Genomic DNA, 144,179 nt, shown 5'->3' with positions numbered 1-144,179 from the left:
TATTTTTTGGAGGAACTTCCATACTGTTTTCTACAGTGGCTTTACCAAATTATATTCCCAAGAACAGTGCAGAAGGATTCCCTTTTCTCTACATCCTTGCAAACACTTGTTATTTCTTGTCTTTTTGATAATAGCCCCTCTAACAGGTGAGAGGTGATCTCTCATTGTGGTTTTGATTTACATTTCCCTGATAATTAATGATGTTGATCATCTTTTCATGTACCTGTTGGCCATCTGTAGTCTTCTTTGAAAAAATGTCTATTTGGATCTTCTGCCCATTTTTTAATCAGATTGTTTGTTGTTTTGGTATTAACTTGTTTGAGTTTCTTATGTATTTTGGATAGTAGCCCCTTATCAGATATATGATTTGCAAATATTTTCTCCTATTCAGTAGATTCCCTTTTAATTTTGTTAATGGTTTCCTTTGCTGTGCAAAAGCTTTTTAGTTTGATATAGTCCCACTTGTTTATTTTTGCTTTTGTTTCTTTTGCTTTTGGTATCAGATTCAAAAAATTATTGCCAAGATCTATGTCAAGGAGCTTACTGCCTATGTTTTCTTCTAGGAGTTTTATGGTTTAAGGTCTTACATTCAACTCTTTAATCCATTTTGAGTAAATTTTTTGTGTGTAGCTTAAGATATGGCCCAGTTTTATTCTTTTGCATGTGGTGTCCAATTTTCCTAACATCATTTATTGAAGAGACTGTCCTTTCCCCATTGCATATTTTTGGCTCCTTTGTAATAAATTAATTGACCATATATCTGTGGGTTTATATCTGGGCTCTCTATTCTGTTCCATTTACCTATGTGTCTGTTTTTATGCCAATACCATACTGTTTCAATTACTATAGCTTTGTAAAATAGTTTGAAATCAGGGCATGTGATGCCTCCAGCTTTATTCTTCCCTCTCAGTATTGCTTTGGCTATTCAGGGTCTTTTGTGGTTCCACACAAATTTTAGGATTATTTGTTGTATTTCTGTGAAAAATGCCATTGGGATTTTGGTAGGGATTGCATTGAACCTATAGATTGCTTTGGGTGGTATGGGCATTTTAACAATATTTGTTCTTTCTATCCATAAGCATGGAATATCTTTCCGTTTATTTGTGCCTTCTTCAATTTCTGTCATTAATGTCTTGTACTTTTCAATACACAATTCTTTCACCTCCTTGGTTAAATTTATTCTTGGGTATTTTATTCTTTTGATGCAATTGTAAATGGGACCATTTTCTTAATTTCTCTTTCTCATGGCCTGTTATTAGTGTATGGAATTGTAATAGATTTTTGTATATTAATTTTGTATCCTGCAAATTTACTGAATTTGTTTATTAGTTCTAACAGTTTTTTTTGTTTTTGTTGTTTTTGTTTTTTGTGGTATGCGGGCCTCTCACTGTTGTGGCCTCTCCCATTGCAGAGCACAGGCTCTGGACGTGCAGGCTCAGTGGCCATGGCTCATGGGCCCAGCCGCTCCGTGCCATGTGGAATCTTCCCAGACCGGGGCACGAACCCGCGTCACCTGCATCAGCAGGCGGACTCTCAACCACTGCGCCACCAGGGAAGCCCAGTTCTAATAGTTTTTTAATGGAGTCTTTAGGGTTTTCTATATATAGTATGATGTCATCAGCAGCAAATGGTAACAGTTTTACCTCTTCCTTTCCAATTTGGATGCCTTTTATTTCTTTTTCTTGTCTAGTTACTCTGACCAGGACTTCCAATACCATGTTGAATAAGAGTGGTGGAAGTGGGAATCCTTGTCTTGTTCCTGATTTTAGAGGAATAGCCTTCAGTTTTTCACCACTGAGCATGATATAAGCTGTGAGTTTGTCATGTATGGCCTTTATTATATTGAGGTATGTTTCTTCTGTAGCCACTTTATTGGTTTTTATCACAAATGGGTGTTGAATCATCAAATGCTTTTTCTGCATCTATTTAAATTATTATATAATTTTTATTCTTAATTTTGTTAATGTGATGTATCACATTGACTGTTTTATGGATGTTGAACCATCTTTACATCCCTGGAATAAATCACACTTGATCATGGTGTATGATCTTTTAATGTATTATTGAATTTGGTCTGCTAACATTTTGTTGAGGATTTTTGCGTCTATGTTCATCAATGATATTGGCCTATAATTCTCTTTTTTTGTAGTATCCTTGTCTGGTTTTGGTATCAGGGTAATGCTGGCCTCATAAAATGAGTTCAGAAGAGTTCCTCCTCTTCTATTTTTAAGAAGAGTTTAAGAAGGATCACTATTAATTCTTTGGGTGTTTAGTAGAATTCCCCTGTGAATTGTTCTGGTCCTGGACTTTGGGAGTTTTTCATTGCTGGTTCGATTTCATTACTAGGAATTGATCTGTTCAGATATTCTGTCATCGTGATTTAGTCTAGAGAGGTTGTATGTTTCTGGGAGTTTATCCATTTCTTCTAGGTTAGCCAATTTGTTGGCATGTAATTGTTCATTGTATTCTCTTATGATCCTTTGTATTTCTGTGATTTCAGTTGTAATATCTCCTCTTTCATTTCTGATTTTATTTATTTGAGTTTTTTTCTCCTGTTTTCTTGCTGAGTCTAGCTATTTTCTTGTCAATTTTGTTTATCTTTTCAAAGATCCAGCTTTTAGTTTCATGGACCTCCTCTATTGTCTTTTTTTCTCTATTTCATATTTCTGCCCTAATCTTTGTTATTTTCTTTCTTCTACTAACTTTGGGCTTCATTTGTACTATTTAGTGTAAAGCTCCTTAAAGTGCAAAGTTAGGCTGTTTATTTGAGACTTTACTTGTTTCTTGCCACTATGAACTTCCCTCTTAGAACTGCTTTTGTCGTATCCCACAAATTCTGATATATTGTATTTCCATTTTCATTTGTCTCAAGGTATTTTTTAAAATTTCTCTTTTAATTTCTTCTTTGACCCATTAGTTGTTCAGCAGCATGTTGTTAAATCTCCATGTATTTGTGAATTTTTTAGTTTTCTTCATGTAATTAATTTTTAGTTCAGACTATTGTGGTTGGAAAAGATGCTTGGTATTTCAATCTTCTTAAATTTATTAAGACCTGTTTAGTGGCATACCATGTGATCTATCTTGGAAAATGTTTTATGGGACATTTGGTAAGAATGTGTATTCTGTTGCTTTTAGATAGCATGTTCTTTATGTCATCTGGTCTAATATGTCATTTAAGGCCTATGTTTCCTTATTGATTTTCTATCTGGATGATGTATCCATTGATGTCAGGAGGGTGTTAAGGTCCCCTACTCTTCTTGTGTTGCTGTTCATTTCTCCCTTTAGGTTTATTGATATTTGCTTTATAGACTTAGGTGCTCCTATGTTGCATAAATAAATATTTACAAATGTTGTATCCTCTTATTGGACTGACCCCTCTATCATTATGTAATACTCATTCTTGTCTCTTATTTCAGTCTTTGTTTTAAAGTTTATTTTGTCTGATATAAGTATAGCTATGCCAGCTTTCTTCTGATTTCCATTTATATGGAATATCTTTTTTCACCTCTTTATTTTCAGTCTACATGTGTCCTTCCATCTAAAGTGAGTCTCTTGTAGGCAGCACATAAATGTGTCATATTTTTTTATCCATTCAGCCATTCTATGTCCTTTGATTGGACAGTTCAAGCCATTATTTACTTTTAAAGTAATTTTTGGCAGGCATGTACTTTATTATCATTTTGTTAATTATTTTCTGGCTGTTTTTGTAGTTTCTCTCTGTTCCTTTCTTTTCTCTTGCTCTCTTTCTTTGTGGTCTGATGACTTTCTTTTGTGGTATGCTTAGATTTCTTTCTTTTCATCTTTTGTGTATTTAGAGTTTTGCTTTGTGGTTACCATGGGCCTTACATATAACAATTTATATCTCTAACAGTCTATTTTAAGTTGATAACAATGTGATTTTTATCCCATTCTAAAGTGCAACATTTTTCTACCCCCTCATGTATCTTTTTGATGTCACATTTTACATCTTTTTATTATTGTATCCTTAACTAATTGTTGTAATGACGGATTTTACTACTTTTTCTGTTAAAACCTTCATTCTAGCTCATAAGTGATTAATCCATTACCTTTAATATATGTTTTCCTTTCCAGTGAAATTTACTCTTTCCTGTGTTATCTTATAAGTAATTAGTAACGAAAAAACATTTTCCTTATATTTTTAAAAACATTCTCCATAATAAAAAATAAATTAAAAACAATGCAGAAGTGTATTAAATTAAATGAGTACATTTCTGAAATTTATTGTCTTCAATTCATCCTGCAGATAAGCAAAATTCATATAAATTGCCTTTCAAGCATTACATTAAAATATTAAAGAGCATAACACATTTTATTTTCTTACAGGTATATTAACTTATATTTATAAGATAGCTTTTTTTTATATGTGAACAGTTTCTTTTCCCCCATTTCAAGATTTCATTTTTAATGAACTCTTGACAAAGTTTGACAGACATGCTTGGCATGTTCTCCCAGTGTGAAAATAGGATGTCCCCCACTTTGTGGCTGTCTTCTTTTCAAACATGTGGCAGCCTATAACTCAAAAAACAAACAGAAATGAGATATATCTGGTTACATTCAATGCCACAGTGCAAATGGATTCTAAATAAAAATGAGGACAAATTCATGTTATGTTTGACTACGTGAGTGACCAGTAGATAATTCACATCCCATTTATTTTACAATTTCAACGTTTTAAACATTTTAAGGGATTATCTTTGGATGTTCACTAAAATGTGAAATGAGGCAGTCAAGCTGAATTTAAAAGTATACCTTGATAAAGTTTATTAATCATTATATGTGAGGAAAACATAGTGAGATATAAATATTTTTGGTAGAAATACCAGAATAGCAGTTTGATATGCCTATAATAGTAAAAGAGAGCAGTTTATAGATCAGAATGTGACTATGATTGTTTTCATTCTTTTCTTGCTAGGCGCAGGGCATCCACTGGTGAGCAATAACAACAACGAAAATGTCACACTTTCTGCTTTCTTGTACCTTATAGTTCATTGAAAGAGACAGACTTACTCAAATTAAAAAAGAAAATAGTGCGTTTCTCAAACAGATTTGATACCAGGGCTCTAAGAGAAAGGATCAGCATATTATTGTATCTCAAAATTGTCAAAGGTGTTATAAAAAGCCTCTTTGAGCAAGGGATTCTTATCCAGCTAAGTCAGGTGAAGAGGAGGTTCAGTGGCATTTTAGACCCAGGGAATGTTATGTTCAAAGGTTATGGTTCTATTAGGAAGAGTAAGGGTTCAGGACTGGGGGAGCTGACACAAATTTGTATTTTCAAAATAAATTAATAGGTAGGATACATATTACCTATCTGCACATGTATGTATGTATGTGTATGTGTGTATCCTTGCCTTATTTATTTCTTCAACAGCTGAGTGCTACTGATATAATACATTTCAAAACCACATAGTTATTTACATATTTAGCAGTTTCTTCTTTGAAAACTATTATAACTGAGGAGAAAAACATAGTTAAGCATTATGGAATTAAATGAGCTTATTTAATGTGTCCCTGTTGTGTTAGGAGAAAAAGACTTTCTAAAGATAGACTTTAAGATAGTCTTACCATTCCAATTTGTGAACATGAAATTTCTTTCCTTGTAAGGGAATGCATTTTCCCCTTAAATTATATGGAAATTAGTGAACCAGAATATTATTTTCTTTATATTTGTGGAGTCCTTAAAAATTATCAAAATTGTTGCATTTCCATGGCTTCCTTCTTAGCTAATTCTTAAAACTTCAAACAAGGAAAAAGGGATAATTGTGAGATTCCTTTTCATTAACTGACTTTATCCAAAGTGAGAGTTGTATTTTTATTTTTAATAGATCCTTGAAAGTTTATTAATAAGTACTGGATTCCCAGCTGATTATTTATTTGAAACTTATCTTATGAACTGAAGAAATTCAGAAAAACCTATAAAAAGCATTATGTCATCAAAGCCTGCTGTGCTTGTTTATTCTTGTATTCTTTCACACCAAGTTCATGTTTTTACTTGGCAACAACACTGAAACAAATCTGTTGAAAAATGATAAATGGCACTACCTAGGAAACAATTAAGTTCCCACCATGAAAATTTCAGAATACTTTTAACTTTATATACTTTTTATTATATCTTCATAAGTGTACATGAAATCTTGTTGTTTATATAATTTTGTCCCACTGACAAGGATTCAATCAATTCACCTAAGAAAATATACTAGTTAAGCTGTCTAAATATCTTTAAACTGTTAAAGATTAAGCCAATTTCTACAGCTAATGTCCTAATCAAGTGTTCAATCTGAAAATGGTCAATGTGTTTGACAAAGAGTGAAGGATTAGTTTTATTAAACTATAGAAAAGTAAATGATCCAGTTTATTATCAATTAGATATATAAGACTATAATGTCTCTTCATGGGAATAGGCAATATTATATAATGTTAAATGTGAAAAGTCTAGTTATATTTTTATACAGAAAGCACTGTCCCCCCTCACACACATAATATTTCCTTTTTTAATCAACATGTAGGTACAATTTATATACCATAATCCTAACATATTTTAATTTTTCATGACTTTTGACAAATACATACACCTGTGTAAATGTCACTCCAATTTTAATATAGAATATTAATCTCTCTCCAGAAAATTTACTCACACTTTTTGCAGTCAACCTTCCCACTGTCCCCTGACCATTCACTCTAGGTGACCAATAATTGGATTAGTTTGCATGCTGTAGATGTTCATGTACTTTAATCAGATAATGTTTACTAATCTGTGTTCACTCTCTTTCACTCAATATGATATATGTGAAATTCATTCACATTGTTGAATGAATCAGTTGTCTGTTCCTTCTTATGGTTGAGTGGTAGCCCACTGTATGAAAATACCAAAATAAATGTATCTATTCACTGGTAATGATATATGATAGTACAATGTTTGTGTGTGTATGTACATGTTGTATACACACACAAGCACACACACACACTTTGTGCAAATCATCTCATATGTGAGTATATAAATGTTCTAATTTCTCATTTTGTGTCAGTTAGTGACATTGTGTGAAAATTCCAATTCCCAAAAGAAAGTGAAATTCAAAATAATACTGATCAACAAATATATCTATGGCAATGATGTGATTTTATTTAGTCCAATTTTTTTTCCTGTTAAATTTAATTAACTAGATTTCTAATGCATCTAAACCTACACCTGCTTGTTATTCCCAATATCTAATACTATTTATGTTTCTTCCCTTCATAATGCCTAATCACATTAAAATAATTTGTGTTCAGATAATCCAGCATATTACCATATCTTCTATCTATTTCATTTAATAGTTTACCAAGAATAATATAAAAATTACATAAACCATAATTAATGGTGAAATTAGAGTTTATCAACTTTATCAGCTCTACATTTATATGTTTAGACCTTAGTATATTTATATTCTGTTCTCGGACTATAGTAACATCTTGTTCTCATTACTTACAATTTGAATCTAAAAGTTTATTTTCAACAAATAGCATTTATTATTGTTATTATGAAAATAGTTATTACTGAACCAAGTAATGGTCCTGTAAAAAATGAAAATAGAATCTTAGGTCGTTAAAACTGTCTTTCTTAAAGGAGAATCACTGCAAATATTAGATTCAAATGAATTTGCTTTTCTTAAATTTTATCAATTGTACAACTTATGCACTTAACTATCACAATATACTTTCTATACATACTGCCTGTAAAACAAAATTTAGTGACTAATTTTGTCATAAAGAAATATTTGAATGCAAAAATAATGAGAATAAAACTTGAGTTCATTAGTTCTAAATATATTGTGCATAAAATTATATATTATATATACTATAATACTATATATAATAAATAGGAAAGGTATATAAATTCCACATATGTAACATAGTATTTTATTTCACTTTACATTATATGTGTCCATGACTTGTGATATAATTAAGTAGCTACAATAAAATTAAAATCCTTCATATAATATTTCCAGAAAAGTATTTTAAAATAAACCATTTTTAAAGGATTTAAAATACCATAAAATTCTCATATTAATAGACATAGAGACTTTAAATCACCTTTTGAATTTCCTACTGACCTTGTCACTGTACTTTTAAGATAAAAGTATAAGAACTATCATATTGGATTTTTCAAGGAACATATTCTGTCTATCAGAGGGCATTTCCTGAGACAGTTGGGACAGTGCCTTACAAAATATCTACTCTCCCTTCAAAGATAATACTTATTTTTGGTTTGCTTCCAAAAGAATTTCATTTAGCTACCATTCAAATTGCAAGCAAAAGAAAATCTAGAAGTATAATATCTGACATAGACAAATATGTTTTAGGGGACATAAATTATTTTACTAAAATTATTAGTTTTATAGGCAATTCATAGATTGTCTTTTAAACTCCGAGAGCCAACTGATTAGAATTTTTTCTCATCTTTAAACTTACAAAATAAGAAAATAAACTTTTTTAATCCACTTGACAAAATATTATATTTTGCAAATATTAATTATGTAAAGTGTAATTATAAGTACTGTGGAGCAAATATATATTTATTTTCAGATTCCACTTACTGATAAAATGTGACAGTTAATGATTTTGTATCTATTTAATAGGTAAAGTTTGCAATCTGCCTATTTTTTTATTGTGAGAATTCTATCTTGAAACAAGTTTTAATGTATTCTAAACCAATTGTGTACCTGGAGAAACATGTCTGTTTGCTTAACTCACAAGTCCAAAGTTTAATAAGAGAGAGAGATTTTTTTTCAGGGGTGAAGCCTGAGGATTCTTTGGACATAGTGTTGGTTCCAGGCTTTAACTGTTATAATGATTAAAGATAGAAGTTATTACATTGATGTTTACTTGAATATTTCATCATTTGAGACAGATCTCTTTCTTTGTGAGGTGATTAAGGTGAGGAATTTATGTACATCTGTGATGTTGTGGAAATGCTAAGATAGGACTCCTGTTTTAGTTAGTAGTCAAATAACTCTGATCCATCTGGCAATTCATGAGTGGTGAATAGATTTAAAAAGAAAACTGTTAGTACACAATTGAGAGCCCCTTGCAGTATGTAGTCACCAAAACTTGAATATCAATGTTTCATGGAGAGTCATCTTCCATCCTCTCCTAAAAGAACTAAAGAACCAACTAAATTGGTTCTCTGAGGCACTGAAAAGATTTCCTTCAGAATGAAGCATTTTACTAGACAGAATGGAATCCAGCTTGGGTGGACAAATGGCTATATTCTTTACCAGATACTCCTGAAATACTTACATGATACAATAAAATATAAATTATCTTTAACTGTAGCCTCAGTTTGTAGGAGTAAGTTAGGGGGTAAAGAAGAAAATATGTGGATATTCTGCTACAATAAAACTGCTACAAAGTATGTTTTACAATTATTCAGAGTATACTGACAGAAAAAAAGGTGGTACATTTCATACATTTTTGAAAGCTACTTTCAGAATGAAAAAGGACTATAGGGCATATTTGGTTTTAAAAGCTGAGAGGAGAAAAACCATATTTTCCTTTAAAAGTACAGCACCACTTATTTATATACCTGTGTATTTGTGTATGCATATTATTGACAAGTAAACTTGTACTCAGCTTACTGGTTAGTCTTAATGCTAATAAGCCCTCTTATTTGGATTTTGGGAATAATATGAATTTTAAAATATTTTACTGTGCTATACTTTTTAAAATTTAGAATAAGCATCATCTGAATACTTGATTTAATTGTTCTTTCTCTGAATGGAACTGATTATTGGTTATGCTATCAGCAGTTTCAACTAAGTAAGATATTGATGTTTTATATTATTTTTTGACCCTTTTGAAAAAATAAAAATATTTAAAACATTAGATTTTTGAGTGATTTAAATTTCCACTCAAATTGCATTACAGTCACATTAGTGTTGCTTGAGAATGTCTTAAAATTTCAGAATCTCAGGCCCCAGCCAAAACCTACTGAATCAGAGTCTGCACTTTGACAGGTGATTCGAATGTATACTATTCAGATTTGAAACACACATATTCAATAGTCTCTAGCTGGTTTAATAACTCTGGTATCTGAAGAAAAGGAATATCTTCATATGTGAAGTTGTCATCACTGAAACACAAAACAAACAACCACTGCACCAGCAAAAAGCCATTGAGGGGGATGAGAAGAATCCATTTTTGAAACAGTTTTACTTCCCACTGATAATATTCTATCAGTTTCAGACTCCTGAATAATACTGTGAACAAAGTATTTGTTGGTGGTGTCAAGACTGAGATCACCTCTGGTTTACTCTGACCCTGATAATAAAAGTTTTTTCAATCCAGTCTTTGTGGGTGGACGGTAACCTGTGAGACTTTCAGTTGGGCAGGCCCAGAGCTGTGATTTCTACCTGCACATCTTAATAAGGGGTCAGAGACTAAATCTAAGTTTGTGAAATATCCAAAAAGCACTCACGGCAAAAGTTGCTTTTTGCATTTATTTCCTCTCTGGGTTCTTTTGCTACTTTACTTATTTTTCTGTAGATTTCTTACCATCTTATCACCTTTGCAATGCTTTTGAGAGGAGGTTTTGATGTTTTATCCAACTTTTAAGTTCATTTCCAGTGGAAGCATTAGCCCTAATAATTTGATAATCTCATTCAAAGAAATAGAGGTTTTGATCTCAATTCTCCTATATAAATTTTTCTTGTAAGAGGTTCTATTTACATGAACTTATAAATTACCTCTGAATGAAACTAGATTCCTACACAATCCAAGATAATATTTGGCTATACTTTGATCTTCATCTTATACAATAAAGTTTCTAACAGTAGAACCAAAGTGATACTTTAAAGTTATATTGTCATTTTAATAGTTTCATTGAGTTATACTTTGTATACCATACAATCCACACATTTATAGTTTATATTGAGTAGTTTTTAGTATATTCACAATGTTGTACAACCATCACCATAATCTAATTTTAGAACGTTTGATTTACCTCCAAAACAGAAATCATATTAGCAGGTATTCCCTCCCACCAGTTACCCAGCCCTAGGCAATCACAACCCACTTTCTTTCTCTGTAGATTTGTCTGTTCTAGACTTGTCATATAAATAGAATTGTACAATATGTTGTTTTTTGTGACTGACTTATTTTGCTTAGCAAAAATTTTCTCCCATTCCGTAGGGTCTCTTCTCACATTTTTACTTACGTTATCGTTTTCGTAATAAAAGTGAATTTTTAAAAATCCTGTTGATGTTCAGCTTACCTATCTTTTTCTTGTTACTTGAGTTTTTAGTGTTCTACCTAAAAAGGCTTTAATCAAGGTCATAGAGATTTATTCTTTTGTTTTCTTCTAAGACTTTATAATTTTAGCTCTTACATTATGGTCTATGATCTATTTTTAGTTAATTGTTGTGTATGATGTAAGATAGAGGTACTACTTCACTGATTTGCACGTGAATATTTGGTAGTTCGGTTTCTTGAAAAAACTTTTTTTCTCCACTGAATTGTTTTTGCACCCTTGTAGAAAATCAAGGTAAGGAAGTCTCCCTCTATTCTTAGTCTGGGTAGTGTACTTATGATGAAGAAGTATGGAATTTTGTCAAATACTTGTTCTGCATTTATTGATATGATCTTGTGCTTTTTGTCATTTATTCTGTTAAAATGATGTATTACACTGATTGGTTTTATGATGATAAACCACTCTTACATTCCTGAGATATATCCTAGTACTTGGTCATAGTGTCCAATACATTTTATATCTTACTTGATTCTGTTTACTTATAGTTTGTTGGGGAATTTTACATCTGTATTCCTAAGAAATATTGGTCTGTACTTTTCTTTGATGTCTTTGTCTGGTATAGGATCTGAGTGATACTGGCCTCATGCAGTAAGCTGGGAAGTTTTCACTTCTCTTCTATTTTCTGGAAGTTTGTGAAGAAGTGGTGTTAATTCTTTCAATGTTTAGTAACCTTCACCAGGAGAACCATCGGAGTCTGGGCTTTTCTTTGTTCATTGTTTGAAAATTACTAATTAATCTCTTTATATGTTTTACATATATCCAGATTTTCTATTTCTTCTTGAGTGAGTTGTAGCAGTTTGTGTCTTCATGAGATTTGTCCATTTCAGCAAAGTTACCTAATATGTTGACATATTGTATGACTTTGTAAACTTTAATATTTCTGTAAACTGATAGTGATGTCTTCTCTTTCATTCCCGATTTAGTAATTTGATCCTCTTCTCCATTTTCTTGGTAAATCTAGCTAAAAGTTTGCCAATTTCATTGATTTTTTTTTCAAAGGACTAATTTTTGGGGGGGTTTTGTCTATGATTTATCTATTTTCTATTTACTTAATTCTGCATGAATCTTTGCTGTTTCCGCATATCTGTCTGGTTTAACATTTTTCTCCCTTACAGCCTCTTGTTTTTTCTTTAGAAAACATAGCACGGTTTGTAGTTATTTTATATCCTTGTAATTTTGTGCTTATTTTCTTCTTTATTGTTCATCCAACCCCACCAGATTGTAAGCTCCATGAAGACAAGGACCACATATAACTTTTTCTCCATTTTTCATCATTTCAGTGAGAGGAAAAGTCAAAATACTAAGGAATAGACTGGAGTAAAAGATTTCATTGCTCTTTTCTTCACAACAAATGTAATACTAAGCAATATTTCTTAATTCATCTTCTTCCAGACCTCTGATAGTTTGGGGCCTCAAGATCTCATTACTGCTTGGTAAGCAAAAGCTGGCAAAGAGAAAAGGTTACCTATACCTTGCAATTCAGTCCCTTTAGTCAAAATGGGGAGAAGTTCTGACCCTTCCATTACACAGGTCAGAAATTGTGAGTCTTTGGTAACACAATCACAGCTCTCTTAACTCACTGGAGACATTATGGGGTAAGTGTCCTATTTTTCTAAGATGGAAACCTAGCAAATAAACTAGCAGAATTTCTTTAAAAAAGTAAAAAGAGAAACAAGTACCTTTATCAGGAAATTTTCAGGCATTTCATACCTTCTTTCTGCTTTATAACTATTTTCTTTTCTTTAAAACTTCTTCATAACTATTATGTTATATAGTCTATTGCCTTGACAAAAGTATTGTGTTCTTGTTTACTTTTCTTGTGAGTTGACAAGAGGCAAAGTTTATTGGTTCTCTCTGCCTCACTTTAAGAGGAAAATTTATTACTTGTGGTTGTTGGAAAATATTCAGGGATGCTGTTGAGGAGGAGAGTACCTCATAGTATAGGCATTTAGTAAATATTTGTTTAGTGAATGAATAACTGAGAGCCCTTTGGAGCTATGTAACTAGGGAGACATAATGACCTTTGAAAAATCCTTTTACATCTCTAGATTTATGTCTTCCTCTTTAAAATAAAGAGATTGGGTCATATAATAGTAACATTACTTAACGATTTGCTCATCAAAGAATTTCTTTAAGTGTTTTTCCCTTCTAATTTAAAAACATAAAACTGTAAAATCATGCTCTACTGAGGAAGACACATGATGAAATTTTTTGAAGATGATGCATTGATATAAAAGGAAAATAAAACTTAAGCATATGAGCTATCCATTCATTCTGCTTGCAAAAAAAATGTTGGATGCAACTGAACCCAAAGATGAGGAAGCAGTTAGCTCCTCTCTGTTACTTCCCCTCCCTTGAACTGTAATTATTATGACACATTTTCTGTCCATTGACAATAGAATGAATTAAGTTTGAAACCATAGTCAAAAAAATGATTTTCACATATATATATTGAATTATCTTAAGGATACATTTTCATTTTAAAAATTACCTTGAAGAAAGAAGTGTTGAGGGAGTTATTATATATTACCTGCCCAGATGGCTCTAATCAATTTCTTTTTCCAGTTTAAAACTTCTGATGGCTTCCCATTGTCTATAGAACAAAGATCTTCTATATTATCATGACATACAAGCCTTCCCAGCCTCAGACCAGGGAGTCTCCCCAGTTTTGTTTTCTGAGTATTTCTTCACAAACTCTCTGCAGCTCTCAACAACTTGCCATTCCCAGCACACTCCAGGAATTTTCAGCTTCATGTCTTAATTCCTACGTTCCTTCTGACAAATGTTCTCCTCCTGAGTTGGAGTCTGTTAATTCTTTAAAGTTCCACTTGCTGCCATCTCTTTTCATTCTTCTCTGATTTTTTTTTTTGCCTTGTTGAGTTACATGAATGATTTCTCTCTCATTTGTGGTCTGATAGTAGTTATGGCATGGCATTATAACCATCTCCCCGGATTTTCTCCTACTCTACAAGTTTGCTGAGAAAGGAACAATTTGGTTTTCATGTTTGCATTCCACACCTTCTTTTGTTCTTAACACACAGCAGGTACTCAATTTTTTTTTTGGTGTTAAATTGAACCGCATACCTTCAGGCTTATAAGTTAATGGTCAGGGCTTCAAAGCTGGGATAACCAGATGTGGTTTTAAATCTTAATGTTGCTACCCAGTACCTCTGAAATTTGGAAGAGCTGCTTAATCTCTTTGTGTCTCCCTCCCCTAATCTATAAATTAGGAGTAAGAATACCTATCCTGGAGGATTTTCACAAGGAATAATTCAGAAATGCCTAGCATGGTTCTTAGCACACTGTAGTTGTTTAATAACAGTGAAATATCTCCTGGGGAAAGAAAACAAGGACAGACAATGAGTGACAGTGTGGCAGAGCCTGTTCTTCATGGGATGCCTGTTACTGAAAACAAGGAGCTTCCTAAGCAGGGGCAGCCACCCAGGCCAGAAATCCATCCATGTTCACAAAGCTGGGGGAGCTGCTTGTGCACACGTCCAGTTACAGACACTGGGGAATAATTCATGGTGGGCAAGATGTAGAGTCAGTGCTTCAGAGAGAAAAGTAATAAGTAGAGTTGATTTATAGTGGGGATTTATGGTTAAAATCAGTGACTATATACATTAATTCTATAGAACTTTTAGATGGAGTCCTCAAAGTAAGATTTGATAAACTCATTCTTTATAAATTATTTAAGTATAAATATATGATAGAATTGTGTTATTAAAATCAATGTGACTTTTGATCTTAGAATCGAAAATTTTTTTTAACCTATAGGTTTTGTGACACAGGCTGTCACCATCTCTGCTTGAGCAATTGTAAAGCTGTTTTAACAATCTTCCCTACTCCCAATCTCTCTTCTTAATTATCATAAGTAACCCAAACAACTGACAACTCCTTAGTGTGCCACACAGTTTGTGATCATGCTTTTACCTCCCTCTCTGTGCTTTTTTTTTAATACAGTCTGCCTAGTACTTTAAACCCTAATAATGTCCTCCTGCTTTTGTTCCCTGACCTCAGCAAGTTTGTTCAAGCCTCTGTGACTATGTACATTGTATCTCTTTTTGTGGGGAACCTCTTCAGACATTTCTTTTCTTAGCTAATTGCTACTGCTTCTTTGCAGCTCAGTTCAGTTGTCACCTTCTCCAGAAGCCTCCCTTGACCCTGAAGTACTCCAAAGGATCCTGTGAAATCTTTACCATAGCACTTAATGTTACTAGGTTGACACCATCTCTTTATGTGGCCCTCTAGCTCACTAGCTCTCATATTCCTCTATTCCAGGAACCCTGTTTATCCTTCTTCGTAAGCAAAGAATCTAGCATACCCCTTGGTAAACAGTAGGTCAAGCACAGAACTGGGTGATCACCTCTGTGTCCTGAATAATATAGCTTATGAGGTAATTACCTAATTCAGTCTCCAAATTATACCATATTTTCCAGCCTTAGTTTGACTTATTTTAATGTTTCTTATGGTTACATCAGATATAATAATTTATTTTCTTTTAGAAATAGTATTCACTTCACATTTCATATTGACTACCATTCTCATATTATTTTTCAGACTTCTATGATTTTTCAGTCTGATAGTCTTGGTATTTAAAAAGAGAAGGTTAAAATCGTTTGTGGCACATACTAATATAATAAAAGATATAATCCTAGTAGTGACTGCTCCTAAAGGCAGAGAGAGACAGAGACAGAGAGAGCTAGGTTGATAGCAATTTTCTACAGAAAGATTTAATATTCTAAAATGTTGTAAATTAGAAAAAAACAAAAATGGTCTGAAGAAAAATATTATGTTATGTACTTTTCATGTAGAATTTCCTTGTAAATACTTACTTGTATTTGAATGTCATCTATGCATTAAAAAAAAAAAGGTTGTAGTTAAAAGCTCAGAGCATATTTTACAAGATATTAAAACATTTGTACATTTACGGGGTGCCTGGGACATCTGACTCTGCTCTAATCACAGCAGCGGAGGCCTCCACAGTGGCTTTGGTCATGATGCGAGTTATTACCCTTAGTGTGCTCACCAGGGCCTTTGGGAGCCTGCCCAGGGAAGAACAGCAGGAAAAAGCTGGGCACACAGCTCCGTGGGCAGCGGAGCCCTAGCAGCAGACATTTCTGGAGGCAGGACTGGGTAGTGGAGAAAAAGAGTGTGCCTGAGCACACAGGAGGTCCTCTATGGGGGGCATTTCCAGGGAGTCAAGGCTACCGAAATAGCAGGTAGGAGTTTAAAACAAAAATACTTTTTTATTACTGTTCTTATGATCCCATTTTTAGTCCTAGAGTACAGTTATTTGGGCAATCATGAATTGTGCCACTTTTTGTTATTATAACTCATTGTCATCACCTTCCATCATTATAGCACAACACTGGAGCCAGTTTGCCTATGTTCAAATTGATTGCACATAGATTCAATCAATCTGCCTATGTTCAAATTCAGATTTTGCCACCCACTAACTGTATGACCTTGGGCAGGTTCTTAAATTCTGTGTGTTCCAGTGCCTTCATCTGTGAGTCAGCAATAATAATAGGACCAAACACATTAAGTTGTGAGAATTACATGATGTGATATGTATGAAGTACCCTGAAGTGAGCCTGGCACGCAGTAAGTAATATAGAAATATTCACGGTTATTAGTATTGTGATTATTTATTCTGAAGATAGCTCTGGAAAGTTTCTCTATTTTGTTAATTGAATTTTTCTTCCACAAAGTCATATCAAAGGATAGACTGTCCTGGAATATATAAGTTCATATTCTCATTAAATATAATTTATAACATTTTGATATTCTTTCTCTTTGCCTTATTCAAATGGCTTGTCCTAGCATGAGTATGAACCCTACGGACACCTTTATCAAATTACAGCCATAAACAGCAGCATGGGATTTTTAAAATAAAAAACAGAGGCATTATCTCAATGGTAGAAAAATTTCAATATTGACTAGGGAATTCACTATTTGTTCTTAAAATGCACTCATATTATATTTTCTAGAAATTGAATATGTCAGAAACATTGTTTTCATAGTTTTTTCCCTGTATTAGAAAACTAGAGTATAAACTTTACCCAGTGAGTGATGAATCCACCCGGCTTAAGGTTTATGTAGGTTACATGGTCACTTCCTTCCCCATTTCTTACACTGTTCAGAGCATTGATCATTGAAGAATCATATCCTTCTCATTTTGTTATTCAAACTACCGTTCTCATACTTTAAGTATATATGCTCACTAAATAATTCAAGTAGTATTAAATGTTTTGCATTATTGTATGTTTAAATTTTAATTAAATTTGTATTTTAACAAAATATACTTTCTTCTTACATGTTTAATTTCTTTTAAAATCTGTGTTTCACAAATATCTTTTTGCTGTTTTAATTCTTTTAGGCCACTACTGATTCCTCCTAACAGAAAACAATGTCAGGCATGGAAAGAAAGTTCATGGGTAGCTCAGCAAAAGCCAACAAAGTCAGACTCACCACTGCATGGTATAAGATTGCAGGCCAATTATCCTTACCCTTCTAGTCTTGCTTTCATCATATGTAAAATGGGGCTAATAATATTCACCTGAGGATTAATATTGTCAGGCCTGAGATAATCTGAGTGTAGTGCTCATTTGAGGCAATCAATACATGTTAATGTCCTTCCCTTCTCCACCCAAATTTTAGTTGTAAGTTTTTCAAGTTAAAATGCTGCTCTTTGCAAAATGTCCCTTTTCTTTTGGATACCTGAAACATATGATTATTTTCAAATGGGCTTTCCCTGCTGTGCTAACAATGTATCAAATCCACAGAATATCACTCCCATTCGGAGTTCAAGACAAAGCAGAATTAACCACAGGGGCAGAGGCCGCTGGCACTAATGGAAGAGACAGCAGGTCTCCATATATTGTTCCTCTTATTATGGAGGCTATGGTTGCATTATGATCTTTGCAAGGCATCTGGGGAACTCCTCTGATGGGACACCTACAGTGTCATGCTTGCTTTGTGAGAAAATATTTTCTAAAAATGCATAAGGCTAAAAGTTTCCAGGACTATTATTTTACCTTATTTTGTTCTCAGCAAGGCAGTTTCATTTTGTAGCCAGGAAATGAAAAAAAAGGAAAGAAAGAACTGTATGACTTTATGAAGAAGTAGAACTAGTCTAAAATTAATTAAGTATCCATCTTTTACATTTTTTGAAATCTGCGGTTTATACATATCTGTATGCAATATATACATATACATACACTCTTAGGAGCTCTTCTTATTTCCTCTTTTCCATGTGACCATCTTTTAAAGTAATGTACCTTTTAACAAATATGCAAAACTTCTTAGATCTTCCATTCCCAAAATGCAGTACAATTAGAATTTGTACAAATTAGAAAATGTACAAATTTCTCATCTAATCCAAAAGAATTCATAATACCATCTTGGCCTCTAAGTAGCCTTGTTGAATTTAGTCATGGACCCTTCCAGTTCAGGTTACTAGAGGGAGACTGGCTATCTTTACTGAATGGGTGTTACAAGCTTCAGGGTACTTTGAATTTTAAAATGTTTATCATTTCCTTTCAATTTTATTATTATGTAATAATAAAACCATAGTTCTGAATTTTTTGATCTATTTTATAATGCTATGTTTAAAGTAGCTAACAATGAAAACAGAAAAAAACCTGACATATAGGAAAACATTATAATTGAAAGAAATTAAATCTGAGTAACAGAAAATATTAAATAACTCATATCTAGGCTCTAGGGAATTTGTCTTGGTGAAGAACTTGAGAACAATTCCAATGATTCAACAAAATGGTCATCTCAGAAATGAGGAGCTAACCTCTTTCCCTTTATTTATTTTATTTTATTATTATTTTTTTTTGCGGTACGCGGGCCTCTCACTGTTGTGGCCTCTCCCATTGCGGAGCACAGGCTCCGGACGCGCAGGCTCAGCGGCCATGGCTCACGGGCCCAGCCGCTCCACGGCATGTGGGATCTTCCCGGACCAGGGCACAAACCCGTATCCCCTGCATTGGCAGGCGGACTCTCAACCACTGTGCCACCAGGGAAGCCCTCTCTTTCCCTTTTAAAGAAAGATACTCAGAATATCTACTTCTTACCTTCCAGTCACTCATTGTTGTGGAAGAACTTGGCTTCCATCTCCATCACCCAGCTGGAATCATTCTCTTCTGTATCCTTCATATCATCAGTCAAAATCTCTTGTGGTGCTGTCTCACATCTTTCAGTGCCTTCGCATCATCTCTGCCCTGGTTGCTGCTCTTTTTGTTAAGGATTTTACCTTTTCCCATCTGGAAAATACTATCCTGACGTCCAGTCTTAACTTCATACTTCTTTCATTCTCTACTTTGATTCCTAAATGCAAATCTGATCAGCTTATTTCCTTGCTTAAAAATCTTTACTAACTTCCCATCAGCTTTTATAAACATTCAGATTTATTAGCATACATAGAAGTAAGATGTCTTCATGATCTGACCTCTGCCTCACCCTTCTATTGCTGCCACCAATTATAGTTCCTGCTGCGCACCATGCACCAAATTCTCCAGCCACACCAAGTGGCTTGCAATTTTTCAAAATTCTCATATTTCATGGCTCTCTATATAATTATTTTTCTGGAATATATAATACACTGCATCCTTCTTTCATCCACTGACATCTATTCAGTTTTCAATGAATTAGGCATTATTTGAAAGACTCTACTTATGCCCTCAATGGAAGAATTTGCCCACCACTGTGCACCCACAATAACCTTCTTTAGAAGTCTAAATTATTATAAAACTTATATATATGTATATCATAATAAACAAAAGCTGTCCTTCTTTTGCATCTTCATCATAATGGTGTTAATAGAAAACAGATTTCTTTTACATATATTGTGTCTCTAGGATGTACATAATACCTATAGGCACTCCATAAATAATTGCTGAATGAAGGGACTTACGTTTTACACTACCTGAAACTAGTTTTTGCTAGTCATGAAGGGCAGATATTTTTACCTCTGCGTGCATCATTTCTTCTCTCTATTGCAAAAGACCAAAGAATGAGCCATAACTTCATATAGAATTGACGGTGTTGATTTATATTAGTGTTACAAATCATCCTTCAGAAAATTATTGTATAGAATGCACTGAATTTTGCACAGGTGATTAGATAGCAAGGATTATGAGTAGTAATCATAGTAGAAAACTAATATGTGTGTTTTGGGTATTTCAAACATGTTTTTTTTCTATCCAGTCAAATAGTGCACACCACTAACATGGTTCAAGACTATAAACGATAAATGATATGTACAACCTCCAAAAATACAGTTTATTCATTCATTTATTAAAAAAATGTTTTTTAAACACCTGTTTATCCTAGGCATTCTTTTAGGCATTGGGGATATGGCAATGAACAAAGAATATAAAGATCCTGCCTTCATAGAATGTATAATGGTGAGAAATTACAACAGATACATAATGTAATTACAAGTAGTGAATATATATATAAATGTATGTATATGCATACATATGTTTGTAATATATGTATAGTGTTATATATATATATATATATAGTGCCGGGTGTAAATGCCCTCTGGAAACTTCCATGGGCCAGTACTCAAAGGGATTTGTTGGATAAATAGCATAGCTCCCTGACTCCATGAATACAAAACTCTGAGGTTTGTGTTCTCCACTAGGGTCCAGAGTTTCCAACATGAACAAGCTTCATTTCCCTCTGTAGCAACCTCCTTCATAACACAATCTTTACTGACTTCCACTCCTTAACTTTTATCCTGAGTCTTTATATTTAAAGCAGCTTTCTTGTAGATGATACATAGCCTGTTTTTTATCCACTGTGACAGTTTTTGTCTTATAATCGATGTAATTAAAGTGATTATTGATGTAATTGATGTAATAACTACCATGTTTGTCATCGTTTTCTATTTGTTAAATTTGTTCTTTGTTTCTCTCTCTCCTGGTCTTTTTCTGCCTTTTCAGGTTTTAATTGAACAATGTATATGATTTAATTTTATCTCCTCTCAGTGTATCAATTATACTTCATTTTAACACTTTTTTAGTGGTCTATCTGGAGTTTATAACATTCATATTTACTAATCTAAGTCCACCTTTACATACCGCTATACCGTTTCACATGTAGTGTAGGTGCCTTTTAAGAGAGTATTCCTATTCCCCTGTCCTTTCTGACATTGCTGTGATTCACTTTACTTATTTATATGCTATAACTACCCAACTCAGTTTTGGTATTATTGTTTTAAAAACCAAGTTAACTTTTAAGTAAATTTAGATATATCCATTTTACCTTAATTTATTCCTACTATAACACTTTTCCTATATACTTTTTTTCCTGAAGTACTCCCTTCAATGTTTCTTACAGGGAAGATTTGTTGATGAATTTGATGAGTTTTTATTTATCTGATAAAGGCAAAATATGAAGATTTTCTCTTTGTCTTTCTGCTGTATAAATATGATATGTCTAGGTGTTTGTTGTTGTATTGTTATTTATATCCTTTTGGTGTTCTCTGAGCTTCCTAGATCTGTAATTTGGCATCTGCTGTTAATTAGGGAAAATTTCACCCATTTTTGCTTCACATATTTCTTCTGCTCCATTCTCTCTCTCTTCTCCTTCTGGTGTTTCAAATACACTTATGTTATACCTTGTGATATTATCCCATAGTTCTTGGATGTCCTTCCATTCTGGTTTCTTCTTTCCTTCCTTCCTCTTTGCATTTCAATTTGGTAAGATTATATTGGCACATCTTCAAGTTCACTTTCCTCAGCTGTACCACGTCTCCTGATGAGTCCACTGAAAGTATTCTTCATTTCAGTTAGAATGTATTTTTTTTAATATAGCAGGTTTAGAGTGTTTTTTATTTCTAACATTTTCCTTTGATTCTTTCGCAGAATTCCCATTTCTTTGTTTACATAACCCATCTACTCTTGCATGTTGTCTACTTTTCCATTAGAGACCTTAATGCATTAATCAGAGTTCTTTTGAATTCCCCAATAATTCCAACATTTAGGTAGTATCTGAGATCCAAGGCTTGTTCTAGTGCTTGTTTTTTCCCTTCAGACTGTTTTTTCTTATCTTTTAAGATGATTTGTAATTTTTTATTGAAAGCTAGACATGTATCAAGTAATAGGTCCTGAGATAAATAGATGTTTATTGTGAATATTTCTATTAATCTGTCTAAGCATTGCACTGTGTCTGTTTTCTGTAGTTATAAGCCCAAGAGGCCTGAAGTTCCTCCACTGCCCTTGACTGTATGTGCCTGTTTAATTTTCTACTCTTCTGTATACACCTCCTCAGAGAGAGTATCCTGCCATCTTTTCAGAGCTAATCCACTATTACACTGGAGCCCTATAGCTGGGTTGGTGAAGTGTGAGAGAGAGGGAGTATTCCTAAACCTTTTGATTAGACATTAATCCTTTAAGATGTCTGTGTCTCAGAGCTGTGACCATCATATGTGGTTCTCCTGTGGTAAAGCTTTTTTCTTTTCTCTCACCCCAGGCCCCCCACTCCATCTTTCAGCTATAGAATTCTCACTCTGTTTTCTCAAAGCCATGACCTGTGTTGACAATGGTGCCCCTACAACTTATGTGAGACAGAAAGATTGTAGGGAGAGTACATTCTTTCCTTGGACGGAATAAGGTCTTTCGATTGAGATGTGGAAATACTCTGTCCTTTGGGAGTAGTCTTCAGTTATAGAGAAGGTTCTTGGCTTATTTCACAACAGTTATTCTTCCCATTCACCTTCCAGGGACACAAGGGACGCTTTCTCAAATTACCACCATGAAAACCTGGTGGAGTTCATGAAAGGAAAGCCTGTTTGGTGGTCCCTATAAGATTGCAGTCACCAAGAGTTTCTTTCTCACACCAGGTTTCTGTCTCACACACTGTATAATCAGCCCATGGAGATTCATCAAAGTTAACATTTAACAGTTCCTAGCAGCTCATGGCTCAGCAGCTTCTGAGCCAAGTAAGCAGATGCTAGTTGCTCTATCTCTGAATGTGACCGTCTCTTCAGATCTCGAAGTGGTATTTTGCCCTGTGGCTTCTGTTCTTTGACAGTTCCAAGAAAAATAATTGATTTTCATTTTCCATAGATTATTCTTATTGTGAGGACAAGAGTGATGACTTTCAAGCTCTGTACATGTCAGAGCTGAAACCAGAAATCTTTATCAACTTCTATTTTTGTTTCCTGAGATCTCAAATAAACCCCTTGATCTCTCACCTCTTTGTCTCGGTGTCTATTTCTGGGAGAACCTAAGTTAGGAAAATCACTGGGACAATTTACTAGAGAAACTGCTCTGTCTTCCTTTAGATTACTCTCACAACTGAGACATAACGTATGCACCAGGCCACCATTCCATGTCTTTCTTCTACCTCTCAGAGAAAATGGCTGTTGCCTGTCAATTCAAGAGATTTCTAAAATGAACAAAGTACTCTAAATTACTACCACTCATATTCTACACTGGGACCCTTTGTGGAATCTACTGATATAGAAGTCCCTTGTTGGAATTTTATATATATGAATGACATTATATCTATCTATCTCTATATCTATATTTGAACTAGAGTACTATGCACCTCAGCTAGCGTTCAGCTTCAGTACACCTGATATACATTTTCTGCCTCAAAATGAGTTCCCCCACAGCCTTGCTTTCTGAACAGGGAGACAGCAGAGTGATGTTAACTTTCAGCCAACTATTAAAACATGCTGTCCCTCAGATTTCTCCAAATATGAATAGAAAATTCTAACTCAGTCTTCTGGTATTGTCTCAAGTTGTACTAAATACTAGCTTAAATTAACCAGAGGGTCTAAAAAGTATAGCCATAGGCCAGGGCTTCCAGTAGGATCCATGGATGGAAAAGAAACAGATGCCTCCAAAGAGACATTGTCTTGATGAGAAGGAGGATAGCCAAGTGAGATAGACAAGATTATACTTTGACTGAGACTTGGGGATCCATACTTCTTTTACCTGAACAGGTTCTAAGGTTAGAAATCATACTGTTTATCCAGTGGTTGTTATCAGCTAAATAATCACAGCATGGAAGTAGATAAAACCTTATGAATGAACCCTCTTGCCTTGAAACTATTGTAATTCTGAAAGAAGTTGTCAATTTTGAAAAACAGTTTTATTTGCTCCCATTCTTATAAACGTGGACATTAAAATATACATTGTCCTTGCTGTTAGGTTGTACTTGAGTTAGCTCACCAGAGCTGTCTCTAGGGATATGCTGTTCAATACACAGCGTTTTTAGTAGTCAGTCTCTGCCTTCACATTTGATGGTGGTATAGATGAGTTTGCATTTCTGTGGAATCCTTGGAAAAACCTTACATTTAAACACACATTTTAAACTATAATTCTGTTCATTGCACTTGTGACTTTTGATAAAATTGTGGCTTTCTGACTCAACCCTTAGCTGTCTCTATATTCCTTAGAATTGTCTTGTTATCCATTCCTTAGCCTTTGAGGTAACAGAGCCTAGCCCTTCAGAACAGAATGACATATATTTTATGAGACAATAGCATAGAGTTTTATCACCCAGAAAGTGGTTGCCCTCTTGCCTAATAGGGAAAGGATTTAAACCAGATAATAATAACATCAGGGGGCTTCCCTGGTGGTGCAGTGGTTGAGAGTCTGCCTGCCGATGCAGGGGACACGGGTTCGTGCCCCGGTCCGGGAGGATCCCACATGTCATGGAGCGGCTGGGCCCGTGAGCCATGGCCACTGAGCCTGCACGTCTGGAGCCTGTACTCCACAACGGGAGAGGCCACAACAGTGACAGGCCCACATACCGCAAAAAAAAAAAAAAAAAAAAATAATAATAATAATAACATCAGTTTTTCCACATACTTCATTTGTACTCTATCTCTCCCTTATTGTTAATATAGCTTTCAGACTCCAGGGCCCAAAGGTGTTCTATAACTGTTTTCTTCCTGAATAAACTTTCTCTTCTTAACATTAAAAAGAAAGATAAAAGAGGGAAAGAATACAGAATAATGTGTCTTCTAGAAGGATGTTAAGGGAAGTCATCTTTGAGGAAAGAACATTTTAGTAGAGATCTGCCGGAAGTGAATGAGTGTTTCATGCAAACATCTGGCATAAGAACATTCCAGGGAAAGTAAGTAACAAGTCCAAGGGTCAAAGTGAATGTATAATTAAGAAAGTTTCAAAAACTTTAAGGAAATAAAGGTGGCTAAAGTAAAGTGAGAGAGAGAGAAAGAATGATAGAGGATGATGACAGAGATATAGTGTGAGTAACACGTAGAGTAGGACTTGTAGGTCATTGTAAAAATATTTATTCTGATAATGATGATGTACTATTAGGGAACTTCAAACTGAAAAATGATATCATCTAAAATTATTCTAGAAAATGTATCTTGTCAGAAAGACATTCATAGAAAGTACCAGAAAAACTGGTAATCTTCTCCCAGTTCATCTCAAAAGTCAAGTCCAGGACAAATACAACTATACAAGTAATTTATTTATTTGGGGAATGATCCCAGGGAGCAGAACTGAAGTTCCAGAAAAGTAGAACGGATAAGAAAAGCTAATATAAGGATATACTTACTGTTTGCCACTAGTGCAAGTAACAGGTGCTCTTTCTCACTGGGAATCTCTGTGGAATCTTAGAAATGTGTCTCAGAAGTGTCTGCCTGGTAGACAAAAGGGGAAATAATTTATCCTTGAGTTCTTACCCTCCACAGTGGTCGAGTGTGGACCTAAATGGTATTAACTCCTCAGCACTCCTGGGTGGTACATTTATTAGTGCTGAGTGGGAATCCACAAGCTCCCATATCATGAGTCAGAGAAGTCCCTGGATGGTAAGGGAAAGATGCCTCAACACAGCTTGGGGCAAACTGCAGTCAAGTGGTACCACATGAGGCTGCTGGAGAATGTCTCAGAACCTGTCACTTCGGTAACAACTGGAACAAGAGATACAGCCCAGAAGATGTGCAGTATTTTATAGAATGTGTAGACTATGGATTTCCAGATGAAATGTATTCTATCTCTATATCCTCTTAGAAGAGAACAGTTTTGTGATCTCTTCCTTGATTAATCTTTTCATTACAATCAAATTTTAACAAAGATTTTTTTTCACTTTCTCTCTTTAGAGAAACTATAATGAAATTAATCCTGCATATAAATCACAAGGATGCTTTTATTCTTGATGGAGCAATAGGAGAGACAGAGACAGAGGCAGAAGGAGAAGAGAGATTTTCCAAAGTATTTTAAGTGTTAATTACATACAAATATTTTTTAGCATTGAAAATAATTATATACTAACAGTGCCCAATCTATTTATATCTTTGCAATTTTAGCTACTTTAAATAGAGTATTTCTAGCAGAAATATTGGATGTAATATATGATTACAACTACTATTTAGCAATGATCATTTATATGTAATTTGGTATTAGCTCTAAAGATGTCCCCTAAATGACTGGGTACCACAAGCCCAAACATGAGCTCAGCTACTTTAATAATAGTGTATCTCTAGTGCTGCTGGTTTCTGTTATATTTGTTTTTCATACACATGCAAAGCAAAAAAAGGGCAGTGCTGATATTCTTTATTTATTATTATTTGTCAAGTGTCTGGCAGTGCTGAGCTCTGTTAAAAGCTCTGGACATATCACAGTCAGTAAAGCAGGTGTGAATTGCTGCCCTCCTGGAGCTCACAGTCCTCAGGGAAGGTTACACAATGGCACCGAGTTATGGCTGACTTTTAAGAGAGGCTGACCATCATTTGACGCGATATGTTATGCTGATGCCAACATGAAATGCATCATTTTGGAAAAGAAAGTTTTCTCCCTTCAAAGCTCTACTTCGATACTATTCATTTTGTGTTTGGTTTTTTTTTTTGTTTTTTGTTTTTTTCAGTACGCGGGCTTCTCACTGCTGTGGCCTCTCCCGTTGCGGAGCACAGGCTCCGGACGCGCAGGCTCAGCGGCCATGGCTCACGGGCCCAGCCGCTCCGCGGCATGTGGGATCTTCCCGGACCGGGGCATGAACCCGTGTCCCCTGCATCGGCAGGCGGACTCTCAACCACTGCACCACCAGGGAAGCCCTATTCATTTTAAATATAGGGTAGATGGAATGGCCCTGTGACTGTGGATAAACCATTAACTTCCTTTTCAATTTGCTGTTCTGCAAAAATCATTGCACTGCACAGTTGCTAAGGTTGCATATTAAAAGATTCTTGACTTTATAACTTTGGAATTACATACTGCTTTCCTGAAAATAAGGATTCAAACTTTACTGCTTTTAGATATATGTAAAATGTGATGGGTTTGGATGACTTGACCAGCTACAAGAAGTTCACCCCTTCTTCACTCTCTGCCATTATACTCAGTGGAGCATTCGGAAGTGTGTACGTAATTGAACAGAATGCGTTTGCCTGATAGAGGGGGGAAATTTGAGGTTGAGGAGGATATATAAGCAGCTGTGTTCCTGTTTCATCTTATTCAAATGTATTTCTTACCTTCTGCAGGGGGATGGCTGTGTTGAATATGCGTATATTGTGCTTTACAATACCAGTCCATGCTTCTTTCAACACCATCCACAGTGGAGAAGGAGAGGGGCCAGGGGACACTGGGCATGTCAGCCTCGCGAGGGCTAATTTTGTCTACATACAAACTTAAAAAATGTTTTTCTTGGCATTGAAAGCCTTGGTTCCTAAGCCCCTTCTCCCCCTTCACACACACAACAGCTACCCTTTCCTCATCTTCCAGGATCCTCCAGTTTACAAACATTTTTAAGTGTATAATCAATGACGGTACATATGACTCTTTTCCTTATGACACATTCAATAACCAGTCCTTCTATTCTACTAATGTTTTCTAGAACACAGCCCTTACTTCTTCCTACAGTTTATATCAAGTTGAAATTTCTAGCCTAAAAATGATTCTTACTGTGAAATTATTTGCAACCTTAACTTCAACTATGCCATGTTTCTTTTAATATCTTAGAGGAAGATACAGAGATAAAGCAAGAGGGCAAACACATGCCAAAATATTAACAATGATTTCATTAAAGTGAAGGCTTTATAAGAGTTTATTGTCATCTTCTTGTTCTGAACATTTTTCAGGATGTGAGGTATAATCAAAAAAATTCAGAAAACTAAAATACAATGAGGATTAAAACAAAGAGAGGGAAGACCTATAGCACAAAAGAGACTAAGAATCATATGAGATGATGGTAACATATGGGCCTTATTTGAACAAACTATTTTAAAATATTAGAAAATTAGAGTTATTTGAACACACTGACTGGATATTTGATGATAGTAAGGAATGATTGTGGGACTTTGTTTGTTTGTTTAGGTCTGATACTGATTTCATGATGATATTTTTTAAAAGTTCTTCTATTTTAGAGATACATACTGAAAGATGTACAGAAAACATTGTATGAATTTAGGAATGTCTTTAAAAATTATCTGAGGCAGGGGAAAGGATATGAGGTAGGAGAGGATAAAATGAAAGAAAGTTGACCCTAAGGTGATAATTGTTGAAGCTGAGTGATGGGTATGTGGGGGTTATTATACTGTACTCTCTACTTTGTTTTCTGCTTAAAAATTTAAACATAATGGAGTGCTATGGATCAGATTATTTGGGTTCAAGTATGAGCTGCACATTTATTCATTATATATCCTTGAGCTAGATATTGAACTTTCCTGTGATTTAGTACTCTCACCCGTAAAATGAGGAAATGTCTAGAATGCACATCTCTATTATTTTAATCATGATTGAATGAGTTAATACATACAAACTCTTAATCGGTGACTGACCCTAAACAAGCACTGAATAAATGTCAGCTATTATTTTTAGATTTGTTTTTCTCTTTCAAATCTAGTCTAAGGCTAATGCTTTTGAAGAATGCAATTTACCTAAGAATCTCAGTTTGCTTTCCTCAAAATGTTCCCACTTTTGTGGAATGAAAAATTAAGAAACAATTATTGCTTCTCTGGACGAATATCAATCTTAGGAAGACAAAATAAACCCAAAAAAACCCCCTTACACCAAAATAAGAAATAACCAAAAATTTAGAGAGAGGAAGTAGCTTAACTGTAATTATAAGTAATGGGGAGAATCAACTAGTTTGCAAAGAAATTACTATTCTAAAATATTGTTTTGAAAGCTAATTCTGCTTTGAACCAAAGACTGTTGCCATTATAATAAACTCACATTGATTAGAATTTTATCTCTGCTTTGTATGCTTTAGCCATGAAATCATAGTACTTAATTATTGTTTCATTTAAATTGGATAATCCACAAAGTATTATTTTCAAGATTTTGTAAAAATTCAGTAAGCAGTTTACATCTATGAGACTCATTTTCATCTTTTTAAACTAACTTTCTTTAAACATATTGGATGCAGTCAAAAAGAATAATGGGGAATATTTCACAAATCTGCTGAGAAATGGTAAATTTTTCAAATTGACAACTCATATATGAACAATTTGAACGATTTTGCCATTTATCACCTCTTGCTGTGCAGTTGATAAAACTAATCAAAGATAATGACGAATCACTGTCTTTAAAGTGAGAAAGAGGGCCATGTATATACAGACTATGGCAAAGGCATTATGCATTACTACAAGGTATACTACAAGTTATACATATGAATGATGGTGTACATTATGATATGATGTGTACACAAATATATAGCACAATAAAGTAAGGAAAGTATTAACCATTTATTAAATTACAATTAGTAAACCACTTTCAAATTTTGTAGAAGCAATTTAAACATTCAAACTATGAGTTCTTTCTAGCCTGTATATTTAGTGAGAGGACGATTGTCATTGACATAGAGAAGACTGTGCCGTTTCATCTCCAAATCCTTGTGCCTGAACAAGTGAGTGTCTTATGGTAGCACATAAGAGGCCTGAATATGTAGTTATTTTGAATTTTAAAGAAGTTGAGCATGAGACAATATGTAAATTAGAAACGTAATATATTCTAAGGTAGGGATCGAAGTTTAGGTTTTCTTTATATCAGCACTTCAGTGAAAGACTTGGACAGTGTTTCAACATGTAATATTTATTCATGTCTGGCAACATCAACATTTAAGGAAGCATGAAATAGCAAGTAAATTTAGATTTAAGAAAACCTAAGACCTACAAACATTTTGCTATTTTATGCTTTGTAAATGAAAGCTAATGATAATCACTGCATTTTCCATATTTTCAGGAGTTTGATTGTATAGTCATCTTTATTTACTATCAGCATGGTGAAAGCCATCTGTTATACAGTTTAAGTCTTTTCAGTTTAGGTAAATAACTTGCAGAAAAGAATCTCATTTTCCAAAGACTAGAGAATTTTTAAAAGTTCAACCAAAATTGATATGGGTCAAGATGAAAACGTTAGTCAAATGAAAGCTACTTGGGATGAATAAGTTGCAAACAAGCAAACAAAAAGACCAATCTTGAATATTTGCATACCAATATGGACCTCTTCATAAAGGACATATTTTAGATGTTGTTCAGGATTTTAAAATTTTATGTTAGCTAAGTCATTGCCAGAAATCGACAGTTGAATCAACAGCTATATGAGTTTCATATTTTTTTCTGTGCTAACATAGCACAGGAACTTGTTTAAGCAAGGGCTTCTATTTCTTTCTGTGATTTGTTTTTCCTCTCCATATTTCTACTATTCTTTCATCATTTATTTTGACTTCTTCTGTTAATCTTTAATTTTCTTTAACTGATAATTTCTCCTAATTTGGTTTGCTGCTATTTGCTTTATTTTTCTCTTTCTCAGTTATATTATTTTTAATTTTAATTACTATACTAAAGTTGTCAACTGTCAGAAGAAAGGAAACTCAGAGGAAAACTAATTGCTTCCTTCCTTGAAATTTTATTTTTCAGGATTATGCTGAGAAGGAGAACAGCATAGCAAAAGCTCTGGAAGATCTGAAGGCCAATTTTTACTGTGAACTCTGTGACAAGCAGTACTATAAGCATCAGGAGTTTGACAATCACATTAATTCATATGACCATGCCCACAAGCAGGTAAGAAAGAGGTATCAAAAAACCTCTAATATTTCTGAACTTTTGTAATAATTTGAATTGTGTAGACTGTATGAATATAATATTTTTTCTTTGCTGTGCAGTTTTTAAAGATGTCAATCTGGGGTGATAATTTGATGACTTACAATGAAAGACATTTTTTAAAAAGCACCAAAAGTAAAGTCAGAAGTAAATAACCAATATAAAGAAATACCATTCAGTTGCCTTTTAGTAACAGACAGTAATTTGAAAATTACATTCTTCAGGTGGTGATCCTCTATATTTCAAATTTATTAATTTCAAAATATGTTAATCAACTAAAGATATTGACCAGATATAAATGATGTTATTCATAGTTCTTTATGGAAGGCATTTCCCATTTAAACGTATGAGAAACAAGTTTTGGTATGGTAAAACCAATCTAGGGTTACTGGTTAAATAAATATGTATATGATTTAGTTTATTTTAATACTATTTCATTTCCCTATTGATGGAAAATCCAAGATTGATTTTTTTCAACACTGTATGTAAAGATTAGTTTAAAATAGTGACATCAGAAGTGACATTAATAATATAGATTCTGTTTTTCTCATATGATTTACTCATATCAATGCAACTACATACATTGTTTAGCTTACTTGACATGATTCAGTATGCTTAGTTATTGTCAACTTATAAATACTTTCCTTTTTAGCCATCACTCACAAATATCATCCAAATGTCATTTTGGTATTAATAAAAGGTACATTTTTTACCCATGAACTTACACTAACTTTCCATTAACATTTACCATAAGTATGAAAGAGTAGGGGGAAATGATTACATTAATTACTTATGGACCAATGACATGTATTTTCTTTTGTTGTCAGTTTTTCCATTCTCTCATACCAACAAAACTGTGCTTGGGGAGGCTGTTGCAGGGAGAACATTACCCTCTGCTTACATATGTCACTGATTAATGCTGCCTAAATTTAATGATCTGCCCTTGCGTTTCTTTTCCTGGTAGTAGACCCACAGGCACACCAGTTAATGAAAAGGTTTTGATGGAAATATCATTCCTTTTCTTACATAAAAACACATTCATATAAGTATATCATTGCTTGATTTGAACATTAAATCCATTAGGAAATAGTATTGATTTCATTCTATGGTAACTTTCATGTGCTTTATAAAAAGATTCTGGAATGCTGTTCCCGATGTAACTCTAAGAAAGTTGTTCCTCTGATTTTTCCTAATATCTTCCTGTATTCCTTACAAGAGTGCAAAGATGGAGTGTTATTTTATCAGCAAGGTATTAAAATGCATTTATAATTTCTTTTTGGCTTCACTCATGAATAAACATTTCCTATTAGCAACTAAAAACAAACATATGTATGTTTCATGGTGTAAACTAGGTATTTGGAAATGTGTGTGTATGTATACGTGTATTTTAAGAATATCTTACTAGCTACATCTTAATGTCCTTTGCCAAAGAATGCTTTGTTCAAACATAGGTTGTCTGGAGGATCAAATTCACTTAGATTATCAGAGGACCTTTCCATTTCCATATTCTAAATGAAGTTAAGATACTATATACTGTACACAGATAAGCTAAGGGAATTCAGGATAAATTTGGTTTGTTCTTTTGAAGGTCTGGTCACTTGATACTACTCAGGGGCAGCAGGCTCTGGAGATAGACTATCTAAATGGCCATGAATTCTAGTAAATAGCAGAGTCTTAACTGATTAATTTAACATTAGACTGTTACAGTAGCTGAAAATACTTAAAATCTATATGATCATTGTATTCCCTCTCCATAGGATTGTGGCACATGTTTGAGACTGTCTTCCTAAAGAATGCACTCCCTTTTCTGAACAGACACTTTATCCCAATGACAGTTAGCTCTGTTTTTACCACAGGATTCCCAAACCTTGGCCACTTCGAATTAAGTAGAGGGGAACAAAATTTGGAGGTGGGCAATTCAGATATTTTTCTCCTAAGAACTGGAACCAAGGTAAACAAACAAAACACAAACCAAAAAATCACACAAGACCTTCAAGATGGCAGAGGAGTAAGACGTGGAGATCACCTTCCCCCCAACAAATAGATCAGAAATACATGTACATGTGGAACAACTCCTACAGAACACCTACTGAACACTAGCAGAAGACCTCAGACTTCCCAAAAGGCAAGAAACTCCCCACGTACCTGGGTAGGGCAAAAGAAAGAAGAAAAAACAGAAACAAAAGAATAGGGACGGGACCTACACCTCTGGGAGGGAGCTGTGAAGGGGTAAAGTTTCCACACACCAGGAGACGGGGGGCGGGGGGGAAGCTTCGGAGCCACGGAGATCTCAGCAACAGGGGTGAAGACGGTAAAGCGGAGAGATTCCCGCACAGAGGATTGGTGCCAACCACCACTCACCAACCTGAGAGGCTTGTCTGCTCACCCGCCTGGGTGGGTGGGGGCTGGTAGCTGAGGCTCAGGCTTCTGAGGTCAGACCCCAGAGAGAGGACTGGGGTTGGCTGCGTGAACACAGCCTGAAGAGGGCTGGTGCACCACAGCTAGCCGGGAGGGAGTCCAGGAAAAAGTCTGGAACTGCCTAAGAGGCAAGAAGCCATTGTTTCAGGGTGCACGAGGAGAGGGGATTCAGAGCAACGCCTAAATGAGCTTCAGAGACGGACGTGAGCCATGGCTATCAGCGTGGACACCAGAGACGGGCATGAAACGCTAAAGCTGCTGCTGCAGCCACCAAGAAACCTGTGTGCAAGCGCAGGTCACTATCCACACCTACCCAGCCAGGAGCCTGTGCAGCCCACCATTGCCAGGGTCCCGTGATCCAGAGAGGGCTTCCCCGGGAGAACACACAGCACTCCTCAGGCTGGTGCAATGTCACATCGGCCACTGCCACCACAGGCTTGCCCCACATTCCGTACCCCTCCCTCCGCCCAGCCTGAGTGAGCAGCTGCTATTTTAACCACGTCCTGTCTGAGCAAAGAACAGACGCCCTTAGGCGACTTACATGCAGAGGCAGGGCCAGATCCATAGCTCAACCCCAGGAGCTGTGCGAACAAAGAAGAGAAAGGGAAATTTCTCCAAGCAGCCTCAGGAGCAGCGGATTAAATCTCCACAATCACCTTGATGTACCCTGCATTTGTGGAATACCCGAATATACAATGAATCATCCCAAAATTGAGGTGGTGGACGTTGGGAGCAACTGTAGATTTGGGGTTTGTTTTCTGTACCTAATTTGTTTCTGGTTTTATGTTTATCTCAGTTTAGTATTTACAGTTTATTATCATTGGTAGATTTGTTTATTGATTTGGTTGCTCTCTTCCTTTTTAAAAAAAAAAAATATATATATACTTTCCTTTTTCTCTTTTTGCGAGTGTGTATGTGTTTGCTTCTTTGTGTGATTTTGTCTGTATAGCTTTGCTTTTACCATTTGTCCTAGGGTTCTGACTGTCCCTTTTTTTCCTTTTTTTTAGTATTGTTTTTAATGCTTGCTATCACTGGTGAATTTGTTTTTTGGTTTAGTAGCTTTCTTCTTTCTTTCCTTCTTCCTTTTTTTTCTCTTTTGTCAATGACTTTTTATTTTTAATAATTATTTATATTTTTTATTTTAATAACTTTATTTTATCTTTTTCTTTCTTTCTTTCCTTCTTTTTTTCTTCCTTGCTTCCTTCCTTTCTTTCTTTCTTCCTTCCTTCCATTCTTCCTTTCTTTTTTTCTTTGCTTTTTTCTGCCTTTTCTTCTGAGCTGTGTGGCTGACAGGTTCTTGGTGCTCCAGCTGGGTGTCAGCCCTGTGCCTCTGAGGTGGGAGAGCCGAGTTCAGGACATTGGTCTACCAGAGACCTCCCAGCACCACATAATATCAAACAGCGAAAGCTCTCCCAGAGATCTCCATCTCAACGCTAAGACCCAGCTCCACTCAACGAACAGCAAGCTACAGTGCTGGGCATCCTATGTCAAACAACTATGAAGACAGGAGCACAACTCCCCCATTAGCAGAGAGGCTGCCTAAAATCATAAGGTCACAGACACCCCAAAACACACCACTGGACGCGGTCCTTCCCACCAGAAGGACAAGATCCAGCCTCATCCACCAGAACACAGGCACCAGTCCCCTGCACCGGAAGGGCTACACAACCCACTGAACCAACCTTACCCACTGGGGGCAGACACCAAAAACAACAGGAACTATGATCCGGCAGCCTGCGAAAGAGAGACCCCAAACACAGTAAGTTAAGCAAAATGAGAAGACAGAGAAACACACAGCAGATGAAGGAGCAAGATAAAAACCCACCAGACAAAACAAATGAAGAGGAAATAGGCAGTCTACCTGAAAAAGGAATTCAGAGTAATCATAGTTAAGATGATCCAAAATCTTGGAAGTAGAATGGAGAAAATATATGAAATGTTTGACAAGGACCTAGAAGAACTAAACAGCAAACAAACAATCATGAACAACACAATAAATGAAATTTTAAATTCTCTAGAAGGAATCAATGGCAGAATAACTGAGGCAGAAGAAGGGATAAGTGACCTGAAAGATAAAATAATAGAAATAACTATCGCAGAGCAGAATAAAGAAAAAAGAATGAAAAGAATTGAGGACAGTCTCAGAGACCCCTGGAACATCATTAAATACACAAACATTCGAATTATAGGGGTGCCAGAAGAAGAAGAGGAAAAGAAAGAGACTGAGAAAATATTTGAAGAGATTATAGTTGAAAACTTCCCTAATATAAGAAAGGAAATAGTCAAGTCCCAGAAGAACAGAGAGCCCTATACAGGATAAATCCAAGGGGAAACACGCTAAGACACATATTAATCAAATGATCAAAAATTAAATACAAAGAAAAAATATTAAAAGCAGCAAGGGAAAAACAACAAATAACATACAAGGGAATCTCCATAAGGCTAACAGCTGATCTTTCAGCAGAAACTCTGCAAGCCAGAAGGGAGTGGCAGGACATATTTAAAGTGATGAAAGGGAAGAACCTACAACCAAGATTACTGTACCCAGCAAGGATCTCATTCAGATTTGACGGAGAAATTAAAACCATTACAGAGAAGCAACAGCTAAGAGAATACAGCACCACCAAACCAGCTTTACAAAAAGTGCTAAAGGAACTTCTCCAGGCAAGAAACACAAAAGAGGGAAAAGACCTACAATAACAAACCCAAAATGATCAAGAAAATGGTAAGAGGAACATACCTATCGATAACTATGTTAAATGTAAATGGATTAAATGCTCCAAGCAAAAGACATACACTGGCTGAATGCATACAAAAACAAGACCCATATATATGCTGTCTGCAAGAGACCCACTTCAGATCTAGGGACACATATAAACTGAAAGTGAGGGGATGGAAAAAGATATTCCATGCAAATGGAAATCAAAATACAGCTGGAGGAGCAATTTACATATCAGACAAAATAGAATTTAAAATAAAGACTATTAAAAGAGACAAAGAAGGACACTACATAATGATCAAGTGATCAATCCAAGAAGAAGCTATAACAATTGCAAATATTTATGCACCCAACATAGGAGCACCTCAATACATAAGGCAAATTCTAACATCCATAAAAGAGGAAATTGACAGTAACCCAACAATAGTAGGAGACTTTAACACCCCACTTTTACCAATGGACAGATCATCCAAAATGAAGATAAATAAGGAAACACATGTTTGAAATGACACATTAAACAAGATGGACTTAATTGATATTTATAGGACATTTGATCCAAAAACAACAGAATACACTTTCTTCTCAAGTGCTCATGGAACATTCTCCAGGATAGATCATATCTTGGGTCACACATCAAGCCTTGGTAAATTTAAGAAAATTAAAGTTGTATCAAGTATCTTTTCTGACCACAATGCTATGAGACTAGATATCAATTACAGGAAAAAATCTGTAAAAAATACAGACACATGAAGGCTAAATAATACACTACTTAATAACGAAGAGATCAGTGAAGGAATCAAAGAGGAAATCAAAACATACGTAGAAACAAATACAATGAAAACATGACAACCCAAATCCTATGGGATGCAGGAAAAGCAGTTCTAGGATGGAATTTTATAGCAATACAATCCTACCTCAAGAAACAAGAAGCATCTCAAATAAACAACCTAACCTTACACCTAAAGCAATTAGAGAAAGAAGAACAAGAAAACCCCAAAGTTAGCAGAAGGAAAGAAATCATAAAGATCAGATCAGAAATAAACGAAAAAGAAATGAAGGAAACCAGAGCAAAGATCAATAAAACTAAAAGCTGGTTCTTTGGGAAGATAAACAAAATTGATTAACCATTAGCCAGTCTAATCAAGAAAAAAAGGGAGAAGACTCAAATCAATAGAATTAGAAATGAAAATGGAGAAGTAACAACTGACACTGCAGAAATACAAAGGATCATGAGAGATTACTACAAGCAACTATATGCCAATAAAATGGACAACCTTAAAGAAATGGACAAATTCTTAGAAAAGCACAACCTTCTGAGACAGAACCAGGAAGAAACAGAAAATATAAAGACACAAATCACAAGCACTGAAATTGAGACTGTGATTAAAAATCTTCCAACAAACAAAAGCCCAGGACCAGAAGGATTCACAGGTGAACTCTATCAAACATATAAAGACGAGCTAACAGCTATCCTTCTCAAACTCTTCCAAAATATAGCAGAGGGAAGAACACTCCCAAACTCATTCTGCGACACCACCATCACCTTGATACCAAAACCAGGTAACAGTGTCACAAAGAAAGAAAACTAATAGCGTTGATGAGGCCAATAGCATTGATGAACATAGATGCAAAAATTCTCAACAAGACACTAGCAAACAGAATCCGACAGTACTTTAAAAGAATCATGCACCATGATCAAGTGGGGTTTATCCCAAGAATGCAAGGTTTCTTCAATATACGCAAATCAATCAATATGATAAACCATATTAACAAATTGAAGGAGAAAAACCATATGATCATCTCAATAGATGTGGAAAAAGCTTTTGACAAAATTCAGCACCCATTTATGATAAAAACCTTCCAGAAAGTAGGCATAGAGGGAACTTACCTCAACATAATAAAGGCCACATATGACAAACCCACACCCAATATCATTCTCAATGGTGAAAAACTGAAACCATTTCCTCTAAGATCAGGAACAAGACCAGGTTGTCCATTCTCACCACTATTATTCAACATAGTTTTGGGAGTCTTAGCCTCGGCAACCAGAGAAGAAAAAGAAATAAAAGGAATCCAAATTGGAAAAGAAGAAGTAAAGCTGTCACTGTTTGTAGATGACATGATACTATACATAGAGAATCCTAAAGATGCTACCAGAAAACTACTAAAGCTAATCAATGAATTTGGTAAAGTAGCAGGATACAAAATTAACGCACAAAAATCTCTTGCATTCCTGTACACTAATGATGAAAAATCTGAAAGTGAAATTAAGAAACTCTCCCATTTACCATTGCAACAATAACAATAAAATACCTAGGAATAAACCTACCTAAGGAGACAAAAGACCTGTATGCAGAAAACTATAACACACTGATGAAAGAAATTAAAGATGATACAAACAGATGGAGATATATACCGTGTTCTTGGATTGGAAAAATCAACATAGTGAAAATGACTATATTACCCAAAGCAATCTACAGATTCAATGCAATCCCTATCAAACTACCAATGGCATTTTTCACAGAACTAGAACAAAAACTTTCACAATTTGTATGGAAACACAAAAGACCCCATATAGCCAAAGGAATCTTGAGAAAGAAATATGGAGCTGGAGGAATCAGGTTCTGTGACTTCAGACTATACTACAAAGCTACAGTAGTCAAGACAGTATGGTACTGACATAAAAACAGAAATATAGATAAATGGAACAGGATAGAAAGCCCAGAGATTAACTCATGCACATATGGTCACCTTATTTTTGTTAAAGGAGGCAAGAATATACAGTGGAGAAAAGACAGCCACTTCAATAAGTCGTGCTGGGAAAAGTGGACAGCTACACATAAAAGAATGAAATTAGAATACTCCCTAGCACCATACACAAAAATAAACTTAAAATGTATTAAAGATCTAAATATAAGGCCAGACACTCTAATACTCTTAGAGGAAAACATAGGCAGACCACTCTGTGACATAAATCATAGCAAGATCCTTTTTGACCCACCTCCTAGAGAAATGGAAATAAGAAGAAAAATAAACAAATGGGACTGAATGAAACTTAAAAGCTTTTACACAGCAAAGGAAAACTTAAACAAGATGAAAAGACAACCCTCAGAATGGGAGAAAATATTTGCAAATGAAGCAACTGGCAAAGGATTAATTTCCAAAATATACAAGCAGCTCATGTAGTGCAATATCAAAAAAACAAACAACCCAATCCAAAAATGGGCAGAAGACCTAAATAGACAAAGAAGATATACAGATTGCTAACAAACACATGAAAGGATGTCCAATATCACTAATCATCAGAGAAATGCAAATCAAAACTACAATGCGGTATCACCTCAAACTGGTCAGAATGGCCATCATCAAAAAATCTACAAACAGTAAATGCTAGATAGGGTGTGGGGAAAAGGGAACCCTCTTGTACTGTTGGTGGGAATGTAAATTGATACAGCCACTATGGAGAATTGTATGTAGGTTCCTTAAAAATCTAAAAATAGAACTACCATATGATCCAGCAATCCCACTACTGGGCATATACCATGAGAAAACCATAATTCAAAAAGAGACATGTACCACAATGTTCATTGCAGCACTATTTACAATTGCCAGGACATGGAAGCAACCTAAGTGTCCATCAACAGATGAATGGATAAAGAAGATGTGGCACATATATACAATGGAATATTACTTAGCCATAAAAAAAAGAAATTGAGTTATTTGTAGTGAGGTGGGTGGACCTAGAGTCTGTCATACAGAGTGAAGTAAGTCAGAAGGTGAAAAACAAATACCGTATGCTAACACATATATATGGAATCTAAGAAAAAAAAGAAAAATGCTTCTGAAGAACCTAGGGGCACAACAGGAATAAAGACGCAGATGTTGAAAATGGACTTGAGTACACCGGGAGGGGGAAGGGTAAGCTGGGACAAAGTGAGAGAGTGGCATGGACATACATACACTACCAAATGTAAAATTAATAACTGGTGGGAAGCAGCTACATAGCACAGGGAGATCAGCTCAGTGCTTTGTGACCACCTAGAGTGGTGGGATAGGGAGGGTGGGAGGGAGATGCAAGAGCGAGGATATATGGGGATATATGTATATGTATAGCTGATTCACTTTGTTTTAAAGCAGAAGCTAACACAACATTGTAAAGCAATTTTACTCCATAAAGATGTTAAAAAAAAAAACAAAAACAAAAAAAGCCTGTCTACTCCCTGATTATGTCTGAACCTAACACTTTACATATGTAATCCTCTGCTGTGGCTAAATGCATTGAAAAGTTGAGAAAACTGGTTTGCTTAAATAGAGGACAAAATAAGCACACAGAAAATGAGGTCTATGTGGCCATGTGACAATTGAAGGAAACAGTATGGAAATAGGAATTTTGATTTTGAATGGCTTTCAGAAAAATAAGCAGTATTTCCATTAACTGATATGCAGATCCTTTCCTTGGATTCTGAGAGATATTTCAGCTTGGTATTAATAAATGAACTTAACAGGAAAAATAAAACCAAACCCTAGCTTAATACTTTTTACTTGTGCCCTAAAAAGCAAAACAAAAGTAAACTCTTAGTAAAATACTAACCTATCTCAGTAGCAAAGCAACTTTTTTGGTCTCCTATAGAAAACGCCTACATAAGAAATATTTATACTCAAAGTCCATATAACTTAACTTTCAGGTAAGAAAACCTACTTGTGATTAGGACACTTCTTGCATGGAATTAGAAAAAGACAAAGAGACCACTCATCTCATACATTCTTTACCTCCAGAGATATGATTCTAAGGACCACCTGATACAGGGCAAAAGGGGGGGGTTACTGGTGGAATGAACCCTAGTCCTGCCACTACTTGCCTTGGGTAAAATGAGCAAAGGCTCATGTAATTCTATTACTAATTCTTAGGAGGAATAAATGAGAGAATGCACATGAACACTCTTTGCAAAGTGTAAAAAAATAGTAAAAGTTCAGTATTTAATTAGTTTTTATTATACTACGTACTAAAATTTTTCTCCTAAAATGTTTGGGACACTGACAGCTTGCCTCTGAGACTTCCTTTATGTAGGCTTCCCCAAAGTATCTATTTTTACTTCAAAAAGGCTAATAGAGTCTGAAATGTAGACAGATAATCTTGACCTATGAGCTGTTTTGCCTGCCTCATGTATCTTTGCAAATTCGTGTATTGCAGAGTATGTGTTGCATTTGAACTCTAAGCTTCAAAGAAAAATCTGTTTCTCTCATCCACATGCTCCTTGGATAACTTCAGAATCTCTCTTGTGCTTTTATCACTAAGACTTGCTAACAGAGAGTTAAAAAGAGGAGGAGGCTCAGGTGTATGGAGGTGATCACGGTAGTTCACAATTTAGACTTCATTTTTGCAGTATTTTCTTTTTACCTTAAAACTTGAAAGCCTTTGGATTGTAACCTCTTAATGACAAGGATTGTTTCCCTTCATCCCTCACAACCTCTAATGCAGCATTTTTCACAGTTTACACGCCAAATCAATGCTTCCTATATAAATAAATGTAAAAAGGCCAGAGTCAAATTCCTTTTGAGGTTTTGTAATAAACCACAGCTTCGAGGTAGGTAAGAGTTTCAAAAAAATAATATTATTTATTTATAGATTTATATTTAGATGAAACTAATTGTGAGGAGAATATTATTTATGAGGATGAAGTGACTAAGTTGGACGAGTATCTTGAATGCTTCCACATTCATGAGTATTTTTCCTTTATAAAGTAGTGTTACTGATTATAATATAGCAACAATTTAAATAGCATATATTATGTGTATTCTTCAAAGTGTTTCGTATCTTTTTAACATCAATGTATTTTGGATTTGTATTGTGAGTGTTTTTTTATGTGAGAAAATTATTAAAAGCAAATAGCACTTTTAGAACTACCTCAGAGGTTTCACTTTCAGTAGGGTAGCACACAAGATGCTCCAAAGGACCCTTGTGCTATAAAACAAATAGATCCTCTACAATACAGTTTTTTAATTGAATTGCTGAGTTTCTAGGAAGGATGATATCTCTAAAGACCATGGGGTGAGGAAGTGCTGAGGAGTGGGAAGCTACTGGCTAAAACCTGGGCATGCAGTAATAATAAACTACAAAATGTGGAACTGAATGAAGAGTAAATCACACTACGAGCTTTGTAGTTTGGAAATGAACCATGGTCAGCAGTTGGTAAACTCTGACTAAGACTTCTGGATTAAAATGAATATTGCCCCTAGTTCTTGACTGAAACATATACAAATTACTCTTGAAAAAAAAGCAACCTTGATTTAGATTTTCCATTGAATGTGATTAACAAAATCAGGGATCATAGTCAAAGATCAAAAACTCTAATCAAAATCTCAATATTTTTTAATATTGAACTTTACAAACTGATTGCACAATTTATATGTAAGAATGAATACAATTCTAAAAAGGCAACTAAAAGTCGGAAGATTTGTCCTGCTGGATGCCAAGACTATTATATACAGCTCTATTGTCGCAGACTTGGACAGATTGATTAATGGAACAGAATCTAGAGCTGTGATGTAAAAATCCACTTATGTTTGGAAATTTGTTAAATAACAGAGGCAGAAAGCACCTCAGTGGTAAAAAGATACACTTTCCAGACAATAGTATGTGATGATTAGTTATCTATATTTTTTTAAAAAAGAGATTGACTCCTTCTTCACACAATAAATGAACAATCAAGCAATATCAATGTCAGATGAATTAAAGAGTTTAAAATAAAAATAAAAACTTGTAAAAATTTAGAACAGTATTGTGGGAAATATTTTTATGACTTCAGAGTAATACACAAGTATATGTTAAATAAGGCATTGAAAGCACAAAGCATTGTAGAAAAGATTGGTAAGTTTAACTACATCAAAAATAATATTTTATCACAAGAAATTTTCAGTAAAGAAAGTAAAATCACAAGCCAGAAATTGGGAAAATATATTTGTAATATATATACCAAGAAAGACTTTGTGTTTGAATCTTATTAAAAATATGAATTCATGAGAAAAAGAAAAACAACCCAGTAGAAAACTGGACCAAAATATGGCGGAAATTTACAAAGAAGAAACACTAAAGACCCATAAATATATTACAAATTGGTCAAAAATGAGCAATAATTTTGTACCCACCAAATTGGAAAAAATAAAATTTGATGATCTCAGGTGATAATGATGTGTATCAATGGAAAATCTTACACATCATTTGTGAAAGTATGAATTGATCTGGCAACTCAGGAAAGCAATCTTACAAATTTATATATTAACATACTGAAACAAAACAAAAGCCTCTTAATAATAATAGCTATGAACAACAAAATTTGAAAATAAATTGTGATGTATTCACACAATGCAAAATTATTCTGTAGTTCAAATAAACTAACTTTAGGTAAATATAACATGAAAGAATCTTTGAAATGTAATATTGATTGAACAAAAAGTTGTGAAAGACTGCACACTTTTTATTTTGTCCAGAAAAAATATTTAATGCTATTGTTTTTAAGTTTATAAACATGTGATCTATCCCTCTTTGGGAAATGGAAAATGGTGAATATGAAACTCAAGATGGTGGTTACTTCAAGGAGTGAAGTAGGGTGATGTGATACCAAAGGATCACATGAGTATATGAAATATGTTCTAATTCTTAAACTGGAGAATGGGGTCAGGGTTATTCAGTTTAATATAATGCTTCATACAATTGCACATATAAAATACTATGGACTGAATCATTAAACAAAGAAATATCATAGTCAAACAAATATGTTCTCAAAGTCTCAAACTATTCCATCATAGTTATAGAAGCTGTCTTAATTGCAATGAAGTAGTAATTCAATATTAAATGGAGAATTATAAATGAAGTTATTGTTAGCTTTTCCATGTGCCATTCAAATATTTCACCATTTTTTTAAGAAAGCACATCTCCCCTGTTTATCAGGATCATCTTGCTTGTTAAACTTCAACGAATATGGGAAAATAAAGTTTTCCAGGAAAAGATAAAAAAGGTAGAAATACATTTCCATTGCTCTTTCTCTCATTATCATTTGACCAGATGAGCCCTCAATATTAATGTAAGAAGTGCACAATTTTTTATCATATTTATGTTTTTATAGAATTCTTTATTCAAAAGCCCAGAGAAACACAGGATTTTATTAACATGCATAAAATCTAATTATATGCAGATAAGTGACAGTTTAAATGCAAATCATTATTTTAACCTACATAAACATACAAAATAATAGTTAATTTATTATTTTAAAAGCAGAATTAATTTTTCATAACAGAAAATACAGTATTTTAAGGATAACTATACATCCCAATATCCTACAACAGTCTCACTTTATATCCATCATCCTGGTTTAATTATTAATAGAGTCCTTATTTAAGTAATAAATAACATGGTTGCAATAGATATGTTTATTGAAAAACAGCAACATTTTTTGCTACATTTTAGAAAGATGAAAGTTTAAAGGAAATGGCATAGTAAGCCTGATCCTTCATTTAAGTTATATATTTACCCAAACTTAGAAATGTCAAAGGGAACTTTTTAAAAAGTCTAAAAAAATCACATACCTATATACATTTTTTGCTTGAGGAAACTACGTAAACATACATTTCATTGTGTAGCAAATGCACTTAGGAGTCAAGAGACCAGGCAGGCTCTATCACAAACTTCTTTTAAGGGCAAAGCTTTTTATCTTCACCTTCCCAGAGCTCTATTTCCACATCTATATACAGAGAGTTTAGACCAGATGACTTCATTGGCCTATCTGGGTCTAAATTTTAAGGATTCTATATCATCAAGTATAACACAGGTTAAAGCTTATGTGTTCGTCATAAATAGTCATACGTACTTCATTCTCAATTCCACATTTTCTAAGTGATTCTCATGTAAAAAGAGTATTAGAATATTTTCCAGTGAAGTTGTCATTCTGAATTCTAGTCATTGAGATTTTTTTTTTTAAGTGGGAAACTCACTATCAGGAAAAAGAAAAGATTCTCCTGTAAACACTTTTACCTGTACATCTGCCCTGAACCAAAGCCACAACATGTCTGTCTTCTCACCTGGTAGCCTATGGGCAATTCAGAGTTATTTTCACTGTAAGAGATTTGTCATGCTGATACTATGAAAAGATAGAAAAGGGAATGATTGCCTTATTGTTGCTGCCCCTCAAACATTTTGTTTTTTACCTTAACAGTTTCAGTGTGGCTGAAATATCTCCCAAAAGGCACTGAAGTGACCTTAACCCAGCAAGTCAGGATTCTGTGCTTTATGACATGCTGTTTTGTTCTGCTCCAGAGGAAGTCACTGTCAGGCCAGATTGTTGGAATTTGCTGTCCTGCAGGGACTTGTAGTGCTATAGAAATGGAGCAGCTTTATTCTCAAATTTGAACATTTCCTAATCATTTAAGCTTCTGTTCAGTAAAGTGATACTTGAGAAAGAAATCACTTCTTGATATTTGGGTGTAAATTTTCATCTGCAAAATAATATTTAAAGGTTAATAAGAAAATATGAGAGACAGGTAAAGCAATTAATGATTCAGTCCATTTCAAACATCTTTCCTGGGATTTTTCCTGGGCTGTTTATTCATCTAACTGTACTGTTTTGTTGTGTGTGGTTTTTTTTTAACCATTTGGAGGATCAGAACAAGGGGAAAACTTAAAAATTTCCTCCTATAGAGCATCCCCACTGCCCCAAATGATGGCTCCAAGAGAAGCACACACATATGTCTTCATCTTCAATGAACTGTACTGCTTTGACATTTCATATTCAAACCATGATTTGAATAGAATTAAACTGAAGGTTTTGTCCATTCTTGAGTCTGAGCCAGACTGGATAAAATATTCATTTCTAGTATCTGAACTCATGTCACTGTCTTAAGCTTTCCCCAGTGGAGTTGAAGTCTCCTTCCCTCCCACCTTCCAACATCTGTTAGGTTGATGGCTGTCTATTGAGTCAATTAATGTTCAGGGGAAGTGAAAAATACTACAACTTTAAGCAAAGGGTTTTATTACATGTTATCTACATATAATTATGCCAAAAAAGAATTTAAAAAGTAAGATACAGTAGAGAAATGCACCTAATATGAGAGAAAGCTTTTGTATTTATGTATATTTTAGAATAGGAGGACCTTCAAGATGGCAGAGGAGTAAGACGTGGAGATCACCTTCTTACCCACAAATACATCAAAAACACATCTACATGTGGAACAACTCTTACAGAACACCTACTGAATGCTTACAGAAGATTTCCCAAAGGGCAAGAAACTCCCCACGTACCTGGTCATGTGGCTGACAGGGTCCTGGTGCTCCAGCCAGGTGTCAGGCCTAAGCCTCTGAGGTGGGAGAGCCGAGTTCAAGACATTGGACCACCAGAGACCTCCGGCCATATGTAATATCAATCGGTGAGAGCTCTCCCAGAGATCTACATCTAAATGCTAAGACCCAGCTCCACTTAATGACCAGCAAGCTCCAGTGCTGGACACCCCATGCCAAACAACTAGAAACACAGGAACACAACCTCACTGATTAGCAAAGACTCTGCCTAAAATCATAATTAGTTCATAGACACCCCAAAACACACCAGTGGACGCGGTCAGGCCCACCAGAAAGACAGCATCCAGCCTCACACACCAGAACACAGGCACCAGTCCCCTGCACCAGGAGGCCTACACAGCCCACTGAACCAACCTTACCCACTGGGGGCAGACACCAAAAATCGGCAGCCTGTGAAAAGGAGACCCTAAACACAGTAAGTTAAACAAAATGAGAAGACAAAGAAACACACAGCAGTTGAAGGAGCAAGGTAAAAACCCACCAGACCTAACAAATGTAGAGGAAATAGGCAGTCTACCTGAAAAAGAAATCAGAACAATTATAGTAAAGATGATCCAAAATCTTGGAAATAGAATGCAGAAAATACAAGAAATGTTTAACAAGGACCTAGAAGAACTAAAGAGAAAACAAACAATCATGAACACAATAAATGAAATTAAAAACTCTCTAGAAGGGACCAATAGCAGAATAACTGAGGCAGAAGAACGGATAAATGACCTGAAAGATAAAATAGTGGACATAACTACTGCAGAGCAGAATTAAGAAAAAAGAAAAGAATTGAGGACAGTCTCAGAGACCTCAGCAACTGACAAAGGATTAATCTCCAAAATATACAAGCAGCTCATGCAGTGCAATATCAAAAAAACAAGCAACCCAATCCAAAAATGGGCAGAAGACCTAAATAAACAAAGAAGATATACAGATTACCAACAAACACATGAAAGGATGCTCAACATCACCAATCATTAGAGAAATGCAAACCAAAACTACAATGTGGTATCACCTCTAACTGGTCAGAATGGTCATCATCAAAAAATCTACAAACAACAAATGCTAGAGGGGGTGTGGAGTAAAGGGAACACTCTTGCACTGTTGGTGGGAATGTAAATTGATAACAGCCACTGGGGAGAACAGTATGTAGGTTCCTTAAAAAACTAAAAATAGAACTACCATACGACCCAGCAGTCCCACTACTTGGCATATTCCCTGAGAAAACCATAATTCAAAAAGAGTCATGTACCACAACATTCATTGCAGCTCTATTTACAATAGCCAGGACTTGGAAGCAGTGTAAGTGTCCACTGACAGATGAATGGTTAAAGAAGCTGTGGCACATACATACAATGGAATATTACTGAGCCATAAAAAGAAACGAAATTGAGTTATTTATCATGTGGTGAATGGACCTAGAGTCTATCATACAGAGTGAAGTAAGTCAGAAAGAGAAAAACAAATACCATATGCTAATACATATGTATGGAATCTAAAAAAAAAAGAAAAAAGGTTCAGAAGAACCTAGGGGTAGGACAGGAGTAAAGACGCAGACATAGAGAATGGACTTGAGGACACTGGGAGGGGAAAGGGTAAGCTGGGACGAAGTGGGAGAGTGGCATTGACATATATACACTAGCAAATGTAAAATAGATAGCTAGTGGGAAGCAGCTGCATAGCACAGGGAGATCAGCTGGGTGCTTTGTGACCACCTAGAGGGGTGGGAGAGGGAGGGTGGGAGGGAGATGCAAGAGGGAGGGGATATGGGTATATATATATATATACATATAGTTGATTCACTTTTTTATACAGCAGAAACCAGCACAACATTGTAATGCACTTATACTCCAATAAAGATGTTAAAAAATGAATAAAATGGACTATTACATTTAGAAGTCACTAGCTAGTACCTTAAACATAAGTCAATTTCAATAATCTGGATAATTTGTATAAGAACAAATTATTTCTATAGTTGCACAAATAGACAATAATGTCTTGTGGATAACTCAAAACAGTGAATAAGATGAGAGAGGCAAAAAAATGTATATATATACATATATATTTGTATATATATGATTATTATATATATATATTTCAATTCCTCTGCATTCTGCTCTTATCCAGGAATATAAATATTTGCTGTCTTGTTTATTTGAGGTTGGTATCCCTATAAGTAATTAAATCTCCAAGAGCAGCTTTGACAAAGAAGAATTCTGGCAATATTTAATTCACTGAATTTTTGTAAGATTGGTTTCTTTATTATGCTCACACCTTCTGATAGCAGAACATGGTGATGTTTGCAACCTCACCTCTAAGAAATATTTCCTTTTTTGAAATAAATGGCTCTTGCTTTTAATGCATATTTGGATCATCTCTGCTTTTTCAAGTTGCCAAAATTATGACACTTTTTTTAAAAAATATGGACTTTGGAGAAGTCATAACATTTGCTAACACAAGTTATTGTGTAACCTGGTACCATCAGTTCTTCATATGCTGAAATTCTATTGTGTTACTGTGATCATTATGCTGTGGACAGACAACTTCTGAGATGTCATGCACGATTATCACAATATTGTTATGTAAACCTTACAGTGACACTGATAGAAATGTTTATTCTAAGAAAGGCAAGAAACAGGCTTAAAATAATATAGATTTTCCGTGCTTGTATCTCAGAATGCTAGCAACTTTCAAATGACTATGACTTGCAAATAGTAGTCTCTCTTTTCATATTCCATAAAACAGGGTTCTAGGCATTTTCTCGCCATTTTATCCTAAGCATTTAAGTAGATCTTTTCCTTTTAAAACACACGAAGCTAATCATTGGGTGTTTTAACACTTTGTATTTTCCAATATTCCTCCTTCTAATTTCAATATTATCTAATCTACTTGAAAATAGCACTTTTCCCTAATGATGATATTCTGTCCCTAGTAGGAGGGAATGGTTTTTTTTAACACCTCCTTGTTCTGTGCTACGTGTGTCACTATGGCTTTGCCTTGGTTTCTCTGAGTGTAATCAGTAGTATTCAAAATCTTTTTCCTAGGATGTAAAAGATTGTCTAAGGACAATTTAAAAATAGTTGATGCTATGTAAATATAGTTCTGCATAGAATGTACCTTGGAATATATCCAGATACCATTATTTAACATTACATTATGATAATTAGTACATAAAAGTAATGCTGAAATTTGCTCTAAGTAAAGCAGAATTTCAAATAAAACTATTCATGGATTTCTCCCCAACCTCCCCCCTATATCCTACCTCTCATCTCCATCTCCTGCCCAATTGTTGAATAGCAGTTGCATAATTTCTTATGCAGAACCCATTTTTAAGATATGGTCTGCTATGCTCCTAGCCCCACTACAACAACCTGCTCTTTCAATTCTTTTGTTCAACTTTTCTGTTTGTTGATTCTCTGCTTTTCTGTTGGTTGATGTGTATTCTGAGGATAAGTTCAGAATTACCTATATCCAAAATGAGGTACACAAATTTTCAAGAGGTTAACTTTAACATGTGCTGTGTTGCTTTAAAGTTTAACAGCACTGTGTCAGAATCATGGGGTCCAGAGCTTCTGACAGGTTCTAATAGCTGCCTTACAAAAAGAGATCAATACCATATATACATATATAAACATTTTGAGATATGGAAAAAATTCCCACATTTGTTTACCCTAGTAACAAAATGATTTTTTCCTAACTTTCTTCAGGTGTATGCATATTTTTAGATAGATACAATTTTGTATTCTACATCATTTGTATCTTTATATTAATGGTATTGTGTATTAAAGTATATGTATTCTGATATGCATATATATTTTTACATTTAAGTACAGATATATATCAATGTATACTAAAGATACACACACACAAATACATATATGTTTATGTATGTTTTGTTTTTTGTTTTGATGGGCAAACCATTGTCACTATTATTTAATATTGCTTCATATTCAGTTTCATGCCTAACTAAGTACGTTGTACCCAATATGCAGTATAATGTATATAAAATACATTTAATTCAAAAATCTGTAAAAATAAATATATTAATCCAAAAATTATTTTCTTCATACAGATTTTACTCTTTAGGAAACTTTGATGTGGTATGGTACAATACCCCCTCAACTTTACTCCTGTTCAAAATTTACCTCAGTGTATTTGTAGCAATTTGGAAGATTCTGCCTATGTACTCAGTCAGAGACAACTTGCTTATCTTCGTAGGATAAACAGGGATACTAATGGGGAAACATTTGACACCTCTTATTGATATTCCCCAAGGCAACCAAAGGTAAAGTTCAAATCATCAGCACGATGTTTTCCAACCAGGGAAGCATGATTCATGTCACAAAATCTGTTAACAAAATCCTCTACACAATATGAAAAACTGCTTTTCTCAGCAGATCAGTGTGTTTTTTAATATAAAAATATGTTACCGTTGTCTTACATCAACAAAGATGTGTGCTAAAAGCTTAAGTGACGTGTCTGATAAAAGAAGATATGCTACATATTAACCCCAATTTTATTTTCACCCCAAATATTTCTGTGGGCTACAGAAGCTCTTTTGCCTTTGAATCTGTAAGAAACCTTATTATTAGTGTTGCAATGCAAGTGTGATTCACATAAGGGGAAAGATAAAGAAAAAATATGGCAGTTTGTCAAAAAGTCAGGACAAAATATTTTAAAGAAATTACCACACTGCATTTATTTAGTTTATCGTTGGTCACAATGATTTTAGAGAGTTAAGACAAAGAAATATAGCAAACAAAATTACAAAAATTTTATATTGGAAGTGTCATACATAAATTAACATATGCATGTATATGTGTATATAGATATGGATATCTGTTACCTTCTTTCCTTCAAAAAGTAAAATCATGACCATCATAAAATATAACATGATATGTTTAAACATTTTATTCAGCTAATTAATTAAGAAAGCAATAAGAAACTAAGATTGGTTCAAAGGATAACTGAAAGAAAAACTATATAGTTTTTCTATATAGTTGAATGCTATATAGTTAGTCAGGAATGCTGATATTAATATTTTAATACATCTAAACTTGTTTATACCCTGTAGGACAATAAAATGTAATATTTTGGGTTATATTTTTTAAAGGACAAAATTCAATTGTATCTCTACTGGATAAAATATATTTTCATTTCAGTGGACAATAATAATTGACATTACTCTCCATTTTCTACAGCTTAATTTCCTGAGCTCTAAAATAGCCTTATCAATTGAAACAAAAGCATAGCTGACCATTATTCCTGGAAGGTTTCCTAGATAATGGCCAGCACTTAACTAAAAATACTGTACACTCTTTTGACTATTTCCCAGTTTCGAAAAGTATAACTTTGAGTGCAACAGTGACATTAACACCCACATTATAGGCTTTTCAAGTAATTGAAGAAAAAATTTACTGTGAGTTTGTAAAATGCTCCTCACTTATGGTATGTGCAATGTGTCTCAGATCAGTAACATATCACAAAGCTCCAGTGTAGTGAAAACTGTGCTGTAATTCAGGAAACATCTTTTTGAAATTGAGCTTTTCTAATAATTTTACACTGTGACAACTGTTAAGGGAATTGTCTTTCCTTTTTCTTTCATGTAAGAACAATAATATTAAGACTGTCATTGGGGAAGAAGAGAGAAGGAAATATAATTTATATAGGATTTCATTTAATTTATTGCTCTAAATACAATGCATGTATCTAATAAATTTATTGTAATTATATTGATTATATGCATTTCCTGAAATTATAAAAGTAACTGGCAGGGGGAAAAAAGGAATTATGCAATGATTTAATCATAAATGGATCAGATTGTAAGTATACATACACATGAGGAACTAATCTAGGTGAATATCAATAGTGAAAAAAAAAGATTTTTCTTTCACAGAACTTAATTTTGGTGAATCAGTAAACAGACTCAAAACTCAATAATTAAGTTTAGATATTTACATCTTGGAAGAAAAATAAAAAGAAGTTAAATGAGAAACAGCTGTTATTTTAGATAAGAAAATGAGTAAAGGCCTCTCTGAGGAGGTGACAGTTAAGCAGAAATTTAAATTGAGTGAACAGGTAATAGAGATATCTGTGGGAATACTAACCAAAATACACTGGGGCAGGATTGTGTTTGGATTCTTTCAAGAAAAAAGGAAGATATGTGACTGGCAAAAGTGTAAGCTAAGGAAATCTATAGGAGATGAATTTGGAAAAGATGCTTAGGGCCAGATTATGTAAATTTTGGTAGGCCACTTGCAGCTACATGGATGGACCTAGAGATTGCCATACTGAGTGAAGTAAGTCAGACAGAGAAAGACAAATATCATATTATATCACTTCTATGTGGAATCAAAAAAAAATGATACAAATGAACTTACTTACAAAACAGAAATGAAGTCATAGATGTAGAAAACAAATATATGGTTACCAAGGGGGGAAGGGGGAGGATAAATTAGGAGATTGGGATTGACATATACACACTACTATATATGTAAAACAAATAACTAATAAGAGCCTACTGTATAGCACGGGAAACTCTACTCAATACTCCACAAATGACCTATATGGGAAAAGAGTTTTAAAAAGAGTGGATATATATATGTATAAATGATCGCTTTGCTGTACAGCAGAAACTAACACAACATTGTGAATCAACTATACTCCAATAAAAAATCAATTTAAAAAAAAGAAAAAAATTTTGGTAGGCCATAGTGCAGATTATGGGATTTATTCTAAATGCTGTAGAATGATGAAAAGTTTTCCATCTGGAAAGTCAGATCATGTGATTTGCTTTTTTGAAAAAAAAATGGTAGAAAGGAAACCAGTGGGAGGCTAATGCTGCAATTCAGTGTACAGATAACAGTTGCTTGAGTTAGGGTGTAATGGTACTCACGGTGAGAAGTGGTCAGAATCTGAATATTTGAATGGCATGGAAGTGCCAGGAGATATGTTGATGGATTAGATTTTGGGTGTAAAAGAAAGAAAGAGTTCAAGAAAGGCTTAAGATTCTTGTGAGAGCATTGAAGTGAATGGTGCTAAAGAAACCTGACCAAAAAAAATGTGTGTGGGGTTAGAGTCAGGCATTCCATTGTGGACAGGTTAGGTTTGAGATGCCTACTAAGCATCTAAATCGGGATGATGATTATGTAGTTAGACATAGTAACCTGGAGTTTAAAACCATAAAACTGATGGTGATGTAGGGAGATGTGGTGAGAGGAGTGAGCCCTTAGTACAAATTTAGAAGTTGAGAAAATGAAGAGGACCTTGCTCTGGGGCTTGAACAAATGTGGCAGTGAGGCCAAAAGAAAATAAGACAGTCAAGGAGTAGGGATGAACAATTGAATCAAAGAGAGATGATTACTTGATTTTGGATTTGGAAACGTGGAAAATTTGACAAGAGACGTTTTGTGGAATGGTTGAAGACAAATACCTGAATACAGTAGGTTTAAGTAGGAATATATAAAAGTAAGTTCAGTTAATGCTGTTCAGAAGGAAATGCTTCTTAGAACTGAATGACATGGAGAATATATTAGCAGTAAAGAGAGAGAATGAAAACACAAAGAGATTTTAGAAGTTTCAGTGCAGTTTTAGACTTCACTAGCCTCGGATAGAGTAAAATAAGCCATATTTTGAGTCCTCGTATGTCTATCTGACACATAATTGCTGATGTCTATAAGTCATTCTCCTGTGTAGGAGACCTTCTATTGTTATTTTTTTTTCTTGGACTCTATTTTCAGGTAAGGGGTCCATTTTCTTTTTCTAATTTCAAGGCATTTTCCCATGTTCTTTGTATCTAGAATCTAGGGTACTGAAACTATATGGTTGGAAATTTTCTTCTTATTTATTAGTTCTATTCAGATTCTACATATACTTAACAACCTGCAAAGGTATAACTAAGATTAACAATATACATTGATATGCAGAGTAGTATCCTTTTTGTTGTCTAGAAGCTCACTAATTCAAAATTATAAATTGTATGACCTTGACAAAACACATGGCACATTGCAGTGTTTTTCTTAAAACAAAAAATGACTTGAAATCGATACATCTAGGAAAACTCAAACTGCTAACAGATAAAAAATTTGCTGAAATTCTGGACATAACAGAAAGAAAGAGAAAAAACAAACACAATATTTGACAGATTACTCGTGAACTCTCGGCAGGTCATCTTTCTCTGAAGGTACTTCTTTACTTCTTTTCATCAGTTTATTTCATAATCCTTAGTTTTGGACATCAAAGCAATATTTTTACACAAATTTTGTTTTTTAATGGGATTCTATTGCAAAGAATATTGACATTTGACATGTAAGGGCATTTTCTTTCAAATTTCCATCACATTACAATTAGTGGAGCCAAGCCACATGGTTGTCAGTAGCCAGAGTCAGAGAAAGACAAGGTTAATGTACAGTTCTTTGTTGATTGAAAAGCTGTATGAACTGAATGAAAGAGGATGCAAAATGATGGAAGAGGAAAGATGCCATAAGAATTTTTTTCTCCACCTTCTGCTTCTCATATTGTTTCTTTGAAAACAAACAAACCTGGAATTCTTGTCTCATATTATGCAGGAATTCTTGCCTGCAATTATAAGGGGACTTTGATTCTACCTGGTTATATTTCTGATTATATTTAATTCACTATTGCCTGTATTGTAATCAATAATGATGGTTTCATTGTTTCTTTTTAGAGTAAAAATGACCAACAGGAAGGCTACAGACAAACCTATTGAGTTAAAACAACTAACATATTATTTTTCATTTTGATAGAATAAATATAATTTTTAAGACTATTTTCATTAGAGCAGTTTTAGGTTTACAATAAAACTGAGAGGAAGGTACAGAGATTTCTCAGGTATTGCTGCCCACACACATGCATAGCCTTCCCTATATCAACATTACTCACAATGGTACATTTTCTACCAAGGATTGATACATCGTAATCACCCAAAGTCCATAATTTATACATTAGGGTTTACTATTGGTGTTATGCATTCTATGGGTTTGGATAAAAGTGTAATGACACATATTCATCCTTATAATATCATATAGAATATTTTCACTGCCCTAAAATTTCTCTTTGCTCTGCCTATTCTTCTCTCACCCCATTCCTAGCAACCACTTATCTTTTTACTGTCTCAATAATTTTGCTTTTTCCAGAATGTCATATAGTTTGAATCATACATTATGAAGCCTTCTCAGATTGGCTGCTTTCACTTGGTAATATGCATTTATGATTCCTCCATGTCTTTTCATGGCTTGATAGCTCATTTCTTTTCAGCATTGAATAATATTCCATTGTCTGGATATATTACAGCTTATTTATCCATTCACTCACTGGAAGACATCTTGGTTATTTCCAAGTTTCAGCAATTATGATAAAGCAGCTATAAACATGCGTAGGCACATTTTTGTGTGGATATAAGTTTTCATCTCCTTTGAGTAAATAATACAGAGTGTGATTGCTAGATCGTATGGTAAGAATATGTTTAGTTTTGTAGGAAACTAGCAAACTGTCTTCCAAAATGGCTGTACCATTTTGCATTCCCACCAGCAATGAATGAGAGTTCCTGTTGCTCCACATCCTCACCACCTTTTGGAGTTGTCAGTGTTTTGTGTTTTGGCCATTCTAATAGTTATATAGTGGTATCTCATCTTAGTTTGTATTGCCATGATGACATATGATGTAGAGCATCTTTTCATATGCTTATCTGACATCTATATACCTTTGGTGGGGTGTCTGTTAAACTCTTCAGTTGATTGGTTGTATTCATATTGTTGAGTTTTAAGAATTCTTCGTATATGTTGGATAACAGTCCTTTATAAGATGTGTCTTTTGCAAATCTTTCCTCCCAGTATGTGATTTGCTTTCTAATACTCTTGATATAGTCTTTTTGCAGAGCAAAAAATTTTCATTTTAATAAAGTTCAGCTTATCAATTATTTCTTTCATAGATCGTGTCTTTGATGTTGTATCTGAAAAGGCATTACCAGGGCTTCCCTGGTGGTGCAGTGGTTGAGAGTCTGCCTGCTGATGCAGGGGACACGGGTTCATGCCCCGGTCCGGGAAGATCCCACATGCCGCGGAGTGGCTAGGCCTGTGAGCCATGGCCACTGGCCCTGTGCGCCGGAGCCTGTGCTCTGCAATGGGAGAGGCCACAACAGTGAGAGGCACGCGTACCGCAAAAAAAAAAAAAAAAAGTCATTACCATACCCAAGGTCATTTAGGTTTTCTCTTGTTATCTTCTAGGAGTTTTATATTTTGCATTTTACATTTAGGTCTATGTTTCATTTTGGGTAAATTTTTGTAAAAGGTGTGTCTAGAGTTTTGTTTTGTTTTTTTTAAACATGTGAATGTCCAGTTGTTCCAGCATCATTTGTTGAAAAGATTATCTTTGTTCCAACATACTGCCTTTATTCTTTTTCAAGGATCAGTTGACTATGTTTAGAAGGCTCTATTTCTAGGCTCTCTATTATTTTCTGTTGATCTATTTGTCTATTCTTTCACCAATACCACACTGTCTTGATAACTGTAGCTTTACTAAATATAAATTTTCATACCTAGTTTAAAGTTCAGAAACACTTTTTTTAAATGCTCCAATAGGCAGTTGAGGATACATTTTTATTTGTTTTCAATTTAATATGTAAGGGACACTATCAACAATTATTATCTTAAAATAATCTACTATAATACTACATGTTGTACAATAGTAAATAAATATATTTGTCTAAGGATAATATGTGTTTGTTCCAGAATGTGTGAAAAATTTGGCAATAATGTAACATGATTTAACATTAGAAATAATGTACTCAAAGTTACTTGCTACTTATTTACATACTCAGTTGTTAGTGTTATAGTTTAAATGTTTAGATTATTTAAAAGCATTTCTTAATTTACATCCTAACTTTTCAAGCACTGAGATTATAGTTATACCATATAATTGTTTTTATTGTCTATAAATTGCTGAGATGACTTAAATCCTAGAACTCGTGTAAGAGCATAACATGTATCATGTTAAATTTTCAAATGCACATTAATTATTTAGAAGCTCATACTCTTCTAAACCTTTGTCCAACATGGCTTATAAGAACCCCAAGGGAACAAGTTTTACCAATAAAAGATATTCTTGACCATCTAATAACTTCATTACAGTTTTATTTTAAGACAACTAAATGATAATGGATAAAATGCTTGAAGATTCCTTTGACATATAAGCCATTAAAAGAAGTGTTGAAAAAAAAAAGTGTTGAATTGGTAATAGTACATTGTATGAGTCTTTATAAACATTAATTTGAAATGTCATTTAATGAGAATGTACCAATTATTTAATATTATGATAATTTTTTGTCATTTATAAGATGTCTTCAATGTAGTTTATTTTATTCCCTGGAGTAGTGTCTAACTGATGGTGACTAATTCTATAATCCTTCATGTTTCCAAAAGGTTGAGTAATCTTTGATTATGAAACAGCAGTAGTTTCAGGGTGGTTAACTACAGTCCATAGTACTGTGTCCATAGAATTCGTCCATTAGACAAAAGTTTATTCTTTAACCTTCCTTCCTTTCTTCCTTCCTCTTTTCCTCCCTCCTTCCTCTTATCCCCACCCTTTTTTCTTTCATTATGTTTTGCTTCATGTTATTGTTTAGTATTATCAAACAGTAGCTTTGATTATTTTGCTATTAACATGTTTCTAAAGAACTTTGTGGGGTGAATTTAATTATCATGAAAAAAGGAATAAATTTATTCATTTAATTTGGGAAATAATTTAATTCAAAATATTTTAGATATTAGATTTATTATTTTATCCATTTAGGAGGAAAAGTATTCAGTATTAATCATGCATACCAAAAAAAAAGTGCTTTACAGCAGAGAAATAAATGAAATACAGATCTAAAATAGACATTTGGAAAGCCTTCCATTATATCATGTTTTTTATTATTATTATTATTATTATTATTATTATTATTTTTTGTGGTAAGCAGGCCTCCCACTGCTGTGGCCTCTCCTACTGCGGAGCACAGGCTCCGGATGTGCAGGCCCAGTGGCCATGGCTCACGGGCCCAGCCACTCCGTGGCATGTGGGATCCTCCTGGACCAGGGCGCGAACCCACGTCCCCTGCATCGGCAGGCGGACTCTCAACCAGTGCGCCACCAGGGAAGCCCCATATCATGTTTTTTAGATTATGGGGTAATTAATTAATTTTAGAGTTGGCTTTATAAAGCTAATTTACAAAAGATAATATTGGTCATTTTAATCTCTTGAAATCATTGGATCATTTCATTCACAGCTTGAACAATTAGCTAAAATGGAGACTAAGGATTAGAGACAATTTGTGTTTGGGAGAATATCTTAAAATATTTTACAATACAAATAAAGCTATCATTTAGGCTTTATCATTTGCAACTACTTCTTAGACTAAAATATTTTATTCTTTACTTATTATCAAGTGAGTTAATGTGTTAGCTACTCATTCTCTTTATATTTGTCTGTTTAGTGGACTCAATATTGAAAAAGTACTCTGTGTAGAATTTTATTGAAAGCAATATAAATATTCCAAATATTTGAAGTTTGGACTGACTGTTTTTTACCCACAAAGATTCATAGTTGAGATCACAGCAAAGCTTTGACACAGTAATTTTATAGTCCCTAATTAAAATTAAGCCATTTCATCACATGATATGTGTAGCAAAAGAAAATAAAAATGATTATACATCATTTATTGTTAAGTACTATGATCTGGGATGTGATTTTTCTCTCATTTCATCCATCATTTTGAGCATGAATAAATAGGATGAAGGTTTTACAAAACAAGAGCTCTCTATTATTTATCATCATTTCAAGAAAATTATAAATTATCTGGTAAATTTCTTATCTCTGTTTCATTAGGTTTTTTTATGGAGTTTTAACTTGTTCTTTCATAATTCTCTGTTTTCTGATTTTTTTTGACTGACTTTGTTTGAATGAAATTAGCTAAAACTGTTACCTTGTGTAGGAGGGTCCCTATGCAGTCTGTGTGTGCATAGTGGTTTTCTCAGGTGGGTTGGAGCTGAAGTGAGCACAGGCCAGGGCTTTTTGCAGAATGTGCCTAGGTTGTCCCCTTGGAGTGCTTGGAGCCGGTGGGGATGGAACTGGAGGGATTGGAGCCAGAGCTTGGCCCGGTGGGGACTTCTCCTGGGGCACGTTGGCAGCTGCTTCCTGGGGAGTGGTGGGGCTGGAGCCAGAGGGACTGCAACTGGAGCCCAGCACTGGCCAGGGTTTCTCCCAAGGTACACTGGTAGCAGCTGCCTTGAAGGTGGGTGGGGTGGAGCCAGAGACAGGTGTGGGGTAAAGCTTTTCCTGGGGCCTGGAGGGCTGCCTCCTTGCTCAGGGGAGGTGGAGTTGGAGCTGGAGCCTGGTAAAGGCTGAGGGCTGCTGGGGGCAGTCTTGGCTAGAGCACCAGGGGCTTTTCAATCTGCTGTCTTTGTGCTGGGACTTGCAGGAAGTAGATTTGTGCATGTGCCCTTTAAGAGAAGAGACTCAGTTTCCTACAAGCCCTTCTGTTCTCCAGGTCCTAAGCCCTGCTGGTTTTCAAAACCAGTTAAGGGAATTCACCTTCACAGTACTGGATGCCAGGTGCCCAATGCGGGGCTCGAACTTCTCACTTCTTAGGGACGACCTCTGAGTTTGTGATTTCCTGTCCTCTTTTGGGTTGCCTGCTGGGGTTGTGGGTCCTGACTAGATTGCTTTTCTTCCCCTCCTACCCGTCTGGGTGTGTTATTTTCTTTATACCCTCAGTTGTAGAAGAGCCATTCTGCTAATCTTTAGATCGTTCTGAGAGTTATTCTGTATGTTGTAGTTTTTGCACATTCATGGGAGCATGTGAGCTCTGGGTCTTCCTACTACACAGTCTTGATCCTGCCTCTTTATCATGACACTGAGAAGTATTCTGATGAATCAACTAAGCTAAAAGAGAACCTTACATTTAACACATAACAATTGATTCAATTATGTGTTAACTTGCTGTTTTCTAAAGTCTTCCATTGTTTATCCTTCTTTAACCTATGAACTGATCAAAATATTTCTGCAAACCTCTGAAATCGACTCTTTCAAATTATATCCATAATTTTTTACAATGTGGTTTTTAATTACCTCTTTTTCTTCATTAATTCACTAGACCATTAAATATCTCAAAAGTTTCTTCCAGTTATAAAACAGAGTCCTGGAGATGTAATGTACAGTATGGTGACTCTAGTAAAAACATTAATAATCTGTTATTAAAAATGCAGATCATTTTTTTCCTTCTGTCTCTTACCAGAGTACCTCTTACCTAACTTTTAAAATAAAAGGAATCATGTAAATACATATTGGATTTAGCTAATTTCCTATTCACACAGAATCTCTTCTACCCTGGTAATGACCCCCATTTCCTTTTGTAGAGTCTTAATGTGGATAAAATATGATTTCATTTGAATTTTTAAAATAACATCAAACTAAACAGAAACATGATTAAAATTAGAATTAAGCAATCTTTCCAGATGCTATGTTTGACACGTAGCAATAATGATGAGCTAAAAATACTACTAAATCATTTGCAGAGGTTTGTTAAGTTTGAACATCCCAGTGAGATGTTCATATTGAATACTGATCATTAGCAAAAGCAGAGAGATTACTAAAAAAATTTATGCAGCTAGGTGTTCATTAAAACAGAAACAGATATAAACAACAAGACAGATTCATTCAAAGAGAATTTTGCTGACTGTTTTCTCACCCAATACTAGTCTAAAAGCAGTTTTAATTCTGCAGCTAACCTTTCCCAGAAAGCTCTCAGGCCATTTAATTAAAATGATTCTGAACTAGGAGAAGAAAATGTTCTTAAAGTTTTCAACTTTCACAAAGAAACACCATGGAACTTAACTTACACCTTCATTTTCTTCTGTTCAGCTTTAAAGTGTTCAGTAATCTCATTATGAAAAAGGAAGTAAATCTTAAATTTCATCTTCAGTTCAACTCCTTAATAAACGTCCTCTTCACAAAGTATATATGTTTTTACTATACACTTTATTCTATATGGACATTAAATTCCTCTTCTTTTAAATCTGTAATTCTCTATTCTTTAGGAATGTAAGAAAGGTCGATTAGAAATATACATTGTGGTAATATAAAAATGCACTGAGTTATTACTACTATGAGCATATATGATTAGAATATCAAAGAACTATAGTCTATTAAAAATGAGATATTGTTCAATGCCATTTGCAATATCTTATTAATTTTCCTAAGTTTTATGCAGAATTTTGAGTGTTTGAGATAATAAAAATGACTGGATTGTCAAATCAGATTCACACAAAACAGAAGTCTTACATAGTATACATCACTACTAATAATTTCAGGAATACAAATACTCATGTACAATAGATGAAGCAGAGGTCTGGGGCCCGAAACACAGCTTCCCAGGTCCTCTATTTACGTGTCAAAATGCATCCATGTCCCAAATTTATACATGAGGTCTAAGTAATATGTGCGATTCACATCACTTACACATAAAGGACCATTCAGGTCATGAAACATCTTCATGTTGTACTCAGATAGTGACAGACCTTACCTGACATTTTCCAGAGAGTCATTCCTCTTAAATCAATAGATTCCTGCTTTGTTTGCCATAAGCGATACTAGACAATCAGGTATGTCCTGCTAAAAGCATTCTGTAAATAAGAACTCTACTACTAATAAATACTATGAGCTTGTTTGCCAAGAGGTCTATTATTAACATGGTTTGTTTTGTTTTGTTTTTTTTTGCGGTACGCGGGCCTCTCACTGTTGTGGCCCCTCCCGTTGCGGAGCACAGGCTCCGGACGCGCAGGCTCAGCTGCCATGGCTCACGGGCCTAGCCGCTCCGCGGCACTGTGAGATCTTCCCGGACCGGGGCACGAACCTGTGTCCCCTGCATCGGCAGGCGGACTCTCAACAACTGCGCCACCAGGGAAGCCCTATTAACATGTTTATAAGAAGATTTGTCTGGGTCACAAGTTCCTTTATTCTGAAAACCTACCACTTAACTATTTATTTACCGCATAGACAAAATATGATCCATCAATGACAGTTTTCATTTTTTCTTGAAAAAATGCATTTTTTTTTCTTATCAGTCTAGCTAGTTAATAGAGTGCAGTGTGGAATAAAAGTAATCCTTACTCATAAAATACGGGAGAAACATCTAAGTTCACCATTACATCTGATGTTTGCTATTAGTTTGCATTTGATACCCTTTATCAGACTAAAGAAGTATTCTTTAATTCCTTTTTGGCTAAGAGTTTTATTTAAAATGGCTGGTAAATTTTATCTGCACTTCATATTTGCTGAGATGATTATTATTTATCTCAGCTAATTTCTAAATGTACTGAGTTTTATTAATTGATTGCTTTATGTTAATTCTAACCTGAAATCCTAGAATAACTAAAATTATTCATGTGGTATTATTTTTAATATATGCTAGTAAGTATTTTTTAGGATATTTTCAGCTATGTTTATGCATATGATTAGCTTGTAATTTCCTTCCCCAAACTGATCTAGACAGGTTTTAGGATGGGGATGAGAAATGGTCCCTCTTTGTCTGTACTCCAGAATAACTGTACAAGATTGGAATTATTTGTTCCTTTGATATTTGGACTTTAAAAATATACTGTTTGTTTATTAACTTATTTGTTTTATTTGTTTATGGTTTTTCATGTTTGTGAATGGCAGGGAGGGAATTTTAATTACCTACTCAATATGTTGAATGGTTATAAATCTGTTCAAACATTTATTTGCCCCAAGTTAAAGTGGCATTGCCTGAAATGTGTCCATTTTGTATACATTTCACCTGTGTAAAGCTGTTTGTAACATTTTTCTTATGAATTATCACTCTCATTTTGACAAGCTTACCATGTTTGTCAGTTCATTAGGCCTTTCAAAGAACCAGTTTTGGCTTCTCTGACAACACCTCCCCACCACCCGCCACCACTGTATGATTGTATGCTGCATCTTTAATTTCTTCCTACATACTTACTATTTTCTTTCTTCTGTTTTCTTGAATTTACTTTCTTTACCTTTTACCACTTTTCTAGAAAATTCTTAGAAAGTTTTAGCCTTTCTCACTTTCTAATATAGACATTTAGGTAAAAAAACTATCTTCCTGTTTTTGCTTCATACTATAGATTTTGCTACTTGTTACATAGCATTTTCATTTCATTTCTGAATATTTTCTAATAAAATTATTTTTATAATTTTATAAGTTATTTATATGTTTCACAATTTCTGCACATGATATATTTTCTTCTCGTTATCTTTTCCCTCAACTGTTATTAATATATTTTATTCATAAGAAGTTTTAGATTTACAAAGAAAATTGAGCAGATAGTACAGTGTATTCCCATATACATGCATTATTCTCACAATTTCTCCTATTATTAACATCTTACATTGGTATGGTACATTTGCTACAATTAATGAACCAATGTTGGTATATTGTTATTAACTAAAAATCTGGGCACTGGATATGCTAGTTTATTCATATTTCTTTAGTTTTCACCTAATGTTATTTTTCTGTTCCAGGGTCTTGGAAATCCAAGATACCACATTACATTTAATTGTCATGTCTCCTAGGCATCACTTGGCTGTGACAGTTTATTAGACTTTCCTTGTTTATGGTGATCATTATAGTTTTGAAGAGTACTGATGAGGTATTTTGTATAATGCCTCTCCACTGGGATTTGCCTTATTCTTTTTTTCATGATTACACTGGGTTATGTTTGGGAGGGGCATATAACAGAGGAAAAGTGTCGTTTTTGTTACATCATTTCAAGGGTACATACAATCATCATAAATTATCATGAGTTGATTTTGACTTGATCACCTGAGTGAGGTTTGTCAGGTTTCTCCAATGTAAATTTACTCTGCTTTTTCCCCTTCCTATATCTTAATTTTTTGGGTGGAATCACTGTGCAGCTCACATCTAATGAATGAGGTATTATGATCCGCCTCCTTGGAGAAAGTATCTACATAAATTATTTTGGAATTTTACTAGTTGGGACACTTGAGCCTTCTTCCACATTCATTTATTCAGTCATGTATTTACATCAGTATGGATATTAGTTTTATACTTTGGGTTGTAATCTAATACTATCTTATGTTCTTGCTCAAGTTATTCCAGCTTTGGCCATTAGGAACTCTTTCAGTTGGCTCTTGTGTTCCACTCACATACCCCCATGCTCCCTTGGTTGTTGTTTATTTTTTCGTGTGTTTCTTCCTTTGTTTTTAGCACTACCTAACCTTCTAATGGTCCATGCTTTTCTTTTATATTTACTGCCCCAGACCTAGAATCAGCCATTTGCCCCAAGGGGCCCTGATTACTTTTATTGGGGAATAGCATCAGAAAGCAAGGTCCGGGCTCTTGTTCTGCTCCTTGCCAGATGAGTGTCAATGCTCCTAGCCTTCTCAGCTGACAGAGCAAGGAGATATGTATGTATATAGTAACCCATGTTTATTTACATAAGTATAAATCCCTATACTTTTTCATAACCTTAAAAAATTTTTTTTATTAGAGTATAATTGCTTTACAACGTTGTGTTAGTTTCTGCTGTACGATGAAGTGAATCAGCTATATGTATACCTATATCCCCTTCTTCTTGGACCTCCCCCCACCCCAATCCCACCCATCTAGGTCATCACAGAGCACTAAGCTGAGCTCCCTGTGCTCTACAGCAGGTTCCCACTAGCTATCTGTTTTACACATGGTAGTGTATTTATGTCAAACCTAATCTCCCAGTTCATCCCACCCTCCCCTTCCCCCCCGTGTCCACACGTCTGTTCTCTACGTCTGCGTTTCTATTCCTGCCCTGCAAATAAGTTCATCTGTACCATACTCTCTTTATATAACCATCTGTATTTATGTTAAGCTGAATATATGTTTATGCTGCTCTTCAATTATGATCTATTAAGATGTAGATTATTCTAGACTATTCCTCGTTTATCTGTATATTCCCACTCCACATTGAGAAACTTGGTCGCCATTATCTGTAATCTATTTATGTAATTGCTCAATTCCAAAATACAAGTATGGCAGTGTCAGAATTGCTAACTCATACTCCGTGGGGAACTCTATTAACTAGAATACAGTACTTATGCAGTTTCTTTTACCTTTAGGCTTACAGACTTCATCAATTATCAAAGTTATTTAGGTCAGCACCTTTTCCCACACCCCTTCAGTGAGATTGTTTCATATATTTATAATACAATTAGATTTTCTTATCACAGTCTGTATTCTTCTATAATATCTCTAACTTCCCAAATGATTTTTTTAAATTTGCATATGTTAAGTTTTACTCTTTATGTTGTAAAGTTCTATGGGTTTTAGAAAATACACAATGTCATGTATCCACCGTTATAGTATCACACAGAATAGTTCATTGCACTAAAAATCCCCTATGTGCCATCTATTCATCCCTCTCCTCCTCCCCTTGAATGCCTGGTGACCACTGATTTTTTTTTACTATCTCTGTACTTTTACCTTTTACATGTCATATAATTGGAATCAAACAGTATAAAGCCTTTTCCAACTGACTTCTTTCACTTACCAATATACATTTAATTTTCCTCCATATTTTTTAGTGACCTGATGGCTCATTTCTTTTTATTGCAAAATAATATTCTGTTGTATGGACATAACAGTTTTTCATCCATCCAGCTAGAGAAGGGCATTTTGGTTGCTTCTAGCTTTTGGCACTTATGAGTAAAGTTCCTTACAAATATCTGTGTGCAGATTTTTATGTGGGCATATATTGCAATTGAATTGTTAAATACCTAGGAGCGTGATTGCTGAATTGTAAAGTAAGACTATGTTTAACTCTCTAAGAAACTGCAAACTATATTCCAAAGTGGCTGTACAATTGTGCATTCCCATCAGCAGTGAATAAGAGTTCCAAGTCTTTTGGCTAAATACCAAGGAACACAATTGCTGGATTGTATAGTAAGAGCATCTTTAGTGTTATAAGAAACCACTAAACTGCCTTCCAAAGTGGCTACACCATTGTAAATTCCCACCAGCAGTAAAAAAAGAGGTTTTGTTGTTCCATATCCTTGCCAATATTTGGTATTGTCAGTTTTTAGTATTTTAGCATTTCTAAATGGTGTGTAGTGGTGTCTCACTGTTGTTTATTTTGCAAATCCCTAATGATAAATGATGTTGAGCAATTTTCACATGCTTGTTCATCATTCGTAGTATCTTTTTGGTGAGATGTGTTTTCAGATCATTTGCCCATTTTTTAATTCATTTGTTTGTTTTCTTCACGTAGAGGTTTAACAATTTATTGTATATTTTGGAAACAAATCATAAACTAAATGTTTTATTATTTTAATGTATTATAAAATAAGTCTGTGTTTATAGTTGAAAATGCTTAACTCTGTGTTATGCTATGGTTAATGAGCATTAGTAATACACAGATAATAAAGAAGGTTAGAGAGCATAAGGAAGTTACCGAATTTTGCTATGGGGATGCTTTGCAAAGATATTTGAATATAGGTTAATTATATTCTCACACTTCACATATTCTGCAAAAAGAATATGAAGCTACACTGAGTGGATAAAGCAGTGATGAATAGTGAAGACTTTTGTGTTGTTACTCTCTTCCAGTTCAATAGCTCTTTGGTTTGAAATCTGTGTTGAAAATTTGCTCTACCACCTCTTTAAGGAAGATAGATTACCAGCTCCAAAATAACATTTTTTTTAATACAAACTATCTTTCCAGGTCATACCTAAACTGGACTTGGAGAGATGATAAAGGATTCATATTCAATAGAAAATTTGTCACATGGTGTAAGAAGTCTTTATAGTGTGAAGAGACTGAAGAAGCATATGAGAAAATTGTTCAATTTGTTTTTATTTCACCTTATTTCACATTGAATTTAAGTGGCTTGTAAAGATGGAATTTGAAAATACTGATAGTTTACTTTTATGTAGGGTATAAGATTCTTAAGTATAGTAAGAACATTTAATTTTTATTATTTTCTCATAGCCTAACTCTTCTTATTTCTCCCAAAGGGAGAAATACTTACAGAAAATACTTCAATGTTGAGAGTCATTTCCAGCTTTATAAATGTAAAATTTTCTCCTTTATACATTTTTTACATATATAAAAGATGGTAAAGTTCTGATTGCATACCTATTTACATGTCTATTATTAGTGGTAATTTTAATGTAATTAATTGACCTAGTGTTTATAAATGTGGTTAAACAATACACTTTTTTAACTAAATATTGGTAGGTGTTTAATTTTATATTTTTTAGATAATCATTGTTTATAGTTGTGAAATTAAGGTTACTCAATATTTTTATATAAGGTAAATCATGTCAAAAGACTTTATTTAATACATTGTGAATATTAATCATTTTAAGTGGAATTCCACTTTGTATTCTAATTAGTCTATTTGCAATTTTCACTTCATAGCAATCTTTTTATGTACATTTAATTATAAAGCATGTATGTGTATGTGTGTGTGTGACTATTTGTAGGAATCAAATGTTGCCTTTTCAGTTGACATAATATACAGAGATCACTCATCGAAGTCATTATGAGTCCCACAGATGTTAAAAGCGTATAAGTGTATCTGTTATTTCTAAAATTTCTTTTTTATAGGTTAGGTAAAAATAAAAATAAAATTCCTATTCGTGTTTTTGCTAAATCCAAACAAGGAGTTAGTGAATGGATTAGTCCTATTTATTTTCCAAAAGCATGTGTTTTTCATGGGTGTCCTAATGAAGATGAACAGGCTCTGGAGGATTAAAAATGTGTGTGTGTGTGTTTAAAGTAGGGAATATTTGTTGAACACTTTAGGTGAAACTATGTTCTGCAATCAAAAAGTAGAAAGAAAAATATATTTGCATATTGAATCCTCTTACTTCAGTCTAGTTCATTCTAAAATACATTGAGAAAAATAACTTCAAAGGTAAGAGTAATATTTAAAACATAAATATTCTTTCATACATATTACTTCTCATTTAAAATTTTAATATTTTTCCATTTAAAGTGAATATGAAGAAATCACATAGTACATTGTTTATGAAAGTTCAGTGAAAATATTGAATCATGGTGTTTCAGTGCATACGCTTGAGATTGTGATATTTTTACAGTATACTTAAATTGGATTTTTCTTTAAATAAGATACATTGTTATAAGCTAAATTCAACTATTTTTATTAATATTTGCTATTTGACCTGTGTCTTAAAGTAGGAAATACAACAATGTGCTTGGGTTGTTTAAGAAACTTTTGGGAAGAACTGAGAGAAAAATATACTTAAATTAAAAATAGAATGTGGGAAGAAATTTTTCCATGAGAGGAAATGTCAAATGGAGTGGGTGAACTTCAAGTTCTCTTTGATCAGACACCACCTCTGATTCTTTGCGAATCTCTGTCCTTTCATTGCGGCTAGTTAATCCTGCTAACTTTCCTCATATCTGCAGGCTGTTTTTTTATTAATATGTGGTGGAAAATACTATTTCCTCCTCTTTGGGGGGTTGAAAAAACATGTTTCACATCATTGGATGTATTTAGGTCCGATGCTCACCTTGAGCATTATGTTGTAGGAATGCTATAAGTCAATGGCTTTTTTTAATCCCTGGATTGAAAAGTCTGTAGGAGTGAGGAGGCTAGTTGGCCTACGCCATTTAGGGCACACTTCAAGCATAAGGGCTGGGGTAAATCCTATCAAAACCTTACGCCTGTCATACAATTTGGCAGGGAAAAAGTAGATGCTAGATAGATGTTCAGAAATGTGCACTCTAATAGCAACTACTGCCCCTCTACTTTTTTAATAGTTCAAACAATTACTTGCTATTTACTCAAATCGTGGGTGTATTGAGTCTCCAAAAACCAGAGGCCAAATGAAAATAAATGTTTAATTGGGGAGAATAAATATATGTTTACTGGGGTAAACACCATGAAGGATATAAAGCATGGAGCCCAGAGAAGGCCGGGGAAGCCTTTCAGACTGTGATACAGGTCTAGCACCTGTGAAAGAGACAGGAACAAAAGGAAAAAAGATTGTGTTAGAAGAGTCCATCAGATCCTCTGCTCTTCAGCTCTGTCAGCTCTTCCACTGTAGGAGATAAAGGCATCTTGGCTCTTATACTTTGTCTTTAACTTTTGTTAATGTATGTCAGTTTTTCTTTATCCCTCTGTAGAACTTCAATATAACTTAGTTTAACTAGCAATGATGCTGTCCTTGTAGTGATTATTCACTCCTTATCTTCAAATGCTTGAACCATTGTACTGCTAAGGGCATTCCACTTAATCAGGAAGGAAACCTTTAGCAATTAAGCTCTCACCTTGTGCCGAGAAGTATCTATACCTCCCACATTACTTACCCACCAAGCAGTGATTGAACCAGTTAGAACACTCCATCTTACCATCTGTTTTCTCAAACCACTCCTGGCATAACTTGTTCTTCTTTGGGTTTTCTATAAAGCTCACTATAAGACAGGATTAGACCTTCAAGATATTTTTTGAAACAAGTGACTATAAATGGTAAAGAAGAGGGAACCAGAGAAGGTAGGAGGAACCTTCAGGCCACATTGAAAATCTGAAACCTGTAAGGATGGGGGGAAAGGAAGACTAATTGGGTGGTTAGGTCTAAGACTGGAGCAGGATATAATGAAAGCTTTGGCCAGGCTTAATGTGGGAACTTTAAGTCAAATTTAGGTGTTACAGAAGTCCCAGGTCTTACAGGAATGGGCCTGCATTAGTACTGATGCCATGCTCAGTAACGGACTTAAAGAAGCTGATAGAAAAAAAAAGAAGAAGAAGCTGATAGGAAGCAGAGCCTCTGCATGAACATGGTGATCATCATGGCAAGCAGCTGGGGCCGTTGATCAATTATACTCTCCTCAGCAGGACAACTGAATGGTGAATTTTCATGGCTATCACTCTGGGTACTAATCTCAAAAAGCATCAATAGGTCGTATGGTATGAAAGACTTTTGTGACTTAATAAACTATCAATGACTATTTTACTCTAAATATTATCATAAACTCTAGTAAACTGTTCATACCCATGAATAATCACAGAAGTAATGAGTTTTCTTTCTCTTATTAGTTTTTTTTCTTTTTTATGCTTTGTTCACTACAAACCTTTGTCTTGGAACTTGTTATGTTTCTAATGCCATATTTTCAAATTAGAAGTGAGAGTTGTAATTTATCCGTGTGTGTGTGCGAATGCACATGCATGCAATATTGCATGAACTTTAGCTTATTTTCCATTTGTATACATATATTGATTTATTAAATATCTCCAAATTATATACACATTTGGCTACCCTTTTTCCCCCAAGTGCACTTAAAGACAGTACCAGAATGTGACTCATACAGATTTGGTCCCCTAGTCTCTGAACATATATTGTTTTGTTTTGTTGTTGTTCTTATATCTTAGTTGCCCCCATGCAGTCAGCAGTATTCTCTAGAAATAAGTCAGAGGTCCTTCATTAGGTTTATTGAAGTATTATTGACAAACGAAAGTTGTGTATATTGAGGTTCTGCAACATGGTGTCTTTAAGGTATATAACATGATGATTTAATGTAGTTATACACTGGAAATGATTACCAAATCAAGTTAATTATCACATACATCATCTCACAGTTACATTTTTTTGTGGTGAGAACATTTAAGATCTACTCTCTTAGCAAACTTCAAGTATACAATATAGTATTACAGTATGATTACCTATAGTCGTGCTGTACATTAGATCCTCAGAACATATTCATCCTACATAACTGAATGTTTGTACACTTTGACCAACATCTCCACATTTCCCTCACCCATCCCACTCTAGCCTCTAGAAACCAACATTCTACTCTACTTTTATGAGTTAAACTTTTTTAGATTTCACATAGAAGTAAGATCATACAGTATTTGTATTTCTGTGTTTGACTTACTTCACTTAGCATAATGTCCTCCAGGTTCATCCATACTGTTGAAAATGGCACTGTCATCAGGGAAATCCAAATCAAAACCACGATGAGATATCATCTCATACCTGTAAGGTCTGCTATTATCAAAAAGACAAGAGGGCTTCCCTGGTGGCACAGTTGTTGAGAGTCCGCCTGCCGATGCAGGGGACACGGGTCGTGCCCCGGTCAGTGAAGATCCCACATGCCGTGGAGTGGCTAGGCCCGTAAGCCATGGCCGCTGAGCCTGCGCGTCCGGAGCCTGTGCTCCGCAACGGGAGAGGCCACAACAGTGAGAGGCCTGCGTACCACAAAAAAAAAAAAAAAAAAAAAAAAAAAGACAAGAGATGACAAGTGTTGGAAAGGGTGCAGAGTAAAGGGAACCCTTGTACACTGTTGGTGGAAATGTAAATTGGTACAGCCATTATGGAAATCAAAATGGAGGTCCCTCAAAAACTAAAAATAGAACTACCATATGACCAGCAATTCCACTCCTGAGTATATATACAAAGGAAATGAAATCAGTCTTTCAGAGATATCTATACTCCGTGTTCACTGCAGGCAGCATTATTCACAGTAGCCAAGATAGGGAAACAACCTAAGGGTCCTTTGACAAGTGAATGGACAAAGAAAATATAGTATATATATCAATACAATAGAATATTATCCAGCCATACAAAGAAGGAATTCCTGCCATTAGGAACTATTTTCGTAGGAGTTGACTACCACTAGCTATAGTTTTTCCTGACCATTTAAGTTTGTGAGTGATTTTTTAAATGTAAAACAGGTTTTAAAGGTTTAATAGAATATGTACAAATAGTTACAGCATATAGAATGGTCCAGAATTATATATAAAAATCCTGTCCTTATCTCTTCATCTCATTCCCAGACCCAAGAGATAACCGAATTTAACCATTTAAAAATTATTGGCCACAGGGCGCAGAGGACGCGGGCGGCCATGTACTGGCTCCCCAGCGTGGGGCTGGCCCTTGGCCTCCTGCGGGCGGCGGGGCGGCGGGGCCAGGCCCGCCCTGCGCGCTTGTTGACGGGGCCGGCGGGAGGCCGGGCGCCCGCGGCGGACGTGCAGCCATGTCGAGGGGCACCGCGCGGCCAGGACCCGGGCCTGCTGCCGCTGCTGGCAGCGCTCGACTGGTCCTCGAGGCCCGCCCCGGCGGAGCAGGAGCGGGAACGGCGGGGCGCAGGCGGGGCGCAGGCGGGACGGTGGCCGGGGACGCGCGGGCCGAAGCCGAGGCCGAGGCCGAGATCATCCAGCTGCGGAAGCGAGCCAAGATGTGCATCATGAAAGATGAGCCAGCAGAGGCAGAGCTAATTTTGCGTGATGCTCGTCTTGCCTATAGGAGTGATAACAAGTAGAAAGCCTCAAAGGGCTACTTTTAACTTCTTGTGAGCTTTCTTTGATTCTTTTTGATAATACTCAACTTTTGCTGATTTTTTTTGCTCTGGCATGTTTGAAAGTATTTTTTTTTTCTCTCAGCATTTGCCTGAGTATATAAAATTCTGGCTTTTTTTTTTTTTTTTTTTTGGTTTTTGGTTTTCTGTCATTCAGTGTCAGTGTCCGTCTCACTTCTTTATAGGTAATGTGTTACTTTTTTTCTCAGGAAGGACTAGGATGATCAGTAGAGAGAGCTGAGTGCAGATTCTGGACTTCGTGTTTATTGGCAAAGTATGCTTATAGGCATGTTTCCATCCAGGGCGATTTTATGGTGAATGTCTAACTAGAGGTGGGCCCCTCTTTCACTGCAGAAGTAGGATGTCCTTATTTTGCTTGATGAAACCCACTGGTCTAGCTATTCAGAGTCCAGTTTTTAAATTAGTCTAATGATTACATCAAGGTCCACTCATCACTTTTCTATTTCTGCACCAGCTTGCAGATTCTCAGGATTTCCCTTTGGAATCAACACAATTACCTCAGTGTTCTGAGCTGCCATGTTCCTTATCTGTATTTCCTGTCAATCCAATCTCATTGGCCTTATAGCCTAGATTTCTTCAAACATTCAGGACCACTTCTGTCTCATTTTCTTGGTTTAGAGAGCATTTATTATTTCTCTTAATTATGTTTTGTAATCTTATTTGATCACTGGAAAGAAAAGGAAAGAAAATATTTGCTGGATCAGACATTTTTCAACTTATTTGAAATCGATGGTTTTCTTTAAAAACTTCATAAAATACTATATAGGTGGTTTGTTGCCCCCAATTTTGTATAATTATAGAATAGAATCCAAGCATTTTAACATAATATTCAAGACTTTCTGTACTTAAAAATAAGGCATTCCTTTTCAATATCATCTTTTCTTTATTCCTGTGATAGGTAGGATTCTATATGACCCTCAAGATTCCTGGCCCCTTATGCGCACACATCTTCTTCCTGTTATTCAATCATGATTTAATCTCTGTTCTACTGTGAAGTAATTTTGCAGATGCGATTAGGATCCCAAATTAGTTGACTTTAAGATGATCTCATTAGGCTGAACCTAATCTCATAAGCCCTTTGAAAACAGTTTTCTTTGGCTTGTCTAAGAAGAAGTCATAGATGCAAATAATCAGGGGAATTTGGCATGTGAGAGGTTCTCACTTACGGGCTTTGAAAGTGTAGGGAGCTCTATGGCAAGGAATGCAGCAGCCTGTAATAGCTCACAGAGGTCTCTGGGTGACAGCCAGCAAGGAAACAGGTATATCAGTCCTACAACCACAAGGAACTGAATTTTGCCAACAACAAGAATTAACTTGGAAGCAGATTTTTTCCCCAGAGCTTCTGCATGAAAACTCAACTCTAACTGACACCCTGATTTCAGCTTTATCTACCCGGAGCAGAGAACACAGCCACTGTGTCTGACTTTTGACCAAAGGATCCATAACAAACAAATGTGTATCATTTTAATCCCTTAGTTTGTGTGATTTTTTAGGCAGAAATAGAAAACTAATATTGGTACCTTCTCTCACCATTCTACATTTGTTATGATGAACTCTAAACATTTCTTCTGTGTCTTCATGTCTTTGTTTCTGACTGAAAACTACCTGTAACGTCCTTTCTTCTATATCTTAAAGTTTTTTGTTCATTGTTTTGGGGTTTTTTTGTTTTGTTTTTGACAATTATCCAAAGCTTACTTACAATTCTTCATAAATTCTTTTTGGGAAACATGGTATCTCCCTATTCTGAAAAAATATTACTTTGTATCTCATATATGGTATATTTTATTCTGCCAAATTTTATATTGCTGACAGAAGGAGGCATTCCTTTGTCCACACTTTGCTTGCATAGCACTTTCAATAGTGTCTTATGCCTAGAAAGTAAGCAAACTATATTGTTAAGTTAAACTGTGACCCTCCAGGGACAAACTGTAACAAGCTAAACACTCCTTCAAATAGATGAAAGACTTTAATAGAAAATATCATATTGTTGACTCTAAAATAAATGAATGATGATAGAGGTTTAGACTTTCAGATTCAAATTATCAGAGGTTTCGTCATCTAAATAATAAAACAGCAATATTATGTCATATAATTATATAACATTTTGTAGTTTGAAAAACATTATCATGTTTATTATTTTGATTTTCTAAAAAATTGTAAAAGGTAGGAAGTTCATATTTAATAGCTGAGGACACAAACTTTTTTATAATATGATTTATAAAGTTACACAGATAACTGTTAATGAATCATATACTCCCAATCTATCTTGTAACTTAAATCTAATCTTTTCCCAAAACATCCTGTACTCCCCTGTTATGGTAAGTTTCTGCTAAAAAATAATTATTTCTTAGGTACTGTATTAATTTTCTATTGCTGCTGTAACAAATTACTATAAATTTAGTGGCTTAAAACAACACAAATTTATCTTATAGTTCTGAATGTCAGGAGTCCTGAAAGCAAGGTGTCAGCAGGGCTGTGTTTCTTCTGGAGGCTATGGGAGAGAATCAATTTTCTTGCCTTTTCCAGCTTTAAGAAGCTGCCTTCATTCTTTGGCTCATAACCCCTTCCCTCATCTTCAAAGTCAGCAACAGTATAGCATCTTTAAATTTCTCCCTTTCTCTCTTTCTCTCTCTCCCCCTCCCTCTCTGTTACCTCTGCTTCTGTCATCACATCTCCTCTGACTCTGACTCTCTTGCTCCCTCTTTAATTTATAAGGACGCTTGTGATCACATCTGGCCCTACCTGGCTGATCCAGGAACATATCCTCCCAGCCAGGGTCCTTAGGTTAAGGACACTTGCAAAGTCCCTTTGCCATGCAAGGTAATATATTTGCAGCTTCTGGGAATTAAGACATAAACACTTTAGGGGAACCAATTTTCTTTCTATCACATATACCTTTGCTTAGAACTCTAAGAGAGCTATATCAATAGGTTTTATCTAGTATTAAGATTAGCAGACTTTAGGAAGACAGTTCTTTACTAAAACCACTAAATTTAAACAGTTTCACGTGTTATAATTAAAGAGAAACTTAGTAGAAAACTATAGAAAATTTACTTTATTGAATGAACTTTGTTTACCTAGTATAATTCATGTTTCTAATAAACAGCTCTTCACAGTTTTTCCATCATGGCACAAAATTGGGTTACAAACAGAATGCAAATTGCCACTCTTTTGTTTGAATTTAAAGTGAATATTTTTTTTTAAATATTTTTTTGATGTGGACCATTTTTAAAGTCTTTATTGAATTTGCTACAATACTGCTTCTGTTTCACGTTTTGGTTTTTTGGCCGCGAGGCATGTGGGATCTTAGCTCCCCAACCAGGGATTGAACCCTCACCCCCTGCATTGGAAGGCGAGGTCTTAACCACTAGACTGCCAGGGAAGTCCCTAAAGTGAATATTTTTAAATAGATATCCAATAAAAGAGGTCAGATTAGCATCGGAGTCATAAAAATAAAGGTAAAAAACATCACTTTCCTTTGTTCTATAACTGAGCAAGTTTACAGCTAATTTTAGTTTTTGGAGGTGAAATGTCATCACCATTTTTTTTCATACTTATAATTCTATAATTTGAAAATTTTATATGATAATTCCTTTGGAAAATGCTCAAACTGATTAAAATATAAACTGCTATCTTTTAATTAGAGATTTTTAGAACTCATCTGTGAACAATTAAATACTGTTCTATCACCACAAGTCTGTTTTCAACAGAAAACATCAGTGAAGTAATACTGGCTCAATCCCAGTTGGTTTCATTAAGAAAATGTAGCAAAACTACCAGCTAAATTAAGATGAAAAATTAAATGCTTTATAGGTAGTTACTGAGAGCATTTATTTATCTATAATGATTTATATGGATAGGCAACAGAAAATATTATATGCATTTTTAAAATAATTTTATTTTTAATTTCTTAGAATCTACCTGTATGGATCATTGCTGCAAAAATATATATAAGAATCAAATGGACAAATGAAATATGATGTTGATTTTCTAAAATATAAGGTATAAAGTGCATTCTAAAATGTCTTCCAGCCCTCAGAAATTATTTAGTATCTGTATGTTACACAAGTGAAATGCATCATATTTATTAATAAAACATATTTATTTACACATTAAACTGGCTTAAATCAAAATGTTTCTGATATTTATTTCTTTACACAATTATGCCTCTTGATTAATTAGCATTTTTGAAAAAGAGTTTTTTTTGTCTAGGCCTACAAGATAAAGTAGCCTCTGAGTCAGTGAACTCACTCTCAAGTGGGATGTGTATACAATACATAAGCTTCTACCTTTTAATTTTTGGGTTAGAATAAGGAAGAGAAAGAAACCGATATTTACTGAGTAGAAGGAAGTATATGTGCTTTAAATCATTGTTTTCTTCCCCATTTTACAAATGGGGGAAGGATCACTAAGGGTCACACAGACAGCAAATGGTGGAGTCAAATTTCATCTCTTGAAGTGTTCCCAAATTCATAATTTGTCCATTATAAACACTGTCTTCCTATAGGTTTAATTTTAATGACATAAGTTTTTAGTGGAAACTAATGTCAACATATTACCATGGAGTGTAGAATTTGGGAAATTTTCTGGATATACCTTCAATTCCAGTTTCATTCGGGATAGTAATATACAAAAATACTGAAAATCTAGCCTCCTGGAGATATCCCACATATTCCTGAGGACAAAGTGGAAGGAAAGAAAGTCCCTAAAATATGTCTGTAGCTCTTAGGAGTCTTCTGAAAACCACTAAGAAATATCTATAGTTATTAGGTTAGATACTATCATAGGCATTTTAAATTATACTGGCCATAGGCCAGTAAAAAGCAATTCTTTGGAATGCACAATACTTATTTATTAAAAAGAGAGAAAGAAAACAATGTAGTAGTTTTAATGTCAATGATTTTAAATAGATCAGATTCAACTAAATGTGTAAGCCAAAAACATTTTTATTTTATGTCTATTATTACTTTCTCACATCTTTTGCCCCTCATACTTCTACATTCTCCCAACTGGCAATTTTGCTTGAGGGTCTCAAAACTAACTCATTTTGTTTTAACTAATTAAAGAAAATCTTGGATAATATGCTGATTATATTAGAAAATATGAGAAAAATCAATGCATATTTTACTTTTTAAGGTGAAATTCACATAACATAAAATTCACCATAGTAAAGTGAGTCATTCAGTGGCATTTAATACATTCACAATGTTGTGAAACTACCATCTCTATCTAGCTCCACAACATTTTCATCACCCAGAAAGAGACCCCATACCCTTTATAGAGTCACTCCCCATTTCTCCCTACATGAACCCAAAGCCACTCTGCTTTCTATATCTACTGATTTTGCTATTCTAAATATTTCATATAAATGGAATCATACAATATGTGACCTTTTATGTCTGGCTTATTTCACTTAGCATAATATTTTTGAAGTACATCTATGTTGCACATTCCTTTTCATGGCTGAATAATATTCCATTGTATGGATATACCATATTTTGTCCATTTATTATTGATGGACATTTGGATTGTTTTCATCTTTGGGCTATTGCAAATAGTGCTTCTATGTTCATTTGTGTACAAGTATTTGTCTGAATATTTGTTTTCAAACACTTTTGGTATATACCTAGGAATGGAATTGCTAGGTTATATGGTAGTTATATGTTTAATTTTTGAGCATCTGCCACACTGTGTTCAATAACAGCTGTCCATTTTACATTGCCAACAGCAATTAACATGAGTTCCAAGTTCTCCATATCCTTGCCAACATATGTTATTTTCCTTTAAAAAAATTAGCCATCCTAGTAAGTATGAAATGGCATCTCATTGTACTAAGCATACTTTCTTGTCCTTGTTTGCCATTTGTATATCTTCTTTGGAGAAATGTCTGTTCAAACATTTTGTCCATTTTAAAAATTTGGTTGTTGAAATTTTACAGTTATTACAAAATATTGGCTATATGTGTTGTACAATACATCTTTGAGCCTATCTTACACCCAATAGTTTGTGCCTTCCATTCCCCGCACCCTATATCGCCCCTCCACTGCTCCCCACTGGTAACCACTAATTTGTTCTCTATATCTATTAGTCTTCTTTTTTGTTATATTCACTAGTTTGTTGTATTTTTAGATTCCATATATAATTGGATACTTGACCCTTATAAGATATTTTATTTGCAGATATTTTATCCTGTACTGTAGGTTATCTTTTCACTTACTCTGATGCACACAATTATTTAATTTTAATGAATTCCCATTTATCTATTTTTTTCTTTTGTTGCTCATGCTTTTAGTGTCATATGCAAAAACCATTGCCAAATCTGTGGTTGTGAAGATTTAGCCCTATGATTCCCTTCAGAGTTTTGTAGATTTAGCTTTTTTATTTAGTATTTGATCCATATTGAACTAATTTTTATTAGTGTTGGGTGTCTGACATCATTCTTTTGCAAACTTAGCTTTTGTTGTATTGAAAACTCTGCCCTGATATACCTTTGTGCCTTACCCTTCATGTAGTTATTGTTATAAATTACATTTTTGTACATTGTATGCACAATACATAGATTTATAATTATTGAATGTTATGTTTTAAATCACATAGGAGTAAAAGAGGAGCTACAAAGCAAAATACAGTAATACTGACGTTTATATTTACCTATGGAGTTACCTTTACCAGTGTACTTTATTTCTTTGTATGGCTTCAGGTTACTCTCAAGTGTCCTTTAATTTTAGCCTGAAGGGCTCCCTTTAGCATTTCTTATAAGACAAGTCTACTGGCAACAACTCCTTTAGCTTTTGTTTATTTGGTAATATCTTAATTTTACTCTTTGTTTCTGAAATATAGTTTTGCCAGTTATAGTATTCTTGATTGACAGTTTGTTTTTTCCCCAGTTAGGTAGGAAAGACAAGGGTGAATTAAAGTGCCACAAAGCTCTCCTACTGTGTTTAAATCATCTTTACCTTGATTCAGCAATTGCTTGGTTGCTATAAATGGTTGGTTATTTTCCAGAGTTTTGACAAGTTGATTCTGATAATTTTTACTTATTTTTTTGTTTCTATGGAGGGTCAGGTTCTTGGAACTCTCTACTCTTGTCATTTTCACTGACATCACACAATAATAGTTTCTAAACATTTGATATCTTCATGTAGCCATGTAACTTTAGATTCCCAACATCACATTCCTGTAATGTTTCTTCTGATGATCTAATTGTGGCCAGTGCTCATTTCTGGTTTCATAGATCCCTCCCCTTCAGACTCCCCAAGCTGATTTCATCCCAAATGCTCAAATATCACATTCATGTTTGCTCTTCTGGCTCTTGGCTGCCTGTGTCAAGATCTCCATGTTCTCAACGTGTGAAGCAGAATTCCAGCAGCATCCAGGATGAAGATCTGCATCATCACCATACCCAGCTCTGGTCTCAGTGCCTAGAGGACACAGCTTACCTTGACTTGGCACTTCCTGCCACATGTGCATCTCTGAATGATTATTCAACATTAGAATTCACTTAGAAAGTTATAGGCCAGCATCACACACCAGGTTTTTTTCTTTCCAGCAGGAGTTCTTACGTTCCCACAGCAGTTCGGGGGCTCTTTCCCTTGGCATTTCAGGTTACAATTTAGGTGCCAAGAGACGAGATCGCATGGATGGATGTGGGAGCCACTGTGGCTTAGAAGTTTGTCTTATCTCACAAATAGGAGCAATTATATCTTGCAAAATGTTCTGTGGGTATAACTTCTATGGTCCTGGCAAGGGACAAACCTAGTTTGCACTCAGGGGAGTCACCAGTTAGGGCTTCCCACCAAGTATTAATAAATCCTTCACACTCTTCCCAACCCAAATGCAGTTTGCGAAAGAGGAGTTATTTTCAATCATAAGTAAAATTGCCTAATAACACAACTAATATTCCTAAGAAACAGCTGTAAGTTACACCAAGGTTAAATTACTCTATAGAGAAGATGTTTGCTAACCCATTACTCATTATTTCATTAAATATACATGATAAATCATTCATAATTACATATATAAAGATAATTTTGACAGAGAAAAAGAATATATCTATTTCTATATAATGTGATATTATATTTCTCATAGACTTTGACTACTATTGTCCCTATATATTATTTTCCCACTATACTTATGCCAAAAAGATGATTAAAATATTAACCAATCCACAATCATTCCATGTTGTTAAAGATCATGTGTGAAAAAATTCACCAGATTTATTTTATCCTTTTGTATTGGCTATAAGGATTTACTTATACATGTTTAGAGAGCTTGGAAGTATTTGGAACAGTCTAGTTAGTTATTAGGCCATAAATATGAATGTGTGATAGGAAGAGCCATACAATGGTAATTTTTGTTTCAGTTTTAAAATATATCTAATTTTTATATTTCAAATTGAAATTTAAAAATCTCTTCTCAAAGTAAAACATGCTAGTAAGAAAAAAATGGCAAAATACCATATAATGGAAAACAAAAGTATAATTCTTCTGATTTTTACCTTACGAAGAGAAATATTCATTGACATTTGTGTATTTTCTAGCATTTTTAGTCTATTTCTATAGATGCAGTTACATTTAATTATATTATAAAGTTATTAGCATGCTATTTTTAAAACTAGCATTATAATACAACAATATTCCTAATATTTTAAACTCTTAGGATTATTGGTAGTAGCTGCATAGTATTTTCTTATAAAATTGAACCATAATTCTTAACTATTCTTCACTTTAGGCCGCTCAAGTTGTTTGTATATTTTTTAAAATAAAAGTGTCAATATTTCTTAGACTCAAGTTTCCATTGCTTTCCCTGTATACCAAAGATCTTAGTGAGATTTTTGTTAGCAAATTTTCAAAGCTTCCTATTGTATGAGGAAGTTAATCACTGCCATCCTGTGCCAATTCAATTTGAGAAGCATTCATGAGCACTTAAAATGCATGAGACACTTCTCATCCAGCTCTTAAGAAAATGAACTGAATGGTTGGAAAATCAGTTTTAGACATAACACGTACAGATTGCAAAGACTTTTATATTAGAACTAGAATGAGATTTTTGTCCACAAAGAGAAACTCGAGTTAATGGAATCTAAAGAATGAGAGGCCTTGGGGAAAGATATTGTTCAGATCTGATATGCCATTAAGAGATTAGATGCTTTTAAAGCTGCCAAGAGAAAAGTCCAAATGATACACATTCATGATAGTAATGGGAAAAGAAATTTAAAAAAGAATCTTCCACAGATTCACTCAGCATAAAGCCATTGATTAAATAATGACTAGAAGGAAATTACACATTGAAGTGTGATACCATTCACTTGAATAACAACCTTCCCTGAAGAAATATATTTGCTAACATTCTAATAGAACCCAGTGCATATTGTCTTCCAAGAGAGTTAAATTGATTCAAGAAATAGAGATGGTGATTTAGTTGTAATTCTTTGAAGGTATTGCTCTATGTAAGATAGAAAGCATACTTAGATTTTTCAAAAATCACTGAAAGCAATTCTTGATAGAAACAACTATTGGGAATTTAAAGGAAATGTTTAGCCTGTGGAAACAGTAATAGTGAGTAACATATTAACTTACTAAGATATATGAAAATAGGAACAGAAGTATTGGACCAATTCAAAGGAGTAATGGATTTACTTGTAGTAGAGAAAACATTTAAGAAGGTAATTATTATTAATGTTCTAAATACATATTTTATTTAGTAAAAACTAACTCCATCTTAAAAGATGGCATTGAAAGCATCAATCTTAGGATGCAAAAACTAGAAGGGACTTTATACATCATCAGCATCTTCATCTGAGGAAACAAAGGTCTAAGAATTTGATATTAATTATCCAGTCACACATCTAGTAAGTAGGTATATAAGCCAAGATTACATTCAGCAGCAAATAAAAGTAAACTCAGATAAAGTTGGCTTTTATTTATTTTCTTCCAAACTACATAGGTAATCAGTCCTAGAATAATGCAGTAATTCAATGATGCTATTGGGAATGGGGATCTTTTCATTTTTTGCTGTGCTATCTTTAGCATCTAGGCCTTCTCTGCCAAGCTGACAACCTTACGATTGAAAGATGGTTGCTTCCCACCTAAGACTCCCAATTACCCATGGGTAGGAAATGAAAAGCATGGTTAAAAAAACATAAAGAATTTTTCTTTAATGAGGCTTATTTTTTTGTAGGCATATCCTCCTCAGAGGCACTGCTTACAATTCAATTAGTGAGGCCTGTGTCACATATCCACTCTTATTACAGGGAGGCTGAAATTTTTATCATTTTAATTGAATATCTTTCTGCCCGCCCACCTCCCCCCAAACTGGAATTCTACTAATGAATTAGAAGGATGTAATTGATAATGTGAAGGCAATTTGCATTGTTCGCCACAAACATCATAACTAGATACCCATCTTCTGGTGAAAACCTGTATTAATCAGAGTTCTCCAGAGAAACAGAGATAATAGAATATTTATTTATCTATTTATCTATCAATCTGTCTATCTCTCTATCTGTTGACTTGTTTTCAAGAATTGGCTCACACATTGTGGGAGCTGACAAGTCCAAAATCTGCAGAGCAGACTGCCAGTTTGGAAACCCAAGAAAGAGTTATGTTGCAGTCTCAAGTCCAAAGGCTGTCTGGAGGTATAATTCTTTTTTCCTGGGGGACTTGTCTCATCTGTTAAGGCCTTCAACAGATTGAATGAGGCCCACCCACATTATGGAGAGTAATCTGCTTTACTAGGATTTAAGGAGTAAACCTGCTTACTCATCTGATTTAATGTTAGTCTCATCTAAAAATGATCTTTGATGAGATTAGCATCTAAAATCTACTGATTTAAATATTAGTCTCATCTAAAAAATTCCTTTACAGTGACATGTAGTCTGGTGTTTGACCAAATATCTGGGTATTGTGGCCTAGGCAAGTTGACACATACAGTTGACCATTATAAGTCTGTCTCTTATCAGTTTGCCATGCATAGATATCTCCTTAAACTATACTCGATCTCCAAAAAAGACAACAGGCAATATGCTTCCTAACATGATACAACTATCCTGTATACAATTGAAAATGCACTGACTTGCTCCCCAGAAAAGGATACAAAGTTGTTGCGTGATGTTCACTCTTCTCCTTGATATCCTGTCACTTAAATACTATGATGTAAATTCAACACATCGTATATGATAAGAGAATAAGAGATGAAAGAAAATATATATATATTTTTTTCATAATTAAATAAGGAAGAAATACCCATGACAATTACAGTTCTCATTTCTATAACTAGTCATGGTCATAGTTGGTATTTATAACTGCTTTATTCCACTACTCATTCCCTTTGCCCTCAGCAAGCACCTTAGCTGGTCATAGTTCTTTCCATGATGGAGTGACTCAAACCTTCATTCCTGAGGGGTCTGGGCCATTAGTAATACTGCTTGAATTGGGTGTAGTGTTTCCATCGACTTTAATCACAGGGCATTATAACTCTAAGAGACACCAAAGGGATCTCCTATATTCCAGACATAATCTTCCTTACCTCCACTGTGGCTACCAGTTCATTGTTTCCTTGGTAATCAGGATCAATTATCTCATCTAGCACAGTACCTCCCTTCATTGCCTGTTGATTCAGTGGCATAAGAAGCCCAAAGCAGCAAGGTAGCAGATATAACTTCCAACTCAGTGGAATACTTGATGTGTCTCCTGGTGGAATTGTTCTGCAATTTGGAACTAAGACTTCTAGTTCAGAAAAGCATAAGGTTGTGGGTACAGAAAGCAAAAATTTTGCTAGTGGATCACTAGGGGTAATACTGAGTGGTGCCACCTCAATTTCCACCCCTGTATGTTTGAACCCTTCAATCCTGGTTATGAGAGAAATAGCATCATATACTGGACACTAATTCAGAGCATATACAGCCTCCTAGAGAACATTGCTCCAGCCCTGCTAGGTATTGCCACCTAGTTGGAGATATAACTGAGTCTTCCAAAGGTCATTCTACCATTCTATCAAACCAGTTACTTCAGGATGATGGAGAACATGGTAAGACCAGTGAATTCCATGAGAATGGGCCCATTTCCACATTTTTATTTTTTTGCTGTGAAGTGAGTTCCTTGATCAGAACAATGATCATAAATGTGGAGTATCATGATGGTAGAAATGGCATTGGGTAAGTCCATAGATTGTAGTTTTGATAGAAGTGTTGCATGAAGGGAAGTTAAGTTCACATCCAGAGTAAAGGCCTATTGCAGAAAGAACAAAACACTGCCTTTTTTTTTTCTTTTTTCAAGGAAGCTGTCCATCGTAATCAACCTGCCACCAGGCAATGGCTGATCACCCCTGGGAATGGTGTCATATTGGGGGCTCAGTGTTGATTTCTGTTGCTGGCAGATTGGGCACTCAGAGAGTAGTCCTGGCTGACAATCAGTAGGAAGCTTCAGCTCTCAATCCTACAACCAGAAGGAAATAAACTCTACCAACAACCTTAGGGAGCTTGTGAAATGATTTTTTCCAAGACAAGCCTCCAGCTGAGAAAACATCCTGGCTAACACCTTGACTGAGCAAAGAACAGGCATACTGACTTACAGAAACTGTGAGATAATAATGTGTGCTGTTGAAAGCTGCTAAGTTTATGGTAATTTGTTAAACAGAAATAGAAAATAAGCCTAATAGAAAAACTTACCTAATCACTCTATTTGAAATTGCTATCCCTCCCCTTACTTCCTGCACCCTCAGCTGAAATTCATTTCATCCACAGCACTTTTCACTGTCTACTATACTATACAACTTATTTACATGTTTTAATGTCCATTTCTCTCTCATTCAACTATGGTGAAAATTTCATGAAACAAACAGAGATTTTTCCTCCTTTGTCACAGATATATCAACTGTGCTTAGAATAGCAGCTGACAAGTAATGGACACTCAAGACAAATGAAAATCTGTATCACATCCCAATAAGCCTGTCCTAAAGAGTTAGAAAGCTTGAATAACATATAGAAGAGTAAATATAGGAGATAAGTCACAGGAAGTGTTCCTGGAAATCCTGATTCCAGTCCGGTTCTACCACTTGTACGCAACTCTGAACAAGTCCAAAACTTGCTTAACTTCAGTTTTGCCATCTCTGAGTATGGACGATAATGCTAGACCTGTTTGCTCACATGCTTATTTTCAGAGTCAAAGTAATGTATATAATATTGCTTAATTAATTTTAAGGGACAATATTAATTCTAAATGAAGAAGTACAGGTGGCCAATATATATGTAAAAATATTTCTGCTTCCTAGTAAACGAATTATAGGCAAAACATTAATGATATATCACATATTGATGGCCAATTAAACAAATTTAGTAGGGATGCTACCCAATATTGTGTATATTCCCAATATACTGTTGCGAAGAGTGAAATGATGGTATAAAGCTATGAATAGCAGTTTGGAAAACATCAAAAAAGTGCATGTTTATCTTTTATTCTAGCAGTTTTTCTTGTAGGAACCTGCCTTTTGGGTGTAATTAGACTAGACAGGTGTACAATATATAGATATAAGAATGTTCATAAAAGTTTTGTTTGCAATTGTAAAACAACGTAATTTACCTAAATGTTTAAACACAAACTGATGTGTTATTTAAATGGTATCTTTCTCTCTCTCTCTCTTTTTCTCTATCTCTCTTTCTCACATTGAATAAACCTTTGCCACTGTCTTAACACCACCATTAACCTGAGGCTAGGATCATTATAACTTTCCCAACCACCCAACTCAATGGGTTTTCCTGAGACCATATCTGAGGATTAATGACCTGTGTTGCCCTTGTGACATTCTGTTTCTCTATAGACTAAGAGAAGTAAATCAGTGGGAAAGTAGAGTAGACCCTCTGAAATGGTATCATAACCAAATAATATTGATTCTTTGTTTTTTCATTCCTTATTGCATATTTTCAAAGTATACATTGAATTATATGTGAGCGTACATTATAATTTGTTTTGTAATGCAGTAGCTAGGCCACACAATTTCCTTTTAACATACTTTTAATTTCCTAATTCTTGCTGACTGTCAGTCTTGACATTTATCACTAAGGATTTCTTTTGAGTGATTCTCAGTAAATTGTTGAGGAAGCTTTTGAAATAGCATTGATATTTCCATAAGCCTCACAGGTATTATCTTGTATATTCATTTGTGTGGAACTTAAGTTTTCTTTCCATTTGGCATTCTCAAAAGAATTTACTTGGTTTCTATTTTTTGCCTTTCAAAATTACTCTACTTGATATAAAATATGATGTAGGACTTTATTTTTCTGCAGAAAAATGCAAGAAAGTATATAAAGACTGATAAATTTTATCCTAAAACTGACCAGAGTATTTGACCAGGCTTATAATCTGCAACTAAATAGTCCCTAAATGTTAGTCAAGTTTATTTACCTTGGTATCCGGAAGTCTGTCACTGAGATAAGAAAATTATGTGTACATAGAGGGAGATTGAGATCAATAGGAACACTTGAATGTAGTTTGGTGCTCCTTGACAACCTCTACAAGACTAAAACAACATTTGCATTCTTCACTTTGCTGTATACCTGAAACTAACACAACAATGTAAGTTGACTATACTCCAATAAAATTTAAAAAAAATAAATAAATGTACACAGTTCCCTAAATCATCATTTAGGGGCCGATTCCAGCCATATCAATCACTCGGTTATATCACAGATAATACAACACTACTGGCATTTGATAGTTGACAGACTCCTTGCTTTTTAACTATTATGTCAGTGGAAATGGATTAGGTCAAATCATAATGGTTAATTTGAAACAGTAAATAGTGAAATTCTTGGCGTTTCATATACTTGCTTTAGAAAAGCTTAGCTTTTTGTTAGAAGCACTGTACTTTTAACTTGCATATATATGCATATTTATATAATAGAAATTAACATTTATTCTAAAAATTTTATTAAAAATAGTCAAGTCTATCTTTCTTGATTGTTGTCTCCAGTTACCCAAAGAATCTAGTAGGAAAAAAAGTTATGTCTGCTTCTTAAAATATCACTATTTATAAATAGAATTTTTAAAAAATCTTTGAATGTTTGTTCTTTTATTGGTATTGCAACTTTCTTGCTTTATTTTACTGGGCACTTTGATTCTTTTAAATGTTTATTTTAGAGAACTAATCTTCTACTTTCTTTCAAATCCTCTGTTAGCATCCTCCTCCCAACCCAAACCCTCTTTTGATTGAATATCTGTTTCTTACAGTGGCAGGTGGTATTTCTCAGTAAAGGTAATGCATACCCTTTAGGTCACTCAATTATGCGCATCCAATAAATCACTAATTTTACTTTTCCTCTCCACTGCAACTCCCTTAGAAAAGGCTTTTATTGTTTCTTACCTGATTCATTGTGATATTCTATTTATTGGTTGCTTTGTCTTTAATCTTGTTCTATGGCAAAGTTTCATGCATACTGATGCCAAAAGAATCTTAATAAAATAAAAGTCCTACTGTGGCACTGCATTGTTTAACTCCTTCAATGTTTCCTACAGTCACCTTTAGTCATATGATAGACAGGGTTCCCCATGATTTGGTTGGACCCCATAATTCATCAATTCTCATTACTTCCACAAATACACTCTGCTCTAGCCATCCTTCTTTACATCATGCATTTTTCTTTTAGAGTATGCATGCTTTTATTTCTATGTTTATACAAAACTGTTTTCTTTTCCCCCAAATATCCTCTCACTTCCAACATCCAACCCTTCTTCTTCATGCTTTTTTATATCCTTTAAGACCCAGATCAGATGTGACTTTCCCCAGGTAGCCTACCTGGGGATTGTTGGGGCACCCCTGTTCTGTCCTCGTATGGCACAATAAGAATACCTCAACCACTGATTGCCATTATCTCTTCCTGTGTGTCTTTTCTCCCTATTTCTGTAAAATGCATATAAACATACACTCACACACACTTGCCCACACATATAGTCACAGACACAGAGACACACACCAGATAAAAGTAAAAACATTTTCTTTACTCTTTGAAAACTAACCCAGCCATTTAACAGAATGACCATTGCTGGTGATCAATAAATTGTTGAATGAGTCTTGATATGACTCCAAGATTTTAGGAAATACAGATGACCAAGACTATGAATATTTAAAATCTAGAATTAAAACTTTCTTGCCGTAGTATCTCTAATTCTACATATTTTTAATAACAAATAATTTAATATGTATTATAAAATTGTAGCTACATTTAATTGTTATGATGCAATGATATATGTCAAAGTTTTACTCTCTATGAAATACTAGTACAATTTAGCTATATATGATGTGGGTTATCTTTTATTTAAATTCAACTCTAAATAAACTCCTTCACAAATATGTCAATGATCTCAAAATATCTTTGTGTTATGTTAAAATAAATATTCTAGAGTAATCTCATACATATATATGCATATATATGTATATATACCTTATATAAATCCCATTAATTAAAGTATTAGAGATTATTTGAAGTTTAAGTTATGGTTCTATGTAGGAGAAATTGAGCAGACACAAGAGCAGAAAAGAATCTAATATTAGTTCATTAGCATGACTTTTTTTTTTGGCCGCGCTGCACAGCTTGTGGGATATTAGTTCCCTGACCAGATATTGAACCCGAGCCCTTGGCAGTGAAAGCATAGAATCCTAACCACTGGACCACCAGGGAGTTTCCTAGCATAACTATTTTTGAAGTAGGAAAATACTTAATTTGGAGGATCTAAGTGATTCTATGTAAATCAACAAATATTTACTGAGTAGGTCTTTTATAGATCAGGCATTGTTCTAAGACCCTGGCATACATCAGCATATATACATAAGGCATTTATTAAGATTTTGTTCAACCACTTCATAAAAATGTGATTAGTATATGTTTTATTCTCGTAAAGCCCCATTCTAAGACTCTGATGTATCACGATTGCATAACAACATGAGCTCCATGAGAAAAAAACAGTACTTTAATCAGTTTTAATGACTATATACTGTCTCTGTGAAAGACTATAGTGAAAATATTTGGGGCATGGGACCACTTTGGGGTATCTTATATCATGCTACATACATGGCTATTTATCAATTCTATTCAAGTTGACATGTTCTTTTTCTGGCCTTCAGCCCCCAAACTGAGCTCCTTTAATACAGATGAAACATATGCTCAATATAAAAAGAATTTACACAAAGACACTTAATTTTCTTCCCAGATCTTGAATTACTTGGGAAATATGCCTGGTATTTGATGGGAGGGATTATTTTAAATCACATTAGTAGAGGGTATTTGCCTTATGGATTAACATAAGACATTTACTCTTAAAAAATATGAAAAGGATCAGACACCTTTCTAATATAGAGCACATCAAAATATGATGGAATTTATCATATATAACTGAAATACACAAGGTTAATTGAATTTATTTAAAAATTAGGGGTTTATAAGACTCCAACACTTCATCTAAATTAAGCAGAGAACGTTGGCAGGAAACAATCAATAAGTAAAGAAGAAATTTTTCCTTTCCAATTTACCAGGGTATAGGTATATCTTTTGATACAGTGTAATAATATGTTTTGGCATTTTTTACAAGCCAAAAGTGCAAGAAAATATTTTGTTAGAAGTGGATGGTCACAAATGCTGTGTTTTCCTTACATGAGATCAAAGATGATGTACTGGAAAATTCCAACAACAGCAATAGTAACTTTGACATTGCCATAGACCTAAATACTGTTAATTACTTTTGTATTTTTTAATAGAGACTCAAAGAACTAAAGCAAAGGGAATTTGCTCGAAATGTAGCATCTAAATCCAGGAAAGATGAAAGAAAACAGGAAAAGGCACTCCAACGCCTGCACAAGCTGGCCGAGCTAAGAAAGGAAACTGTATGGTGAGTCTACAGTAAAATGTTAAGTTTTCTTAAAACATGACAACAACAAAAGAGGAACTGAATAAAGGGCACAAATCTATCTATTTCTGTACCCAGAATAAGATGCTCACATTTTCATGGCTTTCTGTGGGCAGTAAACAGTAAATTGAATTTGAGTTTTATGCAAACACCTGTTTAATGCACATTTCAATAAAAAGCCAAATTACTATAATTTTAGTTTGTAAAAAAATTAATTTTACATTATTCCTCTCTTTAAGCTATCTCAGCTGAATGCTATTCTATTTCTTGGTGAAATTCAAAACATTTGATTGAAGAAGAGACCAAAGCACCATCTCGTAGACTTTGTTATAAATGTTTTAGGAGGAACTTATTTTTTCATTGAAAATTTGGAGAACTTTTATTTGCAATGATCTTTAGAACACATATGGAGTGAAAAAGAGAGGTTCCTTGCTCCATATGTATTCTTAATGTATAAAGGTCAGGAAGGCCCTATGCATGTCAGAGGTAGGTTGAAATTAGTTTCACTGTGAATGAACTCTAACTGGACTATTAAAACTTTACGACTCTTACACTTTGACCTGCTTCTAACAGAGAGCAGCTATAAGGTTATAAATCAGAACTTAAAAATTCAGGCCAGGGCAATGTTATGAAAAGACAGCCACCCTTAGGGTACCCCCCCCCATTAAATAGGCCTCTCTGATTATTGTTTAAAACAAAGCTATTTTATGCCAAATTTATTTTATACAGAATAATGTTAGGGGATATTGACATATCAAAACATTGTTTGAGATGTCAGCTTTAGAAAAGTCAAAATAAAATTCAAATATATCTTGAATCCTATAGTGAACTGCTAATATCAAACATAACCTCTGTTGAATTATACCAACCAGATAGTTTTATTCTGTGTAGTAAAAAATGAAAAATTATACAAGTGCAAGTTTACATTTCATATTATCTCGGACCTATGTAATTTAATTCATTTGCAAATGTAAAGTCTAATATATTAAGAGAAGTAGAGCTGATAATAAGATATGTACAAAAGAAGCAAAACTTCTTATCTAAATTACTTTTCTTAGCATTCATAAATATTTCACATTACACTGCTCCCCCAGACACATGATTTTCCCAGTAATTTGGTGCCTCTAATGAGGTGTAAATTAAGTAGTGTTGCTTCTTAATACCAAACAAGGTAATAAAACAGTCCACTGTGTTAGATATAGAAGAAATTATTTGATTAAAAAAATTTGGACCATTTATAACTTCTGAGAAACTAACTTTTTAGAAAAGCGTGGAAAATTCTGCATAGCATAATTCTTTTGGGGTAAAGATGATACTGAGGTAGTTCTTTGTTTATGTGCTGGACAGTATCATTCTTTTAATAAGAGCTCAATATTTATGGTATACTGTAATTCCAAATAAATGGAAACCACATTGTAAGTATAGCCTTTTCCTATATTTACTCTATATAATGATATAATGGATAACTTCAGGATAATTTTTAAATATTAAGAACAGCCATTCCAAGACTCAGAGCTCTCATTGAGCATATCACCTGGCCTGCGGTAGATGCTCAGTGAACACTGGTTGAATTGAATTGTTGAACTGAATTCCCAGCCCTACTTTCATCATGACTGAGAGTTTTTCTTTAACTTCCTTCATATTCTCCATATAGGATCAATGATGTTGAGTATTTGTGAATTAAAAGTAATTTTATTTTAGAGAGTTCTGTATTCTAAAATGTCACTGAAGAGGCCATGGGGGTAAAAAAATTCTTGGTCTGGAAACACTGGCTGAGAGCATAGAAATGTCTTTGACCGTTGCTGTTAATAGCTATAAAAGTAACTTCAAGACATCATCTCCAAGTTATCCCAAACAATATCCAGTAACTAAATTAAACTGTAGTTCTATGGAAGGCAATTGCACTACAGGAAAGTAATTATCTTACAAAGATTTTAAAACTTGAAAAAAATCTTACGCTGACATTTCTAAGTTGTAAGTGTTTGAGTATTTTTCCTCAAGTGTCCTTTATGAAAACACACCTTTGTTTCTTTTTGTAGTGCTCCTGGAAGTGGTCCTATGTTCAAGTCAACAACTGTTACTGTGAGAGAAAATTGTAATGAAATTTCCCAAAGAGTTGTTGTGGATTCAGTTAATAACCAGGAAGATTTCAAATGTACTTTGATTCATAGCCAAGAGAATGCTAAAGGTGTTACCACTGTTGCTACAGATCCAGAAAGCGTGAAAAGTTATACCGCCAAAAAGAGCCAACTTGGAGATCAACCCCAGGGGATTCACAGACACAAAATTGGCTTTTCTTTTGCATTTCCAAAGAAAGCATCTGTGAAGCTGGAGTCCTCAGCTGCAGCCTTCTCTGAATACAATGATGATGCCTCTGTGGAAAAAGGATTTAGCAGAAAAAGTCGATTTGTCCCCGGTGCTTGTCATCTTCAACTCTCTTCACCAACAGATGTGCTTTTGAGTTCTGAGGAGAAAGCTAATTCTTTTCATCCACAAGAAGGAAGGTGCACTGACAAAGAAACTGCTCAAACTCAAGAGATGAAAGAAGTTTCTAGTGAAAAAGATACATTACTATTACCTCCATTTTGCCAGTTTCAACTCCCTTCATCATCTGATGCAGATAATTGTCAAAATTCAGTCCCTTTAGCAGATCAGATTCCACTGGAAGATGTTATTATTAATGAAGACATAGCTGTAAGTGGTAACACTTCTGACTTGCTAGGAAATAAATCCATAGTTCTTGATATGGCTAATGACTGCTTGTCTTTGCAAGCTACCATAGAAGAAAGTGTTAAGGACAATGATGCAACCACAACTGAAGCTGAATATAAAAATCACAGCCCTGACATGTTGGCCCCTTTAAATTCTGAAGAGGATAATATAACCCTACATAAAAAAATTGATTTATATAAAAGACCATGTGAGCCATTTGTACCCGTACTTAACAAAGATGGATCCACAGTTCTTCAGTGGCCATCAGAAATGCTGATTTACACAACTACTCAACCATCAATTTCCTATAGCTGTAATCCTCTCTGTTTTGACTTCAAGTCCACTAAATTAAACAACAATCTAGATAAAAATAAGCTGCCCTTAAATGATCTTTCTTCTCATCAGAAGGGAGAAGACACTTGCAAGAGACCAGTTTTAGATTGCAAGGACACATCTGTGACAGGACTTACTGATCTTGAAATTGGAGGTAGCAGAAATAGATATACCCAAGTCACTCCTCTTTTGGCTGATGATACGCTCTCCAATAGCTGTGATTCCGGAAAAAATGAGAGTATGAGTCAGAGGTATAAAAATATTTCCTGTAGGATCAGAAAAACAAAAAAATATACTTTTACTAAAAATCAGATAAAACAGGATGTTCTTGGTGGCAAATACAACAAAATAAGATTGAAAGATACTAACAAACTCTGGTTCCATAAAAGTGGAAGAAAGAAAAAAAGAAGAAAGTTATGTCACCATAATTATGGAAAGAAAACCAAAGAATCAGAAACGTATTTCAAAATGGAAAGAGAAAATAGTTACACTGATAAAACTAGGAAAAATCTACTGGAAACAATTTCAGAAAAACAGTATTTAGCTACAGAGCAATTATTAGACTCACAGCAGTTACCTGATAAAAGGCCCAAATCAGCATCCATATACTTAAGTGAAAATGAAGAATTGTGTAAAACCCAGAACACTGAATACAATAATAATAAGAATATTATCAGTTCTAAAAACCACTGTAAAAAGAGCTCAGTTGTTTTAAATGGACAATCCAATTCAACAATGATACGTTCTGTGAAACATAATTTAACATACTCCAGAACTTACTGTAGTTGGAAAGCCAAAACGTCCAGCTGTAGTCAAGATCACAGATGCCTAGTTCTTCAAAATGAAATGAAATGCATGAGTCAGAACCAGGCAGTTAAAAGAGGTTATAATTCTCTCATTAATGAATCAGAAAGATGCCATCAAAAACGTAGACAACAGTCATATTCTTATTCTTCAGATGAAAGTTTAGATCAACAGAATTATCTACCAGAAGAATTTTTGAGGCCACCCCATGCTTCTGCTCCTTGTAAACCTAAAAGGAAATGGAGGAGAAAAAGTAGATTCCACACCAGTTTTGAAGCTTTGGAACTCAAAGAGAAGACAGATTATCCCAGGAAAGGTAATTCTTTCTTACATCACCCAGATGAAATAATAAGTGAAGACAGAAAAGAGGAAATAAAACCACAAGAAACTGCAAATGTCAAAAGGAACTCAGAACAAATGGACCAAGTAGAAAATAAACTGTCTTTGCCTGCTAGCAGTCCCCTTCCTTCTGAAACCAGTGGTGAAACTGAGCAGGTCGTAATGGAGACCACTTCTGGTGAACTGTCAGAGATTTCCAATGAACACACCACTTCAGTCTACATAGCTAGTGCCCCAACAAAAGAAGAAATGGACAGTACCTTGCTTGAACACAAAGAAAGAAGTGAGAATACAAATATTAATGAGAAGCAAATTCCTTTCAAGATGCCTAGTATTGAAAGGAACTTTAGACAGTCACAACCTAAATCATACCTTTGTCATTATGAACTGGCTGAGGCCCTTCCACAAGGAAAGATGAATGAGGCGTCAACTGAGTGGCTGTGTTTTAATTCAGGAATCCTTAATGCACAACCACCATTACCATTCAAAGAAGCTCATGTCAGTGGCCATACCTTTGTAACAACGGAGCAGATCCTGGCTCCGTTAGCTTTACCAGAACAAGCATTATTGATTCCAATAGAAAACCATGACAAGTTCAAAAATCTACCATGTGAAGTCTACCAGCACATCATTCCGCCGAGCATGCTGGCCAACAAGGTCAAATTCACTTTTCCTCCAGCTGCCCTCCCACCGCCTAGCACACCTCTGCAGCCTTTGCCTTTGCAGCAGCCCTTGTGTTCTACCTCTGTAACCGCTATCCACCATACTGTTTTGCAGCAGCATGCAGCAACAGCTGCAGCTGCAGGAACCTTTAAAGTGCTTCAACCACACCAACAGTTTCTGTCCCAAGTCCCAGCTCTCACCAGAACATCGTTACCTCAGATCTCAGTAGGACCAGTAGGACCAAGGCTTTGTCCTGGGAATCAGCCAACTTTTGTTGCTTCTCCTCAGATGCCAATCATTCCAGCTTCAGTTCTTCATCCTAGCCATCTGGCTTTCTCACCTTTACCCCATGCACTCTTTCCTTCACTGCTGTCCCCCCACCCATCGGTCATCCCGCTGCAGCCCCTCTTCTAGTCATCACTATGAAAGGGAAAGAAAATATTCATGTGAAAACTATTGCTCTACACGTTAATGCTCATCTAAGTGGATAATTGCCTATTTAAATGGTGGAAATAAACTAGGCAAAATATGGCCTCATTGATATGAAATCATTTACTGTAAGTGTAATGATGCAAATAAATTCTTAAGTTTCTGATATATAATATTAGTAAGGCACTGAATAGTTTGAAAATCAATATAATATATGCTGTATATTAAAATGATGTCTTAAGAGTATGTATAATGTATATAAAATATATTTATAGTACTGTAATTTATGTTGTAAAGTATGCTCTTTGTTTTTTTTAACCTTTGTGTATTTGCACCTATTTAATGTTTAGACAAAGCTGATGGCACTATGTTTTGTACCATGTTCCTTGAAACTGTAAATTCAGTGAAAAAATCTCTCTTGCAATAAATTTTTGTTAAATATTTAAGTAAATCAAACCCTTGTTTTTAGTTGGTTTTCACTATTTTGAGACTGTATAGTAACAATAGATTTTGAATTTATATTGTTTCTTCTGTTTATTGGCATCTCTGAACCTCAGAGGATCAGCAAAATATCTTTGGCACTCTGTCAATACTTAAACTGTAATACTATCTTTCAGAATAAGTTTAAGTCCGTTTGCTTTTCTGTTTGTCATAATGTTGCTTATACTCAAAGTTTACTATATTTCATGAACACTTGGCCCTCTAGATAATAAACCATGGAAATTCTTGTTAAAGTAATGTTAGCATTTGGTGCGGTGGGGGGGCAAATAACTACAAAACGTGCAAAGTATTTAGTGTCGTTCCAGGAACTATTAAACAGTACTAGTAGGTAAGAAATAGCAAGTAACCAATATAAGTTCTTATAACATTTTTGTATGTCAAAATTATCAAATGTATTGTGTTTATTTTCAATTGTTGCGGAGAATATACATATATAAGAATGTTGGCATGGATTAAGGAATAGGTTTAATTAATCACTAACCATTATATAACATCTTGGGAAGAATGGCATAAATACAATCTGGATATACTCTTAATTGAGAATCTGGAAGTGGGAAAGAGAGTGAATAAATAACTGTTCCTTCTGCAAATCTTTCTGGTAGTCATGTTTCTATCATATTTCCAAATCACGCAGGAACAATTAGAAAGTCTCCATCCATATCACCCTTCCAGATTCTGCTATATTTTTAATGACCACTGCATTCTTGTTCACTCAAGTGCTGCTTCTGTGTGTACTAAAGAATATAATTATTTAATAGAAAACTAGGGAACATCACACTTCCCACAAGAGTTTCTAATGTGTACCTGCCTCAGTCCATGCCAGTGGTTAAGACAAAGTCTGCATGCCTGGTGGAGAGGATTCAACTCACCATGTGCAAATGATAATGGATTATGGTAGCCTAGCAATGAATCCAGGCAAAAGAGAGGCCAACTGAGTCCTTCTAAAGGAAGAGCAACTTTTAAGTGATGCTGTATTGAAGAAATGCTTTTTCATAAGCTTACTGTAAGAACTGGGTTACCCTAAAAATATTGAGCATAAGCATATATTCCCATAGCAGAATAATATATTGAATTCTATTGTAAGAAGAGTAATAAGGGGAAAAATCTATGTTGTATACTTTCTTGATTATGTGCCATAATAATCATTGATTTAAAGGTTTTCCTGAAAAACGGTTGTGAAAGACTGCATGATTGACAAATAAGAAGAAAAAGTAATAAAAGAAGAAACTTTATTTCAAACACTAAGATAACATGTTCCAAAAATGGTAACTAGAATTGGAATGGGTGATTTTTCCCCAAGCAAAATATTTGAAACTATCTTTGAAGATAATATAGATGGGAATATCTACTGAGGAATGCTGACCCAGTTTGTTTTTAATATCAGAGCAGGATTGTTTCTGCTGTTTAAAATCAAACCAAGTGTTTCACTTTAAAATATGCAGATTTTCCCTCTTTTTTTGTCATCTTCTGGCTATCATCCCACATGTTCACCTCTTACCTTTTCTTTTTATTCTTTAATTCCTTTTTCTCCTGATCTTTTCCTTCTTAATTTCACTATATACATCATTTGTGTGTATCCTCTGCTTCTTTCTCCATGCTATCATTCCTTTTATTTTGTCTTCAATTCTGTTGCTCTCCTACATTTATTTTTGTTAAAATAATGCATTTAGGTATGCTTAACTTTTTAGTTGTAGCAGAATATACTTGCTTAGTAACTATATAATAGAAATTTCTAGAAAGTTTGAGGAGGAAAGTTCTCACTTAAGAGTAATTGAAACTCAACTTGGTAGATAAATTGATTGGGTTTTGTGGATACCAGTGGCTGGACAAGAAAAGAAAGTTAGCTGAGTATGTCGAAGCCATTTTTATTACAAACAATTGATTTAGATACTTGATATCTTTGATAAGATATTGCTCACATAGTCTGGGCATCTGTTATAAGTTCGAGACTCAAAATTAATGTATGATGACACACTTGTTCATCTATTCTGATAACACCAACTCCAGAATCAAGGGAATCAGGCCAATGGGCTGAAGATCAATAATAAGCAGAGCAATTAGACAGGTAAGTCAGGGTGGACTCACCAAGCAATGAGGCTGTCAGAGGGCCACCAGTCAAGCTCATATTAGTGGCAGCAGGAGTCAGGCCAATGTAGCAGTCATACACTGGAAGTAGGTTTGGAGACAGCCAATGGCTTGTCCATAAATCCTGGAGCTAAAATCCCAGTCCCATCCAGATGTAAATTATTATACATTCTATATAATTGGGGAATTTAAATGGTTCTAACACTATCTCTTACCCACCATCTCTGGTCTGCTAGTTATAGGCATTGCTATAGATTTGTTATTGTAAATCTGAGTGGTTTGGAATATAGAATAAAACCTGAATGTAGAAAGTAACAAGTAACTACTGTAGCCAAGTAACAAAGGAACTCACATTGGATGACAGGAAGGAAACTCATCTACTACTACTTCAACTTCTCTCTCTCTCTCTCTCTCCCCCCCCACCCCCGTCTCTCTCTCATATATATGTATATCCAAGTCCTTTCATGTGTTGAAGCCCTGTATAAACTGTCCACAGGACATCTCAACCTAGATATCTGCTATGTATTTTGAACCCAAAACTCAAATCTGTGATCTTTCTTTATAGGTACCACTGAAACCTATTATTTGTCCTTTGTTTCAAAGCTCTGTGAATATCATTATAATAACAAAAAAAATTTAAAAACTGTTCCAAGTCAGAAGCCAGGGTATTATGCCACATAAAAATTAATCAATGAACCCATTTGGCTCCATTTCCTTAAGTTTTTCTCAGATATTTCTCACCAGTATACTCTATATAGTTCTAGTCCTAGTAGTTCATAATCTGAATTGCTGAGTTGCTGTTATAAATTAATGTCACTTTTCCCAATTTCCAATTCATACACTCTATCCTCCCCACTGCTGCCAGGGCTCCATTTTTTAAATGTAACCTTATTATGACACTCCTCTACTTTAAAGTCTATTATGGGTACTCAATCATTGTCAAGATAAACATCAAAGTTCTTAGCAAGTCATGGAAAATCTATGGTGAAGTAGATGCCAGCCTCCCTAGTCAGGACCATCCATTCCAGAATTCCTCTAGGCCAATCACTCTAATCTACTTACAATCATCTTCAAGTTTGTGTGAGCATGTTCTGTTATCCTGCAATGCTTTCCTCCCTATGGTTCTTCACTTGACTAACTACTAATGAGTCACAATTCAACTAATGTCAAGTTGGTTTTTTTTAGGAATTCTTACCCAAATTCCCTCCGTCTCCAGATGTTAGCTTCCTGTCCTCTATTTTCACCTGGAATACCGTGCTCAAATATTGTTATGAAGTATTCTCTGTGTTGAATATATGGTCTGTTCTTCAAATTCACTAAATTAAGAGCTCCTTGAGTCAAAGTAGCATTTGATGCATAGTAAACACTCAATAAGTTTGTTAAATGAGAAGATAGAATGAGTTGGGAAAATGTAATTAAAAACTATGCAGATTGTATTACAAAGTTCCAGAACTGTTAACCATTTTTACTCCAAACTTGTTCTAAATCAGTCTGAAAAAATATATAATTTTCCAAAATAATTAGGGCTTCAAAACACCATTTAGCATGAATAACTTATTTTTTAATGGAATTATGAATTATTTAAAATAGAACTCAGTGGGGGACTTCTCTAGTGGCACAGTGGTTAAGAATCCACCTGTCAATGCAGGGGACATGGGTTTGAGCTCTGGTCCGGGATGATCTCACATGCCATGGAGCAACTAAGCCCGTGCACCACAACTACTGAGCCTGCACTCTAGAGCCTGCGAGCCACAACTACTGTACCCATGAGCCACAACTACTGAAGCCCGTGCACCTAGAGCCCATGCTCTGCAACAAGAGAAGCCACTGCAATGAGAAGCCCACACACCACAACGAAGAGTAGCCCCCGCTCACCATAACTAGAGAAAGCCCGTGTGCAGCAACGAAGACCCAACGCAGACAAAAATAAATAAATAAATTTATAAAAAATAAAATAAAATAGAGCTTAGTGAGCAATCAATCATCAAAGCATGATTTGAACCCTTTCCCCTGCCCTTGGAGAAAAGCACAAGCTCCTATCTATCATCTGTCTATCTGTCTATCTATCTATCTATCATCTATTTTTCATCTTTCTATTAGTACTTGTCACCAAACATTAGCATCTTATGTGTCTGACATTAAACTAGATATTGGGATAAATGAATGAATAGAACACACCTACTACTCAGATATTCAAGTCCAGTAAAAGAGGCAGACATGCAAAATCTTATGTTTAGCTATCCAAAGTTTGCTCTTTCATTATGTATTGATTTATATTCACCAATGTCTTTTTTTTCCCACACTACTGTATCCTCTATTTCTCAGTCTTGTTTCTATTTGTTTTTCCCTCCATTTATTTGCCTAGCTAAGGCACTGTCCTTGGGAGTGAAAGTTGCCACCAGGGATGCTTTCCAATAAGTTGTTTACTTTCTCTCACAAATAAGATGATAAAGGTTTAAAGCTTACGTATATTATCAGTTGAGGTTCAAGTGTTGATTTAAAGCCTGCAGTAAAATGCTATGCAATTTGTTCTGAGTTGCTGAGTATGATTGAAATCTAGCTCACCAACTGCCAGCCCTGTGGATTGTGTCCCCCTCCCCCAGACCCAGCATAGGCTACATTGGTACAGAGAAAGCGACTATTTTTCCTTTGCTCAAAGGCACCATTGCTCACTAAGCCAAATGCCTAGAGCAATATCCTTTTATTTATTCTCAGAGGCATCTTACAGACTAGCACATGCCCTGAGCTTTCAATGCTTGGGAACATAGGATATGGAATCTACTTGAACCGGAAGCTCCTGGTAGAAAACTCTGAGCATAACAAGGTTTTTCTTTTCTTTTAATCCCCTAAAATCTTATTTTTAAGTAACTGAATTATTTTTAATTTTTTTACATTTTTGTGGTAATATTTTGAATATATTATTTACATATTTTACTAATATTTCCCTGTTTTAGGATTCTAGTTTTAACTGCTACATTTTAACTTTTTATAAATTACTTCCTAACATTTTTATGGGGTATATTTTCTATGTATTTACTATTTTCATACTATTTAGAATATTATATAATATATTTTAATTTTAAGAAGTAGGTCTCATAATATTCAGTGGAATTTATCATACTTTGTGGTTTAGTATTATTACCTTCCATATCTAGCTTGTATTGATTATCTCTAAGACTATTTTAATTCCCTCATTGAATATTAATTTCATTTCATTCCTCAGTATATTTATTGAAGGTACAGGCAGAAGGCATAAGTTTTGGGGAAGTGCCCACATATTAAGTAAAGGATCTTTGATGACATGCTTACATTAACCCTTCAGGCTTCTCCAAAAGGTTCTCCTATTCTTTTCACTACTTAATTCCTATAACCAGGAATTATACACAGAACTAAATTTTCATTTTACCTACAAGAACTAGGATGTAATGCTCATCTAAATAGCCCATTTCATCTTGCTTCACAGGCTTAGTTCAACAGCTGGGCTTCTAACCGGAAAACCCTCTCAATGCATAAACTCATTGGTTACCCTACTTAGTCCACGATCTCCTTTAGGACAAAACTAGATCTCAGCTCCTTCCTAGCTCTCGTCAGCACTACGATGTGTTCTGGTGTTTCCCCTTTTCTGTTGCACCAATTAATTCAACATTTCATTGTTGCCTAAACTTGCTACCTGGACAGTGTCTTGATCCTCCTAGTTGTACTTGTTGAAGCTAACCTCTGTACTTGAGTTAATTATGTGGGTCCAAAATGCTTATTGACTTACATGACATGTTCCGTTCATTGTGACAAATTCCTATTATATCCCTGGTCTGAGCCTGCCCAAATTGTGACATTTTAAATTCAAGGAGAGTGAGGTTTTAAAAATCCAACATTTCAGCTGCCTTACTCTTGTGGACTGTATTAAATTTCCCACACACTATTGAAAACAACTAAGTTTCAAATTAATGCTTTGAATTTCAGGTAATCTGCTTATCTTTTTCAACTATTTTTAATCTAAATGATTTTACAAGTGGCTCTTACTTTAACCTATATAAAGTTGGTAAGTCATTAATCTTCACATTAAACTAGTAAGCCTAAAACTAACTATAGATTTTATTAAATGGCTTCTACCTCCAGAACAGTTGTACTGAAACAAAAGTGATAGAAATATTAATATGTTCTACTGAGATGAGAAATCTATTTTCTGTCCTGAAGTGCAGCGGTCCTGACCATGACCTATGTGAAGCCATAACATTTGTTAGGTATTGTGAAACGTAACATGATATTTTAAATACATTTTAGACATTAGCAATTATCATTGCATTTTGCATATCCAAAGATTGCCAGGGTGCTTGCTTATCTGCTATTCTAATATGTAATAATAGTTCGACACGACCTTTTTCAATTGCCAAACAAAGATTTATTTGTAAAATTGAGAATCAGTGTTTCTCCAGTATTCATATAACATTATTTTTTCATATAAATAATCTTTGCCTAAACGTGCCAGCATAGAAAGGACTCTACAGAAATCCATTATACCGATAAATCTAGCTACAATTGGAGGTAACTATTAAAACTTATTATAGTTGTACTGTCAAGTTGTTAGAGTCCCCATCTATGTTAAGAACTGGGTTATGCATTTTGACTGCAATGATACTTTACTGACAGTAAAGATATTTTTTAAATGGCTATGAATATAGAGTTTTAGATGGAATAGAAATATAATACTCTGTCTACATGAAAAATAATACATTATAGTATTTCCATACAAAAATTTAAATTGAATCCCCCTATAAACAGTGAGCTCAGAGCTTAGTGAGGGAAAGTATTTTTGTTTTTGTTTTTTCATCTCCTGCGTTGTTACTTGGAAACTTGGAAGCTATTTACAGTACTGTACTGAATGATTTTCCCTTCCCTCCCAAGATCCAGTCTCATTATACTACTGCATGCTAGTCGCTGCCTGGAAGTCCTGGACATTGTCCCTTTGACAATGCTGCTCTCTCTTTACAGTCACAGTCAAGAGGATGAGTGGAACAGGCCACACTGCTTCTATGTCATAATGTCCCGTAATGCCTTCCAAGAAGAACACATGGAACTTTCTGAATGGAAGTATTGGGACATTTTGAGGGGGGGTGGAGGGATTACAAAGTGAGAATGTAAATGTTAAAAATCAGGCGCTGAATACAGACTTTCCTTGGTAATAAATTCAGCCATTCACAAGAAGTGAATGTAGTACCTAATCGGGCTCTTTGCACTCAGATGTGCTGTGTCCCTCTCCAACTCCCTTCAAATCTTCATCCTATTTTGAGAGATACTGTCATTCTTGCTTCAGCAAATAATACATTTTCTGAAGCCCAAATCATTCAGTTAAGATTAGCACTCGGGGAGGATACTGGCAGACCGTTTTCAGCTGGCCGTCACTCCTAATTCCACCAGAACACAGAGATTGAGACATTGGTACTCCAAATTCTAAGTCTGAAGAATGAGTTTTGTCTCTCCAGATATACTTTGTGGAACACACACACACACACACACACACCTTCCAAGAACTGCCTAATTGTTGCTGCCTGGAATTCCTGGATGTTTTTCCCTAAACAAGATGCTACCCTCTGTCTCTCCACAGTCACAGTCAGGAGGTGGAATGGGATATATTCTCAGGTACATAGAGTCAAAGATGTGAAAAAATTTTCTTAACTGCTTGGAAAACTGTAAGATGCCTTCCTTTTCCATGTCATCATAAATCTCATGTTTCTTTAGGTCTTGCATGGAAAATGCCATGATAACTATTCTAGTAAATTATTGAATAACTGGCTAGTGAGGTGCTTGTCCTCAATTTTGATCAGCAGTGAGAGGACTGAATAAACAATTTATGGCTAATAATATAATTTCAGGCTATGACTACACTATTCTCATTTTGAGACACCCCTTCAATTTATTAACTTATTTAGGAAAACTTGTCTCATGATCATTTATGTCTACTATGTTCCAGGGTTCTACTAGGCTCTGGAGAGACAGAGCTAGAAATAAAACCTATCAAGAATAAGTTTAGAATTGGGAGGAAATAGATAATTAAATTGGCAATTTTAATATGATGGGCTGCATAACATAATAAATGTGATAAACAATATGTTATGAAAGAGAATATGCCACATTAAGGAAACAAAAGCGTAAAAAGTGTTCTTTTTGATAGATGAGGCTGAGAGATAAACAAGACAAAAGCAGATCATTAGGACTTTATAGTTAGGATGATAGTCATTAACAGTTTTTAAATAGTGAGATGACTGGCCTTTATCAGAGTTGCAGATTAGAAATATCACTAGGATTACATAAGGAAGAATTAACTAGTATGTGTGCATTTGTTTAAGAGTGTTGAGGATGTCAGAAAAATAAAAAAGAGTTTCAAGCAGAAGCAAGCAAATAAATATAATGTTGGTTTGATAATCTAGAAGTTAGATAATCTAGGGCTATTTAAGAGTAGACTTTATAGGAAAAGTTTTTGAAGAGAGTAAGAGAGGATTTAAAAATGAAACTTGAGTTTCAGGTCTGGTCCATTTGACCAATGTGCTTATTTACCAATAATGAAAAGACAGAAGACAAGAATGGAAGAAAGTATATAAAAGTTGGAAAGTTTAGGGGAATGGAAGATAATATTTTTTTATACATTAAACTTGAGGCACCTAGAATATATCCAAATAGAGTTATCTTGCAAATACATGAATATGTAGTAAAAATTCTCTACCTGAAACAATCAGAACTGGTTTGTTGTTAGTTATTTGAATAAAGTGAGAAAGCACACATCATGGCACATATGCACAATGGGACAGTCTAAACATTGTATATTAACTCATTATCTTATTGTGTATTAAATTCACCAATATTGTGCTATAAGCCCAAGGCCTTTTCTTTGAATATCTGTTTACCCATTGAAGTTGTTAGTCATCTTTTCTTATATAATCTGCACTCAAATAATCTATGACTTCCAGACATTAATTTAAAGTACACTACTGAACAAATCCAAAGAATTTTTTACTTATTTATTTTTCTCCAGTCTTACTTTGTTGCCATACCCATGCCATAGATAGTTGACATCATTTATTAGCAACTCAGCCTAATTTAGAATTTCTAAAGCATTAAACTTCATTGTTGTAGGAATAAACTTGATCTCCTGGTACTCATATTTCATCACTTGACTTAACACTGAATTAAATTATGTGCTTGTAGTAATAAATGCAACATGCACAAAATGATTTGAGAACAAACAAATTTGAATCTTGGCAAGCAAATTATTAACTGCAGTGAAGATAACTACAATGGCATCACACATAATAGCTCAGTAGCTTCACATTATGCCTTGGGCTTCAGTTTCATAGAAAATAAGAATTTAATCACTCTGAGATGGAAATACAGATCTTTTGAAAGAGAAACTACTGCACAGGTCTAAAGTTCAAAAGAGATATATACTAAAAAAAATTATCCTGAAATCATCACCCTGATCATTTTAATTAAAGTCTTAGAAGGCTTGAGATAAGCCCCAGGGAGAATGTATAAAGAGAGAAATGGCTCCTAAAAATACAAGCAATATTTAAGCTTGGAAAGAGGAGAAAGAAACTATGGAGGACACAGAGAAGTTTCCGTAGAGCTAGAGTATAAACTAGAGAATTATAATACCATGGAAATAATGGCAAGAGATAGTTTTAAGTAAAAAGAGTATGTTAAGAGTTGTAAATATCATAAGGTAGTTAAGTAAACAAGAACTATTCATTTTTCATTTAATGACCCAAATCATTTTTGTTTATCAATTTTGACATAGTAACTTTACTAGAAATGTGAGCCAAGAAGCCACATTTCACTGAGTTTAACAGAGAATCGTGGGCAAGAAAGTGTAAGCAAACTTTTTTAGAATATCTATGAGGTACAAAAAAAGATGCAACTATGGTTGTAAAGACTATAAAAATAGTTTTAAACTTTATAAAAGACTAAGTCCAAGACTATGGTAAATACATGAAAATTTGACAATTAGTCAATTAATTATTTGCAATTTATATTCCCTACATACTAATTTAGAGATACGAATGTATGCTCACAGCATCCCCTGTGCTCAAAGTCTGTGTTCTTGGACACTTTACAATGGCTCGTCTCCGTAGCCTTTATTCACAGAGGCACATCTATTGCAGCCTATGCAGGAAAGTTGGGAGCCTCATTAGAGGCTTTCAAATATCATAGCTTAGGTAATCTAACATTTTCTAAGGATGAGCTCTTGCACCCCCAACTGAAGTGTATCTACACTGGAAATAAGGGAAAAAGAAGAAAAAGACAATGTGAATATAGAGCAAAAGAAAAGAAGAACACTATTGGAATATTAAAACTGAATTTACAAATATTTGACAGTACATCACTACGTTAGGATGAATTAATGTCTATTTTTTAAGTATTAATTGCAGTCCTCTTTCACCTCCTTTGACTTTCCGTAATTCAGTTCCATAATTCAATTACAGTTGCCTGAAATGTATAGCAGACTCATTACATCATGTGGCACATATATACAATGGAATATTACTCAGCCATAAAAAGGAACGAAATTGTGTTATTTGTAGTGAAGTGGATGGACCTAGAGTCTGTCATACAGAGTGAAGTAAGTCAGAAAGAGAAAAACAAATACCGCATGCTAACACATATATATGGAATCTAAAAAAAAAAAAAAAGGTCATGAAGAACCTAGGGGCAAGACAGGAATAAAGACACAGACCTACTAGAGAATAGACTTGAGGACACGGGGAGGGGGAAGGGTAAGCTGGGACAAAGTGAGAAAGTGGTAGTGTATATGGACATATATACACTACCAAATGTAAAATAGATAGCTAGTGGGAAGCAGTCGCATAGCACAGGGAGATCAGCTCAGTGCTTTGTGACGAGCTAGAAGGGTGGGACAGGGAGGGTGGGAGGGAGGGAGACACAAGAGGGAAGAGATATGGGGATATATGTATATGTATAACTGATTCACTTCATTATAAAGCAGAAACTAATACACCACTGTAAAGCAATTATACTCCAATAAAAACAGTAAAAAACAAAACAAAACAAAACCTCTGGATTTGACACCAGTGGATCTGGATTTTCTATAAGCTTTCCTCAAGAATTCCTACCTCTGTGGACCTGAGAATTCTTACATTTTCATTCACCCTAATATGTGAGGAACAGTGATTACAAACTTACTTTTAGTTGGAGTATGCAACTATAGAATTGTGTGACCTCAGTAGCATCTGGGAAGCATTATCCATGTACATGGTCACTGCTTAAATATCTCCATGGGCATATTCTTGACTGTTAACATTTTAATGAAAAGGCTCATGAAAATATTCTTCAGAGCTGCTTTTTTAGTTCAAGACTTAAGTTCAGAAGAGTAAAAGTTAAACTAGATTTCCTAATCTCTGTAGTATTTAGACACGTAGTCTTTGGATGGTGGTGGTGCCAGAACCGAGCTCTGCCACTTACTATCAATAGGACTTGGGCAAATTAATTAACCTCTTTGAACCTCTCTTTCTCCTAACTAAAATGGAATAACAATACCTACCTCACAGAGTTGTTATGAGGATGAAATCAAGGGCTTACACAGTGTTGGAATATAATAAGCAGGCAATAGTGGTAGCTATCATTTTCTTTAATCTTTCCTGCCTGTTATTGCATAGTTAATGAGAAGCAGAATCTGAAACAAGAAATTTTTGTGAAAATGATTTACTAAAAAATTGCTTTCAGGGCTTGCCTGGTGGCGCAGTGGTTGAGGGTCCGCCTGCCGATGCAGGGGACACGGGTTCGCGCCCCGGTCCGGGAGGATCCCACATGTTGCGGAGCGGCTAGGCCCGTGAGCCATGGCCGCTGAGCCTGCGCGTCTGGAGCCTGTGCTCCGCAGCGGGAGAGGCCACAGCAGTGAGAGGCCCGCTTACCGCAAAAAGATAAAAGTGCTTTCAGGAGAACCTAGGAAGGTAATAGGGAAAACAGAATAGGAAATAGAAGTTAAAAAGAATATTATTTCCAGAAAGTCCTATGGAGGGTAAATATAGCTGATCCCTCAGGGAAACGTGGAAGTGTAAGCTTCACTTCGGTGTTTTTCTTGAATAGAAACATAGTGAGCTATCAATTCAAGCACCAATCAATCACTGGCTAAGAACAGCCATCAAGAAACAAACTCTCAGCTTCTTGCAACTCTGCAAGCGTAGGCAAGGTGGCATCAGTATCCCAAGGGAAGTTCTCTGAAGAGAGTTGCTAGTGCAGACCTTTAGAAATGAAATTACAGAGAAGCCAGGGGACTGGTACACACAAAGACTAAAAGAAGAAATCCCAGTGTCTGCAACACTGACTTTTTTTTTGTTTCATAGCTTACTTCATTAGAATCATATAACACTCTTGTTTTCAAATGGGATTTCTTTGACTTTTCCCCTCTCCACCTCCAAAAGTTACAAAAAATTCCTCTACCTTAGAAGGAGATATTAAGAAAACATTTTTATAAGGTAGAAGGTGTTGAAAGACAATTCTCCAAGTGTCTCTCACATTTCTATATGCCGTCTAAGTGAGGCACTGACTGCTTTTGGTTCTGAATTATTTTTAATAATGTTTGAATAGTGGACAGCCTTGGAAAAGAATGATAGTTCCTCTCTCTGCAAGAAAGGGTAAGCACGCTTAATGTCCATCATTAAGAGAAAATTGGGCTCTCTAAGCTCAGCATTCCTCTTCTTTAATGCAACAAACTATGTGCAGATGCCACCTGGCTCTTTTCACATGAACCAGCCAGAATTGGGGGTAAGAGAGCTTCCACCAAAATGCTGATACTCAGGCTAATGTTACTGTCCTGAATAAGAAGCACTGTCCTTCATCTCTAACCTAAGAGTCTCGTGTCTTCTACCAGAATTCATGAACCCATGGCAGGCTAACCTGTTATCTTTTAAGTAGGTTAAATCTCAGACCCATCACAGTCCTTGACTGAAAGGATTTCATATAAAATATTATATTGTTGGTTTACATTAATCTTGTTTATTTTAGTTAATTTCTCTGATCATCTTTGCTCCTTTTCCATGAATAAAGTACAATTAAAATAAAGGAAATATTAACCTAAAATATCTGATCAAAAATTAGTTCTATGTCTTAGAATACATTGCTTATTCACAACAGGAAAAAAACATACAAAAATAACTTTGTTCATTGAACATAACATTTTTCTTTAATTGTATTTATATGTTTATATGTAACAGGAATAATAATTCCAAGGTGTTAAGGAATGTTGAGTTCACAGCAAAGGTATTGATCCATGTAGATAAATAAGACTTTGGTGTCCACTACTACATAGAGGTTTGCAGACAGGTCAGAACAGGTTGTGTATAGGTCCTCTTTTGTAACCATTGCTTCTGAAACCTATTGGGGAGCTCTCATTTTTAAAATTCCAATAAAGACCGTTAGAACAGAGACAGACAGAAAAAGGAAACAGCACATAAAAATGATGAAAGGAAGGGCAAAGCAGTTGAGATGTTTGGAAAGTTCCTTTACAATAAAGTTCCTTTACTGACCACAAACTAACATGTACACAAACTAACATTTATAAGAAGATAGTAGACCACAAGAAGACAATCTTCTTGTAGGGAAACAAAAACCTAACTTGGGTGTTGGTGAGAACATAATGTTAATTTTCTAGCTATTACAGTAATTTGGAACACGATCTTTAACAAGGACATCGTCCTGTGATTTAGAGATTTCCCCCATTATAATTAGGAAGCTGAATTAAATAATCTTTAATTAAATGAATGACCATATTTGGTAAGGAATTACATTATTTGTTCTAAATTATATCTCCATCCATCACTGTATGTCCTGGTTCTGGAACAGTTAATAAGAAATTTTAAATTGTACTCAATTTAAAATAATTGATTGAAGAGAACATATGTCTGGAATAATAACTAGTACATAATATGTATTACATTCTGGTACCCTTCAGATTCAAAATATGGGGTACCTTAGATGATTTATACACTGATTACTTGTCCAGAGTAGGTATTAAGTGATTCTTTGTTGACCATTATAGTTTATAAATTATAAATATAGAATTTAACAGTGGTTCAGTTCATCTGAAATATAAATATGTTTTCCAAAATTCTAATTTATTAACTTTGACCTGAAGCCATTTGTACCTTGACAGTTAGTCTGGACATAAAAATATATTATGAATGAATGGGAATAATCACTTAGAAAAATGAATGTTTATAAGAAAAGCAATATAGCCTTTATTCATTTTAGCTTCAGTCTCATGATGTTATTAGAAAAGTAGACTGGATTTAATAATAGCGCTCTTCCTTTGCCATAAATCTCTAGCACCCCCAAATGAGATATTGCAGAAATAATATGACTGAAAATCAGGTACTACTGTGTGTCAACAAAAACACTGTTCTTTCTCTGGTGGCAAAAATAGATGAGGAGATTAAAATAAAGAGCATTATAGACATTTTGACTCTACAAAGTTGTCAAGTAAGGGGCAAAATATATTCATTCTTGAGCCAGTTTTAAAACAAATTATAGCGATAAGACCATATTTCACATAACACCAAAATGTTGGATAAAACAAAAATTATTATAGGACACTTCCTGGATGTCTATCCAATAGCCATTTTTTTAAGGTGGCCACTTCTTATCCATGTAAACTCTGCTTTATGAGATAATAAATCTTCCTTATTGTTTGTATCTTATGAAATTGAGTTTTTTATTTATGGTAACTTTCAGTTGCATGAAATCCTCCTTGACAGAGTTAAATCTGTGTAATAAGTATATGGACATGTATGGAGTGAATTTACATTAACTGAAGCTCAGTAATTTTATATTCTATTACATTGATCTATTTAGCATTCTTACATTTTAAATTAATCCTCATATGAAATCTGTTTTAATAATCCCATTTTATTGACAAGTAAACCACAGTTAAGGGAGTATTTGTCCATGACCACACGCTAAATAAGTAGTAAAAGATGCGTGGGGTGTGTGTGTGTGTGTTTGTATGTACTTAATTAATGGACTTTTTATAAAACAGTTAAATAATTACAGAAATATTGAGCAGGTAATTCAGAGAGTTCTCATATACATCCCTTCCCTATCACGCAATTTCCCTATTATTAACAACTTGCATTAGTGTGGTATATTTGTTACAACTGATGAATCAATATTGACACACTATCATTAACAAAAGTCCATAGTTTATAATAAGGTTCATTCTCTGTATTGTACAATTTGATGGATTTTGACAAATGCAAAATACCATGTAACCACCATTACAGTATACACATAATAGTTTCAGTGCTCTAAAAATCCCATTTTTATCTATTGATCCCTTCCTCTCTCCCTCTGAACCACTGACAACAACTAACCTTTTTACTTTCAATACAGTTTTGCCTTTTCCAGAATGTCACATAATTGGAAGCATACAGTATGTGGCTTTTCAATACTGGCTTCTTCACAGACCCATGTGCATTTAAGTTTCATTAGTGTATTTCTGTGGCTTGATAGCTCATTCTTTTTAATACTCAATTACAGTCCATTATTTGAATATACCACAGTCTGTTTATATATTTAAGGGCATATTAGTTGCTTCCTGCTTTTGGTGATTATGAATAGAGCTGCTAGAAGCATCCATGTGGAGGTTTTTATATAAACATAGGTTTTCAATTCAATTGGCTCTCTATTCTGTTCTATTGATCTATTTATCTGTTCTTTCACCAGTACCACATTATCTAGATTATCATAACTTTATAGTAAGTCTTAAAGTCAAGTAGTGTCAGTCCTCCAACTCTTTTCTTCTTCAGGATTGTGCTGACTCTCCTGGATCTTTTGCTTTCCATATAAATTTTAGAATAATTTTGTCAATACTCACAAAATAGCTTGCTGGGATTTTGATTACAAGGTGTTGAAACTATAGATCAAGGTGGGAAAATTAACATCTTAATAATATTTTGTCTTCCTACCCATGAACATAAAAAATCTATTTATTTAGAGCACCTTTGATTTTTTCAACTGGGCTTTGTAACTCCCATCTATAAATCCTGTATTTATTTGTTAGATTTATACATAAATATTTCAATTTTTATTGTGCTAATGTAAGTGGCTGTTATTGTCTCTCCAAAATTCATAGGTTGAAGCCCTAGCTCCCACTGTGAGTGTATTTGGAGATGGGGCCTTTAAGGAAATAACTAAGGTTAAATGAGGTTATAAGGATTGGGTCCTAATCCAATAGAATTGATGTCCTTATAAAAAAAGGAAGAAACACCAGGAGTGTGTACACAGAGAAAAGGCCATGTGAAGACACAAGGAGAAGACAGCTGTTTGCTAGGCAAGGAGAGAGTTCTCAGGAGAAACCAACCCTCCCGGCACCTTGATCTTGTACTTAACAGCCTCCAAAACTGTAAGAAAATACATTTCTGTTGTTTAAGCCACTCTGTGTGTGGTATTTTGTTACAGCGGCCTGAGCAGCGTAATACAATGGTGTTGTGCTCTTAATTTCAAACTCCAATTATTCATTGCTGGTATTTAGAAAAGCAATTGACTTTTATATACTAACATTGTACACCACAACCTTGCTACAATCATTTATTAGAACCAGGAATTCTTTGTGATTGTTAAGGATTTTCTACATATACAGTCATGTCATTTGTGAATAAAAAGTTTTATTTCTTCTTCCCCAAGCTTCATACCTTAACTTCCTCTCCTTGCCTTATTGCATTAACTAGAACTACTAGTACAATGTTGAATAAGAGTACTAAGAGAGGGCATCCTTGCCTTGTGCCTGATCTCGGGGCAAAAGCATCTAGTTTCTCACCTTAAGTATGATGGTACCTACTGTATTTTAAATAATTGTTCCACAGTTCTTGGATATAATCTTCATTTTTTTTTCATCTTTTATCTGTTTGCAGTTCAGGTTGGAAATTTTCTATTGACAAGTTTTCAAGCTCAGTGATACTCTCTTTGGCCACATCCAGCCTGCTAATGTGCTTATCAATGTCATTTTTCATTTCTGCTAGTTCTTTTTTGATTTTTTTAGCATTTCCTTCTGATTTTTGCTTTGTGGTTCCATCCCTCTGCTTACATTACCCATCTGTTTGCATGCTGCCTACTTTTTGCATGAGTACATTTATCATATTAAATTGATTTAAATTCTCTAAATGTGATTTTAAATTCTCTAAATTAATTCTAAAATCAGTTTCATATCTCACTTTTGTTCTGATGCTTTGTCTCATGTCTTCTAGCATGTGTTATATTTTGTTTTTGCTGTTATTGTTGAAAACTGGGCATGATATATCACATAATGCGAGGTTTTATGTTAGTCTGGCTTGGTGCTGGACTGTGTATAATATTTTCTGTAGATATAGGTGCCAGAGGCTTCAGTTTCCTCATTTGTATTTTTTTCTCCCCTGTTTTCTTTGGGTTTCCTTAAGAACTTAATCGAGTCTGTGTCTTGCAGCTCTTTCAGTAATAATCTACTGTTATTATTCTGATGCCTCCTGATGTGATGTTAAGATATGGGGGAAGGGAAGCATTCAAATGTTTTACAGTTAAATCTCAGTTTTCATTGGCCTGAGTCACTGGGCTGTGATTCAGAAACATTTCATAACCTTTTTTTTAACCCCCGAGCATAAGATATAATGGATAGGGAGTCAGGAGCTGTCTAATTGCTCTGCCCCCAGGTTAGATAATGCTCTGGTAAAGTCATTTCCCCTGAAGGGCAAACTTTTGTTATAGAGACAGCTCTGGGCCTATTTCCAATGCTTTCTTATTTTCTAGGTGTATTTCAAAATGGGTACTTTTCTGCTTCTCCTCACAATTTTTACAGTGGGCACCTGGTGGGGTTGCTGTAGGTAAAATTCATGAAAATTCAGGGTGACCCCTCTAAGATTGGGCTCCCAGGAGATTTTAGTTAAGCTACTGCCAAGCTAGTACACACTCAGCCTGCAGAAATTCATCGAAATGACTCTTCAAGTATTCCTACCAGTTAATGGCCTCAGTTGCTTCAGCTCCAGGTAACCTGATCCTGACCATGGCTGTGATTGTCTTTATCTGCCTCTCTCTAGATTTCTGGACGGCCGTTTGTCCTGTGGCCTCAATTCCCTGGAGGATCTAAACAAAGTCAGTGATTTGGGGTTTGCTAAATTTTCATCTTGTTCTGTGGATGAGAGTGATGATACACACACAAAAAAGTAAAAGCAACCCGAACCCAACGCTAAAGATGGTCATCAAACCACAAGAATTTCCAACTTTTAAATGATGGAGCTCAAGCCAGAAGTCTGTAAAAGGGTGTTTTAATCTCAGTTCTGTTTACGAATGATGAAGCTATACCCAATAACACATGAAGAAATTATATACGAGCAATGAAGTATCTAACTAATTACAATGTGAAAGATTGTGAAGAAATCTTGTACTACCCAGATGTACTTATTAAAGAAAGCATCTTTCTTTCTGTTTTGTACATTTGTTTTTGAGGGCATTTTTGTACCAATCAGGAGTTTTTCAGGTACAAATTGTAAAAAGACAACTCAGTTAGCTAGATCCAAAGGTCAATATTACTCATATGACTTGGAAGTCCCAGGGCTAAGCTTATATCGGGCTTGACTGGAGTCATTGTCTCAAAAACCATAGTCAGGGATTTCTTTCTGCTATCGCAGTAGAATGGGAAGTAAAGCATGATGTTTGGCATCCCAAAAGGACCATGTGCTTGGAACTATCAATTTATTATCTCAGCTTCAAATCCAGTGGGGTTTTTTTCCCTGTTCTGCAATAATAGAGCTGGATTCTGAGCACTTTTCCTTGGCAGAGAGTAAGATGTTTACTTTTTCAGCACAGGGTGATGTAGATATAGAACTAGAGAAAAGGGCATCTCTTCCCATTACAGTGTAGTTCCATTTTTATTTTTTCTGCTCCTCTCACGGCTGCCAGTATTGTGTGTTGGGGAACATTCAGTTACATTCTGCCCAGCTAGAAGCCTGGAGAAAGTAGCCCCTCAGTGTGTTTACAGCCTCGGCCTTAGCTCAGTGACAATGTCAATGAAGCTGTCCCTGAACCGACACCACACACCTAAGCTACTCAGCCAGCACATGAGCTCCTGATGCTTCTATTTCTTTCCTGCACCTGCCCTCCAACCTTGGCTTGCCCTCCAGCCTGGAAGCGTTTTCTCCTTGCCAGTCTCAGCCATAAATTTCCTCCCCACTTGCATGCCAGCAACAATCCACCTATACCCTCAAAGTTGTTTCCTATTTTCCAATCAGTTTCTTGTCCACTAGCCTTGACCCAACTGCATCCTGGAGGGATATTTCCTGCTTTCTTGATAACTGCACACCAGCTCTTACCTGGAACAACTCAGAGAGCTTCCAGTGGGTCGCAGCCACACTTCTCCAATGGGACCTTTCTAGAGTACTCTCTGGCATTTCTAGGCTGTTCATTAGACCCCTACAGAAACTTCATTGTCAACTCTCACTATAGCTAATAATTTTTCATATTAAACTACCCCCATATGAATTTGTGATTTATGTCTCCTGATTGTATCCTCGTTGATACAATGTATCATGAGGATGAAGTAGTTTCTAAAGGATAAGTTCAGGGAAACTATAATGTAATTATTACATAATTCCTGATTTGAAAGTCACCATTATATGAAGTTATTAGATTATATATAAAGGAATATTATCTTATTTCTTTCATATATTGTTTCCCCCTCCCCATTACTATATTTTAACCATAATTCTGGTTTTTCAGTGCTAAAATCAGATGTTTTTAAATAACTCTTCTCCTGTGGATAACATGTTTAACAATGTTCCTTGCTGCTGTATCCACTATAAAGAAAGAAAGAAAGAAGGGCATGCTCACAACATCTGATCAATATTTATTCATAGCTAGACATAAACATTTATGAAAGGTATGTATGGGAAGAAATAATTGAGAATCTCTAAATTTGTGAAAGTCGGCATGTTTGTATAAATCCATACCTACCTGGACAATTCTGTTGAGAATCATCTATTTATCAATTTTCACACGTTTTATTTCTTGTCACTGGCTATTCTGTTGAATAGTTTCACAAATTACTTCTCCTTAATTCCTGACAGAGTAAGCAATGGACTTCTATGCCATTGCTAAATTTTTCACTGTTCCCTTTACATTTATACCAAATTTCTATTGTATGTCTAAAAACCAGCTGTTTCTTGGACTTTTTTGTCATCTCATTACTTTTATTACCAGTCTAGTAATTAGATATTCTCTGGTGACCATTTTAAAATAAAGAAAATTGTGTATCCCATCCCCACCCCCATGAGAGGTGGCCTGCAGAGAGGGAGAGAATGAGGGTTGTGCCACTGTCAGGGGCTTGGTGTCGAGAATGTATGAACCTGTTGTGTTGTGCCACTCTGTGGCGAAGGGGCAGACATCCCGGTTGGAGGGTGGGCGGGAGACCCGGGTGGGCATTTTTCCAGGAGGGCGGGTACGTGAGGACGGCCGGTAGGTACATGGGGGAATGCTCGGCGTTGATGATTTTTGGAAAAGTTCATATCGGGGTCCCCATGGGTACTGCCTCGCACAGGTCAAGGTGGCTGTCATCTAGGGGTCTACAGATGATAGGTGCTGGGGAGGACGGGGGTGGGGGTGGGGTCGTGCGCTGCTGGTGGAGGTGAGAACTGGTGCGGTCACTGTGGAGAGCAGTGTGGAGGTTCCTTAGAAGACTGAAGGTGAAGCTGCTATGTGGCCAGCAGTCCCACTCCTTGGTCTATATCCCGAAGGAGCAAGGACTCTACTTCAAGGGAATGCATGCGCCCTATGGCACTGTTTGCAGTGACCGAGGCATGGGCACAGCCCAGGTGCTCATCAGCAGACGATTTGCTGGGGAGGATGTGGTGTGGGTGTACAGTGGAATGTTACTCGGCCATGGGAAGGAATGGGATATTGCTGTTTGCAGCGGCATGTATGGACCTGGAGGGTATTTGCTTGGTGAGGTAGGTCAGACAGATAGGGACTCAGGTTGTATGATGTCGCTTGTGTGTGTGTGGTCTAGGAATGATACACATGAATGTGTGTACTGGTCAAGGGTGGACTTGGAGACGTGGAGGGCAGTCTTGTGGTTGTTAAGGGGGAGGGGGAAGGAGAGAGGGACAGATTGGGAGTGTGGGATTGACAGATGTAGACTACTATACATAAGGTGGATGGGTGGCGCGGGATTTCCTGTATAGTACAGGAAATGGTATTCAATATCTTGTGATGACCTACAATGGAGTGTGATTTGAAGAAAGAATGGCTGGGTCGTTTTGCTGTGCACTTGATGCTAGGGCAGTACTGTGAAAATAACCTCTAAAAAAAAGAAATTTGTGTTTTTTAATATTAAGAGCTTTCCTATGATCAGAAGTTATCACATATGTAATAATGAATTACAAACATTACAAATATGTGTAATAATGATTTATAAACGTTACTTGGGTCCCTTACAAAATCTAATGAGGAAATTCTCTGCCTTCGCTGTCCAAAGAAAGTTTACTCTGTTTAACATAGGAGGTTTTTCTTCTCTATTTCAATATCTTGTAGATTAATAGTTTCTGGGTTATTAGTCATATAGTCTTGATAGAAATAATCAAGAGTCCAAGATGCTGTTTCATAAAATATTAGCAGAAACTGGCTGTCATGATGTGTGCACGGGTGTGTGAGAGAGAAAGTGATTCCTTTTGTCTCTAACTTATAGGCATTCTCCTACTCCTACAGAATGTCCACTCCAAGGTGTTTTCTCACTGTAATCCAAATTCAGTAATTATCTTGCCTCATGGTACAAGAATAAATTAAAATTTCAGTGGCCATCCTGGGAAGCTTTTGGCATCTTACATATAATACATCTAACAGGAGCCCTAGAAAAGAAGGGAGGGCCAATATCCAACAATAAATATATTTTTTTATTATTATGCTGAAGCCTTAAAATGAAATTCTGATTCCAGAATATCTTCCTCAAAGACTTTCTAGTAAAGACCAAAGAAAAGAAAACACTTCCCTTTAAGTCATCTGGAACATTTCTCTCTTGTGCTCCAAGTTCTATATCCTACTTTAACTTCACCTATTTATATAGCTTATGTCCCTTCTACTCTCCTAAATACATATGGGAACAACTCTTTTACTCAAGATTTTTTACAGAATGATCCCATTTTAGCGACTGGCTTCAAAAGACTTTCAAAAAAATATTTAAAGTGTCTCTGACAGCTGATGTAAAAATAATCACTGTCCTCTGTTTTTATAAATGGACCAAGACCAGAAATTATGTATTTAACAGAAAAATGAATTGGAATGGAAATGTTCAGACTTGAATAATCAGTCTCTCTCATAAAGCCAAATATTTTCAGAGGGGTTTAGAAAACTGACAAACTAAGAACAAAATCAAACTATGGACAACAGAAAAACAACTCTTAAATAGAAACAATATCAAAGGATCATCTTTCCAGAAACAAACATCTCCTGCTAAGGGACTTGCAAATATTGCAAGGAAAGGGCCTCAGGAAGAGCCAATACCCTATATTAGAAAAACAAAACACAAAGGTATAATGGCACAAAACCTACTGTGTAGGAAAACTCCCTGCTTCTTATTTACTCACCACTCACAGAATACTTCTGTACATTCAACACTACTTTACCTCTCATCACCAAATGTGTGGGTTTATTCCCACACCGGCCAAGTCTCAAACACAAGCCTGGTGTCTTATAATACAATTCAGTTCTGACACTAACTGGAGTTAATGAGGACCCCTAAGACTGCCCCCCTACCACTGCCACTTCAGACGCCGATTGCAAGTCCAGGTTTTTATCTGTGTTTCTGACAGACTGGTTATAAATCAGAGGTTCCCACAACCCCCTACTTGGTTTGATTAATTTGCTAGAGTGGCTCAGAAAACTCAGTAAAACAGTCTACTTATTAGATTACCATTTACGATAAAGGATATTAAAGGATATGAACGAAGAATCAGATGAAGAGACACACAGTGTGAAGTTCAGAAGGGTCCTGAACGCAGGAGCTTCTGTACCCGTGGAACTGGGGTGCACCAACCCTCCAACAAGTAGATGTGTTCACCAGCTCAAAAGCTCTCTGAACCCCATTCTTACGGGATTTTTATGGAGGCTTCATCATGTACCCATGATCAAGCATTAACTCAACCTCCAGCTAATCTCCCCTTCACGGAAGATGGTACATTAGTTAAAGATGGTACATTAGTTAAAGAGCACTGACTATTCAAGATTATCCAAAACCAATAACAACTAAGGGAATTTCTAGGACTGATTGGCTACTGTAGACATTGAGTACTCAATTTTTCTGAAATCGTAAAATCCTCATGTGATTTGACTAAGTAATTGTTTTACATTTTGCCCATATAATTCTAATACACAATGTGGATTGAGAACCTCTGCATTAGAATTCAACCAAAAGAGGACAAGTAAATAGAACGGTGATGCTGCAGTTCCCAAAGACAGAATTTTGCAACTATATGGTTTGTTTGTTTTGTTTTGTTTTTAATAAAAGGACAGCTATAAGTCAATTACCTAGCAGTAAACATCTGAATGTTTCCTGTAAGACATGTCTTTTTGTTTGGCTCTTGGCCTCAAATTCAGCAGGTGAGTTTCTTGCGTTTGAAAGAGTTTTGAATAAGAGCATTTTGTAGAATTTACCTTGTGAATGAACTACAGATTTCTGTAGCAAACATCATAATGATATTAGTCAGATCTATCACTTAGAAAAATAACAGATTTTTTTTAAAATGGAGTTTCCTCTGGATACTTAAGAAATAGTGAGATGCCTATAATTTTACCATATAATTTTTTCCTAAATTATATTGTCATTGTAAAGATTTTCTAATTTGTTTTAGAGGTTTTTGCTAGTTATTCTATATGCAGTATATTAACTATAAAATAATAATATTAATAATAATTAGAAGTAACACCTCCAAGCATATAAAATGTAGCTGAGTAATTTAGCTATAGTTTTTAGATTTACTTTTTGTTGTTAATGTGGCTTTTTATGAATTAAAAAAGAAAAAAAGAAAAAATTAAAATAGATTTTCCATTTAAAATAGAAAATAAAATGTAATGGTCAAATCTTCTCCCTATCAAAACCTACCACGTGTCAAGTATTTAAGATTATTTTGTATTGTTTTTGTGTGTATATATCTATATCTGTACCTGCATATATACAAGACACACATATACATATATCTAATCTCCACAAAAAACTGCATTATTTAATTAATAGTACACTGATCTACAAATGTTTATCATATTTAATTTTACAGCAAATATCTTTTCATACTTTGTAACTTTTTTATAACTTATTTACATTTTTAATTCACTGACAAAATTTTCTCATCTACTTTCTTTGTAAATATTTTATTTTTACCTATATATGTAGTTTAATCCCATTCTCTAGCCTTAGGTAATTTGCTTTCTCTCTCTCTCTCTTTCTTTTCTTTCACTGGTAATGCTTTCTAAGAAGTAATATTCATTTCAATGTAATCTCTGTGAAACTGAGCAGGACCCTCTGAGGCCCTCCTGGGCACAAAAGCCTTTCTAGGTCCCCCATTTCTTATTTCCAGGATAAAGACTTCAGCCTCCTAGACCTTCCCTGAATTCCAAAGGGCAGAGTCAAACAGCTACTGATCAGGGAAATAGGGAATGCAGAAACAAAGGAGGAACAATCAAGAAATGTTAGTGCAGAGAGTAAAGCAGGATCCTGCTTCCTCTGGAAAGGATATGCATAAAAATATCTTTGAGTTCTTGCGCCAAAACTAAGGCCCCCACCCAGGTGGAGGAGGGTAATTTCAGGCTGAGCTCAAGATTCATGGCACATCGCCCTGTTACCTCACCACCAACCAATCAGAAGAGAGTCACACACTCTGCAGCCCTCACCACAAATTTTGCCTATAAAAAATTGCTCCCCAAAACCATCATGGAGTTTGGGGGTTTTTGAGCAGGAGCCACCCGCTCTGATTGCTTGACCCTGCAATAAACCTTGCTCTGTTCCAAATGCTTAAGTTTTGGTTTGTTTGGCCTCACTGTGCATTGGATACACGAACTTGAGCTTGGTAACATCTATATCTTTTTACGACCAGCTTTAAGGATCTCTATCTCTGTCTTTTTTGTCAATTTTTCTATATATTGTAATTTGCTAGCTTTTCTTTTGTATTAATTAGTTTCATAAACTTTGATTTTTCTTTTTGTTTCTTTCATTTAAAATTTAATGAATTTATTTAAATGTTATTGTTTAGTAATAAAAACAGTTCTCATGACATATGTAAATTGGATTGAAGGCACTATAATTTCCAACTTTCTTTTTGTGTTTTTACTTTTGATTTATTCTTTCATTTATAAATTATTTTAGAACAATGATGTTCATTTTTTCATATATCTTTAAAGTGAACTTCACTTCTTATCACATTTTGATCAGAATGTTCTCTGCCACATGTTTATATGGAACTTACTAAATGTGTCTTTGTGACAGTGCATTATCTTTAAATTATAAATTAAATATCAAATTCAAGACTTTTTACATAGATAATCAATTTCTAAAGCTAAAATGTACTCAATCCTACGCCAATCCAGGCAAAACAATGTTGCGAAGGTACAATGTACAAAAATGTGGAACTCCTAACTTATGTTACCTTTATGTTGGCCAACTAGACCTTTTCACGTAAATATTGTAAACGTGAGAGATAAGAGGTGATGGTTGATAAACATTTGATCATTTTTGTGGGCTTGATATTTTCAGAAATCAGATTGTACATCTAAAGAAATAACTTGTCTCTGATTATGGCTGAAATGTTAACCTTTTCCCTCTTCTCTTTGAAATATGCTTCATCAGAGAGGGACTTTCTACTAATACTAATACTGTAGATATCACTTGCCTTTTTTTTTTTTTGGTGGATAAAAGCAGTGATAATTAAGTTTAAGCTGTTCATCACCTCCCTTTATGTGTGCAGCTTCTCAAGCACCCCATTATTGGTTAACTGCCTAATGCTGGAGGATGGGAATTCCTGACACCAAGTGACATCTCATTAGCATGAACAGCTGGAGCCTGAAATGGAAGGCACCACAGGGACTAATTACCTGAAAAGATTTAAATAGCAAATACCTACCAGAAACTTTCTCACAGAAAGCAAGGCTCTGTTAACCCACATGTAAAGCCTCTGTATGCCTAAGACTAATATTTGTTTGAAATTTAAGTGTTTTAAAGTCTCTTCGTTGTAATGCTGCTCTGTGACAAAATCTATACAGGCCAGTTGCCTCATTCCCTCTGTCTTATCTTGTGGTATTATGAGCTTAATCTGGCTGGTATTGTTGATGTGGCAGATCTCAGGGAAGCACATGCGTTTTCTCATTGCTACTGTTGTGAGGCACAAGGAAGCCATTTGAATATGTTTGACTAGAAGATAATTAAACATTTGTCAGCCAAGTTTGAACAAGATTTCTGGTCCCAGGGTCCCTGGGCTTCAGAGGCTCTGTGAAGCTCCTGAAATTATAGGTAATATTTTGTGTGTATGTACATACGTCCATTTTTGTTTTTCAGAAGGAGTAGATTCTCTGGAATTATACGCATCACAAAGTATTAAGATGCCCCCAAATAAGTATTACTGTCTCATACCCTACCATCCTCCAAGTATTAAGGACCGCTCACGTTGTTTCTTATTCTTTCAAATTAGAGAAAAGTTACTTGTATTTTTAAAGAAGAAAAAAATAGATGTGACATGTATTCTTGAGGGGAATGAGTGGGCTCATCTGATGGAAAGGAGGAGAGAGCGCTTACTAGTTACTTAAGGTAGAATTCACCAATACAGGTCAATAATGTCAGTGGGGGAATTTTTTAGCATCCTGTGATAAAATAATGCAGCATTCTCAATTTTAAGGATTGTCTTTTAAACTGATATTATATTTTGCTATATTTAAAATTTAAATTCTGACTTCCTTTATTAAATGATAGTGGAAATAGCTGTATAGGATTTGTTTGTTTTTGTAATCTTACATGGTAAAATTCTAAAGAAAGGCCATGCTCAATCTTTTAATCTTTTTTTCAAAAGCTATGAAATTTAAGGTTGGGTACTACAGCTCAATGTTCTCCCCACTCCTATAAACACATTTCATATTGAGAGTCACTGTCTTAATCAGTCACTGGTCCTATGGTGACAAACCCTCTTGTTTGTCCAGGACTGAGTGGTTTCCTGGGACACAGAATTTACAGTGTCAAGAGAAAACCACTCAGTGAAAACCTCAATGAAACCACTCAGCTTTTTCACTGAGTGAAAAAAACTCAGTGAAAATCACTGAAATCCATTGACATCAACAATATAACTTGATGATTTAAATAAGAACCATCTAGGCAACTATACATCATGGCAATGTATAAGAAATATATATCAAAACAGCAGTATTACATAATGATATTTTGTTTTTTTCTTGAAACTTCTAAGTCATGGTTTTACCTGAGACCATTCCTATCAATTATCTTAATGATTGTTCAATCACATTACTTCTTACACCTTCACCTAGGCTGAATCCTGACGGTTACTGAAAAAAATAAAGTAGTAACAATTTATCACATGCCATCACAATGTAGATTCTAATGGTATTCATTTCCTAAGCTTTCAAATAGCAGATGCCTATGTTTGGGTCATTTTCATGAGAAGAGATAGAGAAGGCAGCAGTGTAGTTCTCTACAACCTTCTACTTGTGATGTTACCTATTACCTGGTCATCCAATATAGCCTGCAGTCTAACACACGTAAATGGTGCCTGGTGTCACTGTGAACAAAGAGTCTTTGTCATTTTAAGATTGTAAAGATGAACTATTTGGTTATGGCTTACAATTCACACTATTTGAATAACTAATGTGTGTAGATACACATGATTGCCATATTTATGTAATTATCTACACAATTCATATTTAAGGTAAAGGGTTTCAGAAGAGTGTGAGTGTGATGGTTAATTTTATATGTCAACTTACCTGGGCCATGTTGCCAAATATTTGGTCAAACATTATTCTGGATGTTGCTGTGAAAGTGTTTGCGAGTGAGATTAACATTTAAATAGGTGGACCTTGAATAAAGGTCCTTGAATAAAGTGTGGGTGGGCCTCATCCAATCAGATGAAGCCCTTAATAGAATATAGACTGCTCTCTCCCAAACAAGAGGGAATTCTGCCTGCAAAATGCCTTTGGACTCAGACTGAAGCTCTTCCTTGAAGAGCTGAAGCTCACAATTATGTGAGCAGAAACTAACACACCATTGTAAAGCAATTATACCCCAATAAAGATGTTAAAAAAAAACAAACATTTATGGACTGTAGTTAAAAGAAATTATATCTAATTTATTAGTAAATGTGTAATAACTGGATTACAGTTAAATACATTAAAACACAAATATTACACATGACTGTGTTTTTGTAACAGGATGTCTTACACTGATTCAAGGTTATTGCTATGACAAAGTATTATTGATGTTCATATCATACACAAACATCATATACATACTTGGGTTTCATATGTTGAATGTAAGCTTAATTAATTTGTATAGCAGTTGTGTAGAATCTCATGGCAAACAACTGAAGTTGGCAATCGACTTAAAGATGAGGAATACCTGGAATAGATGATAGAAGTGGGAGATGATAAATGTCAATTGCATCCTCAGGACCAAATCAGGAGCAGCTACTGTAGTTCATTCTACTAAACCCCCTAATGTAAATCTGGTTTTTACATAATGTCATTAGCAGTCACCTTGGGAAATCAGTGATAAGAGGGAATGAATTTAACATGGACTGTGAATGTATCTGGGCAGTCTGAGGATTCTATCAGTTCCCTGCCATTATCAACTTGACACATCCTTTCTATGCACATCAGGTCTATTTTCCATTGCCAGACACTGCATCTTGGGGCCATAGCAGTCAGGTTTCAACCAGAGAAGCAGAAGCAGAATACACACACACACACACACACACACACACACACACACACACACACACACATATGAAAGCATTGGCTTAGTTTACATAATTGCAGGAATTGGCTAAGCAAGTCTGAAATCCATAGGGCAGGCAGAGTCATGAACGGAAGAACATGCTAGGCTGAAACCCATGAGCAAGGATCAAAGATCTTATACACAGGAAGAATTTCTTCTGTCTCTCAGAGAAACCTCAGGCCCATGTGTAAAGCCTTTCAACAGACTGAGTTATCCAGCCAGATTATCCAGGATAATCTTTACAAGTCAACTGAGAGGGACTTTAATTATGCCTGCAAAATCTCTTAATAGCAGTACTTAGATTAATGTTTGACTGAATAACCAGGGACTATGGCCTAGTTAAGTTGACATATCAAAAAAGCCTTAACAGAGGGCTTTCTCTGGTGGAAAGAGGACACCCTGTGCACTTGCGGGCCAGGCTGGCAGAGTCAGGGGATTAACAGTCCTCAACCAATGATGAATGAGTGTTGGTGGAAAGTACCACAGCCCTCTAGTAGCCTAGGCAAACTAACTCTAAGGTCTGTATCCTATGGTGGTTCTCACTTCCTGAGTGGGATTAAGTTCTAGTTGTCTACAGGTATACTTGTTTGATAATCTACTCTTTACTGACACTTCCTATTCTTCTACTAGTTTCTCCTATGATCATCTTCCACACAAACTACTTTCACTGGAAACCTTGCCTCTAGGTATATTCTGAGGGAAAGCAAACAAAGGCAGTAAGTAATATATTGCACTACTGTTTAAGAATATATCATATTTCAATATATATGTTAAGAATATATCAAGAAAATATTAGGCTTAATTTTCTTTGATCATTATATTTAATTATTGGTACCCTTCATAACTGAAAAAAAAGATAGTTCATCAATATAGAAATATCAAATAGAAATTTTTGAAAATATTTTAAATCAAAATAAAAGAATTTCTAATGTAAACAAAATCATGCTTTATTCTTTCTCCTTCAATGATTAAATTAACGATGTGTGTGTCCATATGCTGAATAGCATTGATTTTCTGAGCTGCTATGCTCTGAATATGTTCTGAGCTTGAGAAGAATATATTTATGAAGACAGGAAAAGAGAGAATGTTGAAGGCTCAGCAGAACTTTTTACTGTAAATACTATATTTAAGTATTTACATGGCCAGTTCAACTTGTAAAATCCAATCATATTTATTTACATATTTTGCTGTCTGAAATAAATTAAGGATGAGAGTAGAATGAGAAGGATTATAAAGAGATGGGTAATTTGATTTGGTTGTCTAGTAAAAGTTGGTTAATTTCCTATTAAAGTAAGTTATTTAACAAAAAAATGCAATAACTGATATTATTCCTGCTCTTTCAATATGTAATTTTAATCTATAATGTGGATCAAATGTTAAGTACACCTTTACTAAAAGCATTTTTAAATTGCTGAAGATTTGATTGCATTTTCTGAAGACTTTTTTTGTTTCCTTCAACTTGAAATCCAGTCTACCTTCCCCAAAAATTACCCTCACCCCCTATCTACTGCCTTTGCGAAAACATAAGTTGTTGCTCTGTATTAACTGAGAATTATAGAAAAATTCAAGACATCTTCTTAATTCCACTCTCATTATTGTGTCTGCTAAAGTAAAACTAAACCAGTATGACTACAGTTTAAGATATTCATGTTCATGTTCAAGATTATTAAAGTGTTTCCAGCAAAATGTAGCAATTTTCCTGCATTTACTTTAGTAAATTATGGGTTGTTTAATGAGTTGTTTCGGAGTAGAAAATGAAACTTATTTCTTGGAGCAATTTAATTTGCTCAATAGATTAGTATTCTTCATGATATTACATTTAGAAAAGTGTATATATTAAAGTTAGAGGAAAGATACCAAAAACCTTATAGATTTTTAAAAAAATTTTTTAAAAGCAATAATACAGTCTTTGACACCCTATGCAATTATTCATATATCTATATATTTTTATTAGAACATCTGTTACATGAAAATAATAACCTACATTTGAAAATAATTCAGTAGAACATTGTGTCTGAGATTCTTAAGGACAAGTGTGAAATTGTTTTATCTTCATTTTTTGGAACTCTGGACAGCTGATAGAGATGGTACAGAGAGCATCTGCTGGAGGAGTAACTCCCGGGATACTTGTCAAATTGTGTTCAGAAACAACTGAGACACTTAATAAAGAGAATTTCTAATAATACTGCATTTAGAACGTTGCTCAATTCTAGAAACTAAATAATTTAGATCTAAATAGCTTTGCTAGACATTTTAGAGATTTTAATTAACAGATTATTCTATTAGCTCATAGAATTCTCTCCAGGTGACTGAAATGCGTTTTCACCCAGGCTTTGTTTTCATATGTCAAGAAATTTTTGAATAACTAACACATTGATGTATTAATTCTGATTTCATAAGCAGACTGCCATACCAAGGGCAGAAAAATAAAAGTAATTCCACTATGTTACATTTTCCTTTTAAAAGTGCATTGCCAGTGATTTTGATTTGTCTGTATATGATTACACTATTTTTCAGTGACTAAAAATTATGAATACTTTATAAGGTAATGGATTTTTCCGAGAACAATACAGATGACTTAGGCATTACAAAATTCTTTATAAATTCAAGCATATTCTATTTTTTCAAGTATATGTATATTTTGTCAGTGTATACCATTGTCATTACTTTCTTCTGTTGATTAGAAATCCTTCTTCACATAACTGTTTAGAGGTTCATACACTGTTAGAAGAAACTTGTCTAACATTTTTGCTTACTTCCTTACCATCCTAAAATCTGTCATGTCAAGAATATCAAGTATTCTGAATTATGGTTTTAAGTCATTTTGTGACATCTGCTTAGAGTTTTCTTTTCACTCACATCACTTGCAGTGAAATGAAGTACTTAGTAAGATCCGTGGATTACTGTGGGCAACATCCAGTGGCTGGCTGATCAAGCAAGTGATGAGAATGGGAGGCAAAGGCAATCCAATTCATGCGTGTTCTTCTCTAGGGTGAATTTCATCCCAATACAGATGTGAATGACTTGCAAGTATTTTAGAGCCTCTTGAATTTTCATTCCTATTTTATGTGTATACATACAGGGTGATATAGTCACTGTTGTGACTAGAGCTAAAGCAAATGATTTCTAAAACATTATTAGATATTCCTGAATACACTCAATATTTAAAATATTCTCCATTTATTTTAATAATGAGCATGTATTCTCTGTTAATATACTTAACCATTAACATGTGTGACATAAGAAATAGATGTTCACATTTGGCTTGATCAATCTTTCAGATTTATTGGAAAAATAATGCTTTCACATATGGCTAGCTAAACTACACTTGCCATTCATCTTCAATGTTCATTGCCTCATCATTGATGTTACAAACTGTTAACCTAAAAAAATTGACTGCCAGATATTTCTCCAGCAAAGATGGGTTTAGTTGGGATCAGCAGAGAATGGCAATTCAGTGTCTGCAACCATGGTGAGCCACCTGTAAGTCCCTGCAGGGCAAGGGAAGGAGAACTCTTTTATAGAGGGAAAAAGGAAGTTGGGGAGCTGTAGTAAACAAAGGGTTTGTGGCTTTTTATTGACTTAGTCCTTGTGGGCTCTGCTATCATGCCCTGTGAGAGCTCCCCCTTCTTGTCTACTGATTCTATCTACTTGAGGTTTCTGTTTATTAATTTTTTACATACCCCAGGTTATGGTGCCATGTTATATAAATGACAATTAACTCAAATTTTTCTTGCAAAGTCATGCACCATTTCTTCTGGCTAAGGAAAATGACACCAATTGCCAGTATGGTTATAGTTGTTGTACTTACTGTTTAAAGAGATCCTCTCTATTATTTTTGCATTTTCTATGTGGCCAGGTGTGAAATTAACTGGTTAGGCTACTTTGGAGGAAAATTCTTTTTTCAGTTGATAAAAACTTGATTGGAAGGAAAGGGGGACAGAGCAATGATCCTGAGTGTTTGATTTACAGCATGTGTCTATAGAAAATATTCTCAGCCATATCTGTTCAAACTCTTTATTAAAGTTGTCTTATGCTGAGAGTTTTCAGATATCACCTGAATGACCATAAATTGTCATATTTCACTTTCTTAAGTGCAGTATTCATGGCTTTAGTATTATCTAATAGGACCTGTATTCAGAAAGAACTCTGATTTGAAAGTAAACAGACACAAAGTTCAAATTTTCATACATATACCCTTAAATGTGTTAATAAATATAAAATAAGGAAAAATAATCCTCTTTTTATGAAAATGAGTAGCAAAACTAAGATATTTCTATAACATTTCTATTTCATAGATTAGTATATCAAAATCATAGAGGAGGCCCCCTTTTGAAAATTGTTATCTCTGAGGTTAGGGAATTGAATAGGGCGGTGATTCTTAAACAGACATAAGAAATATATATATATATAGTGCTTGTTAAAGCATAGATTGCTGAATCCATTTCCAGACATTCTGATTCAGAAGGGCTGGGGTTAGGGCCCCAAAATTTGCTTTTCCAGCCAGTTCCCAAGTGATGGAGATGTTGCTGGTCTGGAAACAATTGTAAGAACTACAGGCATATGGTGGAAAAAAATTTACAGATGATTCTGATTCTATCAACATTCCCACAGTTGAAGTTAACTTAGATTTATAAAAAGCAGTAAGGAATGAGGCAAAGTTATATTCCTTATTCAATTTTTTAATATCCAGTTTGAAATAATACACCCCAGAAACCTGTGGTCGTTCTTAATATGTCCTGAAGCATTTGGAAAGATAGAATATGATTAGCTTTTTGATGTAATTTCTCACACACACACATGTACTAAGGGCTTCACACTGGTTATAAAAATATTACCAAATAATTTCATACTGGTCAGACTGGCATTGAAATTAAATTTATGAAGTGACATATTTGGAGAGAGTCTGAAAATAAGGCCATCTGCAAAGGAAAGGTAGTGGTGTCTCCTTGATTATGATTTTACTGTAACAATGATTATACTAATATCTCTTAATAAAGACAATTAACCAATTATACATTCCAAAATGGTTATCTAGGGGAAAATACATTGCATGTTTAATTAATACTGACTATATAAAACTAAAAGAAGCATAATTTACAGCTGTTGAAGCTTTCCAAATATTTGAATCATAAGAAACATTGAATTTTATACAATCTGTTAGTAATTACTTAATCACGCTCACTGCACCTTTACTTATCTTAATATTTGTAAATAAAACTAAAAACCATCAAGAGTAGTTATGATATCATAAGCATATGGTAATAATATAAACTGATTTTCACACTTTCTTGTTATATTTCTGGCATCATAAAATGTGAATTCTGACTAGTCACCAAATATAGCTAAAAATATATTATCAACTTTCTGATAGATATATTGGACAACAGTTTTTCATTAGAGCAACAGGACATATTACTTCAAAAACTAACACTTCGGTATAGCTTAATATGGTGGTGGTTTACCCATGGATCAGTAGACTAATCAGAAAAAAATAAGCCAGAAATAAATGAATTTGAATATATAATCAAAGTGACAAAATTTTTACATGTTTTTCTCCAGTTTTATTGAGGTAAAATAGACAAATAAAATTGTACTATATTTAAAGTGTACAATGTGATACTTTGATATAGGTATACATTGTGAAAAGATTTGCACAAATTGATAAACATCCATCACCTCACATAGTTAACTATTTTTTTTGTTGGTGAGAATGTTTAATATCCACTCTCAACAAATTTCAATCATACAATACAATATTGTCAACTATAGCTATACACTAGATCTTTATAACTTATTCATCTTATAACTGAAAATTTGTACCTTTTACTGCCTCTCCATTTTCTCCACTCCCTTGCCCCTGGCAACCATGATTATACTCTCTGTTTCTATGAGTTTGACTTTTTAAATTTTAATTCCACATATATATAATACCATGCAGTATTTGTCTTTCTCTGTTTGACTCTCCACATTCATCTCTGTTGTCTTTCTCTGTTTGACTCTCCACATTCATCTCTAGGTCTAGATATAGATATAGATAAAGATATAGAATCTATAGATCACTTTGGATAGTATGGACATTTTAACAATACTAATACTTTCAATCCATGAACATGGGCTATCTTTCCATTTATTTTTGTCTTCTCCAATTTCTTTCATCAATGATTTATAGTTTTCAGTGAATAGATCTTTCACTTCCTTGGCTAAATTTATCCTATTTTTTCTTTTTGATGCATTCTAAGTGGGATTGTTCTTTTAATTTCTCTTTCCATAGGTCATTGTTACTGTATAGAAACACAGCTGATGTTTGTATAATTAATTTTATTTCCCACAATTTTACTGAATTTATTTATTAGTTTTACCAGTTTTTTTTGGTGGAGTCTTTAGGGTTTTCTATATATAAGATCATGCCATCTGCAAACAGAGACAATATTTTTCCTTGCTTTTTGATTTGGATGCCTTTTCTTTTTTCTGCCTAATTGCTCTGCCTAGGTCTTTTAGCACTATGTTGAATTGAAGTGGCAAGAGTGGGCATCCTTATCGTTTTTTCTGATCTTCTAATGTTAGAAACTTTTCACTGTTGAATATGTTGCTAGCTGGTGGCTTGTCATATGTGGCCTTTATTATGGCTGTGTTACATTTCACCTGTATGAAATTTATTAACAGTTTTTATCGTGAAAAGTTGTTGAATTTTCTCAAGTGCCTTTTTTGCATCTATTGAAACGATCCCATGATTTGTTTCCCAATTCTGTTAATGTGATGTATCACATTTATTGATTTGTGTATGTTGAACTATCATGTTCCCCAGGATAAAATCCCACTTGATCATGGTATATGATCCTTTAAATGTGCTGTTAATTTTTTGGTTGCCATTGTTAATATTTTGTTGAGGATTTTTGCATCTATGTTCATTAAGGATCTTGGCTGATAATTTTCTTTTCTTGTAGAGTCCTTGTCTGGTCTTGGTATCAGAGTAATGCTATCTTGTAAAATGAGTTTGGAATTGTTCCTCCCTTTTCAATTTTTGAGAAAAGTTTGAGAAGGATTGATATTAATTCCTTTTTAAAGGTTGGTGGAATCGACCAGTGCAGCCATCTTGTCCTGAGCTTTTCTTTGTTGGGAGGTTTTTGATTACTGCTTAAATCTTCCTACACATTGGTCTGTTCAATTTTCTACTTCTTCATGACTCAGGTTTTTTAGCTTATATGTTTATTGAAATTTATCAACTTCTAGTTATCCATGCTGTTGCCATGTAATTGTTCATAATAATTTTTATAATATTTTGTATTCTGTAGTATCATTTGTAACGTCTCCTCTTTAATTTCTGATTTGATTTATCTGAGTCACTCTAGCTAAAGTTTTGTCAATTTTATTTATCATTTCTTTAAAAGCTCTTAATTTTATTTATCTTTTGTATTGTCTTTCTCTATTTCATGTATTTTCACTTTGATTTTATTTATTTACTCCTACTAATTTTCAGCTTAGTTTATTTTCTCCTTCTGGTTCCTTGAGGTGTAAATTTGTCATTTATTTGAGTTCTTTTTCTTCATGTAGGCATTTATTGCTATCAACTTCCCTTGTAAAACTGCTTTTGCTATATCTCATAATGTTTTTAATTTTTATTTTTGGCACTCATTTATTTTTGAAAGCATTTTTCCATTAGTGTATATCTGGTTTTGACACCCTTTATGATAGAAAATTACTCCTTACATAAAACAGGAACATGACAATGTTTAGAAATTTTGAGAGTATCCAAATGCATTCATGATGTTTTAAAAAATCTTTATAGTCACACACTCAATAGTTATAATAATTTTCCGTTTTCATTGTTAACCAGTGGTAGAAACAGCTCCCCAGCAGTACATTGTCTTACATCTCCCTTGAACAATTTTCTCTGCTAGTGAACTCCACTGAGAAAGACTGAATCATCTGTCCATTTCTAAGCAGACCCTTTCAGTTTTCTGAGAATTTGGAAGTTCTACCTTAGTTCTCATGCCTTAATACTTTGTTTAGTTATAAAGATTCTTTAAGGTAAAAATCAAACACATTCATGATGTTTGATGTTTCTGGGATTTGGGCAGGAGACCTATGCTGCAGGGGTAGTTGCCAGTCAGAGGTGGCCTCATGTTTACTGATGCATTTTGTATATTTTCAGTCTTTGCATCAGGAAGGGGGTACCCTTTCTGCACCAGCCTGGCACTTCTTTGCTCGCTGACAGCCACCTTATTTTGTCTTTGAAATTATTCTCTGTTTGGCTAGAAAGATGTACATTAATACACCCGAAGTCTAATTCTTCTGAGGTAAAAATTTCAAATTGTAGAGTGGTTTTTTAACTGGAAAGGAAAATAATATTTATGGAACACCTACTAAGTGCTGAAGAGCTTTACATACATTATTTCTTTTAATCTTCATTATTTCTCATAATGTTTTGTTATTGTGTTTCCATTTATTTCAAGATTTTTTTGATTTGTCTTTTTGTTTATTCTTTGATTCTTTGCTTAATTTACACACATTTGTAAATTTTCTAGTTTTTCTCTTGTAATTAATTTCTAATTTTATACCACTGTGGTCAGAAAGATGCTTGATATAATTTCAATCTTCTTAAATTTGTTAAGACTTGATTTGTGGCCAAACGCATGATCTATCCTGGAGAATTTTCATCTGTACTTGAGAAGGATGTGTACTCTGTTACTGTTGAGTAAGATTTTCTATATTTGTCTGTTAGGTCCATCTGGTCTAACGTGTAGTTTAAGTCAAATATTTCCAGATTGATTTTCTGTCTGGATGTTCAATCTATTGTTAAATGTGGGGTAATGAAATCTTCTACCATTATTGTATTGCTGTCTATTTCTTCCTTCATACATACTGATATTTAATTTATATATTTAGATGCTCTGATGTTGGGTGCACAAATATTTACAAATGCTATATTTTCTTGATTAATTGACTCCTTTATCATTATATATTCTATATGATATGATATATTCTATATCATAATAACCTTCTTTGTCTCTTGTTACATTTTTTTGGCTTAAAGTCTCTTTGACTGATATAAGTAAAGCTCCCTCTGCTTTCATTTGGTTTATATTTGCACAGAATATATTTTACATCCCTTAAATTTAGGCTATGTGTTTTCCTAAAACTGAAGTGAGTTTCTTGTAGGCAGTGAAGTGTTGGGTCTTGTTTTGTTTTTTATCCATGAAGCCGCTCTATTTGATTAGAGAGTTTAGTTCATTTACATTTAAAGTAATTATTGGTAAGTATGAGTCTGGAGGGGAAATCTATGGGAAATGTTCACACACCTATTTTAAAAAACTACTTCTTTGCTTACTATAGTTCTGTGGAACTCATGGATACTGAGCTCAGCTGCCTCTCAGATTTAGGTGATCTGGGGGCCTGTTCTTTGGGTAGCAGCCTCAAAAATTCAGGCACTAGATGTGTGATATAAATCCTTTGTTCCTCAGGGGAAAACTGGGAGACCAGAATTCCTTCCTGATTGTAAGGCACAGTGCTGGGGATGGTGTTTATAAGACTGTGTCTCATCCTTTCTTACCTGTTTTCATGTATTTTCTCAGTTGCCCAATGTGTAGAAGTATCTCAACTAGTTTCTGGGTTACTTTAATATGGAATTGATTCATGTGTAGCTGTATATCTGGTACCTCCATGGAAGGAGGAAAAGTCAAGAGTATTCTATTCTGCCATTTTGGTGATGTCTCCAAAAGTGATGATATTTTTAAATTTATTTTTATTTTATCTGTGGCTGTGTCCTCTTTTTAAAAAAATATTAATTAATTTATTTATTATTTTTGGCTGTGTTGGGTCTTCGTTTCTGTGCGAGGGCTTTCTCCAGTTGCAGCGAGCAGGGGCCAGTCTTCATCGTGGTGCATGGGTTTCTCACTGTCGCGGCCTCTCGTTGCGGAGCACAGGCTCCAGACGCGCAGGCTCAGTAGTTGTGGCTCACAGGCCCAGTTGCTCCGCAGCATGTGGGATCCTCCCAGACCAGGGCTCGAACCCGTGTCCCCTGCATTGGCAGGCAGACTCTCATCCACTGCGCCACCAGGGAAGTCTGATGATATTTTTATAATGCCAAATCATCTCTGCTTCAAAATATGTGGTTCTTGTTAAAAGATTTCATTATTTTTATTTCCTTTTATCATGCATTTGGATTTATTTTATTTTTATTATTTAGTTAGAAGTCCCAATTTTAGGAAGTCACCCAAGTTACATGTTTTAAAAATTAGATTTATTATGCTCTTGTTATTTGACACTTTATGCAATTTTAACAATTTTATGCATATTTATAACCTGTTTTCTGGCAACCAAACCACATCTTTCTTTTTCTCCAACTGTAAGGCATCATTTTCTTCAGAATCTGCAGATGTCATCAAATTTAAAAAATATGACTTCAATATTATAGAACACTTAAAGCTTGTTTCAAAATGTTACTCCTGGTGCTGTGTAAATTGCCAAAATATAAATTCATTTTGTTTAATATGTTATCACTTAACAGATGGTATTCATGTACAGGCATCCAAAAGACCATAGATGAGCATCAAGCATGTATGTCTGAAAGTAGAACTTCAAGGCCAAGAATGCTGAGGTTGTTATCTTTCTTGAATATCTGTACCTCAGTGTCAGAGAACTTGTCAAATCCGGAGCAGTAAAGAGGTGAGCAAAATCCTTCATAATAAACAGCATAATATAGAAAATATTAAACTAATCTCACATTCTTTATCTATATACTTTGTTTAAAAAAAAAAGCTTTTCATTTTTTAACATCTCAGTATAAAGACATTTTTATTAATGGAATTTGTTCACATAAGACAAATGATTGTTTTGAGAAAGAAACTGATAAAAATTTTATATGTGTCATATAAAACTTATAAGATAATTTTTAAAATGTATATAATAATGTTGATTTTTGTTGCCTGTACGTTTGTGAATTATGAGGGTTTTTAAAAAACACAACAGAAAGACCACATAGAGAACATATTTTTATGAAAATACATATAACTTTATTGAACATTTTTAAGGTGGCTTGAAAGTAGAAATTTTCAACTTGTACTTTTCATAAGTGAGAAAATCTGAGGTTCATAAATGCTAAGAAGATTTCTCAAGGCCTCTGTGAATTAGAGCAATCCTGAGGCTAACACCTGGTTTACAACTACCAAAATAATAATTTTCCCAATGTTATTTGAATAACTAAAACATACTTTGTAGACCTCTACTTTTGAGATTTCTGCAGACAGCAGCTGGAGACAATTTATTTCAATATAGAGAATGAAATTCAAGTTACAAGTTAAGAGGTAACATTCCTCAGTGGGTTAAGAGTGATGGCCATGAATCCAAAATGACTTGGGTCACATCTCACCTCTGCCATATAGTTGCTTTGTAACTTTCTCTAATTTATTTCATTTGTATGTATTTCCTTTCCCTTATATGTTAAATGGGGACTTTAGATGCATTTACTTCATCAAGTTACAAGAGCATTAAACGAATATTTGCATTAAAAGCATATATTACAGGGCTACCCTGGTGGCGCAGTGGTTGGGAGTCCGCCTGCCGATGCAGGGGACGCGGGTTCGTGCCCCGGTCTGGGAGGATCCCGCGTGCCGCGGAGCGGCTGGGCCCGTGGGCCATGGCCGCTGGGCCTGCGCCTCCGGAGCCTGTGCTCCTCAACAGGAGAGGCCACAGCCATGAGAGGCCTGCGTACAGCAAAAAAAAAAAAAAAAAAGCATATATTACAGTGCCTGGAACAAATGAACTTTCAGTATATGTTCTCCATCATTACAATTTACCAATGAGCTAAACTTGAAACTCTTATCCCTATTTCCTATATAAGGAAACTAAAAGTTTGAGATTAAATGATTTACCCCAGGTCACACGATGAATAATTACTAGGGCCATAATTTGAACAATGAAATAATTGACTTCAAAGATTATGTTATACCTTCTGCTCCATCAACTACAAGGTCTATTTCCCTCCAACTCACTTCAAGCTATTTATGTTGTTCCAGGGAACCTAGCCCATAAGCTATTCTAAGTGGATTTGCCTGGTTCATGTCCTAGATTGTGCCAGATGCAGAGGTTCAAGTCCAAAAATCACCAAAAATGAGGATGAACATTTCTCAAATCATGCTGTTTTTGCCTTCAGTTACATAAAATCCATTCACTTCTCTGCTCATGGTCTAGATTAGCATATAGGATAAAATGAACTTGATAATCTAGTATGCATAAAATGTAGGAGTAGAACACTCTATGCAAAAGGCATGTGAGAATTACTAACATACTACAATTTCATAACTGCAAAACCAGGATAATTAGGGTTGTTGAAGGTTTATCTTGCCTAGATGGAAATTTCCATATTGTATAGAATATTTCATAAAAGTATTAATATAATCATTTCTGTGAAAATAAATGTATAACCATATCTTTTATAGTGCATATTACCTAACTCATGTTAAAAACTACAAGAAATGTTTTGTAAAAAAATTTCTATAGTAAGAAATTTATTGATTAATATGAATATATAACCTAGAAAAATTTTATTGCAGCCTTATCTGTAGTGGCAATATTTTAGAAACAATTGTCCACGCATAACAAAATAGATGGATAAAATATCTATTTATTATAATTATGTGGGATAGTGAAAATAAATGAACTAGAGCAAAATGTATCAATATTCATAAATCATGCAAAGAGAATATTGAATAAAGATAGTGCCTTTGATACCACTCAATTAAGATGTCAAAATATGCATTTTTTTAAATAAATTTATTTATTTATGGCTGCATTGGGTCTTCATTGCTAATCGCGGGCTTCTCATTGCGATGGCTTCTCTTGCTGCGGAGCACAGGCTCTAGACACACAGGCTTCAGTATTTGTGGCATGAGGGCTCAGTAGTTGTCACTCACGCGCTCTAGAACACAGGCTCAGTAGTTCTGGCACATGGGCTTAGTTGCTCCATGGGATAGAACCCATGTTCTCTGCATTGGCAGGCGGATCCTTAACCACTGTGCCACCAGGGAAGTCCCCAAATATGCATTTTAATAGACATATAAATATACAAATAACATGTAATAATATGCTTTTGAATAATTATAAGAAACTTCAAAGTACTTGTTTTTGGTCACTTTGGGAGAAGGAAGTGAAGTAAGATGATAGTAGAATACCATGGGAAGTAAACTGTATTCATAATATTGTACTCCTAACATGAAGCAAATGTGACAAAATGTTAATATTAATCACATCTAGATATTTCATATTTGCACGTTATTGTCTTCTTTTCTGGTTTTGTGTACTTTTCCTATAATTGGTGATACTTCAAATAAAACATTAAAAATATTACTTACAACCCAGGTAAGTTATACCTACACAGATTTTTCAGTAACTATTTAGATTTATTTTGTTTCAGTGATTTTTTTAAAATGTGCCCTGATAAACTTTTCTTATAAACTTTCCCTGATTTTCTGTCTCTGAAAAAGTAAGAGAAATTTTGTATGAATCCCCTGAAGAAATCTTAAATTTTCTTCAGTAGCCAGAATTCCTTTTAGTTCGAATTCCCCAGATAATTTCCTCTGCATTTTATTTTGTGTTTCCTGTGTACTAGTCATTTTTATAGCAGCAATATTCATTACATTGATCCCTGACCATGTTACAGGACAGTTTTTTAAAGCAGTTTGTGTTTGAATGCAGGGAAATAACTGAAAGAAATTCCCTTGGGCTCTTCTCTCTATTCCCTTATATTATAAGAAAATAAAAATTTCCCACTTTTTAATAAATACTTTTATTAGAACCATATGAAGAGGGATTCGATTGTTTTTTTTAACTCCAAAGGGCAGAATAAGGGCCAATGGTTATAAGTTTCACAGAAACATTTTTTGGTTCATTATGAAAAAGAACTTTTTGCAATTTTATGACTGAGATTGTAATCAGTTTTCATTTGAAGCTTTCAAGTTTATGTTATTAAGAAAGAGATGGAATGACAGCTCCTACTCACAAACCTTATCTTCCCTTATCTCCCCAAGGACACATTTCTGGGGTATTGTAGAAGTCACTTGTACATTGTGTCAGACTGGGCACAAAGGTTTCTAAGGTACTTCTAAATGTATACTCTATTTTACAAATATAAATAATGGATACCAGTGCAATAGTTCATTTCCAGAAATGTAAGAAAAGAATACTAATTAATAGGGGCTTTTGATTTAATTACAGAAAACTGCATTTTACATTTCTGAAGACTACTTATTTTCAATTTTGTAGCTCTAAAAACCAATGTGTATCATTACCACCTGTGTTCTAAAAAAATAATCTTGATGCTCTCTTAAGTAATTGACAACATATTATTTAAATTATTTAATATTCTGCATGTTAATTTGCATTAACACATTATAAATCAGTTTGCAACAACATGAAATGTTTTCTTCTTTTTTTGCCCTCCTACATCATTTATCCTCAATGAGTCTTCATGCTTCTCTTAGAATGTGTTTATTTCTAGTCCACTTTTGTGTCTTGAACAATACCTGAGTGCTATTTTTATTTTTCTGGCTTTCACATGACTTCATAAGTGAGTGAATTAATTAATAAAAGGGCAATAAACCAAATGATAAGAGCACAGAGGCACAAGGCTGACTTCAAATCCCAGATCTACTATTAGTTAGTTGGGACATGGGCAAGTTACTTAAATTTTCTAATCCTCAGTGTCCTTAGCTAAACAGAACTAGTTCTTGTGCTTACTTTATAGAACTGCTTAGTGGATTAAATATGAATATACATGGATGGGAACAGAGTAGTCTAAATATAAATTTTGGGGAATAAACTTTATCTTACTCTTTCTTGGCCATCTATATGGGTTCATCAAATAAAGTGCATTGAAAATGTAGGCTGTTAGGACAAAGTTTAACATAGAGAGTGCATAGCATAAAGGAAAAAGTAAAGGCAGCGACCATACACTCCACCTAATTTACATTCCTTGGTTCTAGCCTGGAATATCCTCCTGCCTGGGTATCCTGTCTCTAGATAGGTATAGATTGTGATGTATATACTACAGTGGTGCTTCTCTGTACATATGGAATATAGAAGAAAACACAGGGTTGTGCTGGGACTGAAAGTACCATCTGAACAAGCAGGATCATGCAACAATGGATCAGTCTGTATATGTTTGCTCTCCCTTATATCATGAGAAGTTGAGACCTGTTCCACATAGATTCTTTATTCCTTCTTAGTTGTTTTATTTATCATTAGAAACAGGAGAATGGACAAGAATACTTTTGTTCGTTTATTTCTATAGTTTTTCTTACATAAAACACAATCTAATATATTTAAATTAAAAAAAAAGAAGCTCCGGGCTTCCCTGGTGGCGCAGTGTTTGGGAATCTGCCTGCCAATGCAGGGGACATGGGCTCGAGCCCTGTTCTGGGAAGATCCCACATGCCGCGGAGCAACTAGGCCCGTGAGCCACAACTACTAAGCCTGCGCGTCTGGAGCCTGTGCCTCGCAGCAAGAGAGGCGGCGACAGTGAAAGGCCCGCATACCGCAATGAGGAGTGGCCCCTACTTGCCACGGCTAGAGAGGGCCCTCGCACAGAGACGAAGACCCAACACAGCCAAAAAATAAATAAATTTAAAAAAAAAAAAGCTCCTTTTCACATACAAACTTTTCACAACTTTCTTCTTTGAAAACACGGCATTCCAGATTCCTAAACACTTTCAAAATCCTCAGGATTTCTCCTTCTCTTTTCATTAAATATTAATGAGTAATAGTCTCTGTATAAGAATCTAACACATAAACACTCAAAAAGAGTAGACTAGCATTGTAACCAAAACAAAAATTTCTCCTATAGAAATTATTGTACCATATATTAAATTTATAATTTTACTATGTAAACCAATAGTAAGATTTACCTTTGGGCTTGATCTGTGGTGACCCAAAATCCACATACAATGAGACCCCATAGCAATCTTTTAGACAAAAATATGACATTGCCCCTTTCTAATGCCCTTGGAATTAACCAAGGTGTCCAATGCCATCCCATCCAAATCTCATCATCTTCTCCAGTTTATCCAAGTCTTGTCTATATGTCCTTTTTTTTGGTCTATATGTTCTAATTTAACACAGAATTTAGCAGTGACCCTGCAGGTCACTGATTCTTGGTCTTTCAGTATCCTTCAGATTCAAAAGTCACTATTAATACAATTATATAAGCACTCTTGCTAGGGCAACCTTTAAAAAAAATTACCCACCTAAGAGCTTTTACTAATATATCTCTCCCAAGCCTTAATTGGGACCCTATATCTTTAAGGGCTACAAATTGCTATATAGCTATATAAAGCAAGAACATTTTGCTTCTCTGGCTAAACCTTAACACTTTAGATTCTAGTTTTTGCTGTATCCTGTAGAGTTTTTGTGATATTAAGTCCAAGTTTAAACTAGCTGATGTTTGAGCCTGCAGTCTTACAGCACAGGTCTTGAACTAACACCATTTTGGCCTCTGATCTCTCCTTCCTTTTAACCTCAGGTTTCCTCTCCTTCCATGACTTTGTCACATATTCCCAACTTCACCTCACATGATGGGAAATACATGCCTGTGTCATGAAATAACTATGTAGAGAGTAGTGGTATAACGGTGTTAATTCTTGCCTGTCCAATATTTTTTGCTTGGTTAGTTGCACAGAAACCATACAGTTCAATTAATCATGCTGTCAAAGTAATTCCTTAATACAGCTTATTGACATGTGACTGCTTATTATATGCAAACATTGTTACCTGTTAATTTACCACATACTGGTTGAAGAAAGATGGTAAAAGCCTTACTGCTTATTTTGTAAGCCTTCATTACTCCATTAACGTTTCACTCCTTCAGGCCACTAGAAAAAAATTTCCTTAGTTAAATTACTCTTGCCATAATGCTCTAAAAATGAAAACAGTGATTGTAATATGCCTCACCAAAAGTTCACTAACAGTAAATTATTTTCTAATGCTCGTGCTTTGCAAATGTTTGCACAAATATGTCCATAGAATGTATAAACACTGAATTTTAGCTAGAGGGTTTCTGTCCTCTGAATTGAAAATATTTAAGTAAACATATAAAACTTGGTCTTTGAAATATTTCAGTGCCTTATTTTATCTATAAATGCAAAAAGAACAGATAAAACAAAAATGCTGAGGTCTTCAATACTTAATTTCAATTTAAAAAAAAGAAAGGAAAGAAATCTAACTTTTGATTATCATGATAGTTTTAAAAATAACATCTTTTGTAATGTATTAAATGGTTACCATGATAAGTGATCAATTTACTAATATTATGTTGATGTGAATTACAACTGTACTAGTTTGGGGAAAATGGTCTCATATTATTAACTGACTTGATTTAAAAAAATATGAATATTTATGATGGTCGTGATGATAATTTGAGGAATAATAATCAAGGCCATGGGACTACCCTGGTGGAGCAGTGGTTAAGAATCCGCCTGCCAATGCAGGGGACACGGTTTCAAGCCCTGGTCTGAGAAAATCCCACATGCCACGGAGCAACTAAGCCCGTGCGCCACAACTGCTGAGCCCGTGTACCACAACTACTGAAGCCTATGCTCCACAACAAGAGAAGTCACTGCAATGAGAAGCCACTGCACTGCAATGAAGAGTAGCCCCCGCTCCCCACAACTAGAATAAGCCCGCGGGCAGCAACGAAGACCCAATGCAGCCAAAAATAAATAAATTAATTAATTTTTAAAAATAATCAAGGCCACGAATGATTTCCCTCAGACACTGAAGTATTCAAGTACCATTTCATAGCTATGAAAATTATAAAATATGTAGAGTGAAAATAATCTATAAGTCCTTAAATTAATTATTATGAGCCATATGAATGGAAAAGATTTATTAGAAAGTTTAATGGCCTTTTATTTCAAAACCAGTTTAACTGAAATTTTATTTACTATTCATATGTAAAATTTCAATTCATTGTATCTTGAGAAATAATATAGTTTTATTATATCTTCTACTTATTCTTGAACCAATAATTTGTTTTATGACTTATATTGGATAAGATGAAAGGACACCTACACTGGGAGCTCTAAATTATTATTTTAAAAACATGATTTTGGAAAGGAAAATTAATATATAGCCTAAATGAACTATTGAACGTAATGCAATCTTCCTGAGTTTCATACTAATTCAATTTTTAATCATTCTATTTTCCTAATTTCAAAAAAAAAACGTGTTTAATA

The 144,179-nt window shown here is 34.8% G+C and overlaps 1 protein-coding gene across 1 annotated transcript; it reads left to right on the top strand.

The window, feature by feature from the left end:
* The first annotated feature begins 26,128 nt into the window (after positions 1–26,128).
* ZNF804A (zinc finger protein 804A) lies at positions 26,129–96,350 on the top strand. Its single transcript, XM_089915917.1, has 4 exons — positions 26,129–26,212; positions 31,161–31,304; positions 90,937–91,067; positions 93,125–96,350. The coding sequence occupies exons 1-4, from the start codon at positions 26,129–26,131 to the stop codon at positions 96,348–96,350; spliced, it is 3,585 nt and encodes a 1,194-aa protein (XP_089772043.1).
* Positions 96,351–144,179: the final 47,829 nt, after the last annotated feature.

This window comes from Delphinapterus leucas, chromosome 8 (assembly GCF_059928025.1).
Source record: "Delphinapterus leucas isolate spDelLeu-1000000601 "Yukka" chromosome 8, BTC_Dleu_Yukka2, whole genome shotgun sequence".
Lineage (NCBI taxonomy): Eukaryota > Metazoa > Chordata > Mammalia > Artiodactyla > Monodontidae > Delphinapterus > Delphinapterus leucas.
Note: the sequence above shows the minus strand (reverse complement) of the source record. Positions and strands in the feature narration are given on the sequence as shown.

Bases quoted from the DNA above. Each gene is read 5' to 3' on its own strand.
- ZNF804A (XM_089915917.1), top strand. From the start codon at position 26,129: ATGCCTCAACACAGCTTGGGGCAAACTGCAGTCAAGTGGTACCACATG. The intron at 26,213-31,160 runs GTAACAACTGGA...TTTATTTTTCAG, and splicing joins TCTCAGAACCTGTCACTTCG to GATTATGCTGAGAAGGAGAA. The intron at 91,068-93,124 runs GTGAGTCTACAG...TTCTTTTTGTAG, and splicing joins CTAAGAAAGGAAACTGTATG to TGCTCCTGGAAGTGGTCCTA.